Consider the following 144,179-nt stretch of genomic DNA (forward strand, 5'->3'; position numbering starts at 1 on the left):
CAGCCTTCATTCGAATAGATTTTCTTTCTTCTTCAATTACATTCGAATGACTTGGTCTTCATTCGGATATATCTTCATTGCTTCCATACGATGTGTTTATCCGAATTTCTTCTCATTCTCGACTCATTCGAATGACTTGGCCTTCATTTGGATATGCACGATTTTACTTGGAGTCCTTGATTTTTGTTACTTCTTATTCGAATTAGGCCAAGCTTATCCGAATACATACCCAATATTTTGTATATTCGAATGTTCGAATGATCTATTCGAATGATTGAGCAGCTTCCATCTGATTTGCTCCATATTTGAATATCTTTTGAAGACTCATTCGAATAGCTTTGACTTTTATCAGAACACCTTCATTTCTTGGTTTTTTCTTCCTCTTTCAATCATGCCTTTCGAGAGTTAAATCATTCTTTCATCTCTTTTCCTTCTTTTGGGCTGCAACAAGCAATTCTGAAGATTTTAAGTCGATCAAATGGATTAGGAGGTAATAAAAATATAACAAATTTTGCATTTTTTTTAGCATCAATCACACCCCCCAACTTAAACATTGTTAGTCCCTTAGCAATCAAATTAAATGCATGAATACCTTATCATTCACAAACTCGTTGATCGTGTGTGAAGCAAAAATGTATGGTCAGTAGCATAGGGACTTCGGACAATCAAAGAAATGTTTATTATTTGAACTTTTGTCCAGGGCATATTAAGTTAAATCAATCAGCATTTTACATTCAATTCTCGAAGCTTTGATTGCAAACCTCACTGGATATGTTTCTCTTCAATAAAATGATCACTCAAAGTTGCTCTCAAAGGATGAACCTCAATTTGGAGTGGATGTAATTCAAGTTCAAAAAGGTATCATCAATCATCAAGAATGTTATTAAGGAAGGAAAGGACCTGACATAGCTTCATGATTAGAATAGCATCTCAATGAATAACATTTAAAATTAACTAAGTCTCCTTACTCTTGAAATTATGTCCTGAAATTGCATGATTGATAGAACCAAGAGGGATCTTTCTGGGAAGAAATAGGGCCAAATGGTGATGTGGTATAGCAAAGGGGATGATGGAAATCAAAAGAATTTTTAGGTCTCGAGAATTTTTCACTGGCTAAAAATTGAAGTTTTTTTTTTTTTTTTGAAACAGAAAAATAAAATGCACATGTGATGCATTCATACATCAATAGCTAAAATCATATCAGGGCATCTAAATTCAGTTGGTCGTATCCGAACCTGAATCTAACTGCTATTCCAACTGATAATGAGCAAGCTTCCATTGCTTCACCCTCAATGGCTACAGGGGTGTTTTTAATGTCCCAGACCTGGAGATAACCATTTATCTTAAATGGTAAAGTGGTCTTTTAACGTCAGATTCCCAGACGATTTTTTTTTTTTTTTTTGGATACTGAGCCCTACAGATTAATTCCCAGGACCTAATCAATGGATGAGAAAACAAATCTCATGGCTATGACTTGGGCAGAGGGAATGATGCAACCGATCATGAAGAGTTTCAATGGGCTATAAATGGAGATTGATCAAAAAGCAATAGGTTGATTGGCTCAAGTGATAGGAGAATGATCCCTCTATGATGTTCCATAAAACAATGCTAGTCATTCAACTGGTTTCAAGCTTAGAGTCAGTTAAAATTAGTCGCGATCATTAAAGACACTCAAGGAAAAATGTTGTTTTGAAGCTATTGAAAGACAAGAGAATCAAAAAAATATTTTATTACATGAATAGGTGTTATTTCACTCAGAATAAAATGTTATGAAGCTCTAACACTTACTTTGGTAACAAATCTCCACTTAATTTGAGAATTTGGGCAATTTGCTGATCATTTCACCATGTTTTATATGCCATCCAAACAAATGAACAAAAATAAAGCACCCTAAGTAGTCCTGGTCCTGGTTCTAAATCTCATACAGTTCTGTTTTCAAATAAAAGATTATCATGCAAATAACCAGTTGTGAATCTAAAGCATCAAGCACAATAATCTGAAGCATAGAGTAAGAAAAGTCATTTTTATTGAAAAATGAAGATGTGATTCATCTTTGTAGTTCATAGGTACAGAAGTTAAGTATGAAGCATCAAATCCTATGACTACTCAGTGCCATCAGTGGCATCATCAGAAGTGGAGTTCTCCTTAGTGGAGTTTCCAGAAGGAGTCTTTGATAAGGGATTAGCAAAAGGAATAAAGGAAGAAGATGGAATGGTAGGGTGAGAAGGTGCTGCATGCTCAGGCTGCGGATGTGCCCCTGATGTAGAAGGTGCACCCTCTTCATCTCGCCACATGTTAATGGTCCTCTGTATGCAAGTCTCAGCATCGGCCAACTTATCCTTTGAAGACTTCTGTGGAAGCTCCTCTATAGATGTGCTCAAAAGCTGACCTACTCTCTTGTCCATCGCAGTGTAACGTTCATTCATGGTCATTATTCCTGAATAGATGACTCTCTGCCTCCAATGTAGATCCTCATAAATGACCTCCTGTCTCTCTTGGATCTTCTTTAGTGATTGCTCCACTAGGGCTTCATGTCTCACTTGCCTTTCTTGTATCTCCTTGACTAACTCATATAAGCCTCTAAGAGTATGATCTTCCTCTTGTCTCTCTGCCTGATCCTCATGCAGTGGCGGTTCGTGAGATGGTCCTTCTTGTGTTTCAATCTGCCTGCCTGATGCCTCTCCTTTCTCGGGTGTTGTTACTTCAAGCCTCTTCAACTGCCCACTACTTCTTCGTGTAGATGATGGGCTGATCCTATCCATTGGCTTGATGACTTTAAAAGTTGCCTTCTCTTTTACCCCGTGCCTCAGTACAAAATAGGTAATCAACCCCCCAAAGGGTAGTCCTCCACCCCCATGTGCATGCTTGGCCACTAGGTCTATGGTATCAAAAATGTGCTTGGCCAAGTCTATGTGTACTCCCAGGATTATCTTTCCCATGAATATGGCTTGCTTAACCAAAACATTGCCAGTGAATGCATGGGGCATGAAGTGAGAACAAAGAAGTCTATGTAAGATGAGGCATTTAGAGGACAAATTCTTCTTTGGGAGGGTAGGACTTAACCAAACAGCATCATCTGCCTCTGTCAACAACCTAGCCAGGTTTTCTTTTCCTAAGTCCACACTTGCCTCCTCAAGGTCCCTTGGTGATGCCTCTCTTGGGATTTGGAAGGTTTCAGCAATATCAGAGGGCTTCAACTCTATTTTCACCTTTCTTACTTCAGTAATTAGGCACCTATTTCCCGAGTCATCTCTGTCACTGGTTATGTTTGAGAAAAACTCTTTGACTAAGAGAATTATGGCCTTGTGTTGAAACCTAACCCAAGTTTGCCATCCTTTGGCAGTAATCAATGACAACAAATCACACGGGGGCTCTTCAAATCATTCAAGCATAATTCCCCTCTCACAAAGCACTGGCCTCTTAGCATACCCCTCACTATAATTCTTTTCAGCCGTGGGGCTATTAAACCTGATATTGGAATATGGAGGGTTCAAATCAATGGTTGGGGTGGCAACGGGTTCTTTTCCTTTCTGCCTCTTTGAGGCCCTAGAGCTTTCTCCTACGGCCTTAGGGCATTTTTTCTTTGGAGACATGTCAAATTAAGGGTTGTTTGGTCTAGGGAGTTGGTTTTGAGATTTTTTCGAACAGTTGGTAGGCACAATGTGGTTCCTCTCTTTTCTTCTTCTTTCAATTTGCCAACCAATCCTCTTTTCCTCACACTGATCTCCTACACTCCCTCTTCACAACAACTCCTTCATCCAATCAATAGAATTCAAATTTAAGCAATGGGAACAACCCTTACCTCTCGGTTGTTCTCTTCCCAAGATATTCGAATGCAGCAACCCCCTATTCGAATGCTAGCGGACTGTTCTTCCTTATACGAAATCGGCTTGATCTTCGGATGGATGCAATGAATGATGAATGAGGGTGAGTAGAATAGGGCAACAAGATATATAGGAAGGGTTCAGGTGGATGAATGAATGATCGTACCGATTGAGGAGGGGTTTCGATCTTTAAAAGGGGGGCATCAATTCGAATTTCAGAGATGGTTATGAGGTTAACAGGAGCATCATTCGAATGATTCTGGGGTTATACGAATGATAGAGGCAGATTTGAATGGAAGCTGGGCGATTCGAATGATAGCTCGGGTCTTAGAATAATGGGTAGTAGGGGATTCGAATGAGAGAGAGAGAATACGAATGTTCGCTAAAAGCTTTTAAATGGCCAGATGCCTCATTCGAATGTGGAAAAATTCATTCGAATGAATTTTAAATAGTAACTTAACTTATCGAAGGATTTGAGCTACTCATTCGAATGCAACAGTACTTTCATTCGAATGGATTTCTCGATCATTCGAATGACTATGAGGGTCATTCGAATGAATCTGGCAGAACGCTCACCAAAAAGGGCATTGAATAGAACGATCATTCGAATGCAAAAAGCTTCATTCGAATAACTTTGAACATTATTTATTTATTTTATTTATTTTTTATTTATTTTTTTTTAAAAAATTATTTATTTATTTTTTAGGTAAATTAAACAATTAACGCCGTATTCGGATGTTAGGAATGGATTCGGATGAACTTGAGAGTATTTGAATGTTGGCTTCAATTTTTAAAGAAATAGCAGATTCATTCGAATGAAATTTGGGTATGGAGAAATTCATTCGAATGAATTTTAAACAGTAATTTCATTTGCGAAGGAATTTGGCCAGCTATTCGAATGCAACAGTACTTTCATTCGAATGAATTTTGGACATATTCGAATACAACGGAGACTTATTCAAATGCTTTCTTGCTTTCTTCTTTAACAGCTCACAGGTCATTCGAATGGTTTACAACACATTCGAATGACTAAGCTCATCTGGATACAGAATTCGAATAACAGCAAAAGAAATATATATATATATATTTTTACACACTTCCAAATACCTAAACACAAAATTCAAACCCACATAGAATGTCATTAAATCTGCAAGGATCATCACAACAGTTCAAGCATACCTTTACCCCCCAACTTGTTTTGAACAATTCTTAAGAAAGAGGATGTAAGAAATACCTAGAGATCTTCAAAATTGAACACAAAGATCCAGTTGCTTACTTGGATATTGCTGGTAGCCTTCATTGCATGTGTGGATCCGTGAGCTTGCTTAAATACTTAAATCAAAATAAAGAGTGAAAACAGTTCATGAAAGCAAAACACTAAATTCCTCTCTCTTTTTTTATTTTATTTATTTATTTTTTTTAACTAACCACTACCCAATGGGTGGATCTGTAAGATCCATATTCTGTTCCTGTTCATTCAAAGATTCATAGTAGGGTTTCAAACATTGTCCATTTACTTTGAGAACCTGACCAGATTGAAGATTTTCAATATCAAATACACCATGAGCTGAGATGGAACGAATTTTGAAGGGCCCAGTCCACCTTGACTTGAGTTTTCCAGGAAATAGATGGAGCCTTGTATCGTAGAGTAGCACATGTTGACCTATACAAAAATTCTTCCTGTTAATGTGCTGGTCATGCAATTTCTTCATGTGCATCTTAGAAAACTTGGCATTCTCAAATGCCTCATTTCTAAGTTCTTCAAGCTCATTCAGTTGCAACTTTCTGTTAAGTCCCACCTCCTCTAAACATTCATTCATCTTCCTGATGGCCTAGTAAGCTTTGTGCTCAACCTCTACTGGCAGATGACATGATTTTCCATAAACCAGTCGATAGGGAGACATGCCCAATATGGTTTTATGTGCAATCCTAGGCCCAAAGAGCATCAATTAACCTCAAAGACCAATCCTTTCGGTTGGAATTGACAGTTTTTTCTAAAATGCGCTTGATCTCCCTATTTGTCAATTATGCCTGGCCATTTGTCTGAGGGTGGTATGGCGTTGAGACTTTATGAACTACCCCATACTTTTTCATTAATTCTGCCACTGGCTTGTTACAGAAATGAGAACCTCCATCACTGATAATGGCACGAGGCATTCCAAACCTACTGAAAATGTTTTCCTTGAAACTTTTTACTACTATCTTGTGATCATTTGTCCTTGTTGGGATTGCCTCAACCCACTTGGAGACATAGTCTACAGCAAGCAGGATGTATTCATGTCCAAGTGAGTTAACAAAAGGGCCCATAAAATCTATTCCCCAACAATCAAAAATTTCAAGAACCGGAATGGACTGCAAAGGCATCATACTCTTTTTTGTCAGACTTCTTAACCTCTGGCATCTATCACATGTCAAGCAAAATTGGTGTACATCCCTAAACATAGTAGGCTAGTAAAATCCACTTTGTAGGATTTTTGCTATGGTTTTCCGGGTAGAGAAATGACCTCCACAAGCAAGGGTGTGACAGAAGTTCATAACACTATGTTGCTCATGTTCTGGAATGCACCTTCGCACGATCTGATTAGCATAATATTTAAACAGATATGGTTCATCCCAGAAAAATGTTCTGACCTTCCTGAAAAACTTTTGTCTATCCAGCTTAGTCCAATTACTGGGAACTGTACCTACAGCTAAATAATTGGCTATGTCAGCATACCAAGGGGCAAAAGTCAATGCACTCACATGAAGAAGATGTTCATCAAGAAAATTATCAGGAATGGAACCCTCAATAAGATCTTGACCTGGGATTCTAGATAGATGGTCAGCTACAACATTTTCTACTCCCTTTTTATCCTTAATTTCTATGTGAAACTCTTGGAGGAGCAGAATCCACCTAATGAGACGTGGTTTGGTGTTTTGCTTGGTGAGCAGGTATTTCAAAGCAGTGTGATCTGTGTACACAATCACCTTTGATCCTATCAGGTACGACCTAAACTTATCCAATGCAAATACCACAGCCAACAATTGTTTTTCCATGGTAGTGTAATTTCTCTGGGCTTTATTTAAGGTTCCGCTAGCATAGTAAATGACAGGGGGCTTCTTCTCTTTGCTCTGTCCCAACACAGCCCCTATGGCATAATCACTTGCATCACATATTAGTTCAAAAGGTAAAGTCCAGTCAGGAGGTTGTATGATGGGTGCAGTGATAAGTGCATGATTCAGCTTCTCAAAGGCACTTTGACAATTTGGAGTCCACTCGAATGGAATGTCCTGAGATAACAGACAACACAAAGGTCTTGCTATTATGCTAAATGAGGCAATAAATCTCCTGTAAAAGCCAGCATGACCAAGAAAAGATCTAATGTCCTTGACATTTGTAGGGGCTGGAAGCTTCTGAATGGCTTCAACTTTGGCTTTGTCTACTTTTAGACCCCTAGATAAGACTATGTGTCCTAAGACAATGCCTTGGTTAACCATGAAGTGGCATTTTTCCCAATTGAGCACAAGATGAGTCTCCTCACAACGAATCAAAACTTTCTCCATATTCTTTAAACACAAATCAAAACTACTTTCATAGACAGAGAAGTCATCCATAAAGACCTCCACAATATGTTCAGCCATTTCACTAAAGATACTCATCATACACCTTTGAAAGGTGGCAGGAGCATTACACAACCCAAATGGCATACGTTTATATGCAAATGTCCCAAAAGAGCACGTGAAGGTTGTTTTCTCTTGATCTTCCAGTGCTACATCAATCTGATTATATCCTGAATATCCATCCAAAAAATAGTAAAATGCTTGACCTGCTATCCTTTCAAGTGTTTGATCTAGAAACGAGAGAGGAAAATGGTCCTTCCTAGTCATGGAGTTGAGTTTTCTATAGTCTATGCACACACGCCAATCTGTTTGGAGGCGGATCGGGACTAACTCATTCTTTTCATTTTTCACCACAATAACTCCAGATTGTTTAGGAACGACCTGAGTTGGACTAACCCATTTTGAATCAGATATTGGATAAATAATACCTGCATCCAGTAATTTGAGCACTTCTTTCCAAACCACTTCTTTCATATTGGGATTTAGCCTTCTCTGCATCTGCCTCACTGGTTTTGAATTTTCTTCTAAGAAGATCCTATGGGTGCAAATTAGAGGGCTAATTCCATGCAAGTCTGATATGGTCCATCCTAAAGCCTTCTTATGTGCTCTCAATACTTCTATCAACTGCACTTCTTGTTGGGTACTTAGGCTGGAAGAAATGACTATTGGGTATGTCTCTCCTCCTAGAAAAGCCTACTTCAACTCATTCGGCAGTGGCTTCTTTTCAGGAATGGGTGGATGACTCACAGAGGTTGATGGTTTATACAAAGGTTCTACAAGCTCTAGCTTAGGAATCCATTGAGTCATAGGCATCTCACTTTCCTTTCTACTATCCTCCAAGTGATTATCTCCTTTCACAGTTTGAGTGACAAATTCTTTCTCAAAATACTCTTCAGACAGAGTTTGAATCAAATCTACCTCTTCTATCTCACTTTCAGTGTTCTGTTGTTTGGAAATTCTAAAAATATTCATCTCCACAGTCATATTTCCAAACGACAGTTTCAAAACTCCATTCCTACAGTTAATGTTTACATTGGAAGTTGCTAGGAATGGTCTCCCCAAGATGACAGGAACAGGTGGTTGTGAACCATGATGGGGTTGAGTGTCTAGAACTATGAAGTCTACTGGGAAGTAGAATTTATCCACCTAAACTAAGACATCTTCCACAATACCCCTAGGAACTTTAACTGATCTATCTGCCAGTTGCAGAGTGACTCTGGTAGGCTTAAGTTCTCCCAAACCCAACTGTTGATAGACACTATAAGGCAATAGGTTGACACTTGCTCCTAAATCTAAGAGCGCCTGATCAACCTTCTGGCTTCCTATTATGCATGAGATGGTCGGACAGCCTGGGTCCTTGTATTTGGGAGGAGTCTTAAATGGCAAAATGGAACTCACTTGCTCAGTCAGAAATGTTTTTCCATGCACATTCACTTTTCTCTTTACAGTGCAAAGATCTTTTAGGAATTTCGCATATGAGGGTGTTTGTTTGATCGCATCCAAGAGTGGAATATTGATCCTTACTTGTATAAACACCTCATATATATCAGCATTTTGTTGTTCCTTTTTTGTAACACTCAGTCTTTGAGGAAAATGAGGTTTAGGATGATATTGACTTTCTCTTTCAATATTCTTACCTTTTCCATCTTCTTTTTGTTTTTGCTTGTTTTTTTCTGTTTCATTGTTTTCATTTTTTTCTAAGGTTGGCTCATGTCCTTCTGCTTTCTGTTCCTCATCAACAGTTTAGCTTATCCTAAGATCATCTAGTTTTTCAATTACCTTTCCACTTCTTAGGATAGTCACAGATTGGACTTGTTCATGTGCATTACTTTCACCACTAGAAGATTCCACCTGATTTGTTTGCCTAACTGGGTTAGGGTTGGTTTGAGAAGGGAATCTTCCAGGTTCTCTCACACTTAGTGTTTGGGTCAACTTTGTTATCTGGCTTCTCATATCCTCCACGGCTCTATTTGTTTGCTCTTGATTCTTTGTAAGCTGGGCAACCTGATTGTTGATGGCTGTTTGATTTTAAATGAACTGATGCAAGGTGTCTTCCAAAGATCTCCTATGAGGAGGTTGGTAAGTATTGGATGAAGAACCTTGATTTTGTTGGAAGGATTGTTGATGTGCAGGGAAGGAGTTTTGAGAATGATTTCCAGAATCATGTCTCCATGAAAAATTGGGGTGATTCCTATTATTGGGATGGTATGAAATGTAGTTTTTATTGTTCCCGTAATAGGTTCCACTTTGATTTTGATTCTATCTTCCCTCAAAATTGTGTGAATTATTATTATTAGTCTGCCCAAACAATACCTCCTTGAAAGCAGGTAGAGTAGGGAATTCTTCAGTCAAATGATCTATTGCTTCACACATAGCACATTTCACTTCCACTTGTTTAACAGATTGTACCTTTTTAGGTTCCATGTTTTCAACCTTTTTTGTTAAGGTAGTTAGTCTTGCATTTAGATCATCATTCTCACTCAACTGGTATCTACCTCTTGGTTGTGGATTTTCCCTTAGATCAAATGAAGATGTTGGGCCAACTTCCCAATTTCTTGTATTTTCAGCCAATGTGTCAAAGAAGTGAAAAGCTTCTTCTGGAGTTTTCTCATAGAATTCTCCATTGCACATTGTAGAAACTAACATTTTTAATTGGGGCGTGAGTGAGTCATAAAAGAAACTAACCACTCGCCATTGCTCAAAGGCATGGTGCAGACAAGTGTAGAGAAGATCTTTGAATCTCTCCCACGCTTAGGCAAAATTTTCACTTGATTTACAGGCAAAGTTCATGATTTGTCTTTGAAGAGTGCCTAACCATGATCTTCATCTTTTTGTGTTTTTTTATAAGTATCCTCTGTTCTCTCCAACCTCTGATTCCAAAGAATGTTGGTTCCTTTTTAAGCTTACGGCACATGGAAGTGGGGACCACTTGATGAAAAGTTGTTCAAAAAGTTGGTTGAATTTATCTCAGAGCCACCGTGTTTATTTGCGCATGTCAGATTTTTGTTCGGATGCTCATTCGAATATGCTAGCAGAGATATTCGAATGCATGCTAAGTTTCTTTTGGCTGCTCGAGTCATTCGAATGAGTTTTAATCTCATTCGAATGAATTTCACACTTTACTGTTCCTTACACGGCGATTTTCTCAGTCAGTCGAATGCAACAATACTTTCATTTGAATGAATTTCTAATTTTCCTCTTGACTTCTTCATAGCATTCAGATGACTTGGGAAGTATTCGAATCTGGAGTTCCTTGAGTTGCTTCTTATTCGAATTACTCAGCCTTTATTCGAATAGATTTTCTTTCTTCTTCAATTACATTCGAATGACTTGGTCTTCATTCGGATATATCTTCATTGCTTCCATACGATGTGTTTATCCGAATTTCTTCTCATTCTCAGCTCATTCGAATGACTTGGCCTTCATTCAGATATGCACGATTTTACCTGGAGTCCTTGATTTTTGTTACTTCTTATTCGAATTAGGCCAAGCTTATCCGAATACATACTTGATATTTTGCATATTCAAATGTTCGAATGATCTATTCGAATGATTGAGCAGCTTCCTTCTTATTTGCTCCATATTTGAATATCTTCTGAAGACTCATTCAAATGGCTTTGACTTTTATCAGAACACCTTCATTTCTTGGCTTTTTCTTCCTCTTTCAATCATGCCTTTGGAGAGTTAAATCATTATTTCATCTCTTTTCCTTCTTTTGGGCTACAACAAGCAATTCTGAAGATTTTAAGTCGATCAAATGGATTAGGAGGTAATAAAAATATAACAAATTTTGCATTTTTTTTAGCATCAATCACTTCAGAGAGTCAACACCCAATCATTACTACCGTGCTGCTCCCTTACACTGTCCCAACAATAGTTTCCAACAGCATGGCTCAGGTCCCACTCTGATCTGTTTCACACCCCGTAATGTGACTTTCAGCCTTCCTGTCACACCTCTAATATCAAACCCGGCATGACTACCTCGCCACGCTTGCAGCCACTATCCTTACCAGGCTTCCTACTCGGCAAAAATCTATCGGATCATTACCGCGTTCTGCGATTCTTCCTTAAGACTACTCTAGATGCCCTATCCCTTACAAGAGATTCTCGATCTCACCTGACCAAATTTCCTAGGTGCTGCTCCACATCTTCAGCATCTGACTGTCACCTGCAGTTCACTTGTTAGTGTAGGTGCTCTAGACCCAATCAGATTGGGCATGTTGTACACTGACAATTATAATCATGTTATTATTTGAATAAGGAGTTATTCAAATTCACAAGAAGTCATTCTATTAGTTTCTTGTTATTATTGTAATAACCGAATGAAACTAGATAGAAGTCCATATGATGTATACTGTGAATAATCTATAAAGATGTGAGATGATGCATCACAGTTTCTAGACATCATTAAACGTCCCAAGTCGTAGCAATGTCAAGAATGGACATTGACAATTGCGGTAAGACTTGTATGTGCTATGTTTTTGCTATGTGATAGCAATGGGGGTCTCACACCCATAGGCATGGGGATGCCTAGACAAGTACATAGGTGACTAATGTTGGAGAACATGTCACTGGACATGACTCGCCATGAGAATCCATTTTGGTTATATGTTGATGGTATTCTCATACGAGATGGATGTAACTAATCCTTGGACTTGAGGTTGTCACGGTCATCTCATAAGAAGACCGGTATGCTTTGACATCGTTTCGATGGGCCTAGACAAAGGCTACACGTGGGCGATCGTTGGGTATATCATGAGGCTTATGGAGATGGGTGCATAGCCAAGATAGGACTCGTCTATCCCTTGATAGAGGATGATGTATCTAAGGCGCCTTCGGTGGATATTCACTTTAAATCCATGGCCATGGTGAAAGAGATCAATAAGGAGTTATTGATTCACTTTCTATTAAGTGAAGATATCTGAAAGACCGAAGAAAACTCATGTGATCGTTATCAAGCAACATATCGCCATACTTGAGATCACATAAGATACATTGACGAGAGGATCGAATTACACGGTAACCATGCTCGTGAAAGGTTATTTGCAGATTATGAATCCTTCTGAATAATTGGTTAGGCATGATGCCTTGCTAGAGGCCAATCTTGTCTTATGTGTTTGTACCGACACATTGCCAACATATTCGGAAGCCTAATGAGTCATACGCAATAGGCACGGTCCCTGGCTTAAACTATGAGAGTGGACGTATGGTTAAGTAGGACACTTCGGCAAGAAGTTTTGCCGTCGTAGGTTCTCACGGAAAAAGAACAAATAGACGTAATGACGTCGATATGACGAGGAGTCGTCATAATGGAAAGAGTTTCCTAAAAATGGCAATTGATTAAATTAGGAAGGAGTTTCTAATTTAATAATTTTCTATTTGTTGGGGTGTCAAATAGGAAATAAAATATTTTTGGACTTAAGTTAATATTTGGACTAAATTAGATTTGGGCCAAATATTAAATTAAATATTATATTTGGACTAAATTGGATTTGGGCCAAATGTTAAAATAAATATTATATTTGGACTAAATTAGATTTGGGCCAAATATTAAATATTATATTTGGACCAAATTAGATTTGGGCTAAATATTAAATATTATATTTGGGCTTGAATTAGATTTGGGCCAAAATATTTTATTTAAACCTATAAAAGGATTTAGGCCATTTAATTATATTTCTAGTTGGACTAGAATAAGCCCACTTAATATTCTAATTAAATTAGAATTAATGGGCTAGCCCAATCCATTAGGGTTTTAGAAACGCTAGGATATTTCATTATAAATATCCTTTTATAGGTTGCCCATGATTGAAGTGATTTTTGGTGTCGTTTTTCAAGAGTTGAAAAACGTATTGCCATTCACTCTTCCCGTTTCCTTTTGGCATTAATTTGAAATGTGGGCGTTCTTTTACCGTCTATACACAAGCCGCGCAAATGAGAAGGAGCTAGCACTCCTATTCCGCTCTCCTTGCCAACGAACGCGTGCCGCGTATCACGAGTTAGAGGCCGGACGCTTGGACAGCTCGAATCCGCGAACGACTCGATAATCTAAAGGTTAGATTTATTTATTTGTTTGTGTATGATTTAATTTTGACGTTGATCCAATCGCCAGGATCGGGGTAAGGTTCAAAAATTTTGAACTACGCTGCTTGCCCCGTAGCGATCTTGCTTTACTTTATCACTAAATTGCTCGGGCCCATGGGCAACTTGCCCTCAACGCGAGCCAACTCATTAGTCCTCTGCCACACGGTCTATAGTATCAGATCCGTTATACCAAGCCTTGCACCCTTAGCATCAAAGCTACTTAAAGCCTCCCGAACTACGATGGTTCCGCCACCATCTTACCTAAGCCATCTTACTTGGTTATCCTTGCCTTGATAACCTCAAGCTCATACCATGAGCCTTGCTCCTCAGGACTCTACATCTCTTATCGCTTAAGAGATTCTCAAACAACTTCACATCTTGAGCCCTCATGATCTTACCCCACAAGATCATACCTCACGGCTCTCATTCAACATTTGAAAGCTCCAACTTTCCATGACAATGGATCCAAACCCATCATGATTCATTTCACCACCTAGCTCATTCCCAAAAGCTTGGTTATCTATGATCTCTCAGTCCACAACTGACATGCTGAGCCTATCTCAAGCTCCGTACCCATAGCCATAGAGTACCTACCCTTACCCTCCGGGTAAATTGAGACCTCTCGTCTCTCCTTGCACACTCATGCATGCATTCAGTCACTACGCCTGCCCTGCCCTGGCCTTCCCGCACGCCTTGCTCGGGCTTCCTTGACTTGGAACTAAAATTCTCGGGCTCCCATATTGTTCACCATACCCCTGCCCACTTGGCATCCAAAGATGGCATTTCTTGTGCACGCATAGCCCACAGATGTCTAGTTGCCACAATTCACTACCCTTGGCCCACACACCTCTCACACCCTTTATTGGGTGACCTCCGCTTCTCCTATTAAGGGTCTCGTGACCTTAGTTATCCTCCCAACCCCTGGCATCATAATGAGGGTCTATTCACCTCTCATCTCCCGACCTTAGGCGTCCCGCCTGAGCCCAAGTGTCAATGAGAGTTTAGATTAACCCCTCCTCCATCATTCACATGAACGGTTACTTTGGCCTTTCACAATTAGGACTTCTAATCCCATGGCTCCCACACGCATATCTACGCAAGCCCAACTCCTTTATCCCAATCCTGGATTTCCCTGGATTCCAGCTTGACTCACTTGGGATTTCCATCTCACACAAACACCCGCTAGGGTCCATTTTCCACACACCTATCCTTTCTTAGGATAAATCTCGTTTCCTCATGAAACCAACTAGGGTCCACTCATACCCTAGGCATGACCCCTCCAGGATCGTCATAACGATACAATCACATGGCACCATATGCATCCCTTATGCATAACGCATACCCGACTCCTTTGGAGTCTTTCTGTAAGCTACTGACGTCATGCCTACCTCGACAATGATAGGCATATGCTTCACACGCTCGCTCCACCGGGAGCCTCTCTACAAGAACTTTAATTTACTCCCTTTCCGGAGTTCGTCACACAACCTGTTGACGACTTCTTTCTTTGGGCTTCGAGCTAATTTCAACCTTAGCTCACCCTAGTTCAAGCACACAACCCTTAGCACACCACTCATACGGGAACAACTCCATTTCCTCATACCTGCTTGACCATCTCCCCCAACATAGGGGTACTCCACTAACCCCTTCCCGGATTAGATATACTTCGGGTTCTCCTTGTCCCATCATGATTCTTATCATGACTCGGCTTTGTGTCTCCACACAAGCCTCAATACTTTAATCACAAGGAAATCTCATCCTTAGAATGCCTCATATGCTCCCAAATTTCTACATTCGGGTCCTCGATACCAATCCCACACTTGGGCATTTGACTCTTCTTTGCTCGACCCATATATCTCATACGGTATATCTTCTCAACCCACGATATTTTCCTATCCCCATAATAGGGATATCCGAGCACATCATCCCCATTGCCACAAGCCTCAATGCCCCGACCCAACTCCTAGGGTCCTCGGTCACTTGTGGTTCTACTTCCAAGGCCTTCCGATCAACCTTCAACCACATTTCTCCAAGCATCCTCTACTTGATGCTCTAACCATCACTCTGATACCAAACTGTAGCGCCCTGCTCCCACTTACAGGTGTTACTCGTGAACAATTACCCGAATTATCCACCTGCCCGGCCTGTGATGAAAGGTGGACCATGTTTCAAGACGAAACGCCCTAGGTGGAAACTAGACTCATCCTTCCCTTCCCTTAACCCCAGGATTCACTAGTAGAATTGGGCTTCAACCACACCGCATTTGATTAAAAGAAAGCTCATGAAAATGCCCAACCGCCATTTTTTCAATTATTTTTAATTCTTTTCCCATTCAAGAATTTTTACCGAGCTCCATAAAATCACCATTTAAATCAATCCATTGATTGATTACCAATTTTGGAGGAAAAACTCATCATTTTCAATTTTTCAAAATTTCGGCATTATTCCCAAAAATGCCCAAAATATCCCTTTATTTTGAAAATTCATCCGGGGCCCAAAATCAGCTAAGAAATACCCCTAGTTCTCCCAAAAATCCAAATTTAAAAAAAAAAAATTGGTCGGCGGGGCCCGCTGGCACGCCCGAGGCCCCCGCGGGCTGGCCGCGCCTGCCCGCGCGCGCGCCCGCACGCGCGGGCGACCTCCTACCCCCGTGTGCCCTGGCCCGCGCGCGTGGCCTCTGCCACCTGCGCGTGCGTGCCCGCGCCCGACCGCCCAAGTGGCCCTGCATGTGCGCGTGGGGCTGCTGCTGCCTCTTCACCTTTTTTTTTTTTTTTTTTTATATTTGGGCTTCCTAACCTAATTTTTCCAGAATTCCATTTAATCAAGAATACTTCACATTCATTCTGATTTTGCCTCTAATTCTCCATAATTAAGGCTTAAGCCACCTCTTTGATGATCACACAACATACATCAAAATCTCCTTCCATTTCACACATGAGCCTTACACAACCTATTGTTGCTCACATAACAACATTCATATATAAATACCACACATGATCAACAACAACAAATAGGCTTCCCTAAGCCATAAGGTCACAAATAAAATAATCACATGCCTAGGCTTCTTTAAGCCTTAACTTTACAACAAAAAATAAAGGAAATATACACCAAGAGCTTCCAACCACAAGCTTGCAACTTTCCCTTTTTCTCTTGACACAAGAACAACCTACAAGGGGAGGATAAAACCTCATGAGCCACAAAGCTCAGTAAGGGTGCATATGCAAAGTAAATACAAGCATAACAAGTCTATGTAATGGCAAATGCATGCAAGCATGGTTAGGTTATTCCATCCTCACAACCCAACATGGTTTGAGGCATCAACCTACCACTTCTTTCCCACCCCCATGGCCATAGATCTCATGTACAAGTAAAGCATGCAAAGAGATACATAAAAATTTATGCAATCTACTTACAATGCAATGCAAGGCCTCCACCACATGGAGTCATCCCTTACCTCTTTTTAAATCTTTAAATCTTCATTTCAAGAGAGCTTCCATCTTCATTTTCTCCCATCTAAGATGGCATTCAAACAAAAACTCACTTTCTTTACATATAAGAACACTAAATAAAGAAAAGAAGAATGCACTTACTTGATTTCTTTCTCTTCTTCTTCTTCCTTTCCTCTCATCTCTTCTTTCTTTCATTCTCTCAACAAATGGCCAAAGGGAGACAAGTCTTCCACACTTGCCATTTTATACTACCCTTTCCCATTTTCAAGATTGGATCTCCACCATTCATTAAAAGCACAATCCATGTGCTTAAGGAGAATCAAATCTCCACCATTCATTTTAAATAAACTAGCCTTCTCTCTTGAAGAAAACACAAGAAAGCACAATTCCTATGCTCCTTTCTTGATTAATCTCATCCATTGGATCATTTGGCCTTTTCAAGACTTAATCTCCACCATTTAAAGAAAGCACACTTTTAATAGGTTGGCAATCCATACCATTTCCTCTCTTTAAACCCCCACCATTGGATTTATTCTCTATTTCAAGAATACATCTCATCCATTAGATCTCTTGAATTTCCTATTTATTTCCCATTTAATTAAATAAGACTATTTTCATAACCATCACACTTGAGAGACATAATTAATTTCTTTCCCATTTAATTTAATGGGACTAATTTCCACCATCACATGAGAGACCACTTTGAAAGACATAAATGCTTTCTTTCTCATTTAAATAAATCCCATATTTTTCAAATATTTATGGGAGACTAATTTAATTTTCTTTTTGGATTTTCTTATAATCCAACCCATCATGCCTCTCTTTAAATGCTTGAAAGACTAAACTAATTTTTTTTTGCATTTAATTTAATCTCTCCATTTAACTTGGACCACAAAATGCCAAGTGTCATTACAAGACACTAACCTTGGCTTCCAAGTTCTAATCTCCTCCATCCATGTGGCATTACCACATTAATTCACCAATTTAGGGAAAACATAATTATTTTCTCAAATAATAGAACATCCACCATTTTCCCAATATTCCATAATTAAATTCTTTTATGGAATTAAATTCCAAAATACTCTTTGTGAATTTATTAATCCCATATATCTCCACATAAATACCAAATTGGAATTTTATTCACTTACACACCTAATTCCACATATGAATTATTTTTAATTTATCAAAATACCCTTTATTGGACTTCTCTATCCAAATTACCAAAATACCCTTCTCATTGGCACTCTCAATCTCAAGGATCCATCACATTCTCAAGGGTATTTTTGAAAGTTTTCTTACTTCCTTTCCTATTCTCTTAACACCGGTTACACCGGGTGTTACAATATGACTGAAAATATATTTTATTATATTTGCAAGACTTAGATTATTAGTCTCATATACAACTGCTAGATGTCATCTAAATCCAGCATTAAAGGCATGAACACTAACAATTAAAACCTAGATCTACTAAAATATGATTGTTGGATCCTTTTGATTTTCAGGTATGAGGATCATTGAGCCAAGGCTAATCTGATGGTCAATTCAAATCATAGGAATCTACTCTGGGCAATGGCCAACTAGGAGTGTTCAAAAAAATCGTTGGACCGCGGTTTCCGGCCGAACCGAACCGGCCGGTTTTTCGAATGTGTGGTTCGATTCGGTTTGGAAATCTACCAAATCGCGCGGTTTGCGGTTTGGCAGACCGGTGGTTCGGTTTAAAACCGAACCGCCCGAGTATATATATAATATATAAATTAAAAAAATATAAAATATAAAATGGCTAGGGCGGGCGTCATCGGCCTCCTTCCTTCCTCTCATCTTTCTTGTCCTCTCCACCGTCGTTTTCATGGCCTTTCTCGAGGCTGCTTTCTTGCGGCTCGTTGCCTTGCTTCGGGCTCTCCAGATGACGCTTCACTTGCTCCTCCTCTCTGCCTGCATCTTCCGACGAACTCTTCTCCCTCGGGTCGCCGCCGGCGTTGCCTCTGTTCTTCTCGGCTCTCAACTTCAGCACTTGTAGAAGCTCGTTCGCTGCCTTCTCCTTGCTCCGCCGGTTCTTGATCAGGACCTCGTTGATGTCCACCGGAGTCATCCGCGCCTCGCCTACCACTTCTTCCAACTCCGTTAACAGCCGCTCGTCCAAGTTGCCGTCACCCAACCCTAGGTAATTCTTCAGCAGAATCTTCGCCAAATGGATAACATTTGAACCCGCGGAAACCGAACCGAACCAAACCGCAAACTGCGGTTTGGTTCGGTTCGATTTTCAGCACCAAACCAAACCGATCGATTTGATTTGGTACAAAACCGACTTTGCGATTTGGTATTTTAAACCGGTTTAAAACCGGCCAAAGCGAACCATGAACACCCCTATGGCCAACAACATTTTTTTAGAAATGAGTTTTGATAATAAAATTAATTTTAGATCTATAACAAATCAACCGTTGGATCAAACTCATTTTTTGATATATGATTGCGGTTAAGGGAATTTGATGATCAGTTCTGATCATTTGAATCACTGACCAATTGGGTGGCCGACAACGACAATAAAGCCAAAAATTAGCTATGTTTGTTAGATTATTTTTGGGTTTGTTCAGTTTATTCAGTTAGTTCAATTTTTACAATTTTTGTTTGGCTTTTCAATTTTCAGTTTGTTTGGTTTTTTAGTTTGTTCAATTGGTTCAATTGGGTTTTGTATTTGTACAGTAATTTGATTTTTTGGTTATTAAATTTCAATTGATTCAATAACAAAATTGATCGTTTGTACATTCTTAATCTTAAAAATTGCGCCTTGAAAGTCTTTCAATGACCTCGACGGGCTGCTTCCATGGGCTTCTTCCTTTTTGGCCTTGCGCCCACCTCTTTGAAGAGATTAGATGATTTAATTGGTTACATTTTTATAACATATACTCGTTGAAAAAGGGAGAGCTAAGTTAACAGAAATGATTTGACAATAGAAAACAAACAGAATTAGTAAGATGATTCGCTCTTTTCGCGGGAAGGAAAGAAAGCAAGAACAAATAAGCTATTGTATCGCCTTACATTTGAGGACACGTTACCGAAATCTCCGGCCATCCATCTAATCTCCGGCAAGACATAAGAGACGTATCACCCAGCAACCAACGCCAAGTTCCTTCCATCATCTCTCTCTCTCTCTCTCTCTCTCTATCACTCTCATATGTAATGTTTCTCTCTGATGCGAGGCAAGTTAATTAATAAAGAATGAAGGGTGGGACGAACTTGTTAACGCAATGACCTGCGCAAGGGAAGGCGAATAATGTTTTTTTGTTTTTCTTTTTTACAGATTATTAATAGGAATAAATAAATAAAATTGGGAAGATCGTCGAGGTGGTTGACTGGGCCAGCCAGAATCTGTTACTGCTGCTTCTCCGCAATGGAAAATTTCTTGGGTCTCCTCAGAGTTCACGTCAAGTGCGGCGTCAACCTGGCCGTGCGCGATGTATCTAGCAGCGATCCCTATGTCGTTATCAAGATGGGTAAACAGGTATGCCGTGCGCGATTCCCATGTCCGCTCTCCCTACATACATTGCTTTTTGCCTGTGTTTCTTTGCTTCTCATTCTGCGTTGACATTTTCTATGCAATTTGATCCTTTGTTTTCATCATCTTGCTCTTTACTTTTTTTTGGGTTGCTTTCTCTCTGGTTGATTTGCTTCACCTAATCATTTCCTGTAGGCCTTGCTCTCTTAATACTTTATTTATTTATTGCTTAATTGTATTTGTTGATTCCCTTCTTGATAACTAGCTAGGTTAATCCACGATTCCCCTGGGAGCACATATCCTTCTTTTTAATTTGTATCAACCGAACAGGAAAGAAGACGTTCTCTCCTTCCTGCTATTTTGGGTTAATTTCCTTTTGTTTGTTGATTATTATTTAGCTGCCCGCAATTGTATTATGTCATGATTTTAACTGCTTCATGATGTATGGAATGATGGTTGTGGACGTAAATGCCCTCAAAACTCTTTTTTGATAGAAAGTTCTATTATTTATTTATTTATTATATGATAATCATATTTGTACTTAACCGGAAGGATTATGAAAATTTTTATTGCCAACTCCTATAAAATTACGTGCATATTTTTCTTTTCAAAGTAAAATTATATTAACACCGCAGCTGGCTAGTCATATACATTACAAATTAAAGAATTTGAGGGCAACAAACCCCCCAAGAATCTACCAAAAAACAAAATGCAACAACCACAATACTTAATCGATCTTGATACAGACCAAAAGGAAAAATAATTCAAAGGCAACAAATTTTGGTAGTTCAACCATAAACTGAGACATCACAAAATATATAGACCCATATCTTCAATTAAACTTATAAGGCACATAATCCAATGAATTGTCGACAACCATCCAGCTATGTTGCACGGAAACGAAATGGGAAACGTTTTCGATAGGAAATGAAAACATGGAAACGGACGTTCTTTTAAAAAAAATAAACATAAATAGGGTCCGAAACGGGAATAGAAAACATTTCGAAAACGTTTCTGAAATAAAAAAATGACTCTTATGAGGTGTTTTCGTGTAACATAATTAACATAGTCATCCAGTGAGGAGGTACCTTACATTCTAATAAGCAATCCCTTCAGCCAAGTAAAATTCAATCTAAAAGCCATGGGCCATACTCTAGGAAGTGGCGCTATTTTGTATCAGTATTGTTATTTATTTAGATCGGAGGTGGATGCCTAATTTAGTTAATATATTTTTATTGAAAATCTGCACACTTGTATTTTTTTATTTTTTAACGAAAATGTGTCAATTAGACTGAAGATATATTTTCAATCTAGATAAATAACATTATTTATTTATATAAATTTAAAATCCCTAAAAAGAATGGATAAAGACTATTTAAGGTCAACCCGTTCTCTGTGAGAGGCCTTGATAACAAAGTAGTCATTTTGCTTAATAGCTTATATAGGAACACATAGGGATTGATATTGGAGAAAAAGGAAACAAACTTGCAGAGTCAAATAACTCACAATAAGCATGAGCTTCCTTAAAACTAACTGTTGGACATGAAATCCAATAGCTAACTTAGATTTATAATAATATATCCAGCCTTTATCCCATTATGTGGAGTTGGTTACATGAATTCTAAATTTTTATATATTTTTATCTTTTGTCATATTTTTATTTAGATTTATACATTTCATATCAAATTTTAATATCTCTCCCAAAATCTTCTTGGATCTGTCTCTATTTCTTTTTTTGACTAATTGTTTCATTTCACCAACTCTCCTTACAGGAGAGTCTATTGATCTTCTTCTCACATGACCAAATCATCTTAGTCTAATCTCTATCATATTCTCCTCGATTGACACTACTCTAACTAACTTCATTTCTAATTTTATATTTTCTTGTATGGCCGCACATTCATCTTAGCATTCTTATCTCCGTTACACTCGTCTTTTGCTCATGCTGGTATTTAACTGTCCAACATTATAAGGCATACAACAAAACTGGTCTTATAACTGTCCTGTCCTATAGAATTTTCCTTTTAGTTTTAATGGGATTTACTATCACATAACACTCTCGATGCATTTCTCCATTTTAGCCAACCTGCCTTAATTCTATGCGTGACATCCTTGTGCATTTCTCCATCTTTTTGAATCACTGATCCCAAATATAAAAAATGGTATATTCTTTGTATGATTTGATTTTTCAATTTTATTATAGCATCGTCTACTTTTGCATTCTTACTAAATTTACATTCCATATATTTTGTTTTCCTTCTACTTAATTTAAATCCCTTATATTATAAATTGTTTCTCCACAACTCAAGCTTAGTGTTCACTCCCTCTTTTGTTTGATCCACCAACACTATGTCATTTGCAAATAGCATACACCATGGCACCTCTGTCTGAATGTGTTTAGTGAGTTCATCCATTACTAAAGAAAATAAGTATGGACTTAGTGCAAAATCTTGATGCAATCCCAATGTAATTTTAAACGGTTCAATATCCCTTTTGCATGTTCTGACCCTTATCTCTGCATTATGATACATGTCCTTAAGGGCTTGTATATAGGTTATTCAAACTCATTTCTTCTCTAAAATCCTCTATAATACTTCTCTAAGGACCATATCATAGGCATTTTCTAGATCTATAAACACCATATGCAAGTCCTTCCGATGATCCTGATACCTTCCATTAGGCGCCTCAATAGGTACATAGCTTCCATTGTTGACTTACCAGGCATAAGACTAAACTGATTTTTCGAGACGTTTGTTTCTTTTTTGAGCCTCTACTCTGTTACTCTCTCCCAGAGTTTCATGGTATGGCTCATTAACTTAATTCCTCTGTAATTTTCATAGTTTTGAACATCTCCTTTGTTCTTGTATATAGGAACCAAATTACTCTTCCTTTACTCATCTGGCATCTTTTTTTATTTAAGGATCGCGTTAAATAATTTCGTTAACTAGGGGATGTCTTCTTCTCCCATGTATTTCCATGCTTCTATTGGTATATTATCTGGTCTCACCGCCTTATGATTTTTTATCTTTTTTAATACTTGCCTTATTTCTTTTAAACTTATGCGCCGATAAAATGTATAGCTCACATTTCATTCGGAGTTACTAAGATGTCCCAACCTAACTCTTGTATCCCCACCATCATTGAATAATTTTGTGAAATACTCATTCCATCTCTCCTTAATCGCTCCCTCATTCACTAATACATTTTGGTTTTCATATTTAATGCATTTCACTTGGTTTAGATCCCTTGTTTTTTTTTTCTCTTACTTTAGCTAATTTTTATATATATATATATATATATATCCCTTTCTCCATCATTTGTATCAAGTCATTTATATAAATTCTCATATGCTTTTGATCTTGCTTCACTAACAGCTCTTTTGCTACATTTTTCACTTCTTTATAATTTTTTAGATTTTCTTCATTGCTGCACTAATATACCGCCTTATAGCAAGTTTTCTTATTTCTAATTTTCAATTGTACCTTTTCATTCCACCACAAGACTCCTTAAGGTTTGGGGCCTTACCGTTTGTCTCTCAAAGTACTACCTTTGTCGTGCTTCTTAGAGCAGTAGCCATTTCCCTCCACATTTGGTTTGCCTGTCCTTCTCCATTCCATTTCCTTCTACCCCTTAATTTTCATTGAAGATTAATTGTTTCTCCCCTTTTAAATCCCACCACCTAATTCTTGAATTTTGTTTTATGTGATTTTTTCTCTTCTAATTTCTTACTTGGACGTCAAGTACCAAAAGTCTATGTTAAGTAATTAAACACTCCATCGATATCACCTTAATTACATTCCAACATACCTGATCCTCTTATCTCATGAGGAAGTAATCTATTTGGGTGCTTGATGTGACATTTTTATATGTGATTAAGTGTTTGTCCCATTTTTTGAACTTAGTATTGGTTATGATGAGCCCATATGCCATAGAAAAATCTAGAATAGACTTATCCTCATTATTAATTTTCCTGCATCCATACCCTCCATATACCTCTCTATAGTCATTTCTGTCTCTACCCACATGACCATTTAAGTCACCTCCTATAATCACTTTCTCTTCTCTTGGTATCATTTGTATGAGTCCCTCCAGGTCCTCCCAGAATTTTATTTTTATCTCCTTACCTAGCCTCACTCATGGTGCATATGTACTAAAGATATTCATAGTCATTCTTCATAGACTAACCTTCACCATAATAATCCTATCCCCTATTCTCTTTACATCCACTACCTCATCTACTAAGCTTTTATCCATAATAATCCCACTCCATTTTTCGCTCGATCATTTCCTATGTACCATATTTTATATCTAGTTTCTTATAAAGTTTTTGTTTTTTTCCCTACCCATCTCGTCTCTTGAAGGCACATAATATTAATCTTTCTCCTAATCATCACATCTACCACTTCCATAGCTTTGCCTATTAATGTTCCTTAGGGGAGAGCATTCGGTTATAACCGAACAAACTGATAATTTTTTTACCAACCGAACCGAACCGATCATAGCCCACTAACCGAGCCGAACCGAATCGATAGGATATACTAACTGAAAAATTGAAACCGAAATAACTGGTATAAGCGAACTTCACTAAAACTTACCGAATGGGCGAGCATGATAGGAGGGAGAGAGATGCAGCTGGGGCGGTGTCGGCCTTTACATAGGACGGAAACGAAACGCCGAAGACAAAGACGAATGGTCAGCCCTTCGCTGGGCCAGAGGCCCAAATGACCCTTTATCTTTGACTGTCATGTGGCCATAAGATAGAGAGATAAAGAGACTATAGTGAGCAGGCGGGAGGGGATCGACGGTCATGAGGCGACGAAGGTGAGGTAGTGATAATGAGATCAAGATCAAGAGAGAGAGAGAGAGAGGGGAGGGGTCTTGAGAATGAGAACTGAGAGACTGCACAGGCAGGAGGGAAGCGATGGACAAGTGGTGAGGCTGGAGTGAGGGGGCGACGGACCGATTGGCACGCGCGCGTGCGCGCGCGAGCGAGAGAGAGAGAGAGAGAGAGAGAGAGAATGGGGGAGTTCGACATCGTGAGGCTAAGAGGTTTAGGGAGAGGGAGAGAGAAGTTTGGGGGGTGGGTGGAACCAGAGACTTTCTGGAAGAGAGTGTCAGGGGGTCACATGGGGGGGCGGCATGAGGGAGAGAGAGAAAAGTTTGTGTGTGTGTGTGGCCTGTGGGGGTTGGGGGGTGAAACCGTGGGCAGTAAACCGCCTGTAGGGGTGGGGAGGGTGAAACCGTGGGCAGTAAACCATTGGTAGGAAAAAACAATGGGCGGTGGAGGAGAATTCGGTTATTTTGGTTAACCGAAATATCCAAAATTTTTTATAAATATAACCGAACAGGTTTTTAGCTACTTAATTAACTGAACCGAACCGATCGGTTTGGTCGGTTTGGTTGAACCGAAAAAATGCACACCCCTAATGTTCCTATGTTCCATGACCCAATCCTTAATCTATGATTTTGATTTTGGTTTTGGCTTTGACTTTGAATTTAATTTTGATTTTATTTTTGATTTTGGCTTTGATTTTGGACTAGCTTCTTTACCTGTATCTATCCAAGAAAATGCGAGGACCCTTACTCATTTGTCACTACATCCGGGCGCCGATGCAGCGGTCGTAGTTCACTTGACACTACACACGGACAGTGTAGCATGTCGCTATAAAAGGTTACACCCCAACGATTTTTCATAGTTTGTCTAGAGTTCATGTTTTGGATCCAACTAGGTTTTACATTAGTTGTCGATTACCTAACACAACCCTCTTCTTTTATTCGGGCTTGAGACCGACAATGGATAACATCCCTAGATGGAGTTTAATAGCCAACATAGATTTGTCCATATTAAATCTTGGGAAAGGTGGATCCAATAGATCAATCCCCAGATCCAAATGAGGTGACACACAATCATGGAGAGGTATTGTATAGAGGTTGTCATTGCAACCCCATCAATGAGTGCAAGTGTGGACTTCGACAAAGATAGACGATGATGATGAGCGCTAGACCAAACTCCCCTCCAACAACTTGATTCGCCAATTGTGTGGAGTAGGGTTGTGGCAGTAAGTTGGTAGCAGCAGGATCTAGCTCCCCCGACCGGTGAGGACTAGAACTGGCCTAAAAAGCGCTGATGACTATTGGTGGATCTCAAGGGTGAGCAATGTCAATGACCAAAAACTAGTGGAGACGCAGTGATGGCAACTTATTTCGGCAACAACAGAGGGGCCATAGGCATGTTATTTTGAAAGTAGGACTATTGACATTCTTACTTGATATCGAGTGCCATATAAAGGAACCTACTCTTTTTGTGAATTTGGGGCTACATAATAACGTATAAAGTGGCATTCTTAGTGCATGATACTCGTCAGGATTAAGGGTGGTCATTTCTTATTCAATTTTACTCTTGCTTGCACAAAACAAAGTTGTTCGGACAATTCAAACTCATGACATGTTAGTCTCACAATGTAAAAAGTGCCCACAAGATAGTCACTAGAATTTACAACTTGCTTTGTTAAGCCATTGACATAATAGAATTTACAAGAAGGTAATTATAGGCAAAGGGTGCTCACAAGGGGCAAAGACCCCATGAATCACCGGGTGCTTAGTGCTAAAAAAGTACTTGCCTGTATGAACTAATACGTCTTTTATAAAAGAGTAATATTATGTGCTACATTTTCGTTAGAGGAGATGATAGACAAAGAAGAAAATAGTACATGGTCTCCTTAACTTCCTCCAATAAGGAAGCACCATATGACTGACTCCTAGCATTATTCTTTACAAAAATATGTGTGTGCGCGTGCGCACATCCATGCACATGCACGTAAAATAATAAAATTGTGAATAAAAATAAAGACTAAAATCCACTAAACCCTCTCAAAGTTTACACCTTACAATACTTAATTCTCCCCTAGTTTTATTTTTGATCAAAAACTTTCTTTGACATCATATTTCACCCTAAAAAATTAGATTTACATGCCAGGAATAAAATAACCATAATGCCCAATTAATCTTAAACAATTACACACAATTATATTATTATAAATCAATTAAAAATAAAAATATCAAACTTACATTTAAGTGAAGGAAAGTGGCACCAATTTATAATGTGAGAGTACAAAATAGAGAAAAAAAAAGAAAAAAAAAAGTAAGCCTATAAAAATTATGTTATTTTATTTTTGTTATTTCATTCATAAAAAGTTTCTTTTAGCTTATTTGCTCAACTTTTTGTTTTCAATTTTATTATTTTGAAAATTGAAAATAGAAAATAGTATTATTTGATTGTTTGTTTTCGTTTTAAAAAAAATTGAAAAGATTTTAAAAATTAATGGAAATAATAGATGAGTACTTTTAAATATTATGATTGCTTAAAACACACTTTGTCGTTATAAAACAGTTTATAGTAATTTTTGGTTATACTTGTGTTCAAGAAACAAAGTAATGTTAAACTTTTGAAATTAAAAGCATAAATATAGTATTTGAAAATTCAATCACAAATTGTATTTGTTGACCTCAAAAAGAATAAGAAAATCCAAAGAATTATATGTTTGAAAATTCACACAAAAACTATATTATTAAAAAAAGCTAAGAAAATTTAATTAAAAATTCAAGTTTTTAGAAATTAATTTTTTTCTACGATTCAAAAATAAATTGGAGACTAATTTGCTTATGTGATTAAAAAATAAGTTGGATTTCACAAAGGCTATGGGTTGATGGGTTTTTTTACTTTTTTAAGATAAATTGAAATTTTGTTTTGTTTTTAGACGCTGATAAGAGTCAGTGGTTATATTTTTTTTTATTTTCCCTTTCAAATTATCAATTATCGCTATTTTCCTCTACTTATAAGCAAGTTTGGTATTTTTATTTTTAATTAATTTATAATAATATAATTGTATGGAACTGTTAAGATTAATTAGGATATTGTGGTTGTTTTTTAACCAGAAAATAATATCCACAGGGGGTTCTCAGCCAAAAATAAAAATATAAAGGGGTTAAATTTATTAAATTATAAATTTTAAAACAGTTTAATAAACTTTTATTAAAATATATTTATAAAGACAGTAATAATTAATAAATGAATTTTTATGTTAATAATTATTCGCTGGATTGGAGATAATGACTGGTAGAATTCTTGGAGGAATTGTTTGGAACGTAAATTCTTTTTAAGTTAAAATTAATCTGCCTGGGAAAAGAGGTTCTTTTATGTTCTAAATTAATTGCTCTTCGGGAATCTAAACTCATTATTATATTTAGGCTATAATTTTTTAAATTTTATAATTTAGATACTTAATTTTTTTATAATTTTATTTTTAACTAAAAATTCTTTTGATGTCAATTTTTTACCCGAAAAATTAGATTTTCAAAATGAAAAATAAAACCATCACAGTGTTTCTATGAGTCTTAAAGAATGACACACGATTTTGTTATTATCAATCAATTCAAAATTAAAATATTAAATTTATTTTTAAGATAGTGTTTGTTAATCAAAATATGGATTAAAAAAATAAGATATAAAAAGTACTTCTCACAAAAATATTTTTTATTGTATTTGTTAAATTTATTTGTCAATTTTTAGAAAATAAATCACGTGACTTTTTATTTAAGATTTTTTAGATAAATTTATCTCTCCCCTTTCTGTACCTTACAAATAAGAAAAAATAACCCATATGTCCCTTAATATATTCTAAAATATTTAATAAATAATCTAATAAAAATTTTGAAATCCTTCACATTTCTATCTTGACTATTACATGTCTTAGAAGAGCATTCCAAATTTATTTTGTTGATTTTAACAAACGTTACGTTACATAAGTGGTAAAAAGTGAGTACAAATGATAATTTGAAAGAGAAAGATAGAGAAAAAAATGAAAAATATAACTGTATTAAATTATATTATTTTATTTTTATTTTTTCTTCCATAGAAAATTTCTTAAAACTCGTTTGATTGAATTTTTTTTTTGAATTTTATTATTTGGGAAATATGTAGAAAGTAATATTATTTGATTGCTTGTTTTCACTTTCAAAGTTTTTGAAGAAATAATAGAAAAAGTAGATCAGTACAAAGTATATGAAAAATTAAATTTTAAATATTATGATTGCTTAAAAAAAAACTTGTTCCCAAGAATTTATGGCAATTTTTTGTCATAGTTGTTTCCAAGAAGCAAATAATTTTTAACTTTTAAAGTTTGAAGTATAAATATAATGTTTCAAAATTCAATTAAAAATCGTATTTACAAATAAAAAGAACAAAAAATCCAATTCTTTTGTGATTATTTTGCTCTCATGATTCAAGAATAAATTGAAAACTAATTTACTTTTGTTATTCAAAGAAGAATTACGTTTTCGTTAGACTATGAATTAATTAGTTTTTGCACTTCTTTGAAGATAAATTGGGATTTTGTTTAGGCTTAGGAATTGAGTAAGGTTATACGGATACATTTTCTCAATTGTCCCTCTCGAAATCATCAAGTGGCGTCACTTTCCTGCACTTAAGGGCAAGTTTCATATTCGCTATTTTAATTAATTTATAATAATAGAATTGTGAGTAATTGTGTAAGATTAATTATGACATTGTGATTATTTTTTTTTAGCATATACAAATAATTTTTATAAAAAAAATAACATTAAAAGAGTTATCAGTCAAAAATAAAATTCTAGAAGAATTAAGCATCACAAATTAAGAGGTAACCATGGCATGCCAAATTAAAGACCATATGCCATACAAAACGAAATCATACCATAGGGCGTTTAGAAACATATACCTCACTAGCAATTTCGTGTCGGTGAAGAGATTGAAAGTCCTCCCGTAATAGCAACCTTTGCTAACTGGATAGCTCCCAAACGGCTCATCGGATGACTAATCCGACCCTTGAAAGCACGAGGCCTCTAGTTGGTCTATGCTCCAAGAAGTGGATGAGTCTTTTAATTTAGCCTATGTGCTAGCCAAGCTAAGCTAAATGCAAGAGATGAAAACTTTTGAGTTCAGATGGATTATTTCAAAAACCAATGTGGACTATCTATATGGTTGGATTGCTACTTTAGCAATGGAGGAACCAATGGAATAAAAATGGAGCAAGGGAGGAGGATTTCAAGGCTCTAGAATGGAGACGAAAGCAACATCCGAGAGAGAAGGCTAGAAAAATTAGCGAGCAATAAAATCCCTTTGCATTCTTCATTTCATTCTATTAAATATTAAGCCCTAAAACCTTAACGCTCGCAAATTTGGACAAATGACTAGGAGTGAAAGAGAGGAGACAAGGCTGGAGAGGAGAGGTGTAGCACCCCCAAATGCTAAAATAATTAATAAGAGAAAACCCATACCAAAAATAATAATTAGATCTCATAAACTGGAAATAAAATTGTTAAATTATGCCACATCTCAAGGCAAGAGAAACTCAACCAACAAAATGTAAACTTAAATGAAATATCTCTCAATGCTAAAATTAAAATATATGACAATCTCTAAACTAGTCAACCATGACCCAGAAATCTTATAGGCATCGAGTAGCCTCCACATACACACTGCTAGCGTCCCCCATTGCTACTACTAGGACCCGCCTCAAGAGCTACCTCGCTATGACTTAGAATGGTGAAGAGTACAAGGTGAGTCACAAGACTCAGCAAGTAATAAGCAATGAAAAAAAATTTAAAGATGAAACAAAAAAAAGTCGAACCCATCGAGATTGACTCATCTCACAACTCATAGATAACCGATCATAAATTGACAGATAACTTATCTCAATTTGAGGGAATTAATATATTAGAATATCTTGTATGGTTGCGTAGGTTCTCATATAGATGTGGAATAAATTATCATCACTCATGCAGGTATGTATGCAAAACTGGCCAAGGCCCATATATATAAGAAGAAGTCTCATACCTGCCCGTTGCTGAACTTGCAACCATAACCAGCAAACAAATACTCACTAGGGTCAAACACCCCTACTCCATATCTAGGAGCGAACAGAAAAGAATTATCATCTCAATAGTATTACTAGGGCTGTCGCCCCTCGCTACCGATAGTGGGTAATCTCAAAAGAACTGAGCTCATGGGATCCCTTCGCGAACTAAGCCGCCTTAAATGCCAAATGTTCAAATATGTGCTAGCACACATATGAAGTGCTCTAAGTAATCTGATGCTCCATGCTCATACAACATGAATGCACATAAACTCAAATAATCTCAAGTAAATGCATGTGTCATATTTCTCACTTGTCTCAATAACATAATTATCTTAATTGGAGTAATGGATCCAATAGTATTTAATTTAATTAAATCTCAATGATATATAATTAATCTCAAGTCTTATGACATTAAGGATAAGCTAGATGTATAAAACTTACTTAGAAATTATTTATGAACTACAAGTGTTCATTAAATCTCATTAAACTTTATTAATAACAATTTTAAATTTAATTTTAAAATTTGTTAAGAAGGAATAATTAAATTATAACTAAAATAATTAAATTAATTGAAATCAAATTCGGTGCTACAGTACTAGCGCTACAGTGCAATCGCTATAGTAATAGTGCTACAATGCAATCGCTACAGTAATAGCGCTACAGTGCAATTGCTACAATGCCTTGCTTATTATTTGAAGTTCCTTACGAAGAACACGTCTCTGCAATTCCAGCCACCTATATATATATATATATATATATATATGCATATAACTTCACCTGTAACGGCTGCACCACTCAAAATAACACTCGGGGATGATCAAACCCAATAGCAAATGATGAGTTATGGGATCAAACAAGGATAGATTGAATCACAGGTCATGCCTACTTGGAATAATGCACTCTCTGCAACTGACCATGTGCTTATATATATAGATATATATATCAATCAACTCACTATAAGTTACACCATTCCGAAAGAAAGTTTTAGGAGAAGAATCCCAAACGATAAAGAATAAATCATGACTTCGCTCAATGCTAAAAATTCAAGAATCATCAAGATTTAACCCATAGCCAATCCTCTGCAAAATATTACTCCACTGTTACGCATGAACATAAGCACATATAAATATATATTGCTCAACTTACAGAGCCCTCAAGAATAGAAAAATATGATAGAAGCGTCATACGAATTTCCAAAGACCCTCTGTATATTAAGAACATGCATGAACAATCCTTTGCACCACAAAATAAAAGAATGGAAGGGTTCATATAAACCCCAGAGAAGAACCACAGAGGATCTTGCGTAACATAATGAAAGGAAGATGGAGAAACTTGCCTATAAAATCAAAAAGCTGCTACAATAACTCTCTACGTTGATTCCTTAGAGCTTTCCCTCAAAAACTCTCCTTTTACAATAACTCCTTCTCTGCTACTAGCCTTTTCCCCTTGTTTCAACTGCGGCGTGAGTAAATCTAAAGTTAACAACCATATATATAAGGAAACCTTGGACACCCAAAGACCTAAACCTCACGCCGATAGGATTTTTAAATCCTTCATATTGCAAATTAATTTCTCCTTATTATTCTCATTTAAATATTAGGCCATATTTCCCATATATCCAAACTCCACCTAATTACATAACTCCCAAAATTACAATAATGCCATTCCTAATAAATTATTATTTCTTAAATCCAAAAATAACTCCATATTTATTTATTTGGCCATCATCACATAATCCAAAATTTTAAAATTCATAATTAAATTCTAATAAATTCTAGGCCCCTTAACGAGTCACTATAAGAGGCGTGCCCCAGGCATGCCGTCCTTTCGTTGTCCTTTCCCTCCACACATCCCATGAAATTCGTTGTAGAAATGATAAAGAAATCGTGTCAAATCGCGACTCTCACTATTGGAAATGGTCCATAGTTTGCAAGAAACAGTCGATCGATTCGCATTGAATCGGTAAGGATCGGTCGACTGGTTCTTAACTTGTCAACCGGTTCAGCATGATCCAGTTGACCGCCTCCAAGGCTAGTCGACCGGTTGCGTTCCTTCATTCCCAATTTCCACAAATCGCATCTAAGCTCGCTATTAACTTTTAATGGCTCTTTCACTATCTCATAATGAAAACAATGCTCTTATTAACTCTTAGTGGCATGCTTATCAACTATTGATAATTGTTTCAATTAATTTAAACTCGATCTATTTACTCTGAACGGTGTAATTAATCATTATTATTGATGATTATAGCTTTTATCCTTTAGTTAACTACTATACTCAGATATGTGTGTGACCTTCTAGGTTCACCACTAAGGAGCAACAGGGTCATGTCAAACTCTTTGATGTTGACTAAATACTTTGTTCTATAATGAGGATCTCTCAATCTCTCCGATGTACCTCAAAAGATCCTGAGTGACCTAGCATTATGTTAGGGCGATCATACTAGTAATGAAGTCATACTTCAAAGAGAACCTAATTGGGCTTTCGATTCCCATGTAATATAATCCCTCCATCGATTAACATTCCAATCGAATAAGAGTCATGGATTCATCAAACTTACTAACTCAATAGCTATGCTAATATCTAGCGTGGTGTGATCGAAATGACACGTCGAAACTCTTTTCGACATTGGAACACCTTTCCAATCATGTGCACCTTGGCCAGAGGTTTATATAATCACAATCACCACTGATCGCATAAGATGTTGACCTCACGCGCGGAGGTCAATGGATCCCATTAGCAATCACATGCCTCCATACGTTACTGGAAAAAGACCACACAGTTTATCTCCCATCGTGGATATCGAGTGGTTCTTAGCAATGACAAATCTCAGCCACCAACATACAAGACAATTGTGTTTTCTCTGGTCTAAGGATCAGTAATGCAATCGAAACTAGTGACAGATCATAGATCCTCTTAGCCATGTGATTTATCACTTGTGTCACATCTAGTAGATTTTCAACTAACATCTATCCACGTGTCTACTATATTCATTTCATAGATTATGGCATGCGACTTGCTATCTTTTATCATTAGTATCTCATACTAATCAAATGTAACAATCTAGATGTCAGTCCGTAATTGATTAATCATAGCTCTCTTATGAGAAATCTAAGTATTAAGAATCACTTTAAGAAATCCTTAATCAAAAAGTTCTTGTCACATATTCTTAACACTTAAGAATAATATATTTATCAAGAAATCTAAGAGTTCATTCATATAATTAGATTAAAGAGGTGTGAATGAAGATATGACCTTAAAATATGAAAATATATTTTATTATATTTGTAAGATTTATATCATTAATCCCATAATATAACTGTTATATGTTATCTAAATCCAATATTAAGGATGCTAAGACTAACATAATCACAACAATGTGTAGTCTCTAGTGATTGTGTTTCTTCATAGCGGTAGTATCTCACTTATTGGTGGCCTAGGCTTCTTCATATCTCCTACTAGATTGCAACAGCCAACAGTCTCTTTCTAGGCAATTGGGTCTCTCCAACTTATGCCTCCCTAGGCGGTGATGGAGATTCAACAATGGTTGATGACAACTCTAGCACAACTTGTGGTGTTCTATAATGACATCAATAGGTGGTGCTTCTACCTTAGATTTGATCGGCTTTTCCAATGACAATGGTGGTCGAACTCCTCCTCCCTTAACAATGACCGGTGACTCATGGTAGTAGAAAAACGATGATCGGTGGGTGGATGACGACTCAACTTCAAAATCAACGAGGGACCATGGTAGTCCTATGTAAATTGAATCGAACATATCTCTCTCATTCTCATCCCCCCCCCCATTTTTTTTTTAATTTTCTACAATTTTTTCCCACACAGGGATTTATGATAAATCAATGGCAATCTCACAAACAAACCCAACCAAGCTAGAGTTCTAATACCACTTATTAGGATCAAATCGAGTAAATCAAGAACATGAACACAAAAATCAATGAGAAGATAACGATATAGAAAATTAAGATGGTTGGACTCAAAAGCCTATATCTACAATCCCACCATAAAGGGGATAATCCATTAGTTAAAGCATCCATTAGTTAAAGCAAATAGACTAACCATACAACATCTGTTGTGAATCGATACACAAACCTTAGGGTATTTCCAAATATGTTTCAATCACAGACTCACGATGAACAGAAGACAGGAAACCTAACAATCATTCATGCATAAACAGAATGAAAACAGAAACGAAAAGCGAAAGCAGACAATTTTTTTTTACCATGGTTCACCCAAAATAGGATTACATCCACGTTGAGCTCCGATATGGAGAGCTCACTGCACTAATGATCGAATCAAAGAATACACCCTCAGAAATCCTCTCAATCTCTCTGTACATACAGTGGTTCGAGAAACAAAACTTGCCCAATAATCACTTAATACAGATTAAGAGGCAAAACCCTATCGAACCATATAACTTAACAAGCTATACAATCATTTACAGAGAATGAAAAGGAAAAACGAGAAGCAAACCAGAAACCCTAGGTTAGAGACGAAGGCTCTCCCTCTTCTCAAACCCTATTTTCTCTTTCTTTGATAATTTTGTCTCTTTCGTCTTAAACGTTTGATCAGTCCATATCCCGAGGGGGAGATAAATAGCGACGATGGAAGGCTGGGATCAAGCCTCATAAAGTGCAGATGAAGGGCTGGGATCAGATCGTGCAAGCACGATAAATATTCCAACAGAAAAGGAAAACGGACAAGAGAGATTGAGCAGGTAAGATAAAAGGCAACCGGGCACCATCAAAGAGCAGCTAATGGTTGCCACGTGCTGCCATCCAACAGCTGCCAGATGGCAGGTTGTGGTTACTGCACATGGCCCTCCAACAGCTTACTCCTAACGACATCGTTTGGAGCTTCACGGCCAACAATCTCCACCTTGAAGCCTAAACAGAAAGTGATTATGAAATTCTAACAAAAGTGCAGCATGCTACAATCCTTACCTTCATCGATCTGGTTAATTAGATCAACCAATTCCCATGTGCAGCAAGTTCAAGCAATGCTTGAACTTGGTTGCTGTTAGAACTTTTGTTCCCATGTCAGCTGGGTTATCTTCTGTAGGCACCTTCAAAATACTCATAGTGCCATTAGCTATTAAATCTCTAACATAGTGATACTTTACTTCCACATGCTTGGTCCGTTCATGGTATACCAGATTCTTGGATAGGTGAATGGCACTTTGACTGTATGAGAGAACTACCACTTTGCTTTGGAGCAAGTGGATCTCCTTGATTAATCCTTGAAGCCATACAGCTTCCTTGAAGGCATCAGTCACAGCAACATATTCAGCCTCGGTGGTGGACAAAGCCACCAGAGGTTGAAGTTTGAATTTCCAATTGATACAGTTTCCACCTAAGGTGAAAAAGCATGCAGTTGTTGACTTCCTTGAATCCCTATCACCTGCAAAGTCAGAATCTACAAATCCCACAAGATCAAGAGTATCAAATCTCCTTTTATAGCATAGGCCAATGTCTATAGATCCATTAATATACCTTAACATATATTTCAATGCATCCCAATGAGGTTTCCCCTGATTTGACATATATCTACTAAGCATAGATATTGAATATGCAAGGTCTGGCCTAGTACTAATCATTGAATACATAACAGTTCCGATAGCATTAGCATAGGGGATCTTTTCCATTTTAATTAATTCTGAACTAGATGTGGGACATTGAGATTTAGATAAAGCGAAGTGACCAGCTAAGGGAACTCCTACAGTTTTACAATTTTGCATACCAAATCTTTGAACAGCCTTAATAAGATAGTCATGTTGATGAATTTTCAAGGTTGATTTACTTCTTTCTCTCTCTATTGTCATTCCTAGAATTTTCCTAGCAGGTCCTAGGTCCTTCATATCAAAATTAGTGTTTAACATTGACTTTAATTCACTAATTTTTTCTTTGGACTTACTAATTATCAGGATATCATCTACATACAATAGTAGATAAACAAGAATGCCAGAGATAATGAAGTAAAAACAGTTATCATATTGACTTCTTTGAAAACCAATCCTTAGTATAAAGCTATCAAACTTTTTATACCATTGTCTTGGGGATTGTTTTAATCCATACAAAGATTTTTTCAGTAAGCATACATGTTTAGGATGTGTTTTTATCAATATAACCAGTTGGCTGAACCATATAAATACATTCATCAAGATCACCATGCAGGAAAGCTGTTTTAACATCTAATTGTTCTAATTTTAAATCAAATTGAACAACAACAACAGCAGCAAGCATCATGCGAATGGTCTTAAATTTTACTACTGGTGAGAAAATTTCATTGTAGTCTATACCTTCCCTTTGTGTAAAACCCTTAGCAACTAATCTTGATTTATATCTAAGGGGGTCATTGGTAGACATACCTTCATTTAATTTGAACAGCCATTTGCACTGGATCAATTTCTGTTTTTGTGGTTTCTGGACAAATTTCCAGGTACCATTTACCTTAAGGGAGTTCATTTCCTCATCCATGGCTTGACGCCATTTAACACAGTCTTTGAAGCTAATAGCTTCCTCATATGAGGTTGGCTCACTACTCTTCAATTCATTTCCAGCAATTAAAGCACAGTACACTAGGTCAGAGTAAGCATACCTTGCAGGGGGTCAAGAAACCCTTATGCTCCTATCGCGGGTTAATTGGTAGCCACTGAGATCTTGGGGGTAAGCTATGATGCTCCACCTCAATCTCAGGTTCATTCTTTTGTTCCTCTTGATCATCATCATGATCAGAGGTGTTTTCATCATGGGCTATAGGTAAGGTATCATTTGGCTGATTTTGCTCTGGTGAGGCTGGAGCAGCTGGCAGGTCATTACTTCCTGCTGGTTGCTCCACCTCAATTTGAGACCCCCCTAACATAACAAAATCATCTAGGTTTTGCTGAAAGTTTGATTCTTTTAGGTTGTTGGTCTTACAAGGGAAAACATTTTCATTAAAGATAACATCTCTACTGATTATGATTTTGACTCCAACAGATTCCTTATCCCATAACCTATATCCCTTGGTACCCAACAAGCACACATTTGATGGACCTAGGTTCAAGTTTACCTTCTGACTTATGAGAATAGGCTTCACAGCCAAATACTCTTAAGTAATTTAAATTTAGCTTCCTACTAGTCCAATTTTCCTCAAGGCATTTAAAATTTAAAACAGTAGAAGGACTTCTGTTCACTAAATGGGCTGCAGTAGATAGATCCTCACCCCAAAATGACTTAGACATGTTAGATGTGAAAAGTAGGCACCTAACCTTTTCAAGTAAGGTTCTATTCATTCGTTCAGCTACCCCATTTTGTTGGGGAGTGTTCCTAACTGTTCTATGTCTAAGTATGCCATGGTCATTACAGAAAGTGTCAAAGGCTCTACTGCAGAACTCAAGGCCATTGTCAGTCCTAAGGGTTTTGATTTTCCTATCTATTTGGTTTTCTACCATTGTTTTCCAGGTTTTAAACTTCTCTAGGGTTTGATCTTTTGATTTTAATAGAAAAACCCATACCTTTCGAGTAAAATCATCCACAATAGATAGAAAATACCTGTTACCACTAAAAGTAGGGACCTGGGAAGGCCCCCATAGGTTAGCATGAAGATATTCCAGGCATGCTTTCGCCAGGTGAGTTCCCTTATGTAAACTCAGCCTGTGTTGCTTCCTAGAACACATGGTTCACAAAAGTCGAGGGACCCAACAGGCACTGTTCCAAGGTAGCACTGGTTTGACAGTGCCTGAAGACCTTTCAGGCTCATATGGCTAAGTCTCAGGTGCCATAGATCTGTCTTATCAGTATTAGCTATGTAGGCAGAATGCATGTTAACAAGGGAAGAGTAACAACCATTTAAAATGTACAAGCCATTTTTCTTAGTACCAGACAAAATTAGATTATCATCTTTAAAAACATGCAGGAAACCATTTTCAGCTCTATATGAATAGCCTAACTCATCAAGTGTGCCAAGAGATATTAGATTTCTTTTTAATCCTGGTACATACCTTACATCAGTTAAAATTTTGATTTTATTGTCATGCAATTTTAAAGATATGCTACCTATTCCTTGGACACTACATAACTGATTATTACCCATGTATACAATACCAATTTCCCTCTGATTAAAATTTTGAAACCATTTTCTATTTGGGCACATATGAAAAGAGTAACCATAATCCATTGCCCATTCATGTTCAGCAGATAAACAAGAGACATTAAGTACTTCAGCTAAACAGTTAGAGGTTCCTGCATTTACATTTGTATTTCCCCCCTGTTTTTGTTTCTTAATATAATCATAGCAATACTTCTTAATGTGACCCTCTTTTCCACAGTGATACCACTTCCATTTTTGTTTACCCTTCTTGTCCTTTTTTCTTTCCTTTTTGCCCTGACCCATTAGTGTGATCATTGTTACTGGTAAAAGATTTTTTCTCAATCTTACTCTTTACAAGCAAATTATTTCCAGACCTTTTAGATGTTCCTAGTTCCAATTCCCTAGCTTTAATACCCGATATAACAAGATCCAAACTAGGAACAATGCCAGTATACCTTAATGCATGCTTTACTACATCATAGTCATCAGGTAAAGAATTTAACAGAATCATAGCTTCACTTGTGTCACCTAATGCTTGATTAGTACCTCTAAGTAATAATGCAAGTCTAGTGAATTCATCTATGTTTTCATCCATTGACTTAGATGTATTCATTTTGAAATTAAACAGCATGCCTTTCAAGTATACTAAATTAGGTGCAGACATTACAGAGTATAGAGAATCTAATTTATTCCATAAATCAATAGGATTAGACATACCATCTACCTTGCGTATGATAGTGTCACCAAGGTGAAGGAAAATGAGGTTGAATGCCTCTTCTCTTACCTCATCTGTTCTTGCAAGCTGATCAGGTGACCATTTTCGATCATCAGCTTCTAGTGCTATCAACACCTTATGATGAGAGAGTAAAACTCTCATCTTCTTTTTCCAGCTTTCGAAGTCTCCCTTTCCATCAAATATGCCAATTTCAAATCAGGTAGACATCATCTTCGCCTTGCACGAAGTTAACCTAGGTGGCTCTAGACACTGATGAGAACAATCACAGTAAACTCTTGCTGACAAAGACTCTTAGAGAAACCCTAGACCACCCGCAAATAGATGACAACCCCAGAGATGAAATAGATTAACTGATTAAACTTACAAACCCTAAGCGCCAATCTAAAACACGGCTCTAATACCACTGTTGTAAACTGATACACAAACCTGAGGGTATTTCCAAATATGTTTCAATCACAGACTCACGATGAACAGAAGTCAGGAAGCCTAACAATCATTCATGCATAAACAGAATGAAAACAGAAACGAAAAGCGAAAGCAGATAAAACGTTTTTACCGTGGTTCACCCAAAATAGGTCTATGTCCACATTGAGCTCCGATATGGAGAGCTCACTACACTAATGATCGAATCAAAGAATACACCCTCAGAAATCCTCTCAATCTCTCTGTACATACAGTGGTTCGAGAAACAAAATTTTCCCAATAATCACTTAATATAGATTAAGAGGCAAAACCCTATCGAACCATATAACTTAACAAGCTATACAATCATTTACAGAGAATGAAAAGGAAAAACAAGAAGCAAACCAGAAACCCTAGGTCGGAGACGAAGGCTCTCCCTCTTCTTAAACCCTGTTTTCTCTTTCTTTGATGATTTTGTCTCTTTCATCTTAAACGTATGATCGGTCCATATCCCGAGGGGGAGATAAATAGCGACGATGGAAGGCTGGGATCAAGCCTCATAAAGTGAAGATGAAGGGCTAGGATCAGATCATGCAAGCACAATAAATATTCCAACAGAAAAGGCAGACGGACAAGAGAGATTGAGCGGGCAAGATAAAAGGCAATCGGGCGCCATCAGAGAGCAGCTGATGGTTGCCATGTGCTGCCATCCAACAGCTGCCAGATGGCAGGCTGTGGTTGTTGCACATGGCCCTCCAACATCTTACTCCTAACGACATCGTTTGGAGCTTCACGGCCAACAACATCAGATAAGTAGTCACTTCCCACGCTAAGACTCTAGTTAGCAAGTTGCAGAACACATAACACACAAGCACAACAGTCTAAATATAATCTCTCCATGTATTATGGGAGTGGTCCATCAATCTCTCTAGATTTGGGTTGTCTATCTATATGTATCATATCACAATTATAGCGAAATTAATTTTCTCATGTCTATCCTAAGCATCTAATTAGATTCATCATCCAATAAAGATTATTAGAGAGAGATATTTTTCTCAGAAAATTAATTTATTAGACAAGATAATGATTTAAATTAAATTAAAATTTAAATAATTATCCCAACACAGCTAGCATGTATTGTTGTGCCTTCTAGTGATAAAAAACCAATAAATCCCCATAGCTCAATGCTATTTTCACTAAAAAAAAAAATTCTTATTAGCCAGCCCTTGCTTAATTTCTTCTCTTAGGTTCTGTAACCTATATCTTGTCGATGTACCCAGAAAAGTCAAGGGATATGTGATCAAATGTGGGCCCCAATACAGTTAAAGAAAGCAAAGGTAAAAGGCCAAAGAAGACCCACTTGGTTAGTCGAGTAGGGGGCTACTCGGTTGTGCCGAGTGGGCACCCACCCCAGCTCGGTCTAGCCGAGTGGATCCCACTCGGCTATGCCGAGAGATCCCACTCAGGGCATAACCGAGTGGGGGGTCACTCGATCATGCCGAGTGACCCTCCGGCTCAGCCATTTTTCTTGGTCCACTCGTTTGCAACCGAGTGGACCCCCTCTCGTCATCAGACGCCCAGTCGAATGGGCTCCGAAATCCTTGGAATGGGCCGCAAGATCTCCTAAGCAGGCCGTGAGATTCTCGCCGAGAATATCGTGAGGCCTCACTCGCCCTCCGCTATAAATACACGGTCCCCTCTCCCTCACAAGGTACGCACTCTTGAGTTATTGAAGTACCATTTCGCATTTTCTCTGGAGATCTGACTTAAGCATTAGAGGGTTTGCGCGAGGACCCCCACCCGCATCCTAATGGTGCTCTCATTTTGTAGGCCACTCGTCGCCTCAAGTCACTGACTTAAGCATTAGAGGGTTTGTGCGAGGACCGCCACCCGCGTCCTAACGGTGCTATCATTTTGTAGGCCACTCGTCGCCTCAGGTGACTCGATCATCTAAGGCCACTCGTCGCCTTAGGTCACTCGGTCACCCAAGGCCACTCGTTACCTCAGGTCACTCGGTTAACCAAGGCCACTCGTCACCTTAGGTCACTCGGTTATCTTGGGCCACCTGATCATCAGCCCACTAGATCTATCAGATCCACCAAGCCATCAGCCCTATCAGACCATCAGCTCTATAGTACCACCAGATTTGCTTGGCTACCAGATTTAGTTGCTTATTAAGACTCTCATCTTTGAAGGTACGACTTCCAAGACTCTTGCGTCTGTCCACAATTAAAAATAGATTGTTGTATTTCGACAATAACACCTGTGAATCCGAGTTGGTGGGCATAGGATAAAATTGGTGCTCAATTACACTCTAGGTCAGCTTTGATTATATGCCCTTAATAATGAACCATATTGGACTTACTAAGTGGGGCCTCACATTTTGGACTACAATTTTTGCTGCAACTGTTTACTCTCCAAATGCCTTCTCAATGCCATCTATATCTAAGTTGGAATAGCAGTTGAGTAATATGCAATGGTTGGACGCATTAAGTTCTGTAATGTAAATTTATTTTATACACTTCACGTAATGATTTTTTCATTTAAGTTGCAATGACGAACTAGTTAACCATGACCTCGGTCTGAACCGAAAGTCACCATGGTAGGGAAGGTAGTAATTATGATCTCTTCCAAAATTTAGAGTGATTATGCTAGAAAAAATATCGTTTGAGGTGTTTTAAGGACACTGTCCCTAAAGATAAATTTTGCCTTTTTCAAAGACGGTGTATCAGTGAAGTAAGTCATGGTGACTACCATTTCAAAATATAACGGATGATTCTCAATAATAGTGTACTCATAATGTAAAATTCTCAAGAACAACAAATAAATAAATAAAACTCATCAAAATAGAGTTTACATATATAGAATGAAGAAGGCTGATGAGAGAAGCTCTCTTTTTTGATCAAGGTTGTCTCAAGTCAAGAGCATTTTATTTCCCAAGAAGAGAACATTGGAACTGGAAATCAGTACAAGGGGCGGCTTATGTGGGTGCTAGAAATCTGCTGAATGGATAGGCGAGATGAGCATTTGTACTTTTACGGGTATTTGACAATAGGTATTAACTTGTAAACATAAGAAAGAGGAGGTTATGGGATTTTTCATTCATGGAATAAATAAATACAATGTTGTATATCTTTATGGAATCTGATGCGGCTGTAACTAGTATATCATAAATAATGGAATAAATGTTTTATCAGGTGGAAGTGGCTTTGAATTAGGGTTCATTCAACATGACTTAAAAGTAAAATTTAAACTTAAATATATATATATATATATATATATACATACCTTAAGAAGTAACCTTATGAAAAGCTTTTCAACTATTACCTCAAAAAACTATTTATAATTTCTCAATCAAAATACTTAATTTTTTTAACTTACTTCCAACGATAAAAACTTAACAAAAAAAAAAAAAAGACGTATCAAACAAGCCGTAGGTCAAAGCATGTCTGGCATATTTGTATAAAATTTGTCGGCAGGGCTATCTTTGAATAGTCATCTAACTATCTCGATTACATAACATTTGATTTAAAATAAATCTAAACGGGGTTTCTAGAAAAAATAATGTAAAATATGAAATAAAATCTTTAGAAAAATCGATTTACAACAATTACCATCTACCTTATAGAGATATATAGGAGAATAATGCTGGTAATCAGTGTTTACGTACACTGTTTGGCAATCCATTCAAATGGTAACTTTTTTTTAAGTAATAAAAACATGATTTTGTCCTCAAACCTAGTTTAGGTAGTGAGTCGCCACTTATGATAAGTTAAAAGTCATGAGCCTTAATGCTTTCATATTTCTTAATATGAATACTTTTTTTTTTTTGGTAATTTTTTATGTACCAAAAAAACAAAAGTAAATACACGATTTTAATTAATTTGTTCCGTGGTCCGTGAGATATAGGAACAATTTATTTAAATAAGTTCATTTTTTGCTTGTATGCATTTATGTTCTAATTATGTCACGTGTTTTGCAAACATTATATGAATTAATGCTAATACTTAATTTGTTGCAGAAACTGAGGACTCGGGTTATCGACAATGACATTAATCCAGAATGGAACGAGGATTTAACTCTTTCCATCTCAGATCCTGATATCCCAATTAAGCTGGTATGTTCATTGGTTGTTACATTTTTCCAAATATATGTGATAAACCGAAATTAACATATATAGGGGATATAATAATAAGGTCGTCGCTTCTAATATTGTCGAAAAGAGTACTGTCCATGGCCATGCTCTCAAACGTAGAACAAATTAGTTCCCACGCTTGTCAAATGTGGTGAAGTGGAGGACTACCCGTAATAATGCATATATAATTGCTTTCTTCGGACCAAATATTTACCATTAATCTATGGAGGATGAACCAAAATATATAATTATTCAGTATATTATAAGTGATGTTTCCATTCCAGTCCTAATTAAAGAATAAAGATTTTTATTCCCATTCTTGCCAGTTCCAATGCTGACCCTTGCCGTGGAGGTGGAGCGGGGGCATCTAAAGTACGTACTAACTAATCTTCAGGAGAAAGGGCTAAAGGCCTACTCTTAAATTTACAAGTTTGTAAACTAATTCTATGGGCTTGGGGCTTTAATTCCTAGAACTAGAATATATATGGGGTAAGTGCAATTAAAAGAATGGAGTACTGGCGCCTTAATTAGAAGTTGAATGCATGCGGAAGAACATAGGCTTCAAGAATTAATGAAACAGCTACAGCTTTATGGAGAAAATACTGTGCCACGGATATTCTATATGTTCTTGTGGACTCCTGGCCCCTGATTCCACCAAATTAAGGTAGGTGGTTAGTTCTTCAACAGTCTGAACTTCGGAGGGATATTCTGAACATTCTACAGATTTTGAGGGTGGAATTAGATTTAATTAATGCGAGAGATAGATAGGGTATTTGGCATGATGTTTGGATCAACCAAAGTTCTCTAAAGGTTATTTTTTCCAGGGCATATATATTCATTCTCACTATCTTCATGCGGCTAGAGATATATCGGAGTATGGATTAATGGTCTAGAGTGGATTTGGAGTCTTAGATGGACAAAGAATCTATTTGCTTAGGCAGAGAACTTAAAGGAACCACTCCTATTCATGTTGAAGGATATTGTTCTTTATCCCTTTAAAAAAGGATAGAATGCTTTAACGGGTTTTTCAATGTTATGTTTTAAGTCATTCAGCAAGAAACAAGAAGTATGAATTTGGTGGCCAATATCTGGTTAAGCTTCGCCCCTTCTAAAATTAGAAATCTTCACTTAGATTGTTTAATTTGTTGGGTTGAATCAACATAAAGGATTCTCTTATTAAAAAAAAAAAAAAAGCATTGTTAATCAATGTTATGTCCTCTTTACAATTATGAACTTGAAACTCCTGGATCATATTTTGCTTGGTTGCTACAACTCATGATCAATTTGGTGTGCTTCAAGCTAGCCAAAAAAAAAAAACAAAAAAAACAAATGGCATGCCTTGGCCAATTGGTAGGGTGCAAGTTGGGCATGCTCATGCTCATCCTGTATTGAAGATCTCCTAGACCGATAGAGTACTATAGTCTTAGGCAAAGTCCAAAAGAAGGTGTGGATCGTGGCTTTCTTTTCGATCCTATGGTCCATTTGGCATGAAAGAAATGAACTAATTTTTAACTGAAAAGCCTTCTTTGAGAAACTCACTAGACATTATATTCTTTAGGCTAGCATTTTGGCTAAGGTTAATTACTAACGATATTCCCTTGTTCTGGTCCAATTTTAAAACTCCTAGTAAAAGTATTGTAGCCCGAAAACTACGACAATAGAATTTGTAGTGAGGAAAAGCTAGAGCCGAGGCAAAGCGAGGTTGATAGCTGGCAGAAGCCTGTTGGTGGATATAGGCGTTGGGTAGTTTCGGTCCTCAATGTACTGACTGGGGTCATAGGTGGACCTCTGAGGGCATCCTTGGGAGCGCCTGGAAGTGGCCTCCCGTGTGCTTGGGGCATATCTACACTCACAAGAATAAGTTAGAAGACAAGCGGGGATTGCTCACCCATGTATGTCTTCTGATGCTTAAGTCAATACGAGTAGAAGAAAAGACCAATATGCAAGTAAAGTATGCTATCATTGAATATAGAAAAGTTATACATTTTCCAGTCAATAAGGGTTGATCACGATACTATTACAGGGAACCGGGGATGTACTTGCACGTTAGTAGCATGCAAATGGGCTTAAGAGGAATCCCCCCCGAAGGGCCAAACAGCCTAGGGGGTTCTCCAGGAGAAGGTGGGCCTCACAGTCGGCTGCCGAAGCAAGGTCTCGGCCCCTAGAGGGCCTACCCAGGCATAAACCCGGGTAGCTCTGGGTTTAGTGAGAGATGCCTCGAGGTAATGTTTACTTAATCACTGCTCACTTAAAGGACACATCGCACTCCATAGACGCAAACCTGTTACATTACCCCTTATAGTGATGTATATATACTATGTTGCGGAGCATAATATAATATAAGGACTGAGGGTACACCATAATAGCACGGCATGCCATTTCCCCCTATCACAAACCATGGGCTCCACTACTTGGGTGGAAATTACGCAAGTATACATGTTATCCATATATATATATGTGTGTGTATATTTGTTGCAGGAAGAAGAAACAGCTCGCAGGAAGGTTAAAACAGAGCTTGCAGGTAGGAGCCTCTCAATAAGAGGTCTCTCTAAGAAGAGGAGAGATCCTCTTGGCAAGAGGTCTCTCCGAGAGACTCATCGAGAGGGGCTCACTGGGGGAGACACTACCGAGAGCTTGGCAGCACCTCCGAGAGGAGACTCACCTAGGGGAGGCCTCGCCGGGAAGAGTTTCCCAAGATAGGAGCTGCCAGAAGGAAAAACGACCACTATCAAGAGGACAAGAACCATCACTGAGAGGCGCCGATAAACTTGCAGTCTCTTCTGAGGGAGCTGTTGCGGGAAGAGACCGACGATGTCGAGAGGTTTTAAGCCTCTCCGAGGGACGCTGCAAAAGGACTTAGCCACCACCGAGAGCCGATCTTTCTTTCCAAGAGGAGACTACTGAGAGGAGCTCATCCTCTCCGAGAAACGAAATCTCTATCGGAGAGAAAATGGAAAGGGGCTTGTTGAGAGAGAGAGAAAGAGAAAGAGAGATTTCCTTTGCTGAGAGCCCGACTGCTCTTGCTGGGAGGATAGCCATGGCTACTAAGAGGATGTAGGTCCTCTCCAAGAGACCTTAAAGCCTTGCCTAGAGGTGGCCCTCGCTGCCTTACCAAGAGGTAGAATCCTCTCCGAGAGAGGAAAATCTCTCTTGGAGAGAACTTGTAGAGAGCGCAACTGCTAGACCCCCCTATTTTTCCTTGGTTTTTTCTTCCTTTTATATCCCTTTTAGCTTGGCCCATTTTACCCCTCAAGCCTTGCCTATTCATCCTTTTGCCATTTCTCATGTTTCTTTGGTTATTTAACCACGATTTCTTCTTAGGAAGCGTGTCCCGACTCGATACCACTTTTGGAATTCGCCCGCCTAGGCCTATCGACCAAAATATCCCTAGTATCTAATGACCGAAATACCCTCAGGTGGATGCTCGGGAATTCTATGGCACAATAAGAAGATATAAGCAAATGGAGTATTCTTGTTATAAGAGGACTCATTGATGTTGGCATTATCCTTAGTGTTTCTCGTCTAAAGGGGAATTTTGGTGGTTTAACTTATGCTAAGCCAACTGTTATATGGGAGCACTGGAAACAGATTCTTTAGACTGATATGATACCTCTTTGTATTACACCAACTCACAGATCGATTGCAAATTAAAGAATGAATTTAATTGCAGTAGAATAGAATTAAAAGATTGACAAAAACATAAACCAAACCGTAAAAAGAACATGGAATTATCCTGGTTCATATTGCCCCTTAAGACAACCCTACATCTAGCCTTAGAACCCTCCGAGAGAAGACTTATTTGATTGATTAGAACGAGATCAATACTGTAACGCCCCACTTTTCCAAATACACAACAACTTGAAATATAATTAAGACATCACCTACGGGCGTTATGGAAACCCTTACCAACGGAAGCATTGGATCGAACCTGCAAGCTTAACCGAAGCTAAATAAAGGGGTTTTCGCTAGATTTTCTTTACAAGTATAAGAAATGTAAAAGACTCTCAATACTCCAGAAGGACACAACTTATTAATGTAGTACAACTGTAGGGCATCCTTTTATTACAAACTTTGAGTACCCTAGCTGCTATTCACAATATATTACTTTTGTTACAAGGGTACATAATGAATCCAAGATCCCAAAGCTAGCGAAGCTCCACCTCCTTGCCCACGCTTTGATCTACAACCTGAAACACTTGATACTTTTGACAAAAGCTGGGACGATGAATGTCCCAGGGGTAAGAAACACCCGAGTTAGATAATTACATCTAAGTGAGTGGCATAAGGAAGAAGTTACATGAATGCATATGTGAGACAAGAGACACCTTAGTGGGTAATTCAAGAAAAGAAACAGTTCGTGCGTAAGCAAATGAGTACAAAGAACAACAAGAATCCTCCCTTATCACCATTTCCTCGACCCGTCATCATGCCAAACATCTTAGCCTCATCTCTAGGCTAAGCCCCACCTCTAGGCATGTGGTTGTGATCCAATCCCTTAGCCTCACCTCTAGGCACGGCGCCACCTCTAGGCATGGGATTGCGAGCCATCACTATGCCTGTCGACACTTGTGTGAAACATCTCAGCCCCACCTGTAGGCACGAGATCATTGTCCAATCCCTCAGCCTTACCTCTAGGCATGACCCCACCTCTGGGCACGGGATTGCCTCCCCGATCCTCGTGATGTTCCACCAACAAGTCGCTAAGTCATCATGTACAAGTTCCCGATCCACCAATAGCAACTATCACCAAATAACATGTTGAAGACAAAGTAGAAGGAATATGTACGAACTAAGGAATATCAAGTAGGCACGGCCTCACTTGTAGGCACGGTGCACAAACCAAGGAAAATATGTTATGCAAACCATAAGCTATGTGCAAGAGTAGTCATGTTTAATCCCATCGATAAACCACAACAACCAACTCCATGATACAAACAAAATAGGAAAGAAATGCTCCAAAGTAAGGAAACATGAGATGTAAGCAACAACTATCCATAAGTGGAAACCAAGAGTGATGAATAAGAATCAAGGAGCATGCATAAGAACCACTCACAGATGAAACCAAGAATGATCAAGAGGAAGAATACACAAGAACCACTCACAAATGAAACCAAGAATGATCAAGAGGAAGCATGCACAAGAACCACTCACCTTGGTCGTTTTCCTTTCGATAGCACTGTTTACAGCCCGGTTTCGAGCATTAGGGGTTGTTTCTGCAGAAATCACGAATTTCAGTAAACCAAACCTTAAATATTTTTACATATGGTTGTAGATAATTAAAATAGGAGAACAACGGTGAAAATTTTAGGCCAAACGAAGGCCGGACGCGCCCTCGGAAGGTTGGCCACGCGCCATCTCCTCCCTTGTTATCGATTCTGTAACCTAAAATTAAAAATGCTATAACTTGCTCATGTTTGCTCCGATTCACTCTCCGTTTGAACCTACAGACTCCTCTTTTCATGCTCTACGACCCTATGGAAAGAAATTGTCTTACCTCTTTGATTTCCTTTTTGTTTTTGCTTCTTTCCGACTAGGTATCTCTATCTTTCCTTCTCTTTGCTTTTCTTGATTTTCTTTCTTTCCTTGCTTTCTTTCTTACACTTTAGCTTCACGTGGCCTCTCCTCCTCCCCTTTATATAGCCTCTCAAATCCCAAATATTCAAGATATCTCTTAGCCCCTAAGTTTCCTCATTTTCTACCCTAGCAATCATTAACATCTTTGATTTTTCCTTATCTTTCAAAGCAAGTCTCCATTTCTTCCAATCCAAAGCCTCCAAATACACCCTCACGTGGCTTTAGGATAAGCACTATTATATTCTTCTTTTGCAAGCCAATCCTAGTCTTCTAAGTTAAGTCTTCCAAGTTATGTCATCTTAGACTTTTAGGGTAAAATTAATCATTACAACCATTCTTCCTTGAGACTTTAGGGTAAATCCAATCCTATCTCTCCAACTCATGTCTTCTTGGATAAGGAATCATTATTGCATTTATTCCCTTTAGTTGGAAACAAGCTATCCCTTTTACAAGTTGTGATATTTGCACTTAGATTCGGTTTAATGCCCTAAAACCTTTTCTGTTTACACTTTAGCTCTAAACTTCCATTTGAAGCATTTTAATCATAAGATCCTATCTTGTTAATTCTTTTCCTAAGTACTTCTGACCTCTTTTTCACATTTGCAATAGAATTAAAGATTTCTCTCCTTCCCCAAAATCAAAATTGCAACATCCAAACTTTACATTAAATTCTGGGATATTACAAATACAGCCTTTGTTGGAAATGTATGCCCTAAAGACACGTTTTTGTTTAATTTATGATAATGATGTTTCTTTTATTCAGTTTATGGCATATATATTATTTGCATTTAATTGTTGGAAAAGTGTCCATGCTATTAAGTAAGTGATTCATGTGATGGGTTGTTCTTCACAGTTAGGCATGAATCATGGGTACTTAATAAGCAAGAAAATATTACTCTTGATCTTTTGATAGAACTGGGCATTCTATCATGATAAGATCATTGTGCAATAGATCCTAATGGAGGATGGCTTGCCTTAGCCAATAAACAGTCCGTTTACTCTAATTGTACAAGCGCATTTGGAATGCGTAGAGTGGACCTGTGATAGAAGCTAATGACAAAGTACTAATTATCATGGAGCTAGTCTATCACTGCTACTACGTGGACGAGTACTCTAATACTTGAGTATTAGTTGGTGGTCTAGTGAACCTAGAGCTATATTCTTAGATTCACTATAGGTGAGGTCTATCAAAGATCAATAACCTTTTGAGTTGGGAGTATGGTTTCTAATTAGCTAAGACAGACTAATACAAGATAGTTTCTGTGATTCACCCCCTTGTGATTGTCCAAGAATAATCAAATAATCCAGGGCCCTGGGAACGTGACTTAAGAGTGTGTGCTTCTGGGTAGCTCCCAGTGATAAGCAAGTACATTTGAGTAGTCACGGATTATTGGACTAGTGATCTAAGGATGGTAGAAATCATTTAGAGAGGTGTTAGTACATTATTCCTTTCTAAATGATGGGTGTTACGCAGAGGGGTATTTTCGTCATTACACTAGTAGGTCAAAAACATGGCATATGCAAAATTATTCGTGGAGTCAGTGTTACCATATGGCGATAGTTGGAACACTTAGAATGAAAAAATATAGCTACTACGTAGCAGGGATGTTTTGGTCATTTTAGTAGCCGTGAATAATTTGTCTTTTGGTCCCCGGGGTAGCTCGATATAACTCATGTATTATTTAATACATTTGGCTTGTTGGATGAATTACATTGAGAGAGAATTATTTTATTCGGAATGGTTCATAATTAATTGGGCTAGAATAAAATAATAGTTCATTAGTTTTTAATTAATTAATTGGGCTAACCCAATTAGAAAAATTAATTAAATGGACTTGGCCCATTAGGGTTTGGCCCACTAGGGTTTTAACCCTAGGGTTCTCCCTTTATATTCTCTTCTTGGTTGTTTTTTCATCCAAGTCGATTTTTGACTCTTCTTCACCGAAAGAGAGGCCACGAGTTCGAGTCATACTTCGGAAGATCGAAAGAGAACCGTTCAAGTTCTGATGCGAAGGAGCCGAAGGATTGCAGGACAGCTGTCATCTCCACCACGCGAAGAAGCTCCCGCTCATCCTCCTCCTATCGCTTCATTCCGTCCGGTAATCCGCCGAAAAAGTAAGTCTCCTAGATTCTAATCAATACGAGAAAAGGTTTTTTTTTTAAAAAAAAAACCGCTTCCGTTGCACACTATGTTTCCTCGGGATGATCCTTCAGCCTTAATGCCCATGATTATAAGCATACAAGATTACAAAGAGCTATCGTTAATTACACAGCCTTTTCTCTTAAGCTTTCTCGTGAATATCATGCATACTAAACGCCTAGCACTTTTCCCTATTTATAGAACTTAGGGCATTAACTCTTAGGCAATTACATAACTGGGTATGGACACTATCGGTTTACCCCCCAACTTAAATTCTATTTACAAGTTGGCCATCGCCTACCTATACCCTCTGAGATAATGATACCACTCACTGCCAAAGCTAACATCATCCTTACTTGAGACAAGAAGCTCTAACAAATCTCCACCATTGTCTTGAGTAAGATCCATCCTTCATCCATCAAAGCCTTGGCCTACTCTCCTTTGGTTCTAGCATGATATATACCTGATCATCAGTACACACAAACATTAAGAATTTCCAAACAATGCTGTAATTTGGGCAAAGGAACAAGTTTGGTAAAAATATCAGCTACATTATTTTCTCTAGCAACCTTAATTAGGTTTACTTTCTCCTTCTCAAGGATCTCCATAATGAAATGATACCTAACATCAATATGTTTGGTTATTTCAGGGTGCGATTGATTCTTTACCAAGTGGATTGCACTTTGGCTATCACATCTTAACTCAACCTTAACATTTCTTCTTAAGAGTTCACCCACAATCCCTTTCAACCAAAGACCTTCCTTGATTGCTTTCGTAACAATAATGTATTCAGCCTTAGCGGTGGAAAGAGCCATTGCGGGCTACAGGTTGGTCTTCCATCTTATGGTAGAATTTCATAATTGAAAAACATATTTGATTAAGGATCTCCTCCTATCTAGGTCTGCTACATAATCAGCATCCGAAAATCCTACAATGAAAAGTTCTTCTTTTAGCTTTACTCCACCATAAACCAAAGCCATATCTAATGTTCCTTTCACATATCTCAATGTCCATTTCACAACATCCCAGTGAGCCCTACCCGGATTGGCCATAAATCTGTTAGATACACTCATAGCATGAGCCAAATCCGGCCTTGTATAGACCGTGCTGTACATTAGGTTGCCCACTGCGTTTGAGTAAGGAATCTTACTCATTTCTCTCATATTTGTTTCACTACTTAGGGATTGCTCATGGGAAAGTTTAAAGTGTTGTGCAAAAGGGACTGAAACCTCCTTTACATCCATCATATTAAACTTAATCAACTTGCTAATGTATGCCTTTTGGGATAGGATAAGTTGTTTATGTTGCTAATTTCTGAAAATTTCTATGCCCAATATGTTTCTAACTTCTCCTAATTCTTTCATTTCAAAGGTTGATCTCAATCTCAGTTTTAAATTTTTGATTTATATGGATGATTGACTAGCAATCAACATATCATCTACATATAAGAAAAGATATATTGAGATCTTACTAGGCATATGCTTAAAATGAACACAACTATCATATGCACTCTTTTTAAACCCTTCCCTTGGACTATCATAAAAGAGTCAAATTTCTTATACCATTGCCTAGGGGATTGCTTCAATCCATAGAGAGACTTCTTAAGAAAACACACTTGCTCTCTTTTCCTTCTAACCTCAAATCCCTTAGGCTATTCCATAAGAATATTTTCATCTAACTCTCCATGTAGAAAAGTTGTGGTGACATCCATTTGATCAAAAATTAAATCTAAGTGTGCTATTATGGCTAACAAGATCCTAATTGAGGTATGCCTCACCACCAATGAGAATACCTCATTAAAATCTATCCCGAGCACTTAAGTGAAGCCCCTAGACACTATCCTAACCTTATACCTAGGGTTATCTTCTTTCCTAGCACCTTCCTTAATCTTGAATAGCCATTTAAAATTTACAACCCTCTTCCCTAAGGGTTTATCTATTAACGACCAAGTCTTATTTTTTTATAAGGGACTCCATGTCGGATTACATGACAGCTTTCCATTTCTTGGAGTCATTAGAGTGCATTGCCTCTTCAAATGTAAAAGGATCCTTACCAGCTTCTTCTATTACACTTGAAAGTGCATAGGAAACTAAATTTGAATACTCATACCAAACTGAAGGTCTCACAGTTCTTCTTTGCCTATCTCTTGCAACATTATACCTCTCATGGTCTTGCCCACTTTCTATGCTAGATGGCTCTTCACTCTCTTTACTATAATCTGAATCCTGACCTATAAGACTATCTATTGTATTTTCAATCATCTCTTCTTCTGGATTTAGGTTTACAGGGCTATCTAAGACATTTTCTGAAGGTCCTAGTTGCTATTCAACTTTTACTGCTTTAGTATTCCTTTCATTTCCCTTAGATTTATCTAAGTTTATGTCTTTTATAGTAGAGTTTTAGCTAAGGTCACATCCCTAGATATTATTGGCCTAAGTAACTTTGATTCTAGACTCCATAATTTTTACCCTTTTACACCAGAAGAATACCCTATAAACAAACATCTTTTGGCCCTTGGTTCAAGCTTCCCTTGCTTTACATGGACATAAGCCAAGCACCCAAACACTCTTAAGTGGTCCAAGCTAAGTGTAACACCCCGCCTTGCCAGGCGTGTCACTATAAGGGTATTTTTGGGAATCTTTTTTTTTTCAAGTTCATCACGCGTGGTGATTTCAAGAACAACCTTCACATACAGATAATGAATCCCGAGAACCCCAGTCTTGCCTGTTTAACTAATAAGATCAATAGTCTTAACAACTAAACAAGACATATTATAACGCAGCGGATACATTAACATCAATACCGTGGCTTACCACGAGATCCATACAAGGTGTTTTTACACCGAACTACGTATTACAAACTACAAAATGATAGCATCATTATCGTACAACTGTTCATACATAAATCGAATTACATACTAAAGCCTCTAGAAAGATACAATGACTATCAAACTAAACACCATTGGCCCTCAACTGGCCACGTCCTCACCTTTTTAGTAGTCTCTGGTTGGAACGTTGAATGTTCCAGGGACATAACCCAGGTTAGATGATAAAACATCTAAGTGATGGCATGAAACAGTTTACATAATGCATGAAAGACATACGAGCATGGCATATACAGACAAAACAACATGCAACACGTCTAACTTGAGAAATCTCCCTGACATACTCAACCTCCCGTGGAAAATCCATTCCATACACCGTTGGGGTTGACCTTGCCGCAACATACTTAATCTCTCAAGTGCCCTACCTTGTCACTCGTTCACTTGGATTAACCTTGTCCCATTCTCAAGAAGACCCCATCCCGTCCCCCATGGACATAACAACGACACGAAAAATCAATACCCCAATGATATGAAAATCACATGCCATGCACCGACTCTTTTATAAGTAAAAATAGTTGATGCAATATACCACATGTTCAATATGTATACGATGCCACAAATACATAAGTAAAACACTTACACGATATAACCCAAATTATGGAGGGTATAACTGTTGGAAATGTATGCCCTAAAGACACGTTTTGTTTAATTTATGGTAATGATGTTTCTCTTATTCAGTTTATGGCACATATATTATTTGCATTTAATTGTTGGAAAGGTGTCCATGCTATTAAGTAAGTGATTCATGTGATGGGTCGTTCTTCACAGTTAGGCATGAATCATGGGTACTTAATAAGCAAGAAAATATTACTCTTGATCTTTTGATAGAACTGGGCATTCTATCATGATAAGATCATTGTGCAATAGATCCTAATGGAGGATGGCTTGCCTTAGCCAGTAAACAGTCTGTTTACTCTAATTGTACAAGCGCATTTGGAATGCGTAGAGTGGACCTGTGATAGAAGCTAATGACAAAGTACTAATTATCATGGAGCTAGTCTATCACTGCTACTACGTGGATGAGTACTCTAATACTTGAGTATTAGTTGGTGGTCTAGTGAACCTAGAGCTATATTCTTAGATTCATTGTAGGTGGGTCTATCAAAGATCAATATCCTTTTGAGTTGGGAGTATGGTTTCTAATTATCTAAGACAGACTAATACAAGATAGTTTCTGTGATTCACCCCCTTGTGATTGTCCAAGAATAATCGAATAATCCAGGGCCTTGGGAACGTGACTTAAGAGTGTGTGCTTCTGGGTAGCTCCCAGTGATAAGCAAGTACATTCGAGTAGTCACGGATTATTGGACTAGTGATCTAAGGATGGTAGAAATCATTTAGAAAGGTGTTAGTACATTATTCCTTTCTAAATGATGGGTGTTACGCAGAGGGGTATTTTCGTCATTACACTAGTAGGTCAAAGACATGGCATATGCAAAATTATTCGTGGGGTCAGTGTTACCATATGGTGATAGTTGGAACACTTAGAATGAAAAAATATAGCTACTAGGTAGCAGGGATATTTTGGTCATTTTAGTAGCCGTGAATAATTTGTCTTTTGGTCCCCGGGGTAGCTCGATGTAACTCATGTATTTTTAATACATTTGGCTTGTTGGATGAATTACATTGAGAGAGAATTATTTTATTCAGAATGGTCCATAATTAATTGGGCTAGAATAAAATAATAGTTCATTAGGGTTTTTAATTAATTAATTGGGCTAACCCAATTAGAAAATTAATTAAATGATCTTGGCCCATTAGGGTTTTAACCCTAGGGTTCTCCCTATATATTCTCTCATTATTTGTTTTTTATCTAAGTCATTTTTCATTCTTCTTCACCGAAGAAAGGCCACGAGTTCGAGTCATATTTCGGAAGATCGAAAGAGAGCCTCGAAGTTCTGATGCGAAGGAGCCGAAGGATAGCAGGACAGCTGTCGTCTCCACCACGCGAAGAAGCTACCGCGCTTCCTGCCCCTATCGCCCCATTCCGATCGGTAATCCGTCGTAAAAGTAAGTCTCTTAGATTCTAATCAATACGAGGATCGTTTTTTGATTAAAACGCTTCCATTGCATGCTTTTGTATCCTCGTTTTTGATCTTTCAATAACCGCTCGCGGGAACTTGTTAAAACACATACAACCTAAGCTTGGGAGGGTAGAACTGCTCGCCTGAACTCATTTCACACACACCAAATCATTTTCAAGACAAAAGGTAAGACTGGAATCGAACCACTCATCTTATTCAAAAAGTCAATTTTTGCCTCGTAATGCGTGCTAAGCCTCGAAATTCACGTCTGAATAATTTCTTGGCTTTGGCATGCTCCTCTAGTCTCAAATTAATCCTCAGAATTTTCTAAGATTTTTCCAAAAATTTTCTCCATTTGTTTCCTATTTTTTCCTTCAATTTCTTCTATTTTCTTATTTTCTTTTCTTTTCTTTCTTTTCCTTTCCTTTCTTTTCTTCTTTTCTTTTTCTCCTTCTCCTTCCCCTTCCTTCTTCCTCCTTCTCCTCTGTTTTCTCTAGCGCATGAAAACCAGCACATACGTCCTTGCGGCTGCCGCTGTTTGGCCTTCTGTCGGCCTCCCTTCGGCCCTTCGCTAGCCTCCGCATTGTCACCGGACCCTCGCCACCCTGCTGGCTTGTTGCCACAGTCGTTGTCGTGCCCCAACCAGCTCGCTGTTGCTATCCAGCCGCAACAGCTTGCGGCCATGGCTGCCGCTTGTTGTTGCCGCCTGCTCCGGCCACTTCCGATCATCCTTTCAGCTCCCTCTGACCACCTGAGACGTTCTCAACTCTCCCTCAATCTTCTCCAAGCTTTCGACCATGCCCCTGCAACTCTCGACCATCTTCTCTTAGATTCCATTTCCATTTCTTTCTCCCTCACTCCCTCGCTCTTTTCTCCTATTTATAGCAATCCACTGCCCCAATTTCCTTGGCCATTACTCTTACCTCCCACTTGCATCAAAACTTGGCCACCACTCCAAGCAAAATCGGCCATGAAGCTTCTCGACAGCTTCCACCAGCACACACGCACATGAGTATATATATATATATAACTATATATTACTCTATTAATATAAACAAATTACACATTAACCCCCAAATTTTCATCTTAATTTCACTTGGCTAATTCCCTTATTGCAACTATGCCCTCAAAGATCCAATTAATTTACATTTTAATATCGAAAACTTAAAATTAATAATCCAATATTACTCGATAAAGACGATTCTGCCCTAATGTCCTCACCGAACTATTGTTTCATCCTGAAACCACTGAAGGGTTATTACTTACGAAAAATCGGAGCCCCCCTCAGGATTCCGTTGATCTCCCGGAAGTCTCCTATAACAATTTGGTTTCTGAGCCTGATTCGTAGCTGCATTTTAGCTGTACCGAAAACTGTTACCAATCCCATTTCTTTTGATGCCTAAAATTATATCTTGTATTACTCGTCAATACCATTGCATTTTCCTTAATCTTCTAGGGTCCGGGGTACTCCCTTCGGCTGATTCGGTCGCTTAAGACTACGATGGTGATCCCTAAAGCCTCATTCTTTTGATAATTCCATTTATACCCTTCGTAAAATGCCATTTATACCCTTAAAGAATTTTCCTGGGTATTACACCAGGCTTATGTTCAGTCCACATTCCATATGGAGTCTTAAATCTTATAACAGCTGAGGGAGATAAGTATATAAAATAGGTTGTTGTATTTACAGCTTCTCTCAAAAATGTTTTGGGTAATTTAGCATGAAAAATCATGCATCTAACCTTCTCTAGAAAGGTCCTATTCAACTTTTCAAGAAACCCATTTTGCTTTGGATTTTTAGGGGCTGTTAAATGTCTTAGGATTCCATTTTCTTTACATAGATGAGTGAATTCCTTATTACAAAATTCTAAACCATTATCTGTCCTAATAATTTTAATTTTGCTTCATTTTTGGTTTTCTATCATGGTTTTTTAGCCCTTAAAGGCTTCAAAAGTATGGTCTTTTGACTTAAGAACTTACACCCAAACCATTCTAGAAAAGTCATCTATAATTGATAAGAACTACCTAGCTCCACCATGAGTTAATGTTTAGGCAGGACCCCACAAATCAGAGTGTATATAGTCCAAAGGTGCTTTAGATGAATGTATGGCACTTTTGGAGAATTTTACCATAGTTGATTTCCCAAATATGCACAACTCACATTTATCTAAATCTATAAGTTTCCTTTCACCTAATATCCCTTGCTTAGATAATTCCCTAAGGCCTTGCTCACTAATGTGAACTATCCTAAAATGCCAAAGCCTTGTCTTATCACAAGCTTTTCACTCAGTAGCTGCAGCTTTTCCACACATTGTCGAGGGTTGCAGCACATAGATTCCACTACTTACGATTGCTCTCATGCTTATTATAGAGCCTCTAGACACCCTTAGGACTCCACCATCTCCTCTATAGGAGTAGCCACTTCTATCTAACTCTCTAAGGAAAATTAAATTTCTTCTCAAATCAGGAACATATCTTACAGAATTTAAGGTTTTAATAGACCCATCATGCATTTTAATTTTTATATCTTGTAATACCCGGTATTACATGGTATTGAAAATAAATAAATTTTGATTATTTTGAAAGGATCTCGGGTGGTCCAGGAAGCCCAAGAGTCAGTTTCAGGAAATTAATTAAAAAAATTGCTGAATTGGCGGTAGGGAGTGCCTCGGGACTTGGATGTCCAGGGAAGAGTACATGAGGCTGGTGAGCATCTCGAGGCGAGACTAATGATGCTAGAAGTAGTCCAATTGGGAATAATTTTTGGAATAATTTCGGTATAAGCCTGAATGGGTGCCAGTCCCGAATGGTTGCAGGGGACTTTCGGGAAGCTGAGTGGACTCTAGGGGTGGTTCGGTTTTGCGAGTAAGGCAACCCTGAAGCGCTTTCGGGTCGAATAGAGGTCCCACACCAGCGTAGGGATGAAATCGATATTCTAGAGTAAGTGTCGATAATTAATTTTTGAGAAATTCAAGAATCTAAGTGGCTTGAGGGTAATTTATTTAGATCTTGGAGGGCCCAAATGACATTATTAAAATTCCTAAGTGGAATTAAGGGGATTCTTAGTGAGATTATGAAAAAAAAGGGTTAATATGTAATTTAATATATATATGTATATATGTATATATGGTTGTGTCGTGAGATGAAGCTTCCTATGTATTTATCTCTGCCATTTGAAATGGCCGAACGGAGCAGAGCCGAGAGTAGGGGAGAGAGATCGTGAGAGTGTGAGAGAGCTCGCGGGAGAGAGAGGGAGAGATGGCCAGGTTGAAGTGGTGGTGTCTTTGGCCGGTTGTCGCGGTGTCGATGGAGGCAACAGCGGGCGAAGCTGGGTGGCTAAGGCGTTACAGAGGCCATGGAAGCCGGTTGTAGTGGTTGGCGAAGTAGCCATGGTGACCAGCGGTGGCGGGCGTAACCGGCAAAGGCGAAGGTTGCAGCGGAGGCTGGTTCAGCCATGGCGGTGATGGCAGCGCACAGGCTGCGCAGGAGGCCGGTCATGGCTGCTCACGGTGGAAGTGCCGAGGGTCGACGATGGCACGTTGACTGATGGCGGGTCGAGCTGGAGCATCGATGGTTGGCGGAGGGCCAGCAGCAGCCGAACGTGCAGGCGCCGTGCGCGCACGCAAAGAAGAAGAAGAAGATTGAGGAAGAAGAAGAGGAGCAGGTTGCGCGCGGGAAAGGTAGAAGAAGAAAGGGAGGAAAAAGAAAAATAAAAGAAAGGGAAATAAAGGAGAAAAAAAAAAGGAAAAATAGCCAAAAATTTCAAAAAAATTAGGGAAAGTTCTAGAAATTAATTTGGGGCCCGACGAGCGTGCTAGAGGCCGAGAATGAGATTTGGGCACAAGATTTGCAGCTAAGGAGGCAACGCCAGGTGAGCGTTTTCCCGATGTCTTCTCCAGAATTAATCGAGGTAAATTGAGTTAATCATTTCCTAGTTATTTTCATTAAATGAGATAATAAATTGTGTAGTATTGGTTGGATTGAACCGTTGGGTGGGGTTGATTGGAAGTTGTTGTCGGGTGAGTTTTGAATTGTGTGGTGAAGTTGAGGGCATTGGTTTAATGCCAGATGCTAATGGAGTTAGGTTTTGTGTGTTTGCCTCTAGGTTCAACCGAGAAGGCCGTGATCCTAGAGGAACTTAAGGTACAGGCTGAAATTCGTGTCGAGGCAGAGATGAGGCTTCGAGCCAGGTAAGGGATGGCCCCATGTGGAGGTGGCCTTGCAAGTGGGTAAATATGTTTGATAATATTTTTATGTTGCATTACATGTAGTGGTTAACATTTGCGCAATGCGAGATCTAGTGGACCTGTGGCCATATGGAGGAACTTGAGGTACAGGCTGAAATTCGTGTCGAGGCAGAGATGAGGCTTCGAGCCAGGTAAGGGATGGCCCCATGTGGAGGTGGCCTTGCAAGTGGGTAAATATGTTTGATAATATTTTTATGTTGCATTGCATGTAGTGGTTAACACTTGCGTGATGCAAGATCTAGTGGACTTGTGGCCATATAGAGGACTAGTGTTGTGAGGGCTGATAGGTTAATGCCTCAAACCTTGGAGGGTTGTGAGGATGAGTGGGCCTAGCCTCATTTGCACGCATTGGCATACATAAACATGGTTATATTCATATTTACATGCATTGCACCCTTACTGAGTCTTTGTGACTCATGAGGTTTCACCTCATGTGTAGATGTTGCAAGTCCAGATGCAAGTAGGGATGGCACCAGGAGGCTGTTGTGGCAACTAGCGATGTTGCCCGAGTGGTGTATTTTATTATCTCTAGTATGTAGCCATGTGGTGTTTGATCGGGGCTGTCGAACACCAATAGATTAGATGAATAAGAATTTTGATTTGCAGCAAGGGTGCAACCCAAAGTCGTCTCCCAACGAACCTCTAACGGATCTGTCAAAACAAGACTAAACGGGGGGGAAAGTTTGTGATGAAAAACAGAAAACAAGATATGCAAGAACACAATGAATCAAGATGCAATCAGTTGCAAACCAACCTTCTATCCTAGTTTTCATCACCTTCTCAATAAACAATTTGTTTAGTTTTAATCCTCAAATCAGAAATCACAAAAATCCTTTAACAACCGCTAAAGATTGGAAAGAAAACCAATAAACAGATTTCAGAAACCTCTTAGTTCGATTTATCAGTTTTGATTCCCCTTATTGCACAGATTCGAGACTGATTGTTCTTGCTTCTAGTTAAAGCCTCAACCGAGCACAAAAACCTTGGATTCTCAAACAAAGACAATGCATGCATTCATCCAAACGGCATCAATACATACACAGATTTAAGAGAGAATAGAAACAAGAGAACAACAAAGTTAAAACTAAAAAATGATTTCCATTAAAACCAAAGACTCAAACTAGGAATAAGGGTGGTATTGCAACCGATTACAGAATCCTTAGCCTTCCATCTTGACAAGAACAATGGGGAGAAGGAAAGCTGGCTGCTTTTCACGCCCTTCAAAAGAATATCCTTTTAATGGCCTCTTAAGGTGCTTAAGTAGAGCTTAAGGAGGAAACCCTAGGTTACTGCCACTTCACAGCCGATTTCGGATAGGTTAACGTGAGTTATGGGCTTCGTCCTCTTCATAATAATTGTAGATCAGGACGATTAGATAAATTTGGGCTTTTGAATCACTTGATTTGGTTATCGGACGCCCAAGATATGGCCTTTTAAAGAATCAGCATCTGTGCAGCTTTCCTAATTTGACCCAACTTCCTAGCCCCGACTTTGAAGTGCTGTTTGAAGGCCCAAACGAACTCGGATTTGGACAAACCATACCATTCAAGAAAGCCCAAGAAGTCCTCTACAGTATCTCTGAAGACATCATCTTCATTCTAGAATTTTATCTTGGCCAAAATACTGAAGGAAGTGCAGGAGGTTAAATCTGCTAAAATTGCCCTTACTTCTCTATCTCCAATTTCCAAGATATCTCATTGCCATCAAGATGTCTCATGCCCCATCTCATGCTCCCATAGCCCTAAACCTGGAAAAATAAAGTAAAATAGTGTGAAGCCCAATTCCTATAAAATAAAATAAAATAAAGTCAAGATGAATAAAATGACACAACTAATGTGAAAAAAGACTAAATATGAGGGCTAAATAATATGAAAATATGTGCTCTATCAGTGTTGTGTATGTATACCCTCATGTGTAAATGTATGTGTTGTTGTAATCATCTTAGTGTGATAAATGATTGTGAGATTGTTCGTTGTATATGGATTAGTTGGAGAAGCCGAGTTTCGGACCGAGTAAAGATTAGCGAGGTATGTTCTCATAAATCCCCAATACTCAGTGAAGTGTTTGTTATGCTAGCTTTGTGCCTGGGTCACCTCTGGCTTGCTATGAGGTGAGCTGAAGAAAGGTGAAGCTCAATTTTGGTTTTAGGTCTCGGTTCGCTGAGTTTTTCTTATTTGAGTTGGGACCGATTCCTGAGTGGAGTGAAGGGAAGAATGAAGCCTAGTTCCCACCTAGGGCGTTTCCTGTTAAAACATAGTCCAACCCTTCAGTTGTGGTTCGTCAGGTGAGTAATTCAGTCGATTACTTACCGGTGATGCCCGTAAGTGGGAGCAGGTCATTACAGTTGGTATCAGAGCATGGCTAGCTATACAAGTGGGGAAGGCTAGCGTGTTGGAATGTTATGTATGGTCGGTTAAGTGATTGATGTGAGTGATTGCCAGAGTTAGGAGTCAGGGATGGTCTGGCATGATTTGGATGTAAGTTAGAATGTCCTAACTGCTAAGTTGGGGTTAAGAATAGTTCGTTTATGGTCTCAAGATTTTGATGTGAGGTTGATTCGATGACCTTGAAAGTTGGACATGTGGTCCAAGGACCCTAAGGGATTGGGTCGAGGAGTTGAGGCCTGTGATGGTTTGAATGGTGTGCTCGGATATTCCTACTCTAGTAATGAGAAAATACCCTAGATTGAGATGATATACCCGTGTGAAGTACACGGGTCGAGCAAAGAAGAACCGGAAACCCAAGTGTGAGTGTCGATGTCAGGAAAACTTGAACATTGGAATTTGGGTGTATGGTATGTTCTAAGGATGAGAACTCCTTGAGATTGAAGTGTTAAGGCTCGTGTGGGGACACGAAGCCGAAGCATGACTAGTCTGGAAGGGGATTAGTGGAGCATCCCTATGTTAGGGATTTGCCAAGCATGTTCGAGGGAATAGAGTTGTCCCTTGGAAGTGGTGCAGTAAGGCTCGTGCGCTTAAGATAGAGTGAGCTAAAGTGGGAGTTAGCTGGGGGCTCAAGGAAATGAGTCGTCAGCAGACTATGTGGAGAGCTCTCGGTAAGGAGTAAAGTTGCCTGCAGTGAGGCTTTATAGGGAGTGTCCAAGTAATGCATATGTATGTCATAGCCAGTGAAGGCATGACGTAAGTAGAATATGGAAGGACTCTGAGGGGAGTCGGGATGCTAGATGTGTGTGTAGCGATGTGATCGTATTGTTATGGCGATCCCGGAGGGGACGTGCCTAGGGTATGAGTGGACCCTAGTTGGTTTCATGGTGAAACGGGATTTATCCTAAGAAAGGATAAGTGTGTGGCAAATGGACCCTAGCGGGTGTTTGTATGAGATGGAAATTCCAACTGAGTCGAGCTGGAATCCAGGGGAATCCAGATTTGGGATAAAGGAGTTAGGCATGCGTAGATATATGTGTGGGAGCCATGGGATTAGAAGTCCTACTTGTGAAAGGCCAAGTGACCGTTCATGTGAATGATGGAAGAGGGGCCAATCAAAACTCTCATTATGACGCTTGGGGTCTAGTGGGACGCCTAAAGTCGGGAGATGAGAGGTGAATAGACCCTCATTGTGATGCTTGGGGTCGGGATGATGCCTAAGGTCACGAGATCCTTGTTGGGGAGACGAGGAGGTCACCCAATAAAGGGTATGAGCGGTGTGTGGGCCCAGGGTAGTGAACTATGGCAACAGGACATCCGTGGGCTATGCACGCGCAAGAAATGCCAACTTTGTGCGCCAAGTGGGCAGGGGCATGGTGAGTAATGTAGAGGCCCCGAATTTGAAATTCCAAGTCATAGGAGCCTGGGCGAGGCGTGTTGGAAGGCCAAACTGGGCATCGTGACCGAATGCATACGTGGGTGTGCAAGGAGAGACGGGAGGTCTCGATTTACCTGGAGGGTAATGGTAGGTACTCTATGGTTATGGGTGCTGGAGCTTGAGATAGGCTCAGCATGTTGGTTGTGGATTGAGAGATCATTGATAGTCAAGCTCTAGGATGAGCTAGGTGGTGAAATGAATCATGATGGATTTGGATCCATTGTCAGGGAAAGTTGGAGCTTTCAAATGTTAAATGAGAGCCATGAGGTATGATCTTGTGAGGTAAGATCATGAGGCCTCAGGATGTGAAGTGGTTTGAGAGTCTTTAAGCGGTAAGAGATGTAGAGTCTTGAGGAGCATGGCTTATGGTATGAGCTTGAGGTTATCAAGGCAAGGATAACCAAGTAAGATGGCTTTGGTAAGATGGTGGTGGAACCATCGTAGCTCGGGAAGGCTTTAAGTAGCTTTGATGCCACGGGTGCACGGCTTGATGTGACGGATCTGATGCTATGGACCATGTGGTAGAGGACTAATGAGTTGGCTCATGTTGAGGGCAAGTGGCCCATGGGCCTGAGCAATTTAGTGAACTGCATGTGACGATCAGATGCCAAAAATCTGGAGCAGCACGTTAAGAGATTTGGTTAGATGAGATCGATAATCTCATGCAAGGGATAGGATATCTAGGGTAGTCCTAAGGGAAGAATCGTGGAACGCGATAATGATTCGATAGATTAGTAGCCGAGTAGGAAGCTTGGTGGGGTGATGCGACGGGTGCAAAGCAAATCAGTGTTGGACCTGAGCCATGCTATTGGGAACTGTTGTTGGGCCAGTGTATGGGAGTGACACGGTAATGATGACCAGGTGTTGGCTTGCCTAAAGCACAGGGTAACATAGTGATTATGCAGATAATCAGGGGCCAAAGAGTTGTGAGATGCACGTTAAGGGTGATGAAACGTGTGGTCAGTTCCATAACTTAACTGCGAGTAACAAGTGGTGTTGAGGCGTTTTAACGAATGTTCAGGTGTTGTAGCATGTCGAGATGTTTGAGAAAGAAACCCGTGGAAAAGAAATAGGTCTAATGTGGGAATAACGCTACAGTTGATGCCTACCGGTGACTGATCTAATGCTAGGAATCACTGGATATAGACGGTTAGTTCACAGAAGGGACTACAGCCCTCTATGTGGAGTAACTAGTCTGTGGTGGAGACGATTAGACGCCAAAGACCTGGGGTATGCTGTAGGTTATGTTTGGACCAGATCTAAAATTCCGTGAGGGTTGAAAAATCATGGTAGTGCCTTTTGTTGTCTTGGTAGCAGGAAGATTTGCGAATCGATTGGGTAATATCTTGTGGCATGATAACAAGGTGCTTGGCTATGCTCCTTGCTAAGGGATGCTAACACAGTTGTGGTTAAATTGATCGCAGTTGATCGGGTAAATTGAGATGATGGACCCTGTGTGACCTTGCGGTGATGCAAGAAGATGGGTCAATTGGTGGAGTCAGTAAATGGCTCCAGAATGTTACATAAGTGCCGTGAAGGGCGAGACTTACGAGTTGGAAGCCAACCATGAGATGGGATTATTGAAGCATGCAAAAGTTTCAAGTAAGAGGATCTCTAATCCTGTGATGTGAGTTGTGGTAGGCTGAACCCGTGGCTAAGGCACAATTTGAAATCCGTGAAGGCTCGCAATTGCACAGTCTAGTGTTAGTCCTGATGTGTCAATGTGAAAATGAGGAAGTATCCTCATGTAACACTGGATTGATTTCCAGTTGATGACACATGATCAGTTGCCAGGTGGTAGCACCTAATGGCAATGGTGAGAGCGTGAGGCTCGAAGACTGTTATGTAAAGCCTTGTTGATTGACCGTGTACATAAAAGTTCAACGGGTCCTCGTGGCTAGACCAGACAAATTTTGAGAAAAAGATCTAAGAGGATAAAAGATAGTTGGTCAAGGCAAAGTTGTGCCACTTGAAGGAGTGCTATTCCGTAGTGGGAGTTATAGATGATAGTGTTGAAATGTAGCCTGGGTAGAACTTGAGATGTTCTTCCAAGAAAAGTTGGGCATGGGGTAACAACACGGGATAAACTTCCTAAGGTGTTACAACTCTATCAGGAGGGATCACCCGGGGAAAGCCAGCGTAATGGCGAGTGCCTGAGTAGGAAGATGAGTCCTACAGCATTGAGTGGAAGTGTGGATTCCACAGAAGTAGCATGGGTGATTTCCAGTGGGTGGAGTTTAATCCGAAGTCATAGTCGATGATTTCAAGGGTAGTGCCTAGAGGAAAGATGTGTTGGTGGTGAGAGGGGCGATCCGGCTAGAGCTAATCGAGTTGGCTATAGGAAAGTTAAGGGCGAATTTAAGATGTCGCCAGTGGGTGACAAGAGCTCGAGGAAGAGCTCGTGGGACGAGATTAGTTCCCAAGAATGGTGTTTAGGTGATGAAATCACCTAATAGCTGTGAGTGATACAGCTAAAGGGATGCCTTGAAGTGTGGGCAATTGATGAGATTTAACCTCGTGGTTAGGGGTTAATGGGTGTGAAAGAAAGCAACTAGTGGAGCCGATTGGTGACCGGCTGGGGGTAGCCAGTGGCGATCGAAGGCGCCGTCTGGTGATAGCAGCAATGGCGAGCAGCCGCTGGCCATGGTTGTTCAATGTCGTGGGAGTAGTCGATTAGTGGCGTAGGTGGCTCCGGAGTCGTGGTTGCAGCTGGATGTGGTGCCAAGTGGTGACAGGAGGTTGTCCTAGCTGATGATGGTGGCATTAGAGCCAATGTGGTTGCTCACCGAGTGATGTGAGCTGATTGAAGCAAAAGTTATAGAAGTCCGGGAGAAACCAGAGTCTCTCAGGGAATTAGCTAGTCACTATAAGTATAGCAAAGTGATATGAGGAAGGCGGCTTAAGAGTGGGGTCGTGCTGGTTGCGTTGACCAGTGAGATTCATGGAGCAGCGAGTCTTTTAAGATGGCATGGTGGTGTCATTGTCACTGTCAGGGAAAAGATGTTGTCAGAAAGGTCAAAGGTAACCATGGTGCATGGTAGGACCTCAAAGCCAGGTATGAGTGACCATGAAGGTTGGTGTCTGTGAAATTTGAGATGTAACGACTGTGAGGGGGGGCGATTTCGTTGCTGTCATGGTGTTGTCCTTGTCGAGGAGGACAAGGGGAACCATTAGGTATGGTTTAAGTCATGTGTCTATTGCGGATTGAGAATGAACCTGATTTTGGATGGCTGGAAGTTTCATGCCTCTAGAGTAAGAGGCTCTGTTGAGAAATGGTGAGATTTGAAAAGTCCAAATCAAATTGAAACTGGGCGAGTAAATTTGGCTAGAAGACCGCTACAAGAGTGGGGCGTGTAACCATGTTAGCTTGTTGTGGTGTGGACCAAAGGCACGAGTCATCCTACAGGTGCGACGCAATAGGTGATTGTGCAGATGGTAATAAGTTAATCACTTGTGCCACGCACTGTGGGTGATGACAAGGGCCAATTAATGGTTTCGTGGTCTTAAGCGCAATGGTAGGATCCTTGACTCGTGGTAGAGTTTAATAGCCAAGGTAAGGCCTAGCATGGGACATGATTGTGAAAGCTGAAATTAGGTGAAGAGGCTGCTTAGTGAAGAGTTCCCTAGTATGGGTATGGGACCCCTACTAGCGTGCAATATTGGCCAAAAAGGAAGGCCTAAGTATCTCTGTGTGCTTATGCGACAAACTCCTAGTTGGGAGAAGGTTGTGGCCCGAGCATGGTTAAGCTCGAGGTGAGGTTGTAATGGTGCGTGCATTGCCAACCTCGAGGTGGACTAGGGTAGTGCACATATGATTGAAATGTGAAATCGCCTAGCATGGTGCTGAGTATATCGATTATGCATAATCGTATTAATAAATGAGGGTTGGCTGGTCAAGGTAGTAGACCATGTATGAAATGGTCGAAGTTGGCTGGGTGGGCCAAATGGTTGCTTCCCATGTAGTGCTAGTATGGTTAGTTGATCGGTAATGAGAAGTTACCATGAGGATCGACTCAAGCTAAGCATGTGTGTGATAAATGGCGGTATACCATGGTGGAATAGGTGGCAGCATATCTTGTGGGCACTAGAAGAGACATTGCGGCTAATGATCAGTGCTAAGACTTTGCTGGTTGGACTAGCATAAAATCGTGGCCATGTGTGATTGGCAGTGGAAAACGTTGTCGTGTGTGATCGGCGTAAAATCGTGATAAACTGATCAGTGATGCAATGTTATTGAAGGTTTGTTCAATCGATGGGAAAATAGGAAGTGGACTGCAAAGTGATGCTTCAAAGCAGGGAAATCCATTCGGAGATGGGTATCATTGCAGTAAGCATGACCAGCGACCAGTTGTGCAGTTTGGCAAGAGGCTAAAGTGGTATTCGATTGGGGGAATGTCCTCAAGAGGTGGAGGACCAAAAGCCTAAGCGAAGCCTCGAGGTGGGTATAACCTGAGGTAAATGTGAGAAATGGATAGGCTATGAAATTCTCGAGCACGAGAATTTGGTGAATAACCCGAGAATGTGATTGTTTTGGGTAGGAAAGTATGGTAAAGTGAATTTCGAGGACGAAATTCTTTAAGGGGGGTGGAATGTAATACCTGATATTACATGGAATTGAAAATAAACAAATTTTGATTATTTTGAAAGGATCTCGGGTGGTCCGAGAAGCCCAAGAGTTGGTTTCGAGAAATTAATTAAAAAAATTGCCGAATTAGCGGTAGGGAGTGCCTTGGGATTTGGATGTCCAGGGAAGAGGACATGAGGCTAGTGAGCGTCTCGAGGCAAGGCTAATGACGCTAGAAGTAGTCCGATCGGGAATAATTTTTGGAATAATTTTAGTACAAGCCCGAATGGGTGCCAGTCCCGAATGGTTGCAAGGGACATTTGGGAAGCTGAGGGGACCCTAGGGGTGGTCTGGTTTTGTGAGTAAGGCAACCCTGAAGCGCTTTTGGGTCGAATAGAGGTCCCACGCAGGCGCAGGGACGAAATTGATATTCCCGAGTAAGTGTCGGTAATTAATTTTTGAGAAATTCAAGAATCTAAGTGGCTTGAGGGTAATTTATTTAGATCTTGGAGGGCCCAAATGACATTATTAAAATTCCTAAGTGGAATTAAGGGGATTCTTAGTGAGATTATGAAAAAAAGGGGTTAATATGTAATTTAATATATATATATATATATGTATATATGTATATATGGTTGTGGCGTGAAAAGAAGCTTCAAGGAAGCTTCCTATGTATTTGTCTCTGCCACTTGAAATGGCCGAATGGAGTAGAGCCGAGAGTAGGGGAGAGAGAGGGAGAGATGGCCGGCTTGAAGCGGCGGCGTCGATGGAGGCAATAGCGGGCAGAGCTGGGCGGCTAAGGCGTTGCAGAGGCCATGGAAGCCGGTTGCAGTGGTTGGCGAAGTAGCCGTGGTGGCCACGGTGACCAGTGGTGGTGGGCGTAACCGGCGAAGGCGAAGGTTGCAACGGAGGCTGGTTTGGCCATAGCAGTGATGGCAGCGCACAGGCTGCGCGCGGGAGGCCGGTTATGGTTGCTCGCGGTGGAAGTGTTTGTTGGAAATGTATGCCCTAAAGACACGTTTTGTTTAATTTATGGTAATGATGTTTCTTTTAGTCAGTTTATGGCACATATATTATTTGCATTTAATTGTTGGGAAAGTGTCCATGCTATTAAGTAAGTGATTCATGTGATGGGTCGTTCTTCACAGTTAGGCATGAATCATGGGTACTTAATAAGCAAGAAAATATTACTCTTGATCTTTTGATAGAACTGGGCATTCTATCATGATAAGATCATTGTGCAATAGATTCTAATGGAGGATGGCTTGCCTTAGCCAGTAAACAGTCCGTTTACTCTAATTGTACAAGCGCATTTGGAATGCGTAGAGTGGACCTGTGATAGAAGCTAATGACAAAGTACTAATTATCATGGAGCTAGTCTATAACTGCTACTACGTGGACGAGTACTCTAATACTGAAGTATTAGTTGGTGGTCTAGTAAACCTAGAGCTATATTCTTAGATTCACTGTAGGTGAGGTCTATCAAAGATCAATAACCTTTTGAGTTGGGAGTATGGTTTCTAATTAGCTAAGACAGACTAATTCAAGATAGTTTTTGTGATTCACCCCCTTGTGATTATACAAGAATAATCAAATAATCCAGGGCCCTGGGAACGTGACTTAAGAGTGTGTGCTTCTGGGTAGCTCCCAATGATAAGCAAGTACATTCGAGTAGTCACGGATTATTGGACTAGTGATCTAAGGATGGTAGAAATCATTTAGAGAGGTGTTAGTACATTATTCCTTTCTAAATGATGGGTTTTACGCAGAGGGGTATTTTCGTCATTACACTAGTAGGTCAAAGACATGGCATATGCAAAATTATTCGTGGGGTCAGTGTTACCATATGGTGATAGTTGGAACACTTAGAATGACAAAATATAGCTACTAGGTAGCAGGGATATTTTGGTCATTTTAGTAGCCGTGAATAATTTGTCTTTTGGTCCCCGGGGTAGCTCGATATAACTCATGTATTATTTAATACATTTGGCTTGTTGGATGAATTACATTGAGAGAGAATTATTTTATTCAGAATGGTCCATAATTAATTGGGCTAGAATAAAATAATAGTTCATTAGTTTTTTAATTAATTAATTGGGCTAACCCAATTAGAAAATTAATTAAATGAACTTGGCCCACTAGGGTTTTTAACCCTAGGGTTCTCCCTATATATATTCTCTCCTTGGTTGTTTTTCATCTAAGTTTTTTTTTACTCTTCTTCACCAAAAGAGAGGCCACGAGTTTGAGTCATACCTCTGGAAGATCAAGAGAACGTTCAAGTTCTGATGCGAAGGAGCCGAAGGATTGCAGGACAGCCGTCATCTCCACCACGAGAAGAAGCTCCCGCCCATCTTCCTCCTATCGTTTCATTCCGTCCGGTAATCCGAAGGAAAAGTAAGTTTCCTAGATTCTAATCAATACGAGGAAAGTTTTATTTAAAAACACTTCCGTTGCATGCTATGTATCCTTGTGATGATCCTTCAGTGTCGAGGGCCGGCGATGGTGCGTCGACTAACGGCGAATCGAGCTGGAGCATCGATGGCTGGCGGAGGGCGAGCAGTAGTCGAACGCGCAGGCGTCGTGCGCCCACGCGAAGAAGAAGAAGAAGAAGAAGAAGAAGAAGAAGAAGAAGAAGAAGAAGATTGAGGAAGAAGAAGAGGAGCAAGTCGCGCACGGGAAAGGGAGAAGAAGAAAGGGAGGAAAAAGAAAAAGAAAAGAAAATAAAAGAAAGGGAAATAAAGGAGAAAAAAATAAGGAAAAATAACAAAAAATTCCAGAAAAATTAGGGAAAGTTCTGGAAATTAATTTGGGGCCCGAGGAGCGTGCTCGAGGCCGAGAATGAGATTTGGACGCAAGATTTGTAGCCAAGGAGGCAACGCTGGGTGAGCATTTTCCGATGTCTTCTCCAGAATTAATCGAGGTAAATTGAGTTAATCTTTTCCTAGTTGTGTTCATTAAATGAGATAATAAATTGTGTAGTATTGGTTGGATTGAACCCTCGGGTGGGGTTGATTGGAAGTTGTTGTCGGTTGAGTTTTGCGATGTGTGGCGAAGTTGAGGGCATTGGTTTAATGCCAGATGCTAATGGAGTTAGGTTTTGTGTGTTTGCCTCTAGGTTCGACCGGGAAGGCCGTGATCCTAGAGGAACTTGAGGTACAGGCTGAAATTCGTGTCGAGGCAGAGATGAGGCTTCGAGCCAGGTAAGGGATGGCCCCATGTGGAGGTGGCCTTGCAAGTGGGTAAATATGTTTGATAATATTTTTATGTTGCATTGCATGTAGTGGTTAACACTTGCGTGATGCAAGATCTAGTGGACTTGTGGCCATATAGAGGACTAGTGTTGTGAGGGCTGATAGGTTAATGCCTCAAATCTTGGAGGGTTGTGAGGATGAGTGGGCTTAGCCTCATTTGCATGCATTGGCATACATAAACATAGTTATATTCATATTTACATGCATTGCACCCTTACTGAGTCTTTGTGACTCATGAGGTTTCACCTCATGTGTAGATGTTGCAAGTCCAGATGCAAGCAGGGATGGCGCTAGGAGGCTATTGTGGCAACTAGTGGTGTTGCCCGAGTGGTGTATTTTATTATCTCTAGTATGTAGCCATATAGTGTTGTGTATGTATACCCTCGTGAGTAACTCTATGTGTTGTTGTAATCATCTTAGTGTGACAAATGATTGTGAGATTGTTCGTTGTATATGGCTTAGTTGGAGAAGCCAAGTTTCAGACCGAGTAAAGATCAGCGAGGTATGTTCTCATAAATCCCCAATACTCGGCGAAGTGTTTGTTATGCTAGCTTTGTTCCTGGGTCACCTCTGGCTTGCTATGAGGTGAGCTGAAGAGAGGTGAAGCTCACTTGGGTTTTGGGTCTCGGTCCGCTGAGTTTTTCTTGTTTGAGTTGGGACCGATTCCTGAGTGGAGCGAAGGGAATGATGAAGCCTAGTTCCCACCTAGGGCGTTTCCTGTTGAAACATAGTCCAACCCTTCAGTTGTGGTTCATTAGGTGAGTAATCCGGTCGATTACTTACAGGTGGCGCCCGTAAGTGGGAGCAGGTCGTTACATATCTCCTATTCCTTTAATTCACATTCATGATTATTTCCTAACACCACCTTACCCCCTTCTATTTCTTTAAAATTCAAGAACAATTGCCTATGGGGTGACACGTGGAAAGAACACCCGAAATCTAGTATCCATACATTTTATCTATATTTTGAGACATTACAAGTGCATCGGCACTATCATAATCATATTCACAAATAGTAGAGAAAATTTTAGGTTTAGGCCTATCTAGGAAATCCTTCTTTTTCTTAGGTCAATTTCTCTTAATATGTCCTTTCTCATGGCAGTTATAACATTTTATAATTCTCCCACCATTCTTGGATTTAAACCTAGATCTTCCCCTTTTCCTAAGGTCCCTCTTATCGGGTCTACACCTAACTGATAACACATCCCCAACTAAGCTCTTTCTTTCTACCCTATGTGTAATTCCATTGAATTCAGTGCCTTTATTACATCATCTAGGGTTATGGTGTCCTTACCATGTTTTAATATATCTACAAAAGTCTCATATGATTTTGGGAGAGAATGTAACAAGACTAATGCCTTATCCTCATCATCATATTTAACATCTATATTTTTTAGATCTAGACACAATTTATTAAAACTATTAATGTGATCTTGTAACCTTTGAGCTTCATTCATTTTGAAGGTAAAGAACTTGGCCTTTAAATACAATCGGCTTGATAGGGTCTTGGTCATGTAAAGGCTTTCTATTTTAATCCAAAGCTCTGCTACAGTTTTTATTTTAGACACCTCCCGTAGTACCTTATCCCTTAAACTCAAGATTAACGTATTATAGGCTTCTTTAATGGTTTCCTTCTTCTAATTTTCTGAATAAGTTCCAGGCATTTTCTTTTCCTCATATAATGCTTATTCCAGTCCTAAATTCCCTATCAAATACCTCATTTTCATTTTCCAAATGCCAAAATCATTTTGGCCATCAAATTTTTCAATATCAAATTTTTCTTATGTTTTCTTCAAGAGAGAAGGCTAGTTTATTTAAAATGAATGGTGGAGATTTAATTCTCCTTAAGCACATGGATTGTGCTTTTAATGAATAGTGGAGATCCATTCTTGAAAATGGGAAAGGGTAGTATAAAATGGCAAGTGTGGAAGACTTGTCTCCCTTTGGCCATTTGTAGAGAGAATGAAAGAAAGAAGAGATGAGAGGAAAGGAAGAAGAAGAAGAGAAAGAAATCAAGTAAGTGCATTCTTCTTTTCTTTATTTAGTGTTCTTATATGCAAAGAAAGTGAGTTCTTGTTTGAATGCCATCTTAGATGGGAGAAAATGAAGATGGAAGCTCTCTTGAAATAAAGATTGGAAGGTTCAAGAATGAGGTAAGGGATGGCCCCATGTGGTGGAGGCCTTGCATTGCATTGTAACTAGGTTGCATAAATTTTTATGTATCTCTTTGCATGCTTTACTTGTACATGAGACCTATGGCCATGGGGGTGGGAAAGAAGTGGTAGGTTGATGCCTCAAACCGTTGGGTTGTGAGGATGGAATAACCTAACCATGCTTGCATGCATTTGCAATTACATAGACTTGTTATGCTTGTATTTACTTTGCATATGCACCCTTACTGAGCTTTTGAGCTCATGAGGTTTTATCCTCCCCTTGTAGGTTGTTTTATGTCAAGGAGAAAAAGGGAAAGTGCAAGCTTGTGGTTGGAAGCTCTTGGTGAATATTTATTTGTTGTTGTAAAGTTATGGCTTAATGAAGCCTAGGTTTGTGGTATTTAATTTGTGGCTTGATGGCTTAGGGAAGCCTATTTCTTGTAAGTGCTTCATGTGATGTATGTTAGTGGTTTGCAAGGGCTTGTGAAGGCCTAGAACCATGGATGTAATTTATTTGGAATAAATTGTGAGGTTGGAGAAAAAGAATTTTTGATATGTTGAGGTATGTTGTAATAAATAAAAATAAGATGGGTTTTGTTTGTGAAATGAGGCTTTGGAATGAGAAAAGTGGAGGATTTGATGCAAACTAAGGGTGTTTAGATTTCTGGAAATTTTTGGGTTAGAAGGCCCAAGAAGAAAATATATATATATATATATATATATTTTGGAAGCAGCAGCCTACGCGCGGCATGTGCGGCCAGCCAGCACGGGCGTGCCAGCAGGCCCCGCCGGCCAAATTTTTTTAAAATTTTGGAATTTTGGAGAATTAAGGGGCATTTCTAAATTGATTTTGGGCCCCAAAGGAATTTTCAAAATAAAAGGATTTTTCGGGCATTTTTGGAGAAAATGCCGAAATTTTGGAAAATTGAAAATTTGAGTTTTTCCTCCAAAATTAGTAATCAATCAATGGATTGATTTAAATGGTGATTTATGGAGCTCGGTAAAATTCTTGGATGGAAGAGAATTAAATATAAATAAGAAAATGGCGGTTGGGCATTTCCATGAGTTTTTTTTTAATCATATGCGGTGTGGTTGAAGCCCAATTCTGCTAGTGAATCCTGGGGTTGAGGGAAGGTAAGGATGAGCTTAGTTCCCACCTAGGGCGTTTTGTCTTGAAACATGGTCCACCTTTCATCAAAAGCCGGACAGGTGGAAAATTCGGATAATTGTTCATGAGTAACACCCGTAAGTGGGAGCGGGGTGTTACAGATAATGAGCCCACATGTGAACACATCCATGTCATCACTAGTGGAGAATCCTTGGCCAGTAACTTAGCTTTGGCCCAAAATCATATGCACGTTAAGCCTTGCATGTGGACTCTATGGCTTATGTGATTCCGGACGAAGAGCCCATCACCTTCACCCTCTCAAACTAAGGAAATATACTCATGCCACATGATGACCCTCTAGTCATCTCGACAGTCATGGCTAAACATCCAATTAACTGCATCCTCATTGACACTGGCAGCTCCATCAATTTGATTTATTGATATTGCTTTGAGAAGATGCACATCGCCCACTATTTCCTTTGACTTATATCTTCACCATTGTATAGCTTTACTAGCGAGGCAATACCTGTGGTATGTTCTGTATAGTTGCCAATAACTCTAGGTTCATACCTCTGTAGCGTTACTCGCCAGGTGAATTTTATGGTGGTTAAAACATTGTCCACCGTATAAAATGTCATTCTTGGAGATCGCTCATCAACAACATAAGGGTAGTTATACATCCAAGCTACCTTCTAATGAAATTCCTGACTCCTGTCCTGCGTAGGATAAGTCAGAGGGGATCAAAAGAAGGTTAGACTTTGCTAAATCTTGTCCACAAAAATGACAAAGGGCAAAGAAGTTTCCCAATCCCTCATCAAGACCATGTCTATTTCGAAACAGGCATCCCTAAAACTTCATCCAGTAGAAGCCCTTGATCCTATTGAACTTTAAGAGGATGAAGACAAAAAAATTGTCTATGTACGAAGACAATTATTGTCAAAGAAAGGTAGAAAATTGTGTGTTGCTTGTAGGATAATGTGGACATTTTTTTGTGGACTCTTGTAGACATGCCAAGAATTGACCCCCAAGTGATCTCCTACCAACTAAACATAAGTCCTAAAGCTAAAACTGTCAGACAAAAGAAGAGAAACATAGCACCTGATAGGCTACCAGCCTTTAAAGAAGAAATGGACAAATTCTTGAAAGTAGAGTTTATTTGTGATGTATGTTATCCTTAGGGCATGCCTTATTTAATTAAGTAAAGTCTATAGACTTCACTGAATTAAATAAGGCATGCCTTAAGGATTCTTACTTGTTGCTGCAAATTGACCGCCTAATGGATGATACATTATAGTACCATATGCTAAGCTTTTTGGATGCCTTCTTCAAGTATCATCAAATAAGTATGCTTTCCCCTGATGCTAAGAAGACTTCATTGGACAAATAAGGACATATTGTTATAAAGTCATGCCTTTTGGGCTCAAGAATGCACGAGTAACTTATCAGCGCATGGTTAACAAAGTATTCAAGGAATTATTGGGAACCACCATAGAGGCCGACATTGACGATTTGGTGGTTAAAAGCCACAATGATGAGCCACACGTGGAAAGACTGGCACAAGTTTTTAAAGTGTGTCGACAATACAATATATGGCTCAACCCCAACAAATGCACTTTTAGCATCTGGTCTGGCAAGTTCCTTGGTTATCTCATCATGTAACGTGAGATAAAGGCCAACCCAGAGAACATCCAAGCTATTTAAGACATTTAATCCCCCTCTAATTTTAAGGAGGTTCAATGATTGGTCAATCGTCTTGCAACTCTTAACTTTTTTCTCTCTAAGTCTGTCGAAAATAGCTTACCATTCTTTCAGGTGTTAAAAGGCAGCTAAAACTTCCAATGGAATGATAAATGCGAGTAGGAATTTCAAGCCCTATAGGATTATCTTCAAGAAATACCATTGCTCACCAGGCCCGAAATAAGAGAAATGTTATACCTTTATCAAAGGGTCAGTTAGGCGGTAATTAGGGTGGTGTTGTTAAAGAAAACTAATAAAATAGATTAGCATGTGTAATATGTCAGCCGAGTGCTTCGCGAGGCTGAGGCTCGATACTCCTAAGTTAGAAAAGTGGCATTTGCGTTGGTCATGGCTGCCTGAAAACTCAGGCCATATTTCCAAGCGCATACCATTATGGTGTTTACTGATTAGCCTCTGTAGCAGATTTTTCAGTGGCTCATGCATTCAGGATGGCTCACCAAATAGGCCATCAAGGTCATTGAAAATGACCTCTAATTTGAACCTTGAAAAGCTATTAAGGGCCAAGCACTAGCTGACTTCATAGTGGAATGCACCCACGTACCTGAATCTAAGATAGAAACTCCACCCAAATAGAGGCTATTCATGGATGGGGCTTCGAATGTCTAAGCCAGCGAGGCTGACATTGTATTAATATCCCTTGAGGGCATGATTTTAGAGTATTCTATACGGTTCATTTTTCCTAGTTCAAAGAATGTGGCAGAATATGAAGCCCCCATCACTGACCTAGCTATCGCCAGAAAACTTGAGGTAAAAAAGGGGTGGCCCATAACGACTCTTAGCTCATAGTATAACAATTCCAAGGTACCTATGAAGCTAAGGATCCAACACTCGCCAAGTACCTACAAAGGCTATGAGAATTAGCCCACTCTTTCCAGGATTTTCAGTTGGTACAAATCAATCGGTCCCTCAACCAACATGCTGTCGCCCTATCCAAATTGGCAGTGGCCAAAGATACTCCTAGGTGCCTGATCCACATTGAAATCCTCTAAAAGCCTAGTATAGAGGAAAATGACGAGGTAGGGATAATGCATTTTATTTTCATAGCCAATGAATGGAGGTCACCCATTCTGCAGTACCTACTCACTGGGGAGCTACCCGCTAACCCTATAGAGGCGAGAATATTGAAAATAAGGGCTACTCGCTTTATGATCGTTGATGGGATTCTATACAAGTGAGCTTTCTCAATGCCATTGTTGAAATGTTTGAGATCGCAAGAAACACAATAGGCCCTGGATGAAGTACATGAAAGGGATTGCGAATAGCATCTTGGAGGAAGAGCTATAGCCACCAAACTTTTAAGGGTGGGATTCTTTTGGCCCACTCTAGGTAGGGATGCTTCCGCAAAGGTCTGTACATGCAACAAATGTCATAGACATGTGCGATTGTCTTTCATCCTCGTGTCAAATATCTAACAAATTTTCTACCCCATTCACTTTGCATAATGAGGGGTGGACATACTTAGTCATTTGCCTATCACTTCTAGACGACGAACATTCTTGCTCATGGCCATCAATTGTTTCACCAAGTGGATAGAGGCAAAGCCCTTGGAAACTATCACAAAAAAGAAGGTAGAAAATGTAGTGTGGAAAGATATCATCTACCACTTTGAAGTCCCTAGGATCCTCAACATGGATCATGGCACGCAGTTCGATTTTGATGCCTTATGTGCCTTCTACAATAGATGGGGAATCCGTCTCCACATCGCGTTTGTGGCCTACCCACAAGCTAATGGACAAGCCAAAGTAGAAAACAAAATCATCCTCCATGGTCTTAAAACCCAACTTGAAATTGAAAAAGGTGTTTGGGTTGAAGAGCTTCCAACTATTCTTTGGGCCTACCGCACCACCGGTCGGGTGTCAATTAGTGAGACTTCATTCAACCTTGTGTATGGGACTAAAGCTCTCATCCAAGGTTGTTGAAATCAAGATTTTAAGTGGGATCATAAGAGGGTCCATAAAATCGAATTGTAAAATCGTAAGATTTTACCAAAAATTACAAATACCCTTTAATTTATATAAATATATGTTTATAATGACATATTCCTTATTATAAATGAAATACATGTACCTATTTCAAAATTTCTTCATCTATTTATTTCAAAAATACTAAATAATATGAAATTTTTAAATATTAAATCCATCATTTATCATCAATTCATCATTCATCCATCCATAATAAAAAATTCAAACAACAAACATTACCATCTTCATCAACAAACATTGTTAAAATAAATAAAAATACTAAGTCATAAAAAGAACAAATATTGCTAAACTTATACATTATGTCATTACACTAATTAAGTTACTAATGCCAAAAAGGTATATTTGTTTCTTGCTAATCATCAATCTTAATATAAAATTAGACCCACCCATGATCTGATTGTGACATATTTAAGATTAATTCTTTGAATCTGCACCTACTTGTACGTGTAGATAACAGCCTCACAAATGAGAATGTACACACACAGGCACAGCTATATAGCACACTCACTAACTCACTAAGCAGATCAATTAGACGCAACACAAAGCTCATCATAACGTACACACAATAATTAATTATCAAAGTTAGCAAAACATAGTCACTCTCACCCACGACTCAGTCACATACCTGGGTTGTGTTTGATTCCTTAAATTTTCAAGGTGAACAAACGAAGAAGAAACGTCAAAACTAGATCGACAACGATTAGGGTTTATAGAAGGACACAACAAGCACACAGACACAACACCGTTTAGGGTTTGTAGAAGAACCAAAATGGGAGATTGATAACGATTGTATATATATATATATATGTTGGTTAGAGATGAAAATATTTTTTTCTCTAACCTTGAAATTGTGGGCAAGACTAAACTCGGTAAACTCGGATCGGTAAACTTGTAAATTGGGTCTGATTCTATAAAAACTCGATCCTACAAATGAGTTGACTTGTTTTATGCCTCATGACCCGTAAACTTGTAAAATCGTAAGAGTTGACTCCGATTTTAACAACAATGCTCTCATCCCTATTGAAATCGATATTCAGTCCTTATGAGTATTGGCCTTCGATAAGCAAAGAAATTTAAAGCAGTTGTCTAGCAACCTAAATCTAATTAATGAGTTAAGGGATTAAGCTAGTATTCAGTTTGCAGCCTACCACCAAAGAGTAGTCGGATACCACAATGCTCGTGTTCGAGACAGGCTACTGCAACTAGGTGATTTAATGCTTAGAAAGTCTGTCATCACAGGTGCCCTTCATGATGAAGGAATCCTTACAAAATTCAGGAAATGTTGGGTCCAAATACCTGCGTTCTCCAGACGCTTCAAGGGGAGACACTCGGTAAAACTTGGAACATAATGCATCTCAGGAGATGCTTTACCGTGTAATTTATAAAAACCCTCTATGCTTTTATGGATAAAATGAGAAAAGCCCACTCAAAAAAGGAATTATACCTACATAGGATGCTGAAAGCCGATAGCCCATATCAATAAGTTTGAACTTGGATAATCAGGTATGGCATTACACTCATCTTGGCATATAGAAAGCATGTTATAGGGAGCAATGAAAGAATCTTATTCCCTTATAACACACTAGGGCGTGTAATGGCCATGACTGCACTTCCTTGAGGATAAACCTTCTCTGGAGAAAGTCTATGAGTTCCGGTATCCTCCTTCCCACATTTTGAGAGGGCAAGCACTCGATGTGTAAATTCCCAGGCTTCTCAGTGATGAATAAACCAGGATATGTGGTAATGGCCGTCAAACCCTTAGTAATAATTGACAGTTCAAGGTTACCCAGGAAGGTAGAGCGTGGCCAATCCCATAAATCGTGATCATAATATCAAAATCCCCGCTGACCCTAAAGGTCGTAGTAAAACACCAAATAACATGATCTTATTCATGCCTCGTGTAACATGTTACTTTGAATTACATACAAACATCCCTAAAATAGTTGCACTAGGGAGCTGAGTTTTCCTTGTATATATCCCCTATATAAGTCCAAATGCTCCTAGAAGTGCCTGCAATCCATACATCGATCCTGCATACGGCTGTTGGTGGGGTAGTACTCCTTTCTTATTGCGACGGGGCACCTGATGGATATTATCACACCCGGCTGGGGTCAGACCTTTCTTAAGGAAACTTAAGGGTTCCGATGTCCTTCCTTCCACATTTTGCAAGGGCACGCGCAGAACATATAAATTCCTAGCCTCATCAGCGACAAAAAAGAGGGGGAATAGTGGCAACAATTGGCAAACCCCGATAATATCTACAAGATCAAGGTAATCTCGAAGGGTGAGGTAAATCCATCCCCCTGATCGCAGTAACGATGGAAGGATTGCCCGCTGGCCATGAAATGACTACGTACCTTTATCCCTTGGAAATAAAATATCATGGACAATGCCAAAATGAGCATCAAAAGTCAAATAAGTCCCTATCCTAATCCTCAGGCATTGAGCACCCACTTTGTACTCTTTCTTTTTTCCTTTTAGTTAAATGCAAGAGTGAGAAGCTATTGTTATAGGATGCCCTAAGAAATTCCTAAAATCACAAAATCATTGAAAATTTCCTAAGTATTTTGCATATCCTTAGATGACCTCGAAGAGTCTTCCAAGCAACGTTCTCTAGAGTCCCCAAAGAGTCCTCGGGACGATCAAGCCTCAACATTGCATAGCCCAAAGACTCACCCAAAGTCTTCTGGGCCTAGTTCACTTGGTGGCTTCGAAGAGTCTTCGGACCAACCTGGAGGAATCTCATCGAGGCACTCTCACCCCAAAGACCCTTTGGCTTTACCTAATGCATCTCCTCAAAGAGTCTGAAGACTCTCATATGTGGACCCCACTAAGTGTTTATAAATACCCACCTACTTTAAGGCAAATGGATCTTTTTGGAACCCTTCCAGATCCCTTGTATCTCTATCTGTACTCTCCAAACCCGAAGACTTAAGACTCTTACCCTAACAAGACTCATCAGGGACCAACTCCCCTAGAGACCTACCTTGGACATACTACATATGCACATCTATACTTGCATTTGCATTTCATATTTTTCTAAACATAAGTGTCTAACTTAGGCACCAGAGGGCCCGTGTGGAGTAGATCCTAGTGTGCCTTCTAATCGCCTTTGTACTGTAGATACTCGAGGATCATACCCTAAAGACCTATAGAACCCTCGGAGGAACCCAAAGACAGTCACCCGCAGAACTTTTAGACCTATCCAGAGATTGCTCCCCAAAGGCTCTTAGAGTTCGTCTTCCCCGAAGTCTCCTATGACTTTCTGGGACCGAAGCCTCAGCCCCCCTCAGGTCAAATCCTAGTTCTCATTGACCCTTGGTAGCCATCTGGATTTTCTAAAGGAATCTGCCTTGGCTATTCTCTAGATAAATAAATTTAATTGTTGTATTCTTGTAATAACAATAAAAAAAGTCCTTTTTCCCCAACTAGAGAAGGGTTATTTATGTGTGATTGTATCGAAGATGTTGGGAATGGACATGTGTCATTTAGGTATGAGGACTATGGTCCTGGGTCAAACTTAGATGGGCTTAAAAGGAATCCCTCCCAAAGGACTTGGCGACCTAGGGTGTGGGGACCTAGCCAGGATACGCTAGCTAACTAAAGAACCCGAGCAAGAGCTCCATGAAGGGTAAGGAAAGAAACAAAAGGGAAACCACCTTGACCTGCCATGCATGCTCAACTAGGATCACTTGAACTCAAACAAAAGAAATGGCAATGAAAGCATAAAACACACAACTAGTCACACAGGGCTATAGGGTTTATATGCATGAACATATACAAAACCATGCCAAGCACTTAAAAGCTACACAACCATGGCATAACATCAAAAGACACACACACCAAACAGGATCTGCTAGGAATGCCCTGTACACTACCTATCGGGATAACTTAAAGACTGCTAGCCTCGCCCCCATACTTGGTTTTGCCCTTACCTGGAATGAAGAGAAGCAAGAGTGAATCATAAGACTCAGCAAGTATATAAGAAGGAAAAGCTGATAAGAATAAGGAGGTTAAAGAATAACCTGCACCCAAGTGCAAAACTCATGCAAAGCATGGCAACCAATCATATGAAGAATACCAGGTATCAAAAGCATAACAAAGATATGCACATACTGGATCTTGGGGCCCAAAGAAAATGCACTAGCACCCAATTTCATGTCACAAACCTGTTGTTTCCCTAAAAACAAGTTGTACCTATAACTCGAAGCTGAAACTCACTCAGGTGGGAGCGACCAACACCTATTTCAGCACGCTAGAGCGTCCGTGTACATAAACTCGAGTTAAAGCTCGCTTGGGTGGGAGCGACCAACACCCGTCTTGTCACTCTAGAACGTCCATGAACATAAACTCAGTTCGGATTAACCAACACTGTATAATTGTAATACTAGAACTGGAGCCAAGAACCTTGCAAATGCATAAAAAATAGTGGGGGTGGAGTAACAGGCCATAATGTGATACAAAGCCCCCATAAGCCATGTGTCATGTCAAGCCTCGCCCACATAGGAAATCATACTCAATGCAATGCTCATGACCTCATATCCAAATATTTAAAGTATGCTAACATTCCCGTGGAGAAACCCTAGCATTCATTTGACATGCACCAAATTACAAAAGACCAAGAAAAGCTACACAAGTAGTATACCCACCATCAACATGCATCAACACCTTTACTAGAACCTACCCCCTAACACACCTAGCTTCATTCCACAAGGAATCGAAGAGGGAAAACAAACCCTTCGTAGTTGATGGACAAGACCTGACAATGTAAAGGGTTATCTTATTTTAAATCACAACAACCACGGAGAATAGAAAACCAACCTACAGTACGCCCAAAGGTTCTGCAATATGTCCAAACATCATTTCCCGTAGCCAAGTAAGACACTGATACAAGGATAGTTAATGGGACACTCATATAGATAAAACCAACCCATGCAGACCATAAAACCCAATTAGAACACCTCATAGGCCAATTCCACAGTCTCAGCCATTCCTCACCATCGAGCAAAGGGACAACATAGGAAACTACTACCTTGAAGCCTTCCTAAACCGGCATAAAAACCAACCCCACGGACAAAGTCCAAACCCACAGAGTTGGAAAGGAATAAAGAGAAGTAACTTGCATAAGAAAGAGAAGAAGGAAAGTAAACTTGCCTAAATGAAGGGGAAACCGAACATAAAAGAATAAAAGCTTGTACATTGAAAAGAGGAAGAACTTGCAAGAAATGGGGAAAGAACTTGCCTGAAGTTGAACCTCAGAAGCTTGACCCAAAGCCTTCTTCTTCTTTATCTTTTACTTCTTCTTTTTCTTCACGAATATACTCACAGATGAATAACAGAAGCATTTGGCGTGTGTATATGTATATATATATATATGAGGGACAAAGGTTAATGGGTGAGGACGCGTGGCAAAGTCATGGCAAGATAGGGTGCAAAGACTCCACCACCGACTAAAAAAGAAAGTGGAAATGGCCTGGGAACTAGTGGATAGTGGAGGATATCCAGATACTGAGAGAGGACATCCGAATATGGTGACTTGGTTGTTGTGAGAGCCATCTGAATATGGCAAGGGATATCCGGATGCAAGAAACAAAGTTGAGCCAAGTTATGTGAGTAATATTCAGATATAGAAGGGGCCATTCATATGCTAGAGACAAAGAATTAAGAAGGATATCCAAATGCTAAGACATGTATCTTAATATGAGAGGCATTAAATGAAAAACGGAAATTTGGACAATTTTGACATCGCTTCGTAATGTGGGCATAATTCTCTCGTAAAAGATTCGATTGAGATGATTCAAGATGCTATGGAATGACAAGAGAAAGATATACAACTTTCATGTTTTAAGTTTTGAGATATTCAGGTGGAATCAAGGTTAAAATTGGGATACAAGAGGTAACTAAATTCCTGAAAGCATAGGGCATCCGAATGCCTTTGCTCATATCCGAATACCACAAGCCACATTCGGATGTCTCACCCCCATATCTGAATACCACTCATAAGAACTCAAGGAGAACATCTGAATATTCTAGCCTTTCATCTGAATACAAGACTCAAAGCCAAAGGCACATCCGGATATGACTTACCCTATTCGAATGTAAGACACAAGAGCCATGAAGGGCATCCGAATACCTCATATGCCATTAAAATATAAGACATAAGAGCCATGAGGCACATCCAAATATGACTTACCCTATTCAGATATAACACATCCCTATTCAAATACTCTAGCCTATATTCGAATATCTAAGCTACAATTCTCACATACATTCGGATATCCAACCATACTTAGCTTAATCACTTAGCTTACACACTTAATCATTATCCAACACAACCATACTCTAACCATTGATCATACCAAGATCAAATTAGCACCAAGGCATGCAAAATCATACCCGAGTCTCAACAACAGGTCATTACATAGGGAGTCATCTAGGAGAATGTGGGCCTTATGGTAAGCTATAAGAGTTCTTAGCCTCTAAATGGCCTATCCAAGTGAAATTCCCAGGTGAACTACGGTGTTTCTAGAAGAAATCTGTTATTCTGGGTTTAATATGATGCTTTCAGGTAAAATATTGCATTTGCAAGAGAAAATCTATCCTTTTCGAACAAAATATGAATCTTATGGGTAAAATAATGTTTTTCCCAAGTGAATGTGATATTTTCAAATAAAATAAGATATTTTCAAGTGAAGCAACAAGTCTTCTGAGATGAATTAATGTGCAGTAGGCCTTCCAAGGAGAAGTTCACTAGGAAATACCTGCATGCAGGAGGAAGACATCTAGGAAGAAGAATTAAGAAAAGCAATAGGAATGTAGCTGGCATGGGGGAGATAGCAAGTAGGAGGTGAAGGAAATCCCATATAGTGGTATGGGTAAAATTAAAATTTTTCATGTATCAAGTACATGGAGCGGAATTAATTATACACCAACCATACACATCTTGGGTATTTAAGCAACACGCATATTCATCATATAAATATAAATAAACACATACTTGTAGTCTGATGAATGTGTGGAGTATGGAACCAGTTTTTATACTGAGACCGTATCCACTTCAAGCTGTGGTGGTCCTAGTTCGTCCACACCTAGTATATTGTCTGATACCGTTCTGATCACCTCTTTCTGTGCTAGACACAGAGGCTCCCTGTATCACCCGTACCTGCATCCCAATTTCTCACGCATAACTCTTAAGCTTATTAATTTCACAGCAACAACAAAATTTATGAAAGCAGAAAAAGACATTGCAGGAAGTAGGAGCAAGCAGCAAGCTCTACTTCTCAATTTTAATTCTGCCCCAAATCAGCCATTGCCTCCCACCTATCCCTACCCAATTTTGGGCCACATGGTGTTTAATTTGGTTGGCTAAGTGGAGCCAAGAGTCGACTCTTGCCTTGGCAAGAGTTGACTCTCATGGCCTGCTGGTCAACTTCTAACCAGCCAATCCTTGAGACGCTTTGGGCACACAATATCGATGCCAAACACCGTACCATAGAGTGTATGACTTTTCAGGTTCACTACCCATTAGCAATCAAATAGCACCAAAACTCATTTCAATACCAGTCAACACCTTGACTAATCACCAGAATCTCTTCATATCTTGATGACGATCTGAGGGTTCATGAGAAGTGCCTAACAATGGCTCAGGATAGTATAGGTGGCAGTTAAGTCTCACTTCAATTGAACCTATTATGGTTGACGATTACTGTGTGCTATATTCCTTCCATCACCTAACATCCCGACTGAGTGAGAGCCATGGAGTGATAAACTCACAAACTCAGTAATTATGTGTCTGACCTCATCAATGTGACTATATGACACCTCAGGAAACTCCTTTCCTTATAGTCAATCTGCCCTAGTCAAGGACTATCCTGTCACATAAATAGTGGATCACATAGGACGTTAACCCCTTCAAATACCAACGAGGGCGACGGATCCTATCTCCAATACTTGTCTCCAATATACCAGCAATATGGAATCACATAGATGAATGTTTCCACATCCTAATTGGATGGTTCTTCTCACTAGTAAATCCTGCACACCAATACACAAAACAACCATATTGTTTCAAGTCTAAGGATCAACACATCATCACAACTTGACAACCTGACCATTATCCACCATGCCATGTGGTTAGTCATCGATGTCACATTCGAATAGTTGTTCCCCAACAACCACCCACAGGTCTACTAGCGACATCGCCATGTCATATGGCGTGTGACACACTACCTTCCCATCAGTAACTCATACTAAACGAAGTAATAACCCCTATGCTAGTCCATACTTGACTAATCTAAGTCCCTAGCAAAATAATCAAAGGACTAGAATAATTTAAGACATCTTATTACTAGAGAATCCTGTCACATAGTCTCAACACCTTAAGAATAAAATTCTCAAACAAAATATCTAGAGACTTATTCATGTAGTAAACTCGAGAGTTCATGAACGAAGAAAACCTGCCCTTTATTAAGATATACAAAGACACAATAAATGTGTTCAGTTATAACGTTGTTAGACATCATCTAAATCTAACATTAGATCATACAACACTAGTAGGAGGTGGCCCACATGTGGCTTATTACCTTAGCGAAGATGGCCTATAGCTGGGGCCTGCAGGGCAATTTATCTTAGAGGAAATTAACGTGGCAGGCCCTCTAGGAGGAACAAGAAGCCGGGGGAGAAGCCCTTTCGTGTGGAGCGCTAGGCTAGGACCCAAGAGAATAACTATGCAACACTAATGTGGAAGGCAACCGTACATGGCATGTTTTGGGAAAAAGCTCTCGGGAAAAGCCGATGTGAGTGGGGCCCGCGTGCTTTCAGGAGAAGATTCTTGTGTGCGTGTCTTTAAGAAGAGGCTACTAGCCTTCAAGTGAAGACCACGTGGTCGTGTGCTTTTAGGGGGAAGACCAACGCATGCGCCTCTGAGTGAAGGCTGCAAGCCTCTAGGAGGAACCCATGTTGCTACATGCTTTCGGGGGGAAAGTCCCATGCGACCAAATGCTTTCATGGGAAGACCCTTATGTGCGCATCTTCAAGAGAAGGCTATGGGCCTCTAGGTGAAGACTCCAGGAGGAGCTTGCACGCAGCTTACTGCAGCATGGTGGATATGGATGCAAGTTAGGTTTTCCTCCACCACTCGAAATCCCACCCTATTGTACATTTGGTTTTTCTATTTATAGGGACAAGCTTTACCACCTTTCTTTGGACAATTCTATCATTGGATTTACTTGATTTTATATTTATTTATTATTTTTGAAAATTGCACTAATTTGTATTTATTTATTAAAAATATGTCTAGGTAGGCGTTTGACAAATCTATGGTACCACATACATCATTGTGGAGCAATGCTCCAAGTACCAAAGAAATGTGTCCAATCATATCTAGGAAATGGGTAACGGTGTTTGAACTTAAACAAAACAACTTCTCTATTCACTAACCTCAACGACCATGGGTGAACCAATACGACAAACATGGATCAAAATTCATAAAATGAAGCTATTCAAGATAGCTTTATTTGCCCGTAATATGATTAAAAATCACCATACAAGGTCATTTCACTTTATATGAGAGGTCAATGCTACATGCGTAGTGGACAAGGAAACACCCAAAAAATGTGACATTACTAAGCTACCCTTGGAAGATAATGAATCCTACATTACCATGTGTCCCTATTGATAAGTATAGAAAAATGATTCGTGTCCCTATATCTGACCCATATCCAAAATAAAAGTCAAGACATTCAACTCCTAGATATCATTCCTAGAGGATTTGAGATAGATTCGATGAGATTTGTCATTATCCAAATTTGGTATGAAAAATCATCCATCAGTCTGTAATTATTGAGCTTGGGAATCTTGGGGATAACACTGAATATCCTGCCTTGCCCAGCCTATATAAATAGAAAAAAACCCCACAAGTAAGGCATCTGAATCCAACTAATCTTTGTTCACTATAGATTATTAACTAGTGACACTTTACTGACTTTAGCATCAGAGGTTAAATCGTGAGATCCAATCCAACATCTTTTTATAGGTTGTCACACATCGAGATGAATCTTTGTGATTAGTATGAATCATCATCATAGCAATAAAGGTTCTTTTGGTCAATGAAAAAGGAAAAAATAAAACAGAAGTATATTATTGATTAGTACAAAATAATTATAAGGGACATTGAAATTAGTCATTGAAGTTATGGTTTTAGTGGACAACATTTGGAGCAATCAAACCCTATTAGATGAAATAGCTCACAAAAAACACTAATTTACTTCAAAAGAACTGTTGAGAGTAGATTTTTGTTACTAGTTGCAAATTTGTCCAATAGATCAATCCCTGAATCCAATGGCAAATTTGTCCAATAGATCAATAGATCAACCTTGATGTGAACTTGAATAAAGCCTATCAACTTGGTGCACCAACAAGCCCAAGGGTGAGCTCTGGTATAATCGTGTTAACATTGGCCTTGGCACCAACATCAACAAGATCTGGCTTTGAGTCATCTATAGTGGTGGCTTTTGGAAGCATGGTAGAGGCAACAAGGATTAACTCAGATGGATTTATAAGGATTAGATCTCTCCAAATGCACCGACTACAACTAGATCTAGAGGTTGTGTGTTGTCAGCAACCAAACTTAGCACGGATGTGGTAGCACCGACTAGATCTAGCTAGAGGTTTTGTGTTATCGACAACCTCTAGTGGCATCAATGCGAGGACCAGATTTGATGTTTTTGAGGCAACATCGATCAAATCTAGTGTAAGTTTGATGATGGTGGCAGTTGGTGGTCTAGGATATAAGGAAAGATATTGTAACATGAACCAACATTAATGATGAGAACTCAACAGTTGGCAACGGTGGTTGGCGACAACCAAATTTTGCAAGGTGTGAGCTAGCAATTGGTGGTGGCAAGAACTTGCTGGTCTGCAAAATAAAGACACGAAGATGAAGGAAGGGGAAAGGGAGGTTAATAGGTAGTTGTGATAGACAGCAGAGGCAAGGCATCCTGGGCTAGAGAACTCAGAGAAAAGAAGAAATTAAGTAATCGACAACCAACAACTAATAAACAACTAGTGGTGAATGGTAGCAACACACATTTCCCTAGAAACTCTAATTTCTAGAAAAAAAGAATTGCAGTCGACTTTCAATCAACTATTAGAGATGAAAAAAAGAGGCATAAAATGTTAACATCCCAAAAAATTGTGCTTGCACGTCCTTGACATTTGTATTTGTGTTGCGTGTCATGTTGTTTTCCTAATCCCTTGTCCGCTTCGTGCAAATTTTCTATTTGTATTGTTAAGTCGAGCACTATTAGTTAAGACATTAGGAATTTAGGATTATAGTAAACTAAAACTCCAAACTACTTTTGGATTAACTTGAACTTGCTAAGACATCATTAGGCTCGACTTGAAGTCAAGACTCAAAGACAGTAGTTTTAGTTCTGTTGTTCATTTTAGCAAAACTCATTTAAGAAGAGCTACTTCAAGACTCCAAAATATATAATCTGAGACCAAGCCAAGGAAGGTATAGATGCTTCAGTAGGATTCTGTTTTATCATGCAATTGAAACAAATTTAATAGTGACACCATTGGAGCTTCAACCTTTCTAATCCAATTACAGTGAGTTTGGTATAGAGGGGAATGAAATGGAAATATATAGTTGGAAGAGGATTCTCTCTCTTTCCCAAGGAATAATAAAAGAATTGAACGAAGTTAGACGAAAACTAATATAATGCCCGACTTTTTGTCTCCCACAATTTATTTTTATTTTTATTTTTATATATGGATAGGATAGATCTTGTGCAATTCCCCATATCTCTTGGGTAGGTTACTATTATTCTAAAAATTGGGATTTATTTATTTAATTTCCCCTTACCCTAACTAGATAAGAGTTAACCTAACCCACCTATATTATACTTACAAGTTCAAAGGTTTTCTTGATTAAGTTCAGACTATTTCTTTAGCCTCATGGGTTGCATCCTTATCCATCTTCACCGAAAGGTGAGTAAAATTTATTTTAAATAATCCTTGTAGACATGATGTCAACGCGTCTTTGAGTCTTGTAAAACTCTTTGTTTGACCTCACCTTTATATATGTATGCATATATCTCTGCAACTGGGTTGGCTTCTTACCGACCCCTATCTTGGGGAGTCCCGCTAGGGTTCCTAGGAAATTTCCCAATTTATTATTGTTCTTTCAAATGAATAATAATGTTAGTAATTGCTTTAAGGATAATAATTAAGGTGTAATGAATAAATTTAATTTTTAAAAAATATATTTATTATATTATTTTTAATTTTAAAATAATTTTATTTATTAATAAAATATTATAAAAACAATATATTCATTATCAATTAATATGAATATTTTTTAAATTAAAAATAAAATAGAATAAATATACTTTACTTAAAAATAAGATAAATTTGGTGCTTGTATACACATATTTTGACCCACAACTGTGTGAAGTTCAGGAATAAGAACGCTGGCCAATCATTTGACCAATTTTTTTGTCTTCTCCTTGCTGCTCACTTTTCTCCCTCAATTTATTTTATTCACGGGTAATATTAATTATTGTTTTATGGGCACTTAAATATTCTAATATTTTTAAATATTATGTTTGTATTACATCTTTTTTTTTATGTTTATAATTTTTTTATTGGTTAATGTTAAAATAAATGAATTTATTATAATAAAACTAATTAATTAATAAGAATATTTAGACTTAAAAATAAAATATAATAAATACACATTTATCTAAAAATACTTGACCAAACTGTAATTAGCATAATCCTTTATTTTTTATTATTATTTTGCTTCCCTTTTTCCTTTACTTCTCACTTCCCAAGCCATAATTAAATAACATAATTTTCACGTATACTCTTCCTCAACCACATATAGCTGTCATAAATCATATTGATGTTTGGCTTTAGATATGGGACTCATGTGCTTTTTCAAATATTTTAAAATCAAAGTGTGCATCGAAAATATATACAATCTCATATAACTTAGATATTTTAGCAATATGCAATGTTCATTCATCAAATGAAATGCTTTTACCTTCGTGAAGAATTTGCCCTTTGTGTTGGCTTTGAAAGTTTGACTGCATCCTCTTCAAATGAAGAGGCCCAGGCTGTCCATACCAAATTAGTTTCAAAATTCTTTAAAACTTCTTTATGCTAATTGAAGATTATTAAGGAGATGTTTATGTCTTGTGTTTGTTCTTGATTTAAGAAGAAAAAACTCATCACATTAGATCTAACGTTAAGACATATTACTAACAATTGAAACCTTTATATTTGAAAATCCATAACAAAATGTCATAATCCCTACTCTGCTCACGGATTCAGGCACCAAGAGTTTACGCGTTTCAAAATTTTAAATCAAGTTCCATACACAACTTCAAGCTTTCAAAACGTATATAACTATATGCAAAATTGTAAACACACAACTTCTTTCTTGAAGTCTCTCAACGAAACCATGATCTCTGGAACACTCCGATTTTCTTTTCACAAAACACTTACTTCAAACAAATAGAAAACAAAATAGCAAAAACTTCTCTAATTTCAACCTTCCACCTTTTCTTTTCCCTTGGAAGATCTAATCAACTTTATTTGAGGGTGCGAGATGAGGGTTGTCAATCAGTAACGGTTAAGAGAAAATGCCATTTTATTGCATGGTATACAACTTTGTTTATTAATTAATTAATTAATGTGCCTTGTTTCCTCCGAGATGTCTTCCAACAATTGTGTGTGTATATATATATATATATATGCTGATGTTTGTTTGTGTGAATTGTTGTTAATCATCATCATCGATCTGCAGACAGTGTACGACCATGACACATTCACGATGGATGACAAAATGGGCGAGGCAGAGTTTGACATAAAACCATTTTTGGAAGCGAAGAAAATAAACAGTTTGGATGAGCTTCCAGACGGCACAATCGTTGCGAGGGTGCAACCATCCAGGAAAAACTGCCTGTCCGAAGAAAGCTGCGTCAGATGGGCAGATGGCAAGATTACTCAAGACTTGTGCCTCCGATTGAGAGATGTCGAATGTGGTGAAATCGAACTCTCACTGCACTGGATTGACCTTCCTGTTCATGCTGCTGCTGCCAACTGCATGGGGTGATCAATCAATACATCGATCCATCGATTGTAAGGTTTTGAAATACGCATGATATGAATTCGTATGAATGTTTTTAATCTTCTTGCTACATTAATTAATTCTATACATATATCTACATCTAATTAATACAATACTGCTAAGGCAGCAAGCTAGCTAGTTTCAGGGTTTTAATGAGTAATATCTTATCTGCAAGGGGCAGGGACTTGTGACAACATGCTTGTATCACGGATGACAATTTACATCTATCTATCTATCAATCCATATGTACATATTAATTATAATTATAATAGGGTCTGTTGCTTACTGTTTTGGCTTCAACAATTTGGCTCTAATATATAATTCTATTTGATTCTTTCTTGTTCTGCATGTCCTGCATATATATATATAGAGAGAGAATAATCTATATAATAAAGCAAGAAGATTTTTGAATTGTCTCAAATGTATAGACATTTTAATGGCTGAGATCAATTTAACTGAGATGAATGGCTGAATAATCTATATAATCAATTACACTCATATACATATATACACAGGCACATATATATACACTCACACATATATATATATACACACACTCTCTATCACAGTCACAGACCCATATATATACACAGGCACATATGTGTGTGTGTGCGTCTAGCGGGAGCACGGTCGCCGCCTTGCGTCCGGAAAATCTTGACCCCAACGGAGATGGGTCCCACCTTGGGCGACTGCGATGCTGGGAACTGGGCGGCGACGGCAGTGGTGCCGGCGTTGAAAGCATAGGCAGGGCGGAGCGAGGGGACTTGGGTCTCACCTGCAACTGTATCCGAACCTTGATGAGATCGAGCGGGTGGGTCGAACAACCCGCCATGACTGAAGCAATACCCCCCTTAACAAAACCTTTCAGATCCATGTCTCGAATTTCTAAGAAATCAAACGAACGAATGAATGAAAGAAGAAAGAGTTTGATATAGTATTGGTGTTGGGTTAAGAATTAAGATTAGTAGCAATTAGGGGAGGGGGGTTCAACTCAGTGCACACAAGAAGGTGGGAGTGGAGATTGAAAGGCTATGAAGGAAGGAACACAAATGCTTGCTGCTGTGTTGGTACTTGTTGGGCTTGAGGTGGGGGGTACGCGGAGAGTGGGGCCACTGGAAACGAAGAAGGGAATGGCATCGCCAACTCCAAGCCAAGGCGCCAACTGGACAGTTTCAACTTCATTTGATTATTATATCAAATTTAATATTAATATAATCATTGATTTTAAATTTATATAATAAAATATTTACTGGGATTATTCTAATTTTGCTCATATTCTATCTAGGGAAGGGCTAATCATACTGAATTAGTGATGCAAATCTTTGTTTAAAATTTTATTTAAGTTTAAATCAGTTTGGCTAATCTATTTATGTCAAAATTAAATTAGTTTTTAACTAATCAAATCGTTTCATAAACTGTAAACTTTACTTATTCAATAAAAAACTAAAAACTAAAAAATTAAATTATTTATTTAATTAAATAAATAAGCTTAAATCAAACCATTGAAACTCATGATCCTCGATCAATTATTCTTCTCGCCCAACAATTATTCATCGTTTTGTGTTTCTAAGAAAGAGAGAGATAATAACGATGGGTGGATGGCGACGAACAAAGAAGGAAAAAGGCAACAGCAGTGGCAATGGAGCCCATGGCTTCATTCATCGTCGCTAATGGTGTGTGCCGCTGATGAGCGTAGGTCAGGGCCATAACTGGTTGCCGTTGTAGGTCATCTTTATTGCATCGTCGGTTGCCATGCCTTGGTGTGTTCACCATGTGTAACACTCGGTGTTACCGGTATTAAGAGAATGAGAATAGAAATGAGAAAATTCCAAAAATGCACTTGAGAATGTGAAAGATTTTGAGAATGATGGTGCCCTATGAGAGAGGGGTATTTTGGTAATTTGGATAGTGAAGTCTAATATAAAGGGTATTTTGGTAAATTAGAAATAATTCTTATGTGGAATTAGGTGAGTAAATGAATTAAATCCTAATTTTTTATTTATGTGGAGATATATGGGATTAATAATTCATAAAAAGGTATTTGGGGAATTTTGGAATTAATTCCATAAAGGAATTTAATTATGAAATATTGGGAAAATGGTGGATATTCTATTATTTATGAAAATAATTATTTTTTCCCTAAATTGGTGGATAAATGTGGTGATGCCACATGGATGGTGGAGATGGAAGCTTGGAAGCCAAGGTTAATGTCTAAAGGTGACACTTGGCAAAGTCTTGTTCAAGTATAAATGTGGTGATTTAATTAAATGTAAAAGAATTGAAATTAGTCTTTCAAGCATTTAAAGAAAGGCATGATGGTTTGGATTAAAAGAAAATCCAAAAAGAAATTAAATAAGTCATGCATTAATGCTTTGGAAATTTTGGGATTTATTTAAATACATAAGAAAGTATTTATGTCTCTCAAATGTGATGGATATGAAAATAGTCCCATTAATTTAAATAGGAAAGAAATGAAAAATTGGAAGGATGAGATTGATTCTTGGAATTGGAAATGATCTAAGGGCCACCATTTAGTCTTGAAAGTTGGCAAGGATTGCCAACATATTAATGATTTAATTTAAAGACTAATATTGGATGGCTAAGATTAATTCTTGGAAAGGCACATGGATTGTGTTTCCTTTTAAGGGTGGAGATTAAGTCTTGTAAAGGCAAAATAATCCAATGGTTGAAATTTAAAGAGAGGAAATGGTATGGATTGTGTTTCCTTGTGTGGTTGGGATTTTCTCTCATAAAGCAAATAGAAATCAAGGGCTAAGATGAAGTCTTGAAAGTGAGATTTCAAGATAAGAGTAGTATAAAAAGGAATAGAGTGCTCTAGTCTCAAATTTTTGTCATTTGAAGAGTCTTGAAGAAAGAAAGAAGAGAGATAGGAAGAAGTCTCTCATGGAAGAAATAAATGAAGAGAAGAAGGAAAGGAAAAAAGAAAAAGAAGAATGTAGGTATTCTTTCTTAGGCTTGTTTAAGTTTCTTCCACTTCTTCTATTGGTAGCTTAGCTTCTTTAAATTTTTGTTTTAAGGAGCTCTTAAGGAGAAGAGTGGGAAATGAAGCTAAGAGATTCTTGAAGCTTCAAAGAAAAGAAAAGGTAAGGGATGGCCCCATGGGAGGGTGGCCTTACAATGTGTTGTAAGTATGTTTCATAAGTGTATATGTTGCATTTGGCATGTTCTTTTATGTTCATGAGACTTATGGCCATAGGTTAGTTGGGAACATGGTTGAAATGGTGGGTTGATGCCTCTAACCTTGGAGGGTTGTGAGGGCAAAGAAACCTAGCCACCCTTGCATGCATTTGGCATCATAAAATCTTGTTATGTTCATATTTATTTTGTATTGCACCCTTATTGAGCTTAATAGCTCATGAGGTTTTTACCCTTACATGTAGGTTGTGAAAGCATGGTAAAGTAAAGGAAATGGTGGAATGGCATGTGGAAGCATGGAAAGAAGATTCAAGTGTATATTATGGCTTAAGGAAGCCTATGTTGTTGTGTTTGGTTTATGAGATGTAATTTTATTTGGTTGTTAATGGCTTGTTAAAGCTTAAGATCATGTGTGTATTTTATATTTTAGAATGCTTAAATTTATATTGAAATGAGATTATGGCTTATGGCAAGTTGAAGCCTAAGTTTTGGTGAAGTCTTATTTTTGGAATGTTATGGAAGCATCAAGAGTTTGGTTTAAGCCTTAATTATGGAGTAATAGAGGCAAAATTTGAAGGAAAGTGAAGTAAATTTATTTAATTTAAATTCTAGAAAATTTGGGTTAGGAGGCCGAAATAAAAGAAAAAAAAAGGGGGGGGGGGAAAGTGAGGAGGCCAGTAGCAGGAGCAAGCTGGGGGCGCAGCTGGGCCGCGCAGGCGCGCGTGAGGGCACGTAGGGGCACGTAGACGTGGGCGCGCATGGGGGCTAGAGGGTGCAGGCGGGCGCGCGCAGCCCGCTACTAGCGCGCAGCTGGGCCCTGCGCGGGCCCCGCCAGCCAAATTTTTCTAAAATTTCTGAAAAATTGGGATTTTGGGGGGCAATTCTTAATTGATTTTGGGCCCTGGAGGAATTTTCAAAATAAATGGATTTTTCGGGCATTTTGGAGAATAATGCCAAAATTTTGAAAAATTGAAAATTTGAGTTTTTCCTCCAAAATTGGTAATCAATCAATAGATTGATTTTAATGGTGATTTATGGAGCCCGGTAAAATTCTTGAATGGAAATAATTAAATATAAATGAGAATATGGCAATTGGGCATCTTAATGAGATTTTCTTTTTAACCGAATGCGTGTGGTTGAAGCCCAATTCTGCTAGTGAATCCTGGGGTAGAGGGAAGGGAATGTAACGACCCGCTCCCACTTACGGGCGCCACCGGTAAATAATCGACCGGATTACTCACCCGACGAACCATGACTGAAGGGTTGGACTATGTTTCAACAGGAAACGCCCTAGGTGGAACTAGGCTTCATCCTTCCCTTCGCTTCACTCAGGAATCGGTCCCGACTCAAACAAGAAAAACTCAGCGGACCGAGACCCGAAACCCGAGTGAGCTTCACCTCTCTTTAGCTCGCCCCATAGCAAGCCAGGGTGACCCAGGCACAAAGTTAGCATAACAAACATTTCGCTGAGTATTGGGGATTTATGAGAACATACCTTGCTGATCTTTACTTGGCCCGAGACTTGGCTTTACGAACTACGCAACATACAACAAGCAATCTCACAATCATCTATCACACTATGATAATTACAATAATTAAATACCACTAGTGCACAATAACATTTACATTCGAACACACGAATACATATAAGAAAATACATATCCACACATCTTGGGCAACGACACTAGTTGCCACAATAGTCTCCCGGCACCATCCTTGCTTGCATTTGGGTTTGCATCATCTACAACACGAGGTAAAACCTCATAAGTCATAAGACTCAGTAAAGGTGCAATGCATGTAAATATGAATATAAAGATGTTTATGTATGCCCAATGCATGCAAATGAGGCTAGGCCCACACATCATCACAACCAACTAAGGTTTGAGGTATCAACCTATCAGCCCCCACCACACTAGTCCTCCTTATGGCCACAGGTCCACTAGATCTCGCATCACGCAAGTGTTAACCACTACATGCAAATGCAACATAAAAACATTATCAAACACATTTACCAACTTGCAAGGCCACCTCCACATGGGGTCGTCCCTTACCTGGCTCGAAGCCTCTTTTTCTGCCTCGGCACGAACTCCAGCCTGAACCTCCAGTTCCTCTAGGATCACTGCCTCCCGATCGAACCTAAAGGCAAACACACAAAACCCCAACTCCATTAACATCCGGCATTAAACCAATGCCCTCAATTTCGCCACACACCACCGGAACCATTCATTAATAATTTTCAATCAATCCCACCCGAGGGTTCAATCCAACCAACACTACACAATTCATTATCTCACATAATAAACATAACTAGAAAATAATTAAATTAATTTACCTCAACTAATCTAGAGGAGAAAATCGATCAGACGCCCCCATCGACCTTGGCTCCTGAGCTTCCATTTGCACCTAAAATCCCATTTCTGAGCTTCGACACGCTCCTCAAGCCTCGAATTAATTTCTAGAATTTTTCTAGAATTTTCTGAAATTTCCTCCTATTTTTCCCATTTTCCATATGTTTCCTTTATTTTATTTTTCTCTTTTTTTTTTTCTTATTTTCTTCTTCATTTTCTCTCTCTCACGCACGGCTACTGTTCTTCTTCCTCCTTCTTCATGCGCAGCCTGTGCACGGCGCCATTAGCCACTGCCTGGCCTGGGTTCAACGCCCCCACTGCTGCTGTTGTGTCGCCACCGCCGGCCTTGCAACCGCCACCCTTAGCCGCGACATCACAGCCACCACAACCAGCCTCCGGCTTGCGAGCAACACCGATGCCATGGTCGTTCCTCGCTGTTTTAGGCTGCCACTACCGCTGCCGCTAGCTGTTACCCGCGCAACCACCAACTGCTGCCTGTACAACCGCTGTCGGCCTCTTCAGCTGCTCCAGCTTCGCCCGATCGCCTGCCATTGAAGCTTCAGGTTGGCTTCCATGGCCGCCTCTGCCTCGGCCATTTCAATAGCAGCTCGTGGCTGCTTCTTCCATGGCCGAGCTCGGCCGTTTCTCTCTCGATCTCCCTCTCTCTCGAAATCTCTAGGCAAAGCTCTCTCCCGAGCTCGTTCTCACGCTCTCGTGATCTCTCTTTCCCACTCTCTGTTCGACCATTTCAAATGGCAGAGGCACGCACGAAGCTTCAAGGAAGCTTCCTCACGCCTATATATATGTATATATATATAAACTAATTACATATTTAACCCACTAATTTTCCCATAATTTCACTTAGAAAATTTGGATAATTGCATTTGAGGATTTCTATAATAACACTTGGGCCCTCTCAAGGCTTAAATTGCCACTCCCAACTCGATTTCTTTGAAAATTAATATTCGAGTTTTACTCGGAAATACCGACTTCGTCCCTATACCTGCACAAGACTTTTACTCCACCCGAAACACCTAAGGGTTGCCGTATTCGAAAAACTGGACCACCCCTAGGGTCCCTTCAGCTTCCCAGAGGTCCCCTACGATCATTCAGTACTAGCACCCACACGGGCTTATACAGAATTTATTTTGAAAATTATTCTCGATCGGACTGCTTCCAGCGTCATAAACCTCGCCTCGAGACGTTCACCAATCCCTTGCGCTCTTCCTTGGACATCCAAGTCCCGAGGCACTTCCAGCCGTCAATTCAGCAATTTTATTAATTAATTTATCGAGATTGACCCTTAGGCTTTCTGGACCACCTGAGATCCTTTCAAAATAATCAAAATCATTTATTTTCAATACCATGTAATACTGGGTATTACATTCCACCCCCCCTAAAGAATTTCACCCTCGAAATGCACTTTACCTTACTCTTCAACCCAAGCCAATCACATTCTCAGGCTACATGCCAAATTCCCATGCTCGAGAATTTCGTAGCCGAACCACTTCTCAGCCTTTACCTCAGGTTGTTTCCACCCTAAGGCTTCACTTAAGCATTTGATCCTCTGCCTCTCGAGAACATTTATCAACCAAACACCGCTTTGGCCTCTCGCCAAACCACACCACTAGTCGTTGGTTATGCTTACTGCAACAATGTCCATCTCCAGATGGATTTTCTCTTCCTCGAAGCATCGCTTGGCAGTTTACTTCCCATTTTCACATCAATCGAAATAAACACTTGCTAACATCGCATCACTGATCAGCCTACTCTGATTTTACGCCGATCTCACACGGCAACGTTTCCCACTGCCAATCACACATGGCCACGATTTTACGCTGGTCCAACCAGCAATGTTTTAACACTGATCATCCGTCGCAATGTCTCTTCTTGTGCCCACAAGACACTCTGACACCCATTCTACCATGGCATATCGCCATTTATTATAAACATGCATAACTTTGGGTCGGTCCTCATGGCAGCCTCTTATTACTGATCAACTAACCATACTAGCACTACATGGGAAGCAACTATTTGGCCCACCCTGCCAAATTCGACCATTTCATACATGGTCTACTACCTTGACCAGCCGACCCTCATTCATCGATACGAATATGCATAATTGACATACCCAACACCATGCCAGGTTATTCTCATTTCAACCATACGTGCACTACCCGAGTCCACCTAGAGCTTGGAGATGCACGCCTCTTCACACTCTCGCCTCGAGCTTAACCATGCTCGGGCCACCACCTTCTCCCAACCAGGAGTTCTTTCCGCCTAAACACAGACTACTCTAGCCTTCATTTCTGGCCGATATTACTCACTAGTAGGGGTCCCATACCCATACCAAGGAACTCTTCACTGAGTAACCCCTTTCAATACTTCACCCAATTCAGTTTTCACAATCATGTCCCATGGTAGGCCTTATCTTGGCTGTTTAACCCTACCACAAGTCAAGGATCCTACCACTTCGCTTAAGGTCGCGGAACCATTAATCGGCCCTTGTCATCACCCACAGTGTGTGGCACAAGTGATTGGCTTATTACCATCTGCACAATCACTTATTGCATCGCACCTGTAGGATGACTTGTGCCTTTGGTCTGCACCACAATAAGCCAACATGGTCATACCCCCACTCTTGTAGCGGTCTTCTAGCCAAATTTACTCGCCTAGCTTCAATTTCATTGGGACCTTTCAAATTCCGCCATTTCTCGATAGAGCCTCTTACCTTAGAGGCACGAAACTTTTCGGCCATCTAAATTAGGTTCATTCTCAATTCGCATTAGACACCTGATTTAAATCTTACGTCATGGTTCCCCTTATCCCCCTTGGCAAAGACAACACCATGACAGCAACGAATCCCCCCCCCCCCCACAGTTGTTGCATCTCAATTGTTCACAGGCACCAGCCTTCATGGCCATTCACACTCGGCTTCAAGGTCCTACCATGCACCATGGTTACCTTTAACCTTCCTGACAACATCTTTCTCCTGATAGCGACGATGACACTACCATATCATCTCAAAAGACTCGTTGCTCATTGAATCTTACTGGTCATCAACCAGCATGACCCCACTCTTAGGTCGCCTTCCTCATATCACTTTGTTATGCTTATAGCAGCTAGCTAATTCCCTAAGAGACTCTGACTTCTCCCAGACCTCTTATAACTTTTGCTTCAATCAGCTCACACCACTCGGTGAGCGACCGCATGGGCTCTAACGCCACCATCATCAGCTAAGACGACCTCCTGCCATCGCTTGGCGCTACATCCAACCACAACGTAGACTCCCGAGCCACCTACGCCACTGGCCGACTGCTTTCACGACACTGCATGACCATGGCCAGTGATAAGTGTCTTTTATACACTTATTTTGGTTTATAAACTTAGCATTTATACATTCAATGAGCATGATTTCTACTTGATTTGGTTCTATATATGGTTATGTAGATGTGGAGCATGTGTTAAAGCGGACATGGAGCAAAAAGAGTGATTTTTGGTGCATGATGGGAGTGAAATGAAGCTTGGAGGCATGGTCGGGTTTCAAATTAAAAAGAAGCAAAAGAGTATCAAAAACAAGAAGTTGAAGATGATAAAGCAAGGGGCCAAAGAAGAAGGCTATCGGGCTTATAGCGGTATGCATACCGCTGTAGCACCGCTATAAGACTTAGTTTCTGGAGCTCACGGTCTTACAACGGTATGCATACCACTGTAGGACCGCTTTAGGAATTATTTTCTAGAGCTCACAAGTCTGCAGCAACAAGCATACCGCGGTAGGACCGCGGTAGGGTTCAAAGCTTCGTGACAAGGCCGTTTTAAGCCCGTTTTAATCCAAATAAAAGGGAAATAGACTCCTTCAAGGTGAAGGACTTTGATAACCTAAAGAGGGCTATATAAAGGCTTATTTTTGGGAGATTAAGGAGCTTTGGGGAGAGAAGGAGAAGACAGCAAGTTGAGGCAAAAAAAGGAGATTTTCTTGAAGATCTTCGGTTTTGGTTTTATTTTTCTGTTCTTTCTTCTTTACAACATCATGAACTTCTTTTTTATTACTTTTTCATTGGTTAAAACTATGTTAGGCTAAGTACTTTGTGGCTAGGGTGATTGATGAAACCTAGTTCAATGATGGTTTAATTAAAAGTATTTGGGTTTTATTTTATTCTTGTCTTTTGAGTTGATCGTTTGTTATACACTAACTCCGTTTTGATGTTTGGCCGTCATTAGAACGTGTTTGTGATTTATATTGCTTTCGAGAGATTCAATATAGATTAGCACTTGATAATAAATGACATAAGGTTCGATAATAGGTAGAGATACCGTTATGTCTTGTGAAATCTTATTTTGATGATCATTGTGGATAAATGCATGTTTGTATATTTACAGATTAATTAGAGATAATTAACTCATATGTGAGCATAGATTCAATCGACCATCGAGAGAGGCTTTTGATTAAATTAAGGTCATTGATTTTCAGTTCAAAGCAAGAATTATAAGACCCAATCATTGAAAGATTAAACCATTTATAGAACTACGGTGGATTCATGAACCCTAGTGCATTAGATTTTGATATTTAAAACCTAAAGAGTTATCTTGTGTTTTTCTTTTGGTGAGTTAGTTTTAACTTATATAAAACTTCCATTGAGTATTCTTTTAATTGTGTGTGATTTATTTAAGTTAATAGTGGTTAAAGTAGGGATTAAAAGCTAATCCTCGTGGGAACGATACTTGATTCATCATTATATTACTTGTTACGATTCCGTTCACTTATGGGAAAGAATACGTGAACAGCCAGTGACTGCTTGCCGCTGCCGCTATCAACAGATGGCGCCTTCGGTCGCCACCAGCTACCCCTAGTGATCGAGACTGTCGAACCTCGATGATTGTAAAAATATATTTCGGATCTGCAGCAAGGGTGCGACCCCAAAGTCGTCTCTCAAAGGAACCTCAATACAAATCTGTCATGACAAGAACTGAACGAGGGGGGTTTTTCTTGATGAAAAAGAGAGTATGAAGATTGAGTAAAAATATAAAAACAAAACTGTCTATGGATCCAAATGCAACCAGTTACAAATCTTTCCCTTAAACCAGGTTTTCATCATCCCTTCTTATAGATTAGATCTAGCCGAGTTTCAACACCCAAAATCTGCATAAATAAATCTCCAACAACCGTCTAGAGATCAAATCAAAGCTGATATAAAAATCAAAGAAAACCTCCTTCAATCAGTCTACCAATTTTAATCTTCATTCACACAGATTCCAGAACCTAGTATCCATAACCATCCATACCAAGTTATTTGTTTCTGCTTCTTTCCTTCGTGTGTTATATCAACCGACTATAACATTAAAACCGCAATATAGAAAAGAGAAATCCATCCCGTATATGTTCATACAACCGTCTTGAACATGCAATAGAATAAGAGGAAAAGAAGTAGAGAAAACTTAAAACAAATATAATTGAAATTCAAACCAGATTTCGTAGAAGCTTTCGGGATTCAAACCATGGAATAAGTTCGGATTTGCAACTGATTACAAGTGTTTAGCCCTCCATGGAGAAGAAAACAAAAATAGAGAAAAAAAAATGGCTACTGTTCACGAGACAAAAAAAATATATATCTCTCCCTAATGGCCTCCTAAGGTGCTTAAATTGAGCTTAAGGAGGAAACCCTAGGTTACCGCAATATCACAGCCAATTTCGAATAGGATAACGTGCATTTTGGGCTTCGGCCCCTTCATAAAAATTGTATATCAGGAAGAGTAGATGAATTTGGGATTTTTAATCACTTGATTTGGATATCGGACGCCCAAGTTATAGCCTTTTAAAGAATCAGTGTTCAGTGTAGCTTTCCTAATTTAACCCAGCTATCTGGTCCCGACTTTGAAGCGATGTTTGGAGGCCCAAACAAACTCAGATTTTGACAAAGCATACCATTTCAGAAATCCTAAGAAGTCCTATACAATATCTCTGAAGACATCATTCACGTTCTGGGATTATAACTTGGCCAAAAATTGGAAAGAGCCACAGAAGGTCAAATCTGCTAGCACACTTTTGCTTCTTTGTCTCCAATATTCTTGTTTCGCTTATTGCCATCAAAATTCCTTATGACCCAGGAAGCCCTAATCTGTCCAAAATAAAATAAAATAGTGTGAAGCCCAATTCCTATAAAATAAAATAAAACAAAAATCAAGATGAATAAAATGACACAACTAACGTGCAAAAAGACTAAATATGAGGGCTAAATAATATGAAAATATGCGCTCTATCACCTAGCCGATTGATCGGGGCTGTCGAACACCAATAGATTAGTTGAGTAAGAATTTTGATTTGCAGCAAGGGTGCAACCCTAAGTCGTCTCCCAACGAACCTCAAGCGTATCTGTCAAAACAAGGCTAAACGGGGGGGAAGTTTTTGATAAAAAAACAGAAAACTAAACAAGCAAGAACACAAGAAATCAAGATGCAATCAATTGCAAACCAACCTTCTATCCCAGTTTTCATCGCCTTCTCAATAAACCATTTGTTTAGTTTCAATTCTCAAATCAAAAACCAGAATAATCCTTTAACAACCGCCAAAGATTGGAAAGAAAACCAATAAACAGATTTCAGAAACCTCTTAGTTCGATTTATCAGTTTTGATTCCCCTTATTGCACAGATTCGAGACTGATTGTTCTTGCTTCTAGTTAAAGCCTCAACCGAGCACAAAAACCTTGGATTCTCAAACAAAGACAATGCATGCATTCATCCAACCGGCATCAACACATACACAGATTTAAGAGAGAACAGAAACAAGAGAACAACAAAGTTAAAACTAAAAAAAATGATTTCCATTAAAACCAACGACTCAAACCGGGAACAAGGATGGTATTGCAACTGATTACAGAACCTTAGCCCTCCATCTTGACAAGAACAATGGGGAGAATGAAAGCTGGCTACTGTTCACGCCCTTCGAAAGAATCCCCTGCAAATCGGCCACTTAAGGTGCTTAAATAGGGCTTAAGGAGGAAACCCTAGGTTACTGCCACTTCACATCCGATTTAGGATAAGTTAGAGCGCGTTATGGGCTTCGTCCTCTTCATAAGAATTGTAGATCAGGAAGATTAGATTAATTTGGGCTTTTGAATCACTTGATTTGGATATCGGACGCCCAAGATATGGCCCTTTTAAGGAATCAACATCTATGCAGCTTTCCTAATTTGACCCAACTTCTTAGTCCCGACTTTGAAGTGCTGTTTGAAGGCCCAAATGAACTCGGATTTGGACAAACCATACCTTTACAGAAAGCCCTAGAAGTCCTCTACAATATCTCTGAAGACATCATCTTCATTCTGGAACTTTATCTTGGCCAAAATACTGAAGTAAGTGCAGGAGGTTAAATCTGCTAAAAATTGCCCTCACTTCTCTATCTCCAATTTCCAAGATATCTCATTGCCATCAAGACGTTTCATGCCCCATATCATGCTCCCATAGCCCTAAACCTGGAAAAATAAAGTAAAATAGTGTGAAGCCCAATTTCTATAAAATAAAACCAAGATGAATAAAAAGGACACAACTAATGTGCAAAAAAGACTAAATTTGAGGGCTAAATAATATGAGAATATGTGCTCTATCAATCCGTGGGCTATGCGCGCAATGGAAATGCCAAGTGGGTAGGGGCATGGTGAGCAATGTGAAGGCCCCGAATTTTATATTCCAAGTTATGGGAGCCTGAGAGAGGCCTACTGGGAAGCCAAGTTGGGCATCATGACTAAATGCACTATGGGTGTGCAAGAAGAGACGGGAGGTCTCGATTTACCTGGAGAGTAATGGTAGGTGCTCTATAGTTATGAGTGCCAGAGCTTGAGATAGGCTCAGCTTGTCGGTCGTGGATTGAGAGATCGTAGATAATCAAGCTCTAGGATGAGCTGGGTGGCAAAATGAATCATGATGGATTTGGATCCATTGTCATGGAAAGTTGGAGCTTTCAAATATTGATTGAAGGCCGTGAGGCATGATCTTGTGGGGTAAGATTATGAGGCCTCAAGAGGTGAAGTAGTTTGAGAGTCTCTTAAGCGGTAAGAGATGCAGAGTCTTGTGAAGCAAGGCTCATGGTATGAGCTTGAGGTTATCAAGGCAAGGATAACCAAATAAGATGGCTTTGGTATGATGGTGGTAGAACCATCGTAGCTCGGGGAGGCTTTAAGTAGCTTTGACGCTACGGGTGCAAGGCTCTATGTGACGGATCTGATGCTACGGATCCTGTGGCAGAGGACTAATGAGTTGGCTCGCGTTGAGGGCAAGTGGCCCATGGGCCTGAACAATTTAGTGAACTGCAGGTGATGGTTAGATGCCGAAAATATGGAGCAGCGCCTTAGGAAAAAATTGGTCATGCGAGACCGAGAGTCTCTTGCAAGGGGTAGGACATCTAGAGTAGTCCTATGGAAGAATTGTGGAGCGCAGTAATGATTCGATAGATTTGCCGTGTAGGAAGCCTGGTCAGGATAGTGGCTACGAGCGTGACGAGGTAGTCATGCCGAGTTTGATATTAGAGGTGTGCCTAGAAGGCTGAAAGTCACATTACGGGGTGCGAAACAAATCAGAGTGGGACCTGAGCCATCCTGTTGGAAACTGTAGTTGGGCCAGTGTAAGGAAGCAACATGGTAGTGATGATTAGGTGTTGACTCTCTGAAGCATAGGGCAACATGATGGGGAACCAGTGTTGGGCCAGTGTATGGGAGTGACACGATGATGGTGACCAGGTGTTGGCTCGCCTAAAGCACAGGGCAACACAGTGATTATGCAGATAGTCAGGGGCTAAAGATTTGTAAGATGCGCGATAGAAGTGGTGAAAGCTATGGTCAGTTCCATAACTCAGCTACGAGTAATAAGTGGTGTTGAGGCGATTTAGCGAATGTTCAGGTGTTGTAGCATTTCGAGATGGTTGAGAAAGAAACCCGAGAAAGAGAGATGGGTCTAACATGGGAATAACGCTACGGTTGATACCTATCGTTGACGGGTCTAATGCTAAGGACCATTGGATATAGACGGTTAATTCACAGGAGGGACTGCAGCCCTCTATGTGGAGTAACCTGTCAACGGTGGAGACGATTAGACGCCAAAGACTTGGGGTATGTTGTAGGTTATGTCTAGGCCAGACCTAAATTTTCGTGAAGGTTGAAGTATTGTAGTGGCGCCTTTAGTTATCATGTCAGCCAGGAGGTTTGTGAATCGATTGAATGATACCTTGTGGTGTGAAAACAAGATGTGTGGTGATGCTCCTTGTCAAAGGATGCTAACACAGTTGTGGTTAAATTTGATCGAAGTTGATCGGGTAAATTGAGATAAGAGACCTGTGTGACCTTGCGGTGATGCGAGAAGATGGGTTGATTGGTGGAGTCGGTAAATGGCTCCAGAATGTTAAGTGCCGTGGAGGGCGAGACTTACAAGTTGGAAACCAACCGTGAGATGGGGATATTGAAGCGTGTGAAGGCTTCGAATAAAGGGATCTCTAATCTAGTGAAGTGAGTTGTGGCAAGCTGAACGCGTGGCTAAGGCACGGTTCAAAATTTGCGAAAGCGCACAATTGCACAGTTTGGTGTTAGTCTTGATTGTGTCGATACGAAATGAGGAAATATCCTCATGTGGCAATGGAGGGGTTTCCAATGGGTGACACATGATCAGTTGCTAGGTGGTAGCACCTGATGGCAATGATAAGAACGTGAGGCTCGAGGACTGTGAGGTAAAGCCTTGTTAGTTGCCGTGTATGCAATATAAAGGTTCAGCGGGTCCTAGCGGTTAGATCAGGCGTATTTGGAAAAGGTGATACCAAGGTGGTAAAAGATGGTTGGTCATGGTAGAGTGGTGCCACTTAAAGGAATGTGGCTCCAGAAGGAGAGCTATAAATGGTAGTTGAAATGTGGTCAGGTTCACTTGAGATGTTCTCCCAAGAGGAGTTGAGCATGAGGCAATGGTGTGGGATAAATGTCCTAGTGCACTACAACTTTATCAGGAAAGGTCACCCGGGGAAAAGCTAGCGAAATGGCGAGTGCTTGAGTAGGAAGGTGAGTCCTACGACATCAAGTGGAAGTGTGAATTCCATATGAGTGGCAGGGGTGATTTCCAGTGGGTGGAGCTTATATAGAAGCAGTAGTCGATGATTGCAACTGTAGTGCCTGGAGGAAGGTTGTGTTGGTTGTAAGCCGGGCGATTCGGCTAGAGCTAATCAAGTTGGTTAGATGGAAGATGAGGGCGAATTTAAGATGTCGCCAATGGATGACGAGAGCTCGAAGGAAGAGCTTATGGGACGAGATTGGTTTCTAGGAGTGGTGTTGAGGTGATGAAATCACCTAATGGCTATGAGTGATACAGCTTGAAGGATGCCTTAGTGTGTGGGCAATTGATGAGAATTAACCTCGCGTCTAAGGTTAATGGTTGTGAAAGTAAATCGGCTAGTGAAGCTGTTGTGGTGTTAGAGCCCATGTAGTCACTCACCGAGTAGTGTGAGCTAATTGTAGCAAAGATTATAAGAAGTTTGAGAGAAGCCTGAGTCTCTCGGGGATGTAGCTAGCTTCTATAAGTATAGAAAGTGATATGAGAAAGGCGGCCTAAGAGTGGGGTCGTGCTGGTTGTGATGACTAGTGAGATTCATGGAGCAGCGAGTCTTTTAAGATGACATGGTGTTGTCATCGTCGCTATCAGGGAAAGGATGTTGTCAGGAAAGTAAAAGATAACCATGGTGCATGGTAGGACCTCGGAGCCGAGTGTGAATGGCCATGAAGGCTGGTGCCTGTGAAATTTTAGATGCAACGACCGTGGAGGGAAAATTCGTTGCTGTTCTGGTGTTGTCCTTACCGAGGAGGACAAAGGGAACCTTTATGCATGGTTTAAATCAGGTGTTTATTGCGGAGTTAAAATGAAACTGAGTTAGGATGGATGAAAGTTTTATGCCTCTAGAATATAAGGCTCTGTTGAGAAATGGTGGGATTTGAAAGGTCCCAATGAAATTGAAGCTGGGCAAGTAAATTTGGCCAGAAGATCACTACGAGAGTGAGGGTCTAACCTGTTGGCTTGTTGTGGTGCGAACCAAAGGCACGAGTCATCCCACAAGTGCGATACAATAAGTGTTTGTGCAGATGGTAATAAGCCAATCACTTATGCCACGCACCGTGGGTGATGACGAGCGTCGATTAATGGTTCGTGACTTTAAGAGAAATGGTAGGACCCTTTACTCGCGGTAGGGTTTAATAGCCAAGGTAAGGCCTAGCATGGGACATGATTGTGAAAGCTGAATCGGGTGAAGAATTGAAAAGGGGTTGCTCAGTGTAACACCCGGTGTTACCGGTGTTAAAAGAATGAGAAAGAAAGTGAGAAAATTCCAAAAATGCCCATGAGAAGGTGTTGGATCCTTGAGATTGAGGGTGCCCTATGAGAGGGGTATTTTGGTAATTTGGATAGAGAAATCCAATAAAAGTGTATTTTGGTAAATTAGAAATAATTCCTATGAGGAATTAGGTGAGTAGGTGAATTAAATCCCAATTTTGTAATTATGTGGAGATAAGGGATTAATAAATTCACAAAGGGTATTTTGGAATTTGGAATTTAATTCCATAAAAGAATTTAATTATGGAAATAGGGAAAATGGTGAATATTGAATTATGTGAGAAAATAATTAATTTTCCCTAAATTTGGTGAATAAATGTGGGGATGCCACATGGATGGATGAGATTAAAGCTTGGAAGCCAAGAATGGTGTCATGGAGTGACACTTGGCAAGTGGTGGTCCAAGTTAAATGAAGAGTTAAATAAATGTAAAAGAAATGATATTAGTCATTCTAGTATTTAATGAAGGCAATGATAATGTTACTTAAAAAGAAAATGCAAAAGGAAAAGAAAATAGTCATGCATTAATGGTTGGAAAATGGTGGCATTTAATTAATTCATTATGGAAATGAATTATGTCTCTCAAGTGGTCTTTCAAGTGATGGCATGAAATTAGTCCCCTTAAAAATAAATGAGAAAAATAGCTATTTTGGCATGGAAGACTTGATCCAAGGGAGGAGATTAAGTCTTGAAAATCTAATGGTTGAGATGATTCAAGAGAAGTGACATGGATTGCCACATGTAAAGGGATTTGAATGGTTGAGATCTAGTCTTCAAAAGTAAAAGAAATCTAATGGTGGAGATTAAAGAAGACAAGAGCACATGGATTGTGCTAGTTTGGAAGGTGGGGATTTATTCTCATAAAGTGAAGGAAGATCCAAGGGTTAGGATCTAACCTTGAAGTTGTTAGAAATAAAAGGGTATTTGAAAGATGCTAAGTCTTCCATTTTTCATTTTGAATGGATTTCAAATGAAGAGAGAGAAAGGAAGAAGAAGAAAAAGAAGAAGAAGAAGAGGAAGAAGAAGAAGAAGAAGAAGGAGAAGAAGAGAGGAATGAGAAGAAGCCTAGAGGTAAGGTGTGAATTTATCTTATTCTCTTCATCTTTCTAAGGGGTTTTGAGTAATCCACTCTTTATTTTCTTTAAGAATGTTTGGGAAAAATGGGAGAGTGGCCATGGAAGCTTGATGGAGCTTGAAGAACCTTGAAGGAAGCCAAAAAATAAAGGTAAGGGATGGTCCCATGGGATGGTGGCCTTGCATGGTTGTAAGTATGTTTATAAACTTTTCATATTGTATTAAGCATGCTCTTCATGTACATAATAGCTATGGCCATAGGGATTGTTAAGGTACATGGTGGAAAGGGTAGGTTAAGGCTTCAAACCTTGAAAGGTTGTGAGAGCATGGAAGACTTAACTACATTTGCATGCACATGCCATTACATGATTTATGTTTATGTTCATACTTATTGCATAAGCACCCTTATTGAGCTTAATAGCTCATGAGGTTTTTACCCTCACATGTAGGTTGTCAAGGCATGAGAAAGAGCAAGGCAAAAAGGGGAAAGCTTATGGATGAATGAGAAGTTTCAAGGATGTGTTGTAATGGCTAGATAAAGCCTTAAGTTATATGTATTTTCATTTGTGTTGTATGTTGTATTAAGCATCAAGAGAGTGTATAAGCTTCATTTATGGAAAAAAAAAATTTAAAGTTGGGGTGTATATTTATTGATTTTTAATTCTGAAATTTTTGAATAAATTTGGCCTAACATAGAACCCAAAGTGTGAGACTTGAAGGAAAGATGTATTTTTACCTAGTGTGAAAGGTATCTAGTTGGATAAATTTTTGAGGATTTTTGGAGGCCAAATTTTGGAATTAGGAGCCATATATTTCAGAAATGAGAACTGGAGAGTTTGGAAAAAAAAAAAAAAGGAGAAAACTGAAGAGTAGCAGGGGCAGGCTCGCGGGAGGCCGTGTGCGGGCGCGCGGGAGGCCGCGCGCGCGGGCGGCCCTCCCGCACAGGTGAGCGCGCGAGGGGCGAGCGGGCGGGCGCGCGGCATGCGCGGCCAGCCCGCGCGGCCAGTAGCCAGCGGGGCCCTGCTCAGGCGGGGCGTGCCAGCGGACCCCCCTGGCCAATTTTTTTTAAAAAATTGGAAAAATTTGGGAATTTTGGGGCATTTCTTAATTGAATTTGGGCCCCGGAGGAATTTTCAAAATAAAGAAAATTTTGGGGCATTTTGGAGAATAATGCCGAAATTTTGGAAAATTCAAAATGATGAGTTTTTCCTCCAAAATTGGTAATCAATCAATGGATTGGTTTAAATGGTGAATCATGGAGCCCGGTAAAATTCTTGGATGGAAAAGAATTAAATATAAATAAGAAATGGTGGTTGGGCATTTTCACGAGTTTTCCTTTTTAGCCAACGTGGTGTGGTTAAAGCCCATTTCCGCTAATGAATCCTGGGGATGAGGAAAGGGAAAGACGAGCCTAGTTCCCACCTAGGGCGTTTCATCTTGAAACATGGTCTACCCTTCACCTAAGGCCGGGCAGGTGGACAATTTGGGTAATTATTCACGAGTAACACCCGTAGGTGGGAGCAGGGTGTTACACTTAGTGAAGAGTTCCCTGATATGGGTATGAGACCCTTACTAGCGTGCAATATCGGCCAGTAAGGAAGGCCAAAGTATCTCTGTGTGCTTATGCGAAGAGCTCCTGGTTGGGAGAAGGTTGTGGCCCGAGCATGGTTAAGCACGAGGTGAGATTGTAATGGTGCGTGCATCGCCAAGCTCGAGGTGGACTTGAGTAATGCACGTATAGTTGAAATGTGTGATAACCTAACATGGTGTTCGGTAAGTCGATTATGCATGATCATATCGTTAAATGAGGGTCGGCTGGTCAAGGTAGTAGACCATGTATGAAATGGTCGAAGTTGGCAGGGTGGGCCAAATGGTTGCTTCCCATGTAGTGCTAGCATGGTTAGTTGATCGGTAATGAGAGGTTGCCATGAGGATCGACTCAATCGTTGCATGCATGTGATTAATGGCAGTAAGCCATGGTGGAATGGGAGTCAGAGTGTCTTGTGGGCACTAAAAGAGACATTGCGGCTGATGATCAGTGCTAAGACGTTGCTGGTTAGACTAGCGTAAAATCGTGGCCATGTGTGATTGGCAGTGGAAAATGTTGCCGTGAGTGATCGATGTAAAATCGTAGTAGACTGATCAGTGATGCAATGATAGCGAGAGTTCGTTTCGATTGATGGGAAAATGGGAAGTAAACTGCAAAGCGATGCTTCAAGGTGGAGAAAATCCATCAGGAGATGGATATCGTTGCAGTAGGCATGACCAACGACCAGCAGTGCCATTTGGTTGGAGGCCAAGGCGGTACTCGATTGATGAATGTCCTCAAGAGACGGATGACCAAATGCCTAGGTGAATCCTTGAGGTGGGAATAACCCGAGGAAAAAGGCTGAGAACGTGATTATCTTGGGCAAGAGAATAAGGCAAAGTGAATTTCGAGGGCGAAATTCTTTAAGAAGGGTGGAATGTAATACCTGGTATTACATGGTGTTGAAAATAAATAGTTTTTGATTATTTTGTCAGGACCTCGGGTGGTCTGGGAAGCCCTAGAGTCGGTTTTGATAAATTAATTAATAAAATTACCGAATTGGCGGCAGGGAGTGCCTCGGGACTTGGATGTGAAAGTAAAGCAAGATCGCTACGGGGTAAACAGCGTAGTTCAAAATTTTGAACTTACCCCGATCCCGGCCATTGGATCAACGTCGAAATTAAATCATTCACAAACAAATAAATAAATCTAACCTTTAGATTATCGAGTCGTTCGCGGATTCGAGCCGTCCAAGTGTCCGGCCTCTAACTCGTGATACCCGGCAAGCGTCCGTTGGCAAGGAGAGCGGAATAGGAGTGCTAGCTCCTTCTCCTAACAAGGCTTATGAATGGACGGAAAAATAATTGATTTTCAACTCTTGAAAACCAACAAAATAAGAGGCGTAATTTAGGCATCCCATAAAGGGCTATTTATAAATAAGCAACCTCCTAGGGTTTTCCCAAACCCTAGGGGACATGGATTGGGCTAGCCCATTAATCCTAGTCCAACTAGAAATTAAAGTGGCCCAAATTCATTTATAAATATGTGGCCCAAATCTAATTTAAGCCCAAATAATTAATATTTAATATTTGGCCCAAATCTTATTTAGCCCAAATATAATATTTATTATTTAATATTTGACCCAAATCTAATTTAGCTCAAATATTTAATTTAATTTAATATTTGGCCCAAATACTTTATTTGGCCCAAGTATTAAATTAAGCCCAAATTATTAAATTAGAAACTTCTTTCTAATTTAATCATTAAGTTAGAAACTACTTTCTAATTTAATCAATTGCTATTTTAGTAAACTTTTTCCTTTATGACGACCCCTCGTCATATCGACGTCATTACGTCTGTTTGTTCTTTTCCCGTGAGAACCTACGACGGCACAACTTCTTGCCGAAGTGTCCCACTTAACCATACGTCCGCTTTCCTAGTTTAAGCCAGGGACCGTGCCTATTGCGTATGACTCATTAGGCTTCCGAATATGTTGGCAATGTGCCGGTACGAACACATAAGACAAGATTGGCCTCTAGCAAGGCGTCATGCCTACCCAATTATTCAGAAGGATTCATAATCCGCAAATAACCTTTCACGAGCATGGTTACCGTGTAATTAGATCCTCTCGTCAATGTATCCTATGTGATCTCAAGTTGGCAATGTGTTGCTTGATTATGATCACATAAGTCTTTCTTCGGTTATCCAGATATCTACACTTAATAGAAAGTGAATCAATAACTCTTTATTGATCTCTTTCACCATGGCCATGGATTTAAAGTGAATATCCACCGAAGGCGCCTTAGATACATCATCCTCTATCAAGGGATAGACGAGTCCCATATTGGCTATGCACCCATCTCCATAAGCCTCATGATATACCCAACGATCGCCCACGTGCAGCCTTTGTCTAGGCCCATCGAAACGATGTCAAAGCATATCGGTCTTCTTATGAGATGACCGTGACAACCTCAGGTCCAAGGATTAGTTACACCCATCTCGTATGAGAATTCCATCAACATATAACCAAAATGGATTCTCATGGCGAGTCATGTCTAATGACACGTTCTCCAACATTGGTCACCTATGTACTTGTCTAGGCATCCCCATGCCTATGGGTGTGAGACCCCCATTGCTATCACATAGCAAAAACATAGCACATACAAGTCTTACCACAATTGTCAATGTCCATTCTTGACATTGCTACGACTTGGGACGTTTAATGATGTCTATAAACTGTGATGTATCATCTCACATCTTTATAGATTATTCACAGTATACATCATATGGACTTCTATCTAGTTTCATTCAGTTATTACAATAATAACAAGAAACTAATAGAATGACTTCTTGTGAATTTGAATAACTTCTTATTCAAATAATAACATGATTACAATTGTCAATGTACAACATGCCCAATCTGATTGGGTCTAGAGCAACTACACTAACAGGATGTCCAGGAAAGAGGGGCCAGAGACTGGTGAGCGTCTCAAGATGAGGATTATGACGCTGGAAGCAGTCCAATCGGGAATAATTTTTGGATTTAATTCTATATAAGCCTGAATAAGTGCAAATACTAAATAATCGCAAGGGACTTCTGGGAAGCTGAGGGGACCCTAGGGGTGGTCCGGTTTTATGAATAAGGCAACCCTGAAGTGTTTTCGGGTTGAGTAAAGGTCCCGTGCAGGCGCAGGGACGAAATCGGCTTTATCAAGTAAAGTCGATTATTAATTTTTGAAGAAATTAAGTTTTGGTGTGGTTTAAGGATAATTAATTAAGGCTTAGAGGGTCAAGTGCAATTAATAAATCCTTTAAGTGGGATTAAGAAAATTGGGAAGTGAAATTATTGAGAAATTGGGGGGATTAAGTGTGTGATTAGGATATATATGGATATATATATAGGCGTGAATATATATATAGGAGAGCCGCGAGCTCTGCCATCAAAAATTCAAATTTTGAATTCAAAGATCAGAGAGGAAGAGTGAGAAATCGTGAGGGAGAGTCGAGAGAGAGAGAGAGAGAGATCGCAAGAGCGTGAGAGTGAGGTCGCGAGGGAGTGAGAGAGAGAGGAAAAGATCGGTCATGTAAAAAGCTGGCATGGCCGACGATTGAGCAATGACCGCAGCCGAGGCAGAGGCAGCCATGGCGTGCCCGACGACGGGTAGTGCTGCGAGCAGGAAGCTGATGGCTGGCCAGTGGCCAAAGGCCATTGGAACTAGCGACCGGCGGCAGCGAGAGGCAGCGACGTTGGTCGCTGCTATTGCAACGACAGCGATGGAAGGGGGTCAGTGGCTGGAGGGTCGCGGGAAGCTAGCGGCGACGGCTCTCATGGAAGCGTTCAACGTTGAGGCTGGCTGAGGGAGCAGCTGCCGCGGTTGGAAGCAATGAGGCGGACGTCCATGGCAGTCGGCATTTGCAGCGAAACAGAGGCAACATTTGAGGGCTGTGCGCGCTGGCTATGGCGGCTAGTGCCGGAGGTGGTGGTGGCGGGCGGTCGTGCGGTAGCCAAGAGAGGCCGGCGGAGGCTAGCGGACGGCGGCAGCATGCGCGGCCAGCGGCCATGCGCGGTGAAGAAGATGATGAATAGTGTAATGACCCTAAATTGGGTCTAGGTGTTTTAATATTTAATTTTAACTCAAGGGCATTCTAAATGTGGGTCAAAGTATTTTAAAAATTTATTTTGATGACATAAAATGATTTTGGATTAATATGAAATTTTCTTAGTGCATGTGATCGTGAATTTAAGTGTATGGGTCTAATTTTTAAGAATTTAGGAAATTAATGTTTTGGGCTCTATTTAAATAGTTAAATGAGTTCATGGGTTTATCAGGTGGGTTAAATGAATTGTTGGGTTGGGCTTGGGCCCAATGATGAAGGAGATTTGAATTTCATGTGAGCCAGAAAAGGAAAAATGGAAATTTAAAATATGTGTCAAATATCAAGAACGTCCTAAAAAGATTCTTTGTAATGAGATAAAGGATGGGCAAATCAGTCTTTTGGGGATGGGGCACCTCAGCCTGCAACTGTTCCTTCTGCCTCTTATTTTTCTGCTTTTAGCCAGAACGCATCTCCTATTTTAGGTAGTGCATATCACTTCTTTCCCTCACACTGTTCCATTGCCTGCCATCTTCTTCTCCATCCATCTTCTGTTTGATCTTCTTCTTCTCCCATCTTGCTGTTGATGACCTGAACTCAGTGGAAGGGTTTAGCTACTTCTTTCTGGTTAGGATAGCTCTTAAGGCAAGTTTCCTTAACCCTCTCAATCGTGAATATATATATATATATATGAGTGTGTGTAATTGTTGCTCCGATCCATCGTGTAAGAAAGCTTTATATAGATATGAAAATATACACATAGCATCACCCATATTTCTTCCAGTGAATGGCATTTTGGTAGGTAAGGGTACAAATCTTCTTCATTTGTATCCCAAAAAGCTGAACTATATAGATATGTATATATATATATATAGTTATATGAGCTTCGCCCTTGTTTCAACAAACCACTGTGACTCACTTGCAATATATATATGCATATTCACTCACTCCATTCGGTTGCTTCTGTTCAGCCAAGAAACCCAGTGACCCACTTTTAGTTATATATATACGCCCCTATTCGGTTTCCCTATACCAACCAAAAATCAAAGACCCACTTATATTACATATATATATATATAAGTATACACCCAGTTCATATGCTCCCCTGTTCTTATTCAACCCAGATAAATACTATGCATATACATATAACCTCTATTTAAATGCCTCTGTCCTAATCCACACATATATATATAATAAATATTTTTTTATATATATCAGTTGTAGATGAGTTGTTCATTGGGAGTTTCTCTCTCTCTCTGTTTTTTTTTCATACCCAGTGCTTTATTTGGACCATGTATATATATATATATGCACTTTTAGCTTACTTTGAATCTTCTTTCCAGCCGAGCAAAACATTTTTATATGCATAAACCCACGCCTAAGTTAGCTGCCCTGGTTCATCGAGCAGACCCACACCTCCCACTTTCAGCCCACTTCTATATATGTCTATATACGCTTACTGCAGTACCATATATATACTTATATGCTTACCTATTTAATTAGTGTAGTGTTTACTTATGTTTAGCACTTGAGGCACTCTAATAATATATATATATATATAAAGGCTTACACATGTTAACACCTACTGTAAATTGAAGTCACCCAATAAAATATATATACATATATAAATATATATATTTGCATATGCACGTTTAGCATCCATTTAGCCTCTGTTTTGTTTAATATCTTTACATGCTATCAAATATGTAAACCCAATTTGAGCACAAGGCACCCAAAAATAATATATATGTATATATACATGTTAAAGCACTCACTGTAAAGAATTAAACCCACCCAAATAAAATAATATAAATATATACATTTTTTTATGTATACATAGTTACACACCATTGTATATTGCCATAAGCATTATTTAATTATCTATTAAATGAATTTTTAATATGCCTAAATTTATGAGAATTTATATCAAAATTTTTCTTGCATTTTTAATAGTCATTGGAATATGGCCAATAAATTAAATGCCACGGTGTGTAAAGATTAATAGCTCTAATGTTCATGATGTGGTTCTTTTAGTTGCATGGGAACTCTAATCATAAATTTGAGACTTTTTGTGGAGGTATACTTGTCATCAATACGTGGTATTAAACCATGGGGATACTTATTTATACATTTGAGAGCATAGCATTCAAGTTGGTAATCTTGCGTGATTTCATAAATGGCATGTCGAATATGATATATATATCATTGTTATTAAATTTTGCGCACCTACTATTTTGCGCGGAGGGAAGGGTACCCTAGAGCACTTGGCACTGGACGAGGTGGCCATAGCCCGGCAGGTTGGCTCCATATTGAATGAGAGTTTTTATTCTCTTGATGCACTTTGGCATATGTTGTTTAATGGCTTACGAGCCTACGAGATTTAATTCTGATACTTAATTTCATATGCACATTTGCATAGTAATATATGGTGATGTGATGCATTTAAGTTGAAATTTATAAAGTCATAAATTACGAAGCTTGTATAAAATTGTGGAGTTCTTGATTCCTCTTTTGGTGTCACCGTATTCTTGATTCTTGTTCGCTATTCATTGCTTCTCGAACTTGCTGAGCCTTGTGGCTCACTTGATCTTCCTTGCCATTCCAGGTAAAGGGAAGGCCGTTTTCGGGGGCGAGTCCAGTGGGACTAAGGCCTAAGGGATAGGGGTGTACGGAGATGCGTCCTAACTTGAAGATCCTATTTAGCATTTTGGTGAGGCTTGATGAAATGATTTTTATTTTGTTAGTTAACATTAGAGCCTCTTAATTATTTTGTATGGCCTTCGAGCCCCAAACTTATGAGATATTAGAAGTGTAATTGAACCTTTATTTAGTTTCCGCTGGTAGTAATGAATTGAGTTGTTGTTTTATTTATGGTTTGTTCTATATCATCTCTATGATGACCTCCTTTCGAATATCCTATGCTAGCGGGAATATTCGAGAGTGGGCCCTTACAAATAGTGCGTGCGCGGGAGAAGCTAGAGGTGAAGAAGAAAGGAGAAAAGAAAATAAAAGAAAAGAAATAATGAAAAATGAGAAAAATAAGGGAAAAATAGCTAGAAAATCCCAAAAAAATGGAGAAAAGTCTGGAAAGTATTTTGGGGCTCGATGAGCGTGCCAGAAGCTCGAAAATGGAGTTTTGAGCATAAGGTGGCCTCCCATGAGGCATTGTCGGGTTGGATATTTTTTAAAATTGTCCTCCAGATTGGTTAAGGTAATTAATTAAATTTCTTTTCGAGTTAATTTCCCCTTATTTGAGATACTAAATTGTGTAGTATTGATTGAATTGAACCCTCGGGTGGGGTTGTTTGGAAATTATTAAACGGCTGATGTATGTCGTGGTTGGTTGTTTGAAGATAGTGTTGATGGTGATTTTGCGATGTGTGGCAAAATTGAGGGCATTGGGTTAATGCTGGATGTTAATGGGTTGGGTTTTTGTGTGTTTGCCTCTAGGTTCGACCGGGAAGGCGATAATCCTAAAAGAGCTCGAAGTTCGGGCTGGCGTTCTTGCCGAGGCAGAGATGAGGCTTCGAGCCAGGTAAGGGACGGCTCCATGTGGAGGTGGCCTTGCAAGTTGGTAAATATGCTTGATAATGTTTTTATGTTGCATTGGCATGTAGTGGTTATATCTTGTGTGATACAAGAACTAGTGGACCTGTGGCCATATGGAGGACTAGTGTGGTGGGGGCTGATAGGTTGATGCCTCAAACCTTAGTGGGTTGTGAGGATGTGTGGGCCTAGCCTCATTTGCATGCATTTGGCATACATAATCATCTTTATATTCATATTTACATGCATTGCACCCTTACTGAGTCTTTATGACTCATGAGGTTTTACCTCATGTGTAGATGATGCAAGTCCAGATGCGAGCAGGGATGGTGCTGGAAGGCTGTTGTGGCAACTAGCTGTGTTACCTGAGTTTTGTATTTTTCTATCTCTTGTTCGTAGCCATGTGGTGTTATGTATGTATACCCTTGGGAGTAAATGTATGTGTTGTTGAGCGTTCGATGTATTTAATTGTTGTAATCATCATAGTGTGATAAATGATTGTGAGATTGCTTGTTGAATGTGGCATAGTCGGTAAAGCCAAGTTTCGAACCGAGTAAAGATCAGCGATGTATGTTCTCATAAATCCCCAATACTCAGCGAAGTGTTTGTATGCTAGCTTTGTGCCTGTGTCACTTCTGGCTTGCTATGGGGCGAGCTGAAGAGAGGTGAAGCTCACTCGGGTTTTGGGTCTTGGTCCGCTGGATTTTTTTTGTTTGAGTTTGGACCGATTCCTGAGTGGAGGGAAGGAAAGGACGAAGCTTAGTTCCCACCTAGGGTGTTTCCTATTGAAACATAGTCCAACCCTTCAGTTGTGGTTTGTCGGGTGAGTAATCTGGTCGATTATTTACCGGTGGCACCCGTAAGTGAGAGCGGGTCGTTCCAATTATGAATAACCGAATCGATTCTAGAGAATGCTCTATAGCCTAGATATCTAAAAACAATTATATGATATGATCTGAAATTTCTAAACAATTATTATGACATCGAAAAAAATCAAATAGGAAACAGTATTTTGTGCGGCAAAAATTCAGGCCAAAAAACTGAATCGTCGTAATTGATTTAAAAAAAGTCAACAGAATCCGGAATACACTTTAATTTAGTTATTAGAACAAACCTTTGATTTTCATATCGTTGTGAGTTTAATTTTATTTGAGAGTGTAAGTGAAATCTTTAGAAGATTAGGGGTTTAATGTGTTTTTCGGTACAACTATGAATAACTGAATCGATTCCAGGGAATGCTTTGTAGCCCAGATATCTAAAAAAATTATATGATATGAACTAAAATTTCTAGACGATTATTATGACATGAAAAAAAATCAAATCAGAAACAGTTTTTTATGCAGTTAAAATTCAGGCCAAAAAACCAAATCGTGGTAATTGATTTAAGAAAAGTCAACAGAACCCAGAATACACTTTAATTTAGTTAGTAGATTAAAATTTTGGTTTTCATATGGTTTTAAGTGTAATTTTATTTGAGAGTATAAGTGAAATTTTCAGAAGATTAGGGTTTAACGTGTTTTTCGATACTGTTATGAATAACCAAATCGATTCCAGGGAATGCTCTGTAGTCCAGATATCTAAAAAAAATTATATGATAAGAACTAAAATTTCTAGACTATTATTATAACAACGAAAAAAATCAAAATCGAAAAATGTTTTTTGTGCTAGAAAAAGTAATGCCGAAAAACTGAATCGTCGTAATTGATTTAAAAAAAGTCAGCAGAAACCGGAATACACTTTAATTTAGTTAGTACAACAAACCTTTGGTTTTCATATGGTTTTAAGTGTAATTTTATTTGAGAGTGTAAGTGAAATCTTAAGAAGATTAGGGGTTTAACGTGATTTTTGATACAATTATTAATAACCGAATCAATTCCAGGGAATGCTCTGTAGCTCATATATCTAAAAACAATTATATGATATGAACTAAAATTTCTAAACAATTACTATGACATCGAAAAAAATAAAATCGGAAACAGTTTTTTATGCAGCTAAAATTGAAACCGAAAAACCAAATTGTCATAATTCATTTAAAAAAAGTGAACAGAACTCGGAATACACTTTAATTTAATTTAGTAACTAGAACAAACCTTTGGATTTCATATGGTTTTAAGTGTAATTTTATTTGAGAGTGCAAGTGAAATCTTCAGAATATTAGGGGTTTAACGTGTTTTTCGGTACAGTTATGAATAACCGAATGGATTCCAGCGAATGCTCTGTAACCCAGATATCTATAACAATTTATCTGATATGAACTAAAATTTCTAGACGATTATTATGATATCAAAAAAAATCAAATCGTAAACAATTTTTTGTGATGCTAAAATTCAGGTCGAAAACCAAATCATCGTAATTGATTTAAAAAAAGTCAACAGAACTCAGAATACACATTATTTAGTTAGTAGAACAAAACTTTGGTTTTCATATGGTTTTAAGTGTAATTTTATTTGAGAGTGTAAGTGAAATCTTCAGAAGATTAGGGGTTTAACGTGTTTTACGGTATAGTTATGAATAACCGAATGGATTCCGAGGAATGCTCTGTAACCCAGATATCTATAAAAATTTATATGATATGAACTAAAATTTCTAGACGATTATTATGATATCGACAAAAATCAAATCGTAAACAGTTTTTTGTGTAGCTAAAATTCAGGCTGAAAACCAAATCTTCATAATTGATTTAAAAAAAGTTAACAGAACTCGGAATACACTTTATTTAGTTAGTAGAACAAGCATTTGGTTTTCATATGTTGTTAAGTGTAATTTTAGTTGAGAGTGTAAGTGAAATTTTCAGAAGATTAGGGGTTTACCGTGTTTTTCGGTACAGTTATGAATAACCGAATAGATTCCAGGGAATGCTCTGTAGCCCAAATCACTATAAAAATTTATATGATATGAACTAAAATATCTAGACGATTATTATGATATCGAAAAATATCAAATCGTAAACAGTTTTTGGTGTAGCTAAAATTCAAGCTGAAAACCAAATCGTCGTAATTGATTTAAAAAAAGTCAAAAGAACCCGAAATACACTTCAGTTATTTGGTAGAACAAACCTTGGGTTTTCATATGGTTTTAAGTGTAATTTTATTTGAGAGTGTAAGTGAAATTTTCAGAAGATTAGGGCTTTAACGTGTTTTTGGGTACAGTTATGAATAACCAAATGGATTCTAGGGAATGTTCTATAGCCTAGATATCTATAAAAATTTATATGATATGAACTAAAATTTCTAGACGATTATTATGATATCGAAAAAAATCAAATCGTAAACAGTTTTTTGTGAAGCTAAGATTTAGGCCGAAAACCAAATCGTCATAATTGATTTAAAAAAAGTCTGCAGAACTCGGAATACACTTTATTTAGTTAGTAGAACAAACATTTGGTTTTCGTATCATTTTAAGTGTAATTTTATTTGAGAGTGTAAGTGAAATCTTCAGAAGATTAGGGGTTTAACGTGTTTTTCGGTATAGTTATGAATAACCGAATGGATTCCAAGGAATGCTCTGTAACCAAGATATCTAAAAAAATTTATATGATATGAACTAAAATTTTTAGACAATTATTATGATATCGACAAAAATCAAATCGTAAACAGTTTTTTGTGTAGCTAAAATTCAGGCTGAAAACGAAATTGTCGTAATTGATTTAAAAAAAGTTAACAGAACTCGGAATACACTTTATTTAGTTAGTAGAACAAACATTTGGTTTTCATATGTTTTTAAGTGTAATTTTAGTTGAGAGTGTAAGTGAAATTTTCTGAAGATTAGGGGTTTACGTGTTTTTCGGTACAGTTATGAATAACCGAATGGATTCCAGGGAATGCTCTGTAGCCCATATCTCTATAAAAATCTATATATGATATGAACTAAAATTTCTAGATGATTATTATGATATCGAAAAAAATCAAATCATAAACAGTTTTTAGTGTAGCTAAAATTCAGGTCGAAAATGAAATCGTCGTAATTGATTTAAAAAAAGTCAACAGAACTCGAAATACACTTTGTTTAGTTAGTAGAACAAACATTTGGTTTTCATATGGTTTTAAGTGTAATTTTATTTGAGACTGTAAGAGAAATCTTCAGAAGATTAGGGTTTTAACGTGTTTTTCGGTACAGTTATGAATAACCGAATTGATTTTAGAGAATGCTCTGTAACCCAAATATTTAAAAAAATTATATCATATGAACTAAAATTACTAGACGATTATTATGACATCGAAAAAAATCAAATCGGAAATAATTTTTTGTGCGGCTAAAATTAAGGCTGAAAAACAGAATCGTCGTAATTGATTTAAAAAAAGTGAACAGAACCCAGAATACACTTTAATTTTGTTAGTAGAACAAACATTTGGTTTTCATATGGTTTTAACCTTAATTTTACGTGAGAGTGTAAGTGAAATCTTCAGAAGATTTTGGGTTTAACATAGTTTTCGATTTAGTTATGAATAACCGAATCGATTCCAGGGAATGCTCTGTAACCCAAATATCTAAAAAAAAATTATATGATTTAAATTAAGATTTTTAGACGATTATTATGACGTCGAAAAAAATCAAATCGAAAACAGCTTTTTTGCAGCTAAAATTCAAGCCGAAAAACCAAATCGTTGTGTTTGATTTAAAAACAGTCAACAAAACCCAAAATACACTTCAATTTTGTTAGTTGAACAAACCTTTGGTTTTAATATGGTTTCAAGTGTAATTTTATTTGAGAGTGTAAGTGAAATCTTAACGTGTTTTTCAGTACAATAATGAATAACCAAATTGATTCCAGGGAATGCTCTATAGCCAACATATCTAAAAATATTTATCTGATATGAACTAAAATTTCTAGACGTTTAATATGACATCGATAAAAATCAAATCGGAAACAGTTTTTTGTGCAGCTAAAATTCAGGTCGAAAACCAAATCGTCGTAATTGATTTAAAAAAAGTCAATAGAACCCAGAATACTCTTTAATTTAGTTAGTAAAACAAACTTTTTGTTTTAAGTGTAATTTTATTTGAGAGTGTAAGTGAAATCTTAACGTGTTTTTCAGTACAGTAATGAATAACCAAATCGATTCCAGGGAATGCTCTGTAGCTCAGATATCTAAAAAAAATTATTTGATATGAACTAAAATTTCTAGACGATTATTAAGACATCGAAAAAAATCTGATCGAAAACAGTTTTTTTGTACAGCTAAAATACAGGCCGACAAAAACCAAATCATCGCAATTGATTTAAGAAAAGTCAACAGAATCCGAAATACACTTTAATTTAATTAGTAAATCAAACTTTTTGTTTTCATACGGTTTTAAAAAAAAAATTATTTGGGAGTGTAAGTGAAATCTTCATAAGATTAAGGTTTTAACGTAATTTTTTGTACAGGTATGAATAACCGAATCGATTACAGGGAATGCTCTACAGCCTAGATATCTAAAAAAATTTATATGATATGAACTAAAATTTCTAGATGATTATTATGACATCGAAAAAAATAAATCTGAAACCGTTTTTCGTGTAGCTAAAATTCAGGCCGAAAAACCAAATCGTCGTAATTGATTTAAAAAATGTCAAAAGAACCCGGAATACACTTCAATTTAGTTAGTAGAACAAACCTTGGGTTTTCATATGGTTTTAAGTGTAATTTTATTTGAGAGTATAAGTGAAATTTTCAGAAGATTAGGGGTTTAACGTGTTTTTAGGTACAGTTATGAATAACCAAATGGATTCTAAGGAATGGTCTGTAGCCCAGATATCTATAAAAATTTATATGATATGAACTAAAATTTCTAGACGATTATTATGATATCAAAAAAAATTAAATCGTAAACAATTTTTTGTGTAGCAAAAATTCAGGCCGAAAACCAAATCGTCGTAATTGATTTAAAAAAAGTTAGCAGAACTCGGAATACACTTTATTTAGTTAGTAGAACAAACATTTGGTTTTCATATCGTTTTAAGTGTAATTTTATTTGAGAGTGTAAGTGAAATCTTCAGAAGATTAGGGGTTTAACGTGTTTTTCAATACAGTTATGAATAACTGAATTGATTATAGGAAATGCTCTGTAGCCCAGATATCTAAAAAAATTTATATGATATGAACTAAAATTACTAGACGATTATTATGACATTGAAAAAAATCAAATCGGAAACAGTTTTTTGTGTGACTAAAATTAAGGCCGAAAAACTGAATCGTTGTAATTGATTTAAAAAAAGTCAACAGAACCCAAGATACACTTTAATTTAGTTAATAGAACAAACATTTGGTTTTCATATGGTTTTAAGTTTAATTTTACGTGAGAGTGTAAGTGAAATCTTCAAAAGATTATGGGTTTAATGTATTTTACGGTTCAGTTATGAATAACCGAATTGATTCCAGGGAATGCACTGTAGCCCAAATATCTAAAATAATTTATATTATTTAAACTAACATTTCTAGACGATTATTATGACGACGAAAAAAATCAAATAGGAAACAATTTTTTGTGCAGCTAAAATTCAGGACGAAAAACCAAATCGTCATAATTGATTTAAAAACAATCAACAGAACCCAAAGTGTAAACCTTTCGTCATAATTGATTGAATAAACCTTTGGTTTTAATATGGTTTTAAGTGTAATTTTATTTGAGAGTGTAAGTGAAATCGTAATGTGTTTTTCGATACAGTAATGAATAACCGAATCGATTTCAGGGAATGCTCTATAGCCCAGATATCTAAAAAAAATTATCTGATATGAACTTTAATTTCTTGACGATTATTATGACATTGAAAAAAATGAAATCGGAAATAGTTTTTTGTGTAGCGAAAATTCAGGCCGAAAATCCAAATCGTCATAATTGATATAGAAAAAGTCAACAAAGCCAGAATATACTTTAAATTAGTTAGAAGAACAAACATTTGGTTTTCATATGGTTTTAAGTGTAATTTTATGTGAGTGTGTAAGTGAAATCTTGAGATGATTAGGGGTTTAATGTGTTTTCGGTATAGTTATGAATAACCAAATCGATTAAAATGAATGCTCATTAGCCAAAATATCTAAAAAAATATATATGATATGAACTAAAATTTCTAGACGTTTAATATGACATTGATAAAAATCAAATCGGAAACAGTTTTTTGTGCAGCTAAAATTCAGGCCGAAAACAAAATCGTCATAATTGATTTAAAAAAAGTCAACAAAACCCGAAATACTCTTTAATTCAGTCAGTAGAACAGACCATTAGTTTTCATATCATTTTAGCTGTAATTTTATTTTTGAGTGTAAGTGAAATCTTCAGAAGATTCGGGGTTTAACGTGTTTTTCGATACAATTATGAATAACCGAATCGATTCCAGAGAATGCTCTATAGCCTAGATATCTAAAAAAAATTATATGATATGATCTAAAATTTCTAAACGATTATTATGACATCGAAAAAAATCAAATAGGAAACAGTATTTTGTGCTATAAAAATTCAGGCCGAAAAACTGAATCGTCGTAAATGATTTAAAAAAAGTCAGCAGAATCCGGAATACACTTTAATTTAGTTATTAGAACAAACCTTTGGTTTTCATATCGTTTTAAGTTTAATTTTATTTGAGAGTGTAAGTGAAATCTTCAGAAGATTAGGGGTTTAATTTGTTTTTCGGTACAATTATGAATAAGCGAATGCATTCCAGGGAATGCTTTGTAGCCCAGATATCTAAAAAAATTATATGATATGAACTAAAATTTCTAGACGATTATTATGACATTGAAAAAAATCAAATCAGAAACAGTTTTTTATGCAGTTAAAATTCAGGCCGAAAAACCAAATCGTGGTAATTGATTTAAGAAAAGTCAACAGAACCCAGAATACACTTTAATTTAGTTAGTGGATTAAAATTTTGGTTTTCATATAGTTTTAAGTGTAATTTTATTTGAGAGTGTAAGTGAAATTTTCAGAAGATTAGGGTTTAACGTGTTTTTCGATACAGTTATGAATAACCGAATCGATTCTAGGGAATGCTCTGTAGTCTAGATATCTAAAAAAAATTATATGATAAGAACTAAAATTTCTAGACTTTATTATAACAACGAAAAAAATCAAATCGAAAAATGTTTTTTGTGCTACAAAAAGTAATGCCGAAAAATTGAATTGTCGCAATTGAATTAAAAAAAGTCAGCAGAAACCGGAATACACTTTAATTTAGTTAGTAAAACAAACCTTTGGTTTTTATATCCTTTTAAGTGTAATTTTATTTGAGAGTATAAGTGAAATCTTAAGAAGATTAGGGGTTTAACGTAATTTTCGATACAGTTATGAATAACCGAATCAATTCCAGGGAATACTCTGTAGCCCAGATATCTAAAAAAATTTATATGATATGAACTAAAATTTCTAGACAATTACTATGACATCGAAAAAAATCAAATCGGAAACAATTTTTTATGCAGCTAAAATTCAAGCCGAAAAACCAAATTGTCGTAATTCATTTAAAAAAAGTGAACAGAACCTGGAATACACTTCAATTTAATTTAGTAACTAGAACAAACCTTTGGATTTCATATGGTTTTAAGTGTAATTTTATTTGAGAGTGTAAGTGAAATCTTCAAAATATTAGGGGTTTAACGTGTTTTTCGGTACAATTATGAATAACTGAATGGATTCTAGGGAATGCTCTGTAGCCCAAATATCTATAACAATTTATCTGATATGAACTAAAATTTCTAAACGATTATTATGATATCAAAAATAATCAAATCGTAAACAGTTTTTTGTGATGCTAAAATTCAGGCCAAAAACCAAATCGTCGTAATTGATTTAAAACAAGTCAACAGAACTCGGAATACACATTATTTAGTTAGTAGAAAAAAACTTTGGTTTTCATATGATTTTAAGTGTAATTTTATTTGAGAGTGTAAGTGAAATCTTAACGTGTTTTTCGTTACAGTAATGAATAACCAAATTGATTCCAGGGAATGCTCTATAGCCTAGATATCTAAAAAAATTTATCTGATATGAACTAAAATTTCTAGACGTTTAATATGACATCGATAAAAATCAAATCGGAAACAGTTTTTTGTGCAGCTAAAATTCAGGCCGAAAACCAAATCGTCGTAATTGATTTAAAAAAAGTCAACAGAACCCGAAATACTCTTTAATTTAGTTAGTAGAACAAACTTTTTGTTTTAAGTGTAATTTTATTTGAGAGTGTAAGTGAAATCTTAACGTATTTTTTGGTACAGTAATAAATAACCGAATCGATTCCAGGGAATGCTCTGTAGCTCAGATATCTAAAAAAAATTATTTGATATGAACTAAAATTTCTAGACGATTATTAAGACATCAAAAAAAATCTGATCGGAAACAGTTTTTTGTGTAGCTAAAATACAGGCCGAAAAACCAAATCATCGTAATTGAGTTAAGAAAAGTCAACAGAACCCGAAATACACTTTAATTTAATTAGTAAATCAAGCTTTTTGTTTTCATATGGTTTTAAATGTAATTTTATTTGGGAGTGTAAGTGAAACTTCATAAGATTAGGGTTTTAACGTGATTTTTTGTACAGGTATGAATAACCGAATCGATTACAGGGAATAATTTGTAGCCCAGATATCTAAAAAAATTTATATGATATGAACTAAAATTTCTAGATGATTATTATGACATCGAAAAAAAATCAAATCTGAAATCGTTTTTCTTGTAGCTAAAATTCAAGCCAAAAATCCAAATCGTTATAATTGATTTAAAAAAAGTCAAAAGAACCCGGAATACACTTCAATTTAGTTAGTAGAACAAACCTTGGGTTTTGATGTAACGACCCTAAAGTGGGTCTAGGTGTTTTAATACTTGACGTTAGTGTTTCGCAATTAGAATGTTGGACTAAATATTTTTATTAATGCTTAATGTTAATTTCCTTGGTGGCACAGAAATAATTTAGATTACATAATTTTATTCTATGGTGCATGGAATCAGAAATTTAAGTGAAAGGGCCTCAATTAAATAGTTAACGAGATGTCTAACCCAAGTAGAAAATTAAGAAAATGGGGATATATGTGATTTGGGCTTAGGCCCATGGTGAGAAATTATTTGGAAATAATGGGCTTGATGGTGTAATAAGAAAATGGGGAAAAGAAAATAAATTAAGTAGCATTTGTCACTCAAGCCCCTGGATATTTTTTGTTTGTAATATAAAAAGAGGGTTATTTCAGTAAATTCTGGAGCTGGCGTGCAGACCTGTGCGCGCTCCTTTTTCCCAGCAGCCTCTGTGCACAAATATCCTATTTCAGTGCAAGGTGTATCCCTTCTTTTTGAATGCACTGTTCCATTGCTTATTTAGTCCATCTCCGTGCTCTTCTTCTTCTTCACCCTCTCCATCCTATTCCATCACTTCTGTTTGCTGCTGCTGTTTGCTTCATGTGCGCTGGTGGAACTCTCTCTGATTTTATTCTCAACAGGCAAGTTCTCTTACCCATTCTTTTATTCCACGGCAACCACGTTATCTTTCAGTGCGGGCTCCCTCTTAGATATATTCTATATTGCAATGCAAGCTTCCTTGATTTGCAAACTGTTGCTTATTGTGTCACCTCGCTATTAGTGTTTTCCACTGTGTCTATTTTGTTTATAAGTTCCTAGTTGCTGTGAAGTTCATTTGATGTCTCAAGCGGGGTTTGATTCACCCTAATATTTCTTCAGTGAATGGTCTTCCTTATTACTTACAGCTGGGTTTTTGTTTAGCTCGTTGCTCCCTGTTCAGGCATTTATATATGTACATGTTGCATCACTTTTGGAAGCTCTCACCCATAGCTGAATGTAAAGTGCTAAGTCACCATTAAATGATTTCATTAAGATATTTGGAGCAAACAGCAAAAGCCTCAACTGAAAATATATATAAACTGTTCGCCTATATATATGAGACCCACTTGTAAATACTTATATTCAATATGCGTAACGAGCTGATACCCCCCCCCAGCGATTTGAAAAGCTTATTAAAGCATGCCCTGCCTAGCTAATCCACAATATATTATGCTTAAATAGTCATTCGAATGCCCTTGTTCTATTCTGTTCGGCAAACCCAGTTATATATATATACACGTTCAACTTCATTGATGTTCTAGCGAGCTCGTTCCAGTTCTTTCCGCGAGCTCGTTCCAGTTCTTTCCGCAAGCTCGTTCTAGCTCTTTCCGCGAGCTCGTTCCAGCTCTTTGCCGCGAGCTCACACCTATAAGCTCCTTGGCCGCTTAATCGCGAGCTCATCTGTCAAGCTCTTGGCCGCGAGCTCTTGCCGCGCGCCTGACCTCAAGCTCGTCCAGCGAGCTCTTGCTCAACCCCTTGACCGCGAGCTCCTTCACCTCATGACCGCGAGCTCGTTCACCTCATGACCCCGAGCTGTTCCCGAGCTCGTCCCATATGCCTTGAATGGGAGCTATCAGCTCTCACCCTATTTATTTACCTTAAGTAAATGTTTGCATTTTCCTTAATTTATATTTTACTTTCCTTTACTTTAATACATAAATGTAAATAAGAAAGTACCCCCCATTTGGATTCAATAAAAATATCAAAAAAATCAAAATCCATAAAAATAAAAAGTTAGAATTTTGGTTTTAGTACAAATCCATGAATTTGCAATTTTACCACCATCGAAATACATAGTTTCCGTTTCTTGAAAAATTTATTAAAAATCATTTTTACAACAATAAATGCTAGTAATCAAATTACCGGGAGTTAGTTTTTCAAGATGAAGACATTTTCAAAAAATGTTCTATTTGGTCCATTACCTTAGAAAAATTTCAGGATTATGTTTGGTCAGCAATTTCACGTGGTGTGGTCATTTGATTGCATGGGGTCGAATAATGAATTTGAGCTACGAGCATGAATACAAGTAAATGCATACTATCATTGGTTAAATGAAATCACAACAATCATATGATGGGAATAATAGTTATTAAATTTATAATACGCCTCAACTGGTGAATCGAGATTTAATATTAAATAGCATCTCTCAAAGAAGTATTCTTGTGTTGTAAATTACATTAAGCATTTTTGTGCCATAAATTACATCTTGAATGTGGTAAACATTATGAAGTAAGATATGTTGAATTTATCTGATGATGGGAAAAATACCCGGTATGGGTAAGTGATGTTAACAGCATGAATATCGCAAAATCAGGAATTTAAATACATGTGGTTGGCAAATGCATACATGATGCATATGTAACACCCCCTCTCCTAGAACTGCCCGAGAAGAGGTGCTACTGGGGATAATAAAATAAACTGACTGATAACTGAATTCTGATACCAATACTGTATATATCAATTAACTGTAATAAGACTCTGAGTCAACAAAAACTGAAATCATAATTGCATCTAAGGAACATCCCTAAACTGGAATATAAAATGAATCTAAATTGATCAAGCACTAACTAATAAACTAACAACTCCCAGACATCTTTGGTCTTGAGCGGCTCCACGTACACACACTATTGGACACTGCTGCTAGGCCCCACATCTGGTACTCCCCCACTAGGACCTGGAATGGTGAAGAGTACAAGGTGAGCTACAAAGCTCAGCAAGTAATAAACTGGAAAGAATAACTGAAGCTGAATCGAAGAATATCGATACTGATAAAATACTTACTAAACTTGAACTGAGAGATATAGTAATCACTGAATGGCATTTATAAGATGTAATGCACATAAGCTGTAAACTAAATGCAGGTATGCAACTTTGGCCCATAGGCCCACATAACTGTAACACATACCTGACTGATCTGAGTCCTGCAAACATAAAAACTGCAAGCACATACTTTGGGCAATATGCCCCTAGCTCCCTGGTCGACATCAGGCGAGCAACTCATAACTGAGATATAATTGTACTGATACTAGTGGGATCCCCGCGGACAAGCCGCCTGGCGCGCATAATGCAATGCTCATATAAATGTTGGCACATGATATGTAGTGCTCCACATAAGTCATGCTCAATGCTCATACAATGTGTATGCACATAATCTCACAAAATAATGCTGACCATGTCATAATGAACTGCTAAACATGGTATATGATTTTTACTAGAAATATTGAGATTCAAATATTCTGAAATTTCTAAGTATAGGCATGGCATATTGGATTGTATGATATCTAGGCATAAAATTCAATATTTGAATAATTGAATATTCATATTAAATTTAAGACTTGAATCAAGAGTTTATTGGAAGCTATTTGGATGCCATTTGATACTATTTGGATGATTGAGAAAGTCTAAGGAGGTAATTTGAATGAAAAAGCAGCCCATTCGAATGAAAAAAAGGATTTCAGCAAGCTCATTAGAATGGCAGAAAAGTCATTCAAATGACAGAGACTCATTCGAATGACAGAAGGCTCATTCGAATGATAGATGATATTCAAAGGCTATTCAGATCTGATCTGGGACTCATTCGAATGACTCTCAAATTCATTCGAATGAATTTTGAAAATTTCCAACATTTGAACTGGCAAAAAGCGACTCATTCGAATGCAACAGTAACCTTATTCGAATCAATTTGAAGGTCATTCGAATGACAAGAAGGCTCATTCGAATGCTAAGCTATACAAAGCAACAACTTACTCACATCTTCAAGGGCTCATTCGAATGACAACAAGGCTCATTCGAATGACAGTCTAAAAACCTCAAAAATTCATACGAATGATAGGATATCTCAGGACTCATTCGAATGACAAGGAACTCATTCGAATGACTGATACATTATAAGGGAAAAACATTACGATAACACTGAAACTTATTCGGATGCTTTGAAATTCATTCGAATGACACAAGACTTATTCGAATGACTGGAATCTTATCAACTATAAAACTTACAATAATAGAGATCGTATCTTGAATCAAAACTTAACTTCACTACACCATTCCAAAAGAAATCTTGGGAGAACAATCCCAATTGATATATAAACAACTTGAGGGATGATTTACTGATCATAACTAATGAAAACGTTGCAAGGAACATGCATGAACTGGCTGGTACTCACTGTACGCATGTAAATACATATATAAACATGCACTGAACTGAAATAACTCACTGTAACGCACATATATGAATATACATGCACTGGAAATGATTCAATTATGGAAATCTGATATCCAACTCAATCAAGACCTGTAAGAAAGGATTACAGGGGAAGGATACTTGCCTTATGATCTTCTTGATCGACTTAATGATCTCACGAGAGCCTCCTATGCAAGACTTGAACTCACTGCTCGTGCCTATATATATAAATATACACTGACTTCCTAGGGGGTCACCCATCCTTGGATTTCCTCAGGTCTTAACCCTGGAGTTCTTTGCCTGCATTCAGCCCAAAAGGAATCCAGTTGGTGTTGTTTCATTCCTTACTTATCCTCGATATATACTATCATTCTCTGGGCTCTTGGGGTATTACGTAAAAAAAGTCAACAGAACTGGGAATACACTTTAATTTTGTTACAAGAATAAATCTTTGGTTGTTTTCAGGGAATGCTCTGTAGCCCAGATATCTAAAAAAATTTATATGATATGAACAAAAATTTCTAGACGATTATTATGACATCAAAAAAAATCATATCTGAAATAGTTTTTTGTGTGGCTAAAATTAAAGCCAAAATATCGAATCGTCGTAATTGATTTAAAAAAGTCAACAGAATCCAGAATACACTTTAATTTAGTTAGTAGAACAAACATTTGGTTTTCATATGGTTTTAAGTGTAATTTTACGTGAGAGTGTAAGTGAAATCTTCAGAAGATTAGGGGTTTAATGTGTTTTTGGTACAGTTATGAATAACCAAATCGATTAAAATGAATGCTCTGTAGCCCAGATATATAAAAAAAATATATGATATGAACTAAAATTTCTAGACGTTAAAAATGACATCGATAAAAATCAAATCGGAAACAGTTTTTTGTGCAGCTAAAATTCAGGCCAAAAAACTAAATCGTCGTAATTGATTTAAAAAAAGTCAAAAAACCTTGAATACACTTCAATTTAGTTATTAGAACAAACCTTGAGTTTTGATATGGTTTTAAGTGTTATTTTATTTGAGAGTGTAAGTGAAATCTTCAGAAAATTAGGGGTTTAACGTGTTTTTCGGTACAATTATGAATAAACAGATCGATTCCACGAAATGCTCTGTAGCCTAGATATCCAAAAAAATTTATATGAAATAAAATAAAATTTCTAAACGATTATTATGACATCGAAAAAAATCAAATCGGAAACAGTTTTCTGTGCTGCAAAATTTTAGGCCGAAAAACTGAATAGTCGTAATTGATTTAAAAAACGTCAATAGAACCCGAAATATAATTTAATTTAGTTAGTAGGACAAACCTTGGGTTTTGATATGTATTTTAAGTGTAATTTTATTTCAGAGTGTAAGTGAAATTTTTAGAAGATTAGGGGTTTAACGTGTTTTTCGGTACAATTATGAATAAACGAATCGATTCCATGGAATGCTCTGTAGCCGAGATATCCAAAACAATTTATATGAAATGAACTAAAATTTCTAAACGATTATTATGACATCGAAAAAAATCAAATCGTAAACAATTTTTTGTGCTGAAAAAATTTAGGCCGAAAAACCGAATCGTCGTAATTGATTTAAAAAAAGTAGACAGAACCCGGAATACAATTTAATTTATTTAGTAGAACAAACCTTCAGTTTTGATATCGTTTTAAGTGTAATTTAATTTGAGAGTGTAAGTGAAATCTTAAGAAGATTAGGGGTTTAACGTATTTTTTGGTACAGTTATGAATAACCGAATCGATTCAAGGGAATGCTTTGTAGCCCAGTTATCTACAAAATCTTATATGATATGAACTAAAATTTCTAGACGATTATTATGACGTCGAAAAAAATCAAATTGGAAATATTTTTTGTGCAACTAAAATTCAAGCCGAAAAACCAAATTGTTGTAATTGTTTTAAAAAAAGTCAACAGAACTCGGAATACACTTTAATTTTGTTACTAGAACAAACCTTTAGTTTTCATATGGTTTTAAGTGTAATTTTATTTGAAAGTGTAAGTGAAATCTTCAGAAGATTAGGGATTTAACGTGTGTTTCGATACAGTTATGAATAAACGAATCGATTCCAGGGAATGCTCTGTAGCCCTGTTACCTAAAATTTTTTATATAATTTAAACTAACATTTCTAGATGATTATTATGACGTCGAAAACAATCAGATCAGAAACAGTTTTTTTTGCAGCTAAAATTCAGGCCAAAAACCAAATTGTCGTAATTGATTTAAAAAAAGTCAACAGAACCCAGAATACACTTTAAATTAGTTAGTAGAACAAACCTTTGGTTTTAATATCGTTTTAAGTGTAATTTTATTTGAGAGTGTAAGTGAAATCTTAACGTGTTTTTCGGTATAGTAATGAATAACTGAATCGATTCTAGGGAATAAGCTATAATCCCGATATCCAAAAAAATTTAATTATTATGACTAAAATTTTAAGACGATTATTATGACATCGAAAAAATCAAATCGGAAACACATTTTTGTGCAGCTAAAATTCAGGCCGAAAGCTAAATTGTCGTAATTGATTTAAAAAAAGTCAACACAAGCCAGAATACACTTTAATTTAATTAGTAGATCAAACTTTTGGTTTTCGTATGGTTTTTAAGTTTAATTTTATTTGGGAGTGTAAGTGAAATCTTCAGAAGATTAGGGTTTAACGTGATTTTCGGTACAGTTATGAATAACCAAATCGATTCTAGGGAATGCTCTATATCCTGGATATCTGCAAATATTTTTATGATATGAACTAAAATTTCTAGTCGATTATTATGATATCGAAAAAAATCAAACCGTAAACAGTTTTTTGTGCAGCTAAAATTTAGGCCGAAAAACCAAATCGTCGTAATTGATTTAAAAAAAAGTCATCAGAAAGCAGAATACACTTTAATTTAGTTAGTAGAACAAACCTTTGGTTTTCATATCATTTTAAGTGTAATTTTATTTGAGAGTGCAAGTGAAATCTTTAGAAGATCAGGGGTTTAACACATTTTTCGGTACAATTATGAATAATCGAATCGATTCCAGGGAATGCTCTGTAGCCCAGATATCTAAAAAAATTTATATGATATGAGCTAAAAGATCTAGACTATCATTATGACATAAAAAATAATCGAAACAGAAATAGTTTCTTGTGCTACAAAAATTCAGGCTGAAAAAATGAATTGTTGTAATAATTTAAAACAAGTCAACAGAACCCGGAATACACTTTAATTTAGTTAGTAGAACAAACATTTGGTTTTCATATCGTTTTAAGTGTAATTTTATTTGAGAGTGTAAGTGAAATCTTAGGAAGATTAGGGTTTAACGTGATTTTCGGTACAATTATGAATAACCGAATCGATTCTAGGGAATGCTCTGTAGCCCAAATATCTAAAAAAATTTATATGATATGAACTAAATTTCTAAATGATTATTATGATATCAAAAAAAATTAAATCATAAACAGTTTTTTGTGAAGCTAAAATTCAGGCCGAAAACTAAATCGTCGTAGTTGATTTAAAAAAAGTCAACAAAACTCGAAATACACTTCATTTAGTTAGTAGAACAAACCTTTGGTTTCATATGGTTTCATTTAAGTGTAATTATGAATAAATGAATCATTTACAGAGAATGCTCCATAGCCCAGAAATTTAAAAAATTTATATGATATGATCTAAAATTTCTAAACGATTATTATGACATCGAAAATAATCAAATAGGAAACAGTTTTTTGTGCCGCAAAAATTCAGACGAAAAACTGAATCGTTGTAATTGATTTAAAAAAAGTCAACAGAACTCGGAATACACTTTAAGTTAGTTATTAGAACAAACCTTTTGTTTTCATATCATTTTAAGTTTAATTTTGTTTGAGAGTGTAAGTGAAATCTTCAGAAGATTAGGGGTTTAATGTGTTTTTCGGTACAATTATGAATAACCGAATCGATTCTAGGGAATGCTTTGTAGCCTATATATCTAAAAAAATTATATGATATGAACTAAAATTTCTAGAAGATTATTATGACATCGAAAAAAATTAAATCAGAAACAATTTTTTGTGTAGTTAAAATTCAGGCCGAAATACCAAATCGTTGTAATGGATTCAAAAAATGTCAACAAAACCCAAAATACACTTTAATTTAGTTAGTAGATCAAACTTTTGGTTTTCATATGGTTTTAAGTTTAATTTTATTTGGAAGTGTAAGTGAAATCTACAGAAGATTAGGGGTTTAACGTGATTTTGGATACAATTATGAATAACCGAATCGATTCCAGGGAATGCTCTGTATCTTGGATATCTACAAATATTTATATGCTATGAACTAAAATTTCTAGTCAATTATTATGACATCAAAAAAAATCAAATCGGAAACAATTTTTTGTACAGCTAAAATTCAGGCCAAAAAATCAAATCGTCTTAATTGATTTAAAAAAAGTCAACAGAACCCGGAATATACTTTAATTTAGTGTGTAAAATGAACCTTTGATTTTCATATGGTTTTAACATGTGTTTCGATACAGTTATGAATAACCAATCGATTCCGGGGAATGCTCTGTAGCCCAGATATCTAAAAAAAATTATATGATAAGAACTAAAATTTTAGACTATTATTATGACAATGAAAAAAATCAAATCGAAAACAGTTTTTTATGCTACAAAAATTCATGTCGAAAAACTGAATCGTCATAATTGATTTAAAAAAAGTTAGCAGAAACCGGAATACACTTTAATTTAGTTAGTATAACAAACCTTTGGTTTTCATAACGTTTTAAGTGTAATTTTATTTGAGAGTGTAAGTGAAAATCTTAAGAAGATTAGGGGTTTAACGTGATTTTCGGTACAGTTATGAATAACCAAATCGATTCTAGGGAATGCCCTATAGCCCAGATATCTAAAAATTTTTATATGATTTAAACTAACATTTCTAGATGATTATTATGACGTTGAAAAAAATCAAATCGGAAATAATGTTTTGTGCAGCTAAAATTCAGGTCGAAAGACCAAATCGTCGTAATTGATTTAAAAACAGTCAACAGAACGCAAAATAAACTTTAATTTAGTTAGTTGAACAAACCTTTGGTTTTAATATGATTTTAAGTGTAATTTTATTTGAGAGTGTAAGTGAATTCTTAACATGTTTTTCGGTACAGTAATGAATAATCGAATGGATTCCAGGGAATGCTCTGTAGCTCAGATATCTAAAAATATTTATCTAATATGAACTATAATTTCTTGACGATTATTATGACATGGAAAAAAATCAAATCGAAAATAGTTTTTTGTGCAGCAAAAATTCAAGCCGAAAATACAAATCGTTATAATTGATATAAAAAAAGTCAACAAAGCCAGAATACACTTTAAATTAGTTAGAAGAACAAACATTTGGTTTTCATATGGTTTTAAGTGTAATTTTATATGACTGTGTAAGTGAAATCTTCAGATGATTAGGGGTTTAACGTGTTTTTCGGTATAGTTATGAATAACCAAATAGATTAAAATGAATGCTTTTTAGACCAGATATCTAAAAAAAATTATATGATATGAACTAAAATTTCTAGAAGTTTAATATGACATCGATAAAAATCAAATCGGAAACAATTTTATGCAGCTAAAATTCAGGCCGAAAATCCATATCGTCATAAATGATTTAAAAAAAGTCAACAGAACCTGGAATACTCTTTAATTCAGTCATTAGAACAGACCATTAGTGTAAGGCCCGCTTTCGAATACTCGAAAGAAGGTCCTTACATAGATGATATAGAACAAAACTGAACTCAACTCAACTCATTTCATTTCTAGCAGCGGAAATTTAAATAAGATTTAATTACATTCCCAACATCTCATAACTCTAGGCTCGATGGCCATACAAAATAATAAAAGGCTCAAATGCCCATAACATAACAAATTCTCATTGTTACAAACCTCCCCAAATCACTAACTAGGATATTTAAAGCTAGGACGTGTCTCCGTACACTACTACCCCTGGCTACAGTCCTACTGGACTCACCCCCAGTAATTGTCTTTCCTTTACCTAGAATGGCAAAGAAGATTAAGTGAGCCACAAGGCTCAACAAGTTCGAGAAACAATAAACAATAGATAGGATCCAAGAACACGATGACACCAAGAAGAGTAATCAAGGACTCCATAATTATATACAAGATTCATAATTCATGAATTTATCAATTCAACTTAATATATCATGTCATCATATATCGCTATGAAAATGTGCATAAAATTCCAATATCATTATCAATTCTCACAGGCTCGCAAGCCATCAATCAATACATGCAAGAGTGCATCATTTCATTATCAATATTAATTTTCCCAGCTCACAAGCCATAAATCGATGCATGCAAAAGTGCATAAGTTTCATAAAACCTCACAAATATATATGGAATCAACCTGTCGAGCTATGGCCACCTCGTCCCGTGCCAGGTGCTCTAGGATACCCTTTCTCCCTTTGTGCAAAATAATAGGTGCGCAAAACATATATATATATATGTAACATGTACATGTATGCATTTGCCAACCACATGTTTTTAAATTCTTATTTTCGCAATATTCATACTTTCAACATTACTTACCCATACCGGGTATTTTTTTTCCATCATCAGATAAATTCAACATATCTTACTTCATAACGTTTACCACATTCAAGATATAGTTTATGACATAGAAATGCTTGATCTAATTTATAACACAGGAATAGGTTTTGAGACATGCTACTTAATATCAAATCTCGATTTACCAGTAGAGGAGTATTATAAATTTAATAACTATTTTTCGCATCATATGATTGTTGTGATTTCATTTAACTAGTGATAGTATGCATTTACTTGCATTCGTGCTCATAGCTCAAGTTCATGATTAGTCCACATGCAATCAAAAGACCACACCACGCAAAATTCCTGTCAAACATAAATCTGAAATTTTTCTAAGGCAATGGACCAAATAGAACATATTTTGAGAATGTCTTCATTTTGAAAAACTAACTCCCAGTAATTTGATAACTAGTATTCATTATTGTAAAAATAATTTTTAATGAATTTTTTAAGAAACGAAAACTATGAATTTTGATGGTGGTAAAATTGCAAATTCGTGAATTTGTACTAAAACCAAAATTCTAACTTTTTATTTTTATGGATTTTGATTTTTTTGATATTTTTATTGAATCCAAATGGGGGTACTTTCTTATTTACATTTATGTATTAAAGTAAATGAAAGTAAAATATGGATAGTAGGGATGAGCTCGAGCTCATGAGCTCGCGGCTTACGGAGAGAGCTCGAGAGAGCTCACAGGAAGGACAAGCGAATGAGCTCGAGGTCAAGAGGTGAGCATTAGTTCGTTGAACGAGCTCACGGTCAAGGGGTTGAGCAAGAGCTCGTTGGATGAGCTTGAGGTCAGTCGCGCGACAAGAGCTCGCGGCCAGGAGCTTGAGAAATGAGCTCGTGGGAACGAGCTCACATTTAAGCTTATGGTCAGTGAGCATATAGGTGTGAGATCGCGACAAAGAGCTGGAACGAGCTCGCGGAAAGAACTAGAACGAGCTCGTTAGAACATCAATGAAGCTGAATGTGTATATATATATAACTGGGTTTTTCGAACAAAACAGAACAGGGGCATTCGAATGACTGTTTAAGCATGAATATATGGTGGATTAGCTAGGCAGGGTATGCTCTAATAAGCTTTACAAATCTCTGAGGGGTATCAGCTCATTACGCATGTTGTATATATGCATTTACAAGTGGGTCTCATATATGGGTGAACAACATATATATATTTTCAGTTCAGCTTTTGCTGTTTGATGTAAGACCTCCGAATACCTTAATAAAATCGTTCGAATGAGTGGCAGATGACTTAGCATTTTACATTCCGACATAGCACATACAACTATAAGATGCATTTGGAACAGCGAGCTCATACAGTGGTGATATACACATAGATATATATATACATACATTTAACACTGCTTCTTTGGATGTAGAACGAGCAGAGGTTCTCATCCTCACCTAACTATATAAAATGCCATTCACGAAGAAAGCTTGGGGTGAAAACAAACCCCATTTCGAGACCTCAAGAAGACTCTAACAAATACCCAGATTTGAAGACTCAATGAACTCTAGTAGAGAGTGAACCATACGCGACAACAAGCGTATAAATATATATATATAACCCCTCATAGTGACTAAAATGAAGAGACTAACAGGGGAACTTGCACGAGAAAATAAATAACAAGGGAACTCACACTGAAAATTAAGAGAGAGTGCAAGAAGAACTTGTAGGAATGAAGAAAGAGTGAACAAAGGGAACTTGCCTGATGACTTTGCTGTGCAGAAAAATCCTCTCTTCCTGAAGCTCATCCCGGCCAACAAGAAAATGGGACTAAAAGGTAGAAAGGAAAAAAGAAGAAGAAATAGGAAGAAAGAGTTGCAGAAAGGGAAAAAGGAAGGCACACAACAAATAAAGGTCGCTAGTGTAGATGAAGCATGAAGAGCGAAATGCGCAGTCTGCACCTGCCACTTGGTCGAAATTGTTGAGTTCTAACCTAGTCAAGAGGGGGCTTGAATTGACACCTTTTAAAAACTTTAATGCAAAATTTATGCACGTATATATATATGAGAAAACAAATTTAATACAAACCAAAATTGTAGTTGAGAGTACGAGAGCACTTAAATACTAGATGGATAATATGATATCCGCCGGCTGTGCTAGTATGTGCTTAGTGTTAGTGTAGGTGCTCTAAACCCAATCAGATTGGGCATGT

At 38.2% G+C, this 144,179-nt stretch overlaps 1 protein-coding gene across 1 annotated transcript; it reads left to right on the top strand.

The window, feature by feature from the left end:
• Window positions 1–20,258: 20,258 nt before the first annotated feature.
• LOC127790969 (protein C2-DOMAIN ABA-RELATED 4-like) lies at window positions 20,259–94,332 on the top strand. The gene is made up of 3 exons (XM_052320707.1): window positions 20,259–20,453; window positions 44,590–44,685; window positions 94,024–94,332. Exons 1-3 carry the CDS (start codon window positions 20,343–20,345, stop codon window positions 94,330–94,332), a joined length of 516 nt encoding a protein of 171 aa, XP_052176667.1. The 5' UTR covers window positions 20,259–20,342.
• Window positions 94,333–144,179: the final 49,847 nt, after the last annotated feature.

The sequence above is a fragment of the Diospyros lotus genome, chromosome 14 (assembly GCF_014633365.1).
Source record: "Diospyros lotus cultivar Yz01 chromosome 14, ASM1463336v1, whole genome shotgun sequence".
Lineage (NCBI taxonomy): Eukaryota > Viridiplantae > Streptophyta > Magnoliopsida > Ericales > Ebenaceae > Diospyros > Diospyros lotus.

Excerpts from the sequence above, each read along its gene's own strand:
- LOC127790969 (XM_052320707.1), top strand. The coding sequence starts at position 20,343 with ATGGAAAATTTCTTGGGTCTCCTCAGAGTTCACGTCAAGTGCGGCGTC. Across the intron at positions 20,454-44,589 it reads TTATCAAGATGGGTAAACAG|AAACTGAGGACTCGGGTTAT; the intron begins GTATGCCGTGCG and ends AATTTGTTGCAG. Across the intron at positions 44,686-94,023 it reads CTGATATCCCAATTAAGCTG|ACAGTGTACGACCATGACAC; the intron begins GTATGTTCATTG and ends ATCGATCTGCAG.